Source organism: Bos mutus, chromosome 13, assembly GCF_027580195.1.
Source record: "Bos mutus isolate GX-2022 chromosome 13, NWIPB_WYAK_1.1, whole genome shotgun sequence".
NCBI lineage: Eukaryota > Metazoa > Chordata > Mammalia > Artiodactyla > Bovidae > Bos > Bos mutus.
This window is the reverse complement of record NC_091629.1, coordinates 31,862,899-31,977,796: the sequence shown is the minus strand read 5'-3', so window position 1 is coordinate 31,977,796 and position 114,898 is coordinate 31,862,899. Positions and strand designations below refer to the sequence as shown.

General features: G+C 43.0%; 3 protein-coding genes, 1 non-coding gene and 1 pseudogene across 6 annotated transcripts; 3 read left to right on the top strand and 2 right to left on the bottom strand.

Annotated features, from left to right (window-relative positions):
- Nucleotides 1-22,271: 22,271 nt before the first annotated feature.
- LOC102279216 (ferritin light chain pseudogene) lies at nucleotides 22,272-22,787 on the top strand (annotated as a pseudogene).
- An 8,037-nt stretch (nucleotides 22,788-30,824) lies between these two features.
- On the bottom strand, nucleotides 30,825-87,741 carry CDS2 (CDP-diacylglycerol synthase 2). The gene is made up of 13 exons (XM_070381246.1): nucleotides 87,442-87,741; nucleotides 47,514-47,650; nucleotides 46,142-46,238; nucleotides 45,289-45,386; nucleotides 43,136-43,275; nucleotides 41,276-41,334; nucleotides 40,554-40,636; nucleotides 37,362-37,449; nucleotides 36,797-36,865; nucleotides 35,762-35,914; nucleotides 34,137-34,256; nucleotides 33,590-33,693; nucleotides 30,825-33,347 (listed from the first exon to the last, which is right to left on the bottom strand). The coding sequence occupies exons 1-13, from the start codon at nucleotides 87,496-87,498 to the stop codon at nucleotides 33,215-33,217; spliced, it is 1,338 nt and encodes a 445-aa protein (XP_070237347.1). The 5' UTR covers nucleotides 87,499-87,741; the 3' UTR covers nucleotides 30,825-33,214.
- LOC138990623 (small nucleolar RNA U6-53/MBII-28) lies at nucleotides 41,644-41,749 on the bottom strand. Its single transcript, XR_011466744.1, has one exon. It is a non-coding gene; the product is annotated as a small nucleolar RNA U6-53/MBII-28 (small nucleolar RNA).
- Nucleotides 87,742-92,953: 5,212 nt separating the features above from the next.
- Nucleotides 92,954-98,350, top strand: PCNA (proliferating cell nuclear antigen). Its single transcript, XM_005906528.3, has 6 exons — nucleotides 92,954-93,375; nucleotides 94,903-95,000; nucleotides 95,135-95,202; nucleotides 95,943-96,137; nucleotides 97,733-97,856; nucleotides 97,947-98,350. The coding sequence occupies exons 1-6, from the start codon at nucleotides 93,155-93,157 to the stop codon at nucleotides 98,024-98,026; spliced, it is 786 nt and encodes a 261-aa protein (XP_005906590.1). The 5' UTR covers nucleotides 92,954-93,154; the 3' UTR covers nucleotides 98,027-98,350.
- Nucleotides 98,351-99,658: 1,308 nt separating this feature from the next.
- Nucleotides 99,659-109,722, top strand: TMEM230 (transmembrane protein 230). Of its 3 annotated transcripts, XM_070381243.1 has the most exons (5): nucleotides 99,906-99,922; nucleotides 102,123-102,236; nucleotides 102,601-102,679; nucleotides 103,565-103,687; nucleotides 106,999-109,722. In XM_070381243.1, exons 2-5 carry the CDS (start codon nucleotides 102,214-102,216, stop codon nucleotides 107,137-107,139), a joined length of 366 nt encoding a protein of 121 aa, XP_070237344.1. In that variant the 5' UTR covers nucleotides 99,906-99,922; nucleotides 102,123-102,213; the 3' UTR covers nucleotides 107,140-109,722. The 3 variants fall into 3 exon arrangements, with proteins under 3 accessions (XP_070237345.1, XP_070237344.1, XP_070237346.1); XM_070381244.1 differs by lacking the exon at nucleotides 102,601-102,679 and having other exon boundaries at nucleotides 99,659-99,922; XM_070381245.1 differs by lacking the exons at nucleotides 99,906-99,922; nucleotides 102,601-102,679 and adding an exon at nucleotides 99,946-100,098.
- Nucleotides 109,723-114,898: the final 5,176 nt, after the last annotated feature.

Here is a 114,898-nt window from a genome sequence, read left to right as displayed (position 1 = left end):
GCTCTCATAGTGTAAACAAGTATCTTTTTCATGTTCTATGTAGTGCCATGGTTTTTGCATTCTTATGCTTTTGGTATCAGTTTGATACCAAATGACAGCTGAAGGACTTTCAGTGATCTAAGCACAAGATGAAAGAGAAAATATATCTATGAGATAAGCTTTGTTGAGGCATGAATTGCAGTACTGTGCGCCATGAGTGTTTATGAATCAACAATATATCTTAAGCAAAATGTCTTTGAACAGAAACACATGTAAAACAAGGTTGTGTATTGATTGGTTGACGAAAATATTGTGACCAGAGGCTTGCAGGAACCTAACCTTATAATTCCCTTAGAGCAATAGTTCAATATTCATCATTTGTGGTAACTTTATGGAACATAACTACTGTGAATAAAGAGAATTGACTGTAACCTTTTAAGTTCATATTTTGTTTGTCACAAGACATAACCTGAAGTATTAGTTGAATAAAATCAGAGCCCAAGGTTTGAGTTGATCAAATTGCCACTTCTTGCAGCATCCCTGAAGCCCCTCCTTCCTACATGTCTGCCACAAATTGAAAGCCCTTGGAAAGAAACGTCTGCAGTGAAAACACATACATTTAACCAAAGAACAGTCCACACTTACTGGAGATCACATGTCTAGGAAAGCAGGTTTTTTTCCCCATTAAAAAAAATAAAAAGTTGAACTTGAAAGATACCCCTTATCTGCTCTATTGCATTACAAGAAGAAAACCACACTCTGTCCCCATCTCAGAGTGGAAAGGAGGGTAGCCCTTGGCTAAGACTTTGAGCCTCTTTGTGGCCATTTCAGTGATTTTCAAAGTTGGTTTTTGCAGAGCTGAGGGAACAATTACTAAGAGGTAGTGCTATGTCTTACTCTCAGTGGACCCATGTACACAGTCTGAAACAGCAGATTGAGACCAAAAAAATGGAGCCAGGGATCATCCACATAAAACTGTGAAGTTTAATTCACTGAGAAGAGGTGGTCTTGGAAATTATGGAGCATGAAAAAAAATGTTATCCTGCCTCCTTGTGGGTTTTAACTATATCGTTTGTCTTTGACGAGAGAAGGAGAATGGATAGGGAGAAGGAAAGACGGAGGTGGGGTAAAGAGAGAGAGAGATGCCTTTCTACATGATTCAACAGACACTCACTGGAAATTGTAGAGGATGAAGAGGTGTGCCTGCAAAAAATGCAGATGGGGAGAAGCTCTGGAAGCAAAAGCTCATCCTGGGCTGTGCTGCGGAAACTGCAAAGTCAACAGCCACCTTTCACTGCCCTTCTGGAATCCCCAGGAAATTCTCATGGATGGAGTTCCTTAGCACCAGGGGAGAGGGACAAATCCTGGGTGAGGCAGACCCCTTAGGTAGATAACAGAATTTCTAAAAGAGTGAGTGGGAGTCCCACAATGAACATTAAAAAGAAATTGGTGCCCCCTTTTAAAGCAAGAATGAGATAGGACTGTCTGCTCTCATCCCTTCCATTCAAACTACTAGAAGTCAGTCTAATGAGACAAGAGAAAAAACATTGTAAGGATTAGAAAAGAAGAATACCATTGTGAGTATTTGCAGATAATATACTTTGCAAATAAAACCCAGAATAACCTAGTAAAACCTAATAAACTAATAAGAGAGTACAAAAAGGTAGTGGACTACAAGATGCAGAAACAAAAATCAACAGTGAGCTTGACAAATTCAACTTGACAAACTTTGAATTATACCAAATTCAAACCAAAGCATGTATTTTTTCAAGGCACATTTTTGAAGAAGGGACTTAATCCATCAGCCAGCAATATTTATTATAAAGTTATGGTAAAACTGAAGAGTCAGGTATTCACAGAAGGGATAAACAAATGGGCCAATCAAATAAAATTTAAAGCCCCAGATTTCAGATGCATGTATGTATAGGAATTGGCAAAATCCATTTTTCCCCCAAAATGCGGAAATCAAGGCTAAAGAGATAATTTAATCTCAATTACAGAGAAATAAATTGAGATTTTAAACACTTGGCTTCTTTATGGAAAATCTACACCTCCTATCTACCCTCTACCTTTTGTGGAGGTGCTGAAAAGGATTAGGGGATGGGACAGAACAGGGAAATATGCTCTGCTCCCACTTCAGCCTGTGCTAATGCAAAGAGAGAGGCAGCAACATCCAAGGGGGTGAAGGGAGAGTGGTGTTCAGGCACTCCTGGGTCACCAGCAACAAAGATAGCAGAGGTGGAGATGGGAGCCGTGATGACCTGGCTACTGCCAGGTGAATATCTCATAAAAGACTGAAAAGAAACTCCACTGACACAAGACTAGGAAGCTGGGAGCCTGATCCAAGGATAACTTTTACACAAATCCAGTCGAATATCATATATTACCAATAGAATTCCTCTGTGAGTAACACACTGACAATCTACTTCCTAGGTACATTCTGCAATTGTCTTTTCTGCTTTCAAGAGTCTTTACCCATTTTTTATTTTAATTTTTATTAGAGCATAGTCGATTTACAATGTTGTGTTATTTTCAGGTATACAATAAAGTGTATCAGTTATGCATGTACATATATCCACTCTTTTATTTAAAATTCTTTTCCCATATTGTCCATTACAGAGTACTGAGTAGAGTTCACTGTGCTCTACCGCAGGTTTTTATTAGTTATCTATTTTACATATAGTAGTGTGTATACATCAGTCCCAATCTCCCAATCGTCTTTACCTATCTTTATCACAATAATCCTCTCCTTCCCCATAAGCACTAAAGAGCCAGCCAAAGCTGCATAACTCATGAGCTGTGATTCTGCCATCATGCATTTATCATCAGTTGATTTGTGTCTGTTCTTGCCTGTCCCTGATCTTATTCCTACTCAGGCTTCTCTAATACCATGCGAGTAACCCTAAACCTTCCTGCCTTTATCCATATTACCTGCTCCAGTTTCTCTGGTGGAATTAGCTCTCTATCATGACTATTGCCTGGATCTGGTCTCATGCACAGCTCTGGTTTCCACTCCATTCGGACTGAGCTCTGCTGGATGCAGAAGGATTCCCCAGAGTGAAGATGCAACTTTGTTCCCAATATGAGAGACCGCTGCCTTCTCCTTTCCCAGAGAATGCCTCCTAGGTTTCAGCACCAGCACAGACCGATAACAGTAACCTGTAATTTAGCTTCATGTGACCCAGCTCTTCTATTGGGCTTGATTCCTGGGTCCTTCTCCCGTATCTTCCAGCTTTATTACACATCCTTCCCCACCTCTAACCTGCACCTCTGATACCCAGAAAACCAAATTAAGATCCTAGATGTCTTTAGTCTTTCTCTATGTGCCAGTTGGAATCTTAGTAGGAAGTGAATTCAACTCAGCTGGTTCAAATGAGAAACCTTTAATAAAGAAAATATTTACAGAGGTGTGGGTGGAGATAAGGGAATCAACAAGGGGTGATGGGGCTCCCAGAAACCAGCAGCAGAGGGTAGCTTTATCACCCTTAGGACTGGAGAGCAAGAGAAGGAAATGATGACACAAGAGCTCAGTGAGAGCTGGAGTCACTGGGAAGGGGCTGCTCCTGGAGGGATGGAGCCACTCAGAGCAAGAAGTAGTATACCCTGACCTCTCTCTCCTGCGCTCTCCAGTCTCAGGCACCTTCCATTGGTCAAACCCAACCAGAATCCAACTGGCATGTGACCCCAAAAACTGTCATGTGTAGAGTCACTCTCTGAGCACAGAGTAGGGCAGAGAAGGGTAGCAAATGCACCTGAGGTGGGCAAACAGTACAAGCAGACCCTTTGTTTCTCATGTCAGACCTTTCATTTCTCCTGCAACCTTGAGTGTTTCAGACATGGGCTCTCCTGGCCTCCTGACAGGGGAGTTTCTCTTAAGCCCTTCACAAGGTATCTACCTGGCAATAGCCAATGTGTTATGGCTCCCACAAAAGTATTCCAACTACTCAGATACGAGTGAGACCCACTCCTGGGCAGGGAATACCTGGTACTTCTCAGAAGCTAGGAGTTACTGGGAATTTATGGAGAGAGGACAATAAAAGCATGTCTCCACCAAGGGAGCTCCCAGTGGAGACACAGGCAGGTGGGATGAATCAAAGGAGAGGAAGGACACAGGACCAAGAAGCTCAAGCCAGGACGCTTTGTTCCAACTGGTGGGCGATAATCCCTCCTCTTCTTCCAGGGTGTGCCCAACAAGTAGCAGAGTGGCTCAGGTAATCATGATAGGAAGGGCTGCAGACCATGTAACAATACCCATTCCATGTTCACGTCCTTTGTCCTATTCAGACCAGAGACAGATTCCCAGCCCCAGCTTGGTCACACACAATTATCCTGCCCCGACTGAGTTCTTGTTTCCCTACCTGCATTTCATATTCTGAGTTTCTTCTTTTCCTTCTTCGTAGGTTTATTTATGTCATCCCATCACTTTTTGTTGTCACCTAATCACAATTTCATGTCCTTTGTCAACTTTTAGTGACTTTAAAAAGTATGGTTGCCATAACCACTCTTGCAAAAATTATGGACTGGCTGCCTTATTTAGCAGTAGTTATATCCTACCTTGGAATGGCATCTTGGTTAAAACAGAGAGTACGGGCTTCTATTTTATCTTAACACCGAGAATCGGGACCAAAACCAACACACTCACCACCAGCAGGCACATACATTAGCTCATTTAGCCCTTAACTCCCCTCTGCGGTGTGACCCACTATTAGTCACTTTAAAGATGAGGTAACTAAGGCTCAGAGAGGTTGATTAATTTGCCCCAGGTCATGCGGCCAGTGAGGATCCTCTCAGTTCTCTCTCTGTCCTTCTGATTGTCTGTGACCTAAGAGTGAGGAATAAAGGCAGCACTTGAAGGAAAACACTTTTCTCTCCTCTTGTTGCAGTTGTTTCTCTGTCTTCCCTTTGGATTCTGTACAGAGCTGCTGTTCATCTTTGCGTTATGCTTCAGAACAAGACAGAATGAATGAATAACCAAGGCAGTTGGGAGCAGCCTCCCAGACAGGATGACCAGATCCCCAGGAAGCTTGAACACTAGGCTGCCATGGCTGAACCTTTACAATCTCAATTCAACAGTCTGCCACTGTGCCTTTGTTATTTCTTGTGAGCCTGCTGTATTTAAGAACATAGAAAAGAATTTTTGTTTAGCCAGGAGGTATGGGAGTGGGGTCATTCTGAAAGAGGAAAACTGAGACAGAAATGGGACAGAGCCTCTAACTGCTCTTCATTCTCCCATTGTCTCTGTCAGGTGTCACTTCCCAACTACAAAACCAGAAAAGCAAGGCTTGTTAAGTCCTGCGTTATCTGGGACAGTTGGGGATCTCTCATCCATCCCTCAACATGCACACACACACACACACACACACACACACAGAAAGAGAGAGACCCCGAACTTGGTACAGAGTGGGTAAATGCCAAGTATTCCTGCCCTGATTGCACTCTGAAGCTAAATCCACCTTGATACTTTAATTTCTGAATAGGGAAATGTCCAGAGAGGGAAACTGTCCTGTACAAAGTCACAGAACTGTTCACGTGGCAGACTACGGTCTAGAGCCCAGTCTCCTGGTCCCCAAGTAAATTTTTCACATTGCATTATCCTCACCCGCTCCATGAGGGCTTGATGCAGAGGGTCATCAGTAGGGTCCAGCTAGGCCTTACATATGGGGATGAAGAGAAGATTCATAGGGGAAGAGGTTCCTGAAAACCCGGGAGTTGAGTTTCATGGCCTTTCTTGGGTCAAAGAGAACTCTTCCCTGGTAAGGCTGGGAATTACAAATTTACAAATTAAGATACAGGATGCCCGGACTTCCCAAGTGGTACTAGTGGTAAAGAACCTGCCTGCCAACGCGGGAGACATAAGAGATGCAGGTTCAATCCCTGGGCTGGGAAGTCCCTTGGAGGAGGGCATGGCAACCCACTTCAGTGATTTTGTCTGTAAAATCCCATGGATAGAGGAGCCTGGTGAGCTACAGTCCAAAGGGATAACAAAGAGTTGGATATGACTGAAGTGACTGAGCACACACAGCAAACATATACAGGATGCCCAGTTAAACTTGAATTTCAGATAAATGATACCTAATGTTTTGGAATAAGTATATCCAAGTATTTCAACTGTATCTGGCAACCCTATTCCCAAGGTTCAGATGAGGGGAAAAACACCATAACTGCCACAGATACTTCCTCATTTCCCTGCAGGTGTTCAGGCCCTCAATGTTCTGACTCTAGCCAATGGAACCTGCCTTGTTTTCTAGAATTATTTCTAGTCTGAGGTAAACATGGCACCAGCAAGCAATTGGGAAAGTTAGGGAGTTAATAGAAAATATAGATCTCAAAATATTTAACCCATACCACTGTATCTTTGCTACCTGAACTTGTCAGAGTGTGAAACATAGAGTTGTCCCACTGGAATATCTACCCCAGAGATGCCCTTCTAAGGACAATGCCAAGCAGACTATCCCAAAGTAGGGAAGTTCTTTACACAAATTTCTTGAGTGAATGAATAAGCCAAGGCCAGACCAGAGTCAGGAAATCTGACCTTTGAACAATAGCACTCCCTTCTTGAGCTGACACCCCAGATCTCTCCCAACCCAGGCCTGAGGCATCTTTCAGAGCTCAATGGAATTTCCTCCTTTTTCAATGGAAAGGCAAGCTCCTGGATGTCCGAGGTCTGGCTCACTCATTTAGGGCCCCCAGGGCCTATCTCAATGCTAGACACAAACTGAGAGCCAATTAAAAGTTGAATGAATGAATGAATGACTTTTCTGACTACAAAGACCTCAGGAGTCCAAGAAACAGGGATTTGGAGTGTACAATGATAGGAATCCATTGCCACCAATCTTGAATCCATTCATTCATTCAATATTAAATATACTGAGCTTTTTTAGGTCCAAATGGGAAACTAAAAGTGTTATTCACTCAGTTGTGCCCAACACTTTGGGACCCCATGGATTGTAGCCCACCAGGCTAATTTGTCCATGGAATTCTCCCAGTAAGACTATAGGAGTGGGTTGCCATTCCCTTATCCAGGGGATCTTCCCAACCCAGGGATTGAACCTGGGTCTCCCAAATTGCAGGCAGATTCTTTACCATCTGAGCTACCAGTGAAGCTTAATATTCCATTTTCTTTAAAAATTGTTTGGTCCCTACCACTAGAAAACATATCAACCACTTTCAATAATAGCAGTCTCATTTTGATAATGAATCATTGTTTAGCTGCTGAAAAGTCAAGTTCAATCTTGCCCAAGTCAAAACTCCAATCTCATATGCAATTCCAAGTATCAATTCTCCTTGCAGGTTCTACCTAAACTGTGGCTTGAGGCCTTGCAATGAGGATAGGGGATGTGAGCGATTCCACCCTTCCTCTACTTCCTCCCTGTAATGAGACAAAGTCGAAGATATTAGAAAAAATAGGGAGCCTCAATTTACTTAGCTAATGCTATTTGTGATTGTCCCTTGGCTACAGAAGTCTTCCGTACATGGTAGGGTCCCTACCTTGCACCTGGTCAGGTGCATTGGCAGATCCTTTGGAAGTATCCCTACATGAGCCTCCATACTGTATAGTTTTCTGATGTGGGCAATGTGCTCTGTGCATAACCTGCATGCTTCTTCCTTTCTAATTCTTGCCCAACTAGTCTGTCCGAAATCCTTTTCATGCTGTAGTCCCCTTAACCTCTTGAGCAACCTCCTATCAAGACTGCTTAATAGATAATACTAGTTCATAATACTATGAACTAGAGACTGTTCATAGTATCCATTTACCCATCCTTGCTTCTCCAAGTATAGAGTGCTATCTGCCTATTGATGCCTTCATTCCTAGACCTCCCGTCACAGTCAATGCCAGCTAACATTCCACCTTTAGCATGACTTGGTTAGATATGGATTCCAGTATGTTTCACATAAGTCTCCCAGGTTGCAGTTCCCCTAAGAACTCTCACCTCCCTCCTTCCCTGTGGATACACCAAGAACCACAGGAACTTGAAGTCCCTGGTGGTCCAGTGGTTAAGACTCTGTACTTCCAATGCAGGCGGCAAGGGGTTCCATCCCTGGTTGGGGAACTAAGATCCCTCAGGTTGCACAGTGCAGCTAAAAGAATACAAAACAAACAAAAACAAAAAAACATGAAGCCACAGGATTCTGTATCTCAGCAAGCTATCAGCTTTCTGGTGAGAAGCCAAGTGGAAGAATGTGGAATATCCACGAAAAGAAACAAGGAAACACCTAGAAATGAGCAGCAGCCCTTGGCTGAAGTCTTCTTTCCCAATGACTCCCGAAAATCACATCAAATGATTTATAAGATAGTATTATAAAGACTGAAGGTAGAAGAAAGTATTGATGGCCACTGAACTTGTTCCAATGTTTTCTACTAAGTCTGGCATAGGTACATCTAGCATCTAACTTTGTAATGCAGATAAACACATGTTGCATCAGCTATTCTGCTGGTGTGTGTGTGCGTGCTCAGTCATGTCCAACCCTTTGCAATCCCATGGACTGTCAGCCACCCAGGCTCCTCTGTCCATGGGGTTTCCCAGGCAAGTATACTGGAGTGGGTTGCCATTTCCCCTTCCAGCAGATCTTCCCGACCGAGAGATTGAACCCACATCTCCTGCATTGGCAGGTGGATTCTTTACTGCTGAGCCATCAAGGAAGCACTCATCTATTCTAGTACCTCTTTTTGAGAAGTGAGGGTAACTTTCACCTAATATTCTCATCTTTATGGTTTCACTGAAATCCCATGATATCCAGTAAAGTCCCTTCAACTTCCTGTTAAAATCATTTATTCATTCACTCATCCATCTATCTACTCATTCAGCATATTGTTAGAGTACATTATTGAGTGTAGCAGTGAGACATCTGACTTAAGGAATCTAGATGGAAGATCTCACTGGGAGAGGGCATCTGGATCCAAGATCAAACTGAACCATCAGTACAAAAAGGACTTTAAGTACTTCCTTGGTGGTCCAGTGGTTAAGAATCTGCCTGCCAATGCAGGGGATACTGGTTTGATCCCTGGTCTGGGAAGATGTCACACGCAACAGGGCAGCTAAACTACTGAGCTCATGCATCGCATCTATTGAAGCCCACACACCCTAGAGCCCTTGCTCTGCAACAAGAGAAACCACCACAATGAGAAGCCGACGCACTGCAGCTAGAGAGTAGCCCCCGCTTGCTGCAACTAGCGAAAGTCCACATGTAGCAATGAAGACCCAGCACAGCCAAAAATAAATAAATATTTTTTTAAAGGACTTTAGAAACAAAAATGAAACAAAACAATATAATCAATCAGATCAGATCAGTCGCTCAGTCGTGTCCGACTCTTTGCGATCCCATGAATCGCAGCACGCCAGGCCTCCCTGTCCATCACCAACTCCCGGAGTTCACTCAGACTCACGTCCATAGAGTCAGTGATGCCATCCAGCCATCTCATCCTCTGTCGTCCCCTTCTCCTCCTGCCCCCAATCCCTCCCAGCATCAGTCTTTTCCAGTGAGTCAACTCTTCGCATGAGGTGGCCCAAAGTACTGGAGTTTCAGCTTTAGCATCATTCCTTCCAAAGAAATCCCAGGGCTGATCTCCTTCAGAATGGACTGGTTGGATCTCCTTGCAGTCCAAGGGACTCTCAAGAGTCTTCTCCAACACCACAGTTCAAAAGCATCAATTCTTCGGCGCTCAGCCTTCTTCACAGTCCAACTCTCACATCCGTACATGACCACAGGAAAAACCATAGCCTTGACTAGACGAACCTTTGTTGGCAAAGTAATGTCTCTGCTTTTGAATATGCTATCTAGGTTGGTCATAACCTTCCTTCCAAGGAGTAAGCGTCTTTTAATTTCATGGCTGCAGTCACCATCTGCAGTGATTTTGGAGCCCAGAAAAATAAAGTCTGACACTGTTTCCACTGTTTCCCCATCTATTTCCCATGAAGTGCTGGGACCGGATGCCATGATCTTCGTTTTCTGAATGTTGAGCTTTAAGCCAACTTTTTCACTCTCCACTTTCACTTTCATCCAGAGGCTTTTTAGTTCCTCTTCACTTTCTGCCATAAGGGTGGTATCATCTGTATATCAGGTTATTGATATTTCTCCCGGAAATCTTGATTCCAGCTTGTGTTTCTTCCAGTCCAGCGTTTCTCATGATGTATTCTGCATATAAGTTAAATAAACAGGGTGACAATATACAGCCTTGACGAACTCCTTTTCCTATTTGGAACCAGTCTGTTGTTCCATGTCCAGTTCTAACTGTTGCTTCCTGACCTGCATACAAATTTCTCAAGAGGCAGATCAGGTGGTCTGGTATTCCCATCTCTTTCAGAATTTTCCACAGTTTATTGTGATCCACACAGTCAAAGGCTTTGGCATAGTCAAGAAAGCAGAAGTAGATGTTTTTCTGGAACTCTCTTGCTTTTTCCATGATCCAGAGGATGTTGGCAATTTGATCTCTGGTTCCTCTGCCTTTTCTAAAACCAGCTTGAACATTGGGAAGTTCACGGTTCACATATTGCTAAAGCCTAGCTTGGAGAATTTTGAGCATTACTTTACTAGTGTGTGAGATGAGTGCAATTGTGCAGTAGTTTGAGCATTCTTTGGCATTGCCTTTCTTTGGGAAATGAAATGAAAACTGATCTTTTCCAGTCCTGTGGCCACTGCTGAGTTTTCCAAATTTGCTGGCATATTGAGTGCAGCACTTTCACAGCATCATCTTTCAGGATTTGAAATAGCTCGACTGGAATTCCATCACCTCCCATTAGCTTTGTTCTTAGTGACATTTTCTAAGGTTTTCACAAAAGTTGATTGGGGTCCTTGGCTGAGAGGAAACTCTGCCTTGGGCCCGCTGGTATAATAAACTGCACTCCACTATCTGCATTGTCCTTCTGAGTGAGTTCGTTTCCCAGAACGCGTGGCTACAACATGTGAAGTGTGGGCTTGGAGAGACAAGGAGTAGTGTCAATTCTTTCTTACTAGTTCCTTTTCTCACTGTAACGACCCTAATGCATTTTCACTGTTTTCTCCATGAAGGGTCCATTCCCTTAAGGTGCCCAAAGTAGGAGTTCAGATTGCAACTTTCCTATTGCACTATTTCAGGCGACCAAATCATTCATGTCACAGGATATTGAATTACAAAGGGCTTGGTGTTAGCATGGTCTTAATGCTTTCACACACCTTCAGAAGCTGGACAGAGTTTCTAGAAGGCTCCTGTGTTTCCTTCTGCTTTTATTTGTAGAATTGGGTGACTGGCTATTTTGTACCTGATATTATGTGTTGAAGTAGAAGGTATTCTTTAAGGCAACTGACATGACTTTATTATTAGTCCCTCCAAAGTTAACAGCTAAATATTCTCAAAAAGGTCAGGGTGTATTTGGACAGATAAGGGAAGAAATATGGCAGCTCCTAGAACTAATTACGACTAATCTTCACGTCCACACTGAACACTAATGCTATGTCTTTATTATTTAATATATGCAACAGTTGCCCTAAAGACATACCATGGTTATAAATGATTGCTTTCTAAACTCACTTTTCCTATTTGGTGCTTCTGAAGAAGGAAACAGACAGAGCTGGAGTCCATCTTAGGCCTGTTCATGCTGCTCATGCTCGGCCACCTCTCCAATGGACTCTGAACTCTGCTTATTGGCTATGGAAATTACAATAGAAGGATAAGACCCCCTCTGGACAGGGAAATCTTGAAGATCACATCCAGGTTACTCCGCGCCTAAGAGAAAACATACTCTAATCACCCCTGCCTCCAGACAGGTCATAAATTCTTTCTGTATCTATTGGAATGTAACCCGCAGGCTTATTGATTATTAACTGCTTGAACACATAACACATAAATGATGGGGTTATTGTGATTGTATTTACCCTTCCTTTGTTTTATGTAAGTCTCAAGGAAATTGGGGTGGTGGGTTCGGACACGTACACAGGGGATATAAAAGATTTTCACAAATGCTGGTCGGGGTCCTTGGCTAGGAGGAGACTCTGCCTTGGGCCCGCCAGTGTAATAAACTGCACTCCACTATCTGCATTGTCCTTCTGAGTGTTTGTTTCCTGGAACGCATGGCTATAACACTTCCATTAACTGATATGGCAACTTGATGCAAATTAGAAAAAGACACATCCTTCAGACTGGCTGTAGACTCCTTGCAACCAGATGTACCCAGATTGGATACATCTCCTTGCTGAATGTAGGACTAGGTGCTTTAAGGTGTTCTGCGTGTTGGGTCCCATCAGCCTGCAGTCCCTGTGATGTTGACTGGAGAAAGAAACACACACGCAACCTACAAGTTGAGAATTATGTTTTATTTGGCAGACAAAACTGAGGATTTAAGCCTGGGTCACAGCCTCTTGGCTCTGAAAGACTGCTTCAAAGAGGTAAAGGAGGAGCCTTTACATATCCTATAATGGACATACAGGAGTTTTTGCGACAAAAGCCAGGCAGTTGGAATTTGAAAAGATAACTGTTAAAGAAAATCAGATATCTCAAATGAAGGAATTTAGCACTTTTCTGTGCATGGGAAGATGCAAGAGTCTGGGCTCATTGAAATCATTCCTTTGATATGCATCTTGACTATATGGGGCCAGAATACTACTTTTCTCCATCCTGAATTCCCTTGGGGTGCACAGTTGGGGGTGACTGCAGTGGCTGAGAGCTTGGCAGTGGGCAGCCCCTGTCTCCATCCTGAGTTTCCTCCAGAGCTCACTGTCTGGGATGGCTGTAGTGACTTGAGAGTTACAATACCCTTTGTTCACTGATAGGGCAGGCAACATTTTTCATTTCACAGTAGTTTGCAATCTGCTCCATACCTAGCAAACCGAGCCCAAATGAGCAGGTATTGGAACTGTGTCCCACAGGATTAACAGAAGCTCGTGACTAACAGAAATCCTTGAGTTTGTCTCACAGAAAAGCAGATAAGGAAACAGCTTGTTTTTTAAAAAAAACAAAAACAAAAGCCTCTGCTTGTAACCTGTCTTTACTGATTAAGCTCACTTTAGTTTTTCTAGGGGGGTATGGGTTTGGGGGTGTTTTTTGTTTTTGTTTTTTCCTTTAACTAAATAATTGCATACACTCCAAGCTTCACATAGTCTAGGTGATATATCACAAAACTCAACCACCCATAAAGATAATACCTTTGATGTATGGGTTACTTTAGGAACAAAGGGCGTAAGTTGTTTCCCAGAACTTGGAGTCAGTTCCTGATCAGCTCAAGCCAGCTAAGACTGGTTGGGACCATTGACCGTAGAACTGGGCCTGCCCAGGTATCCAATGAATGACCTTTTGATATCAGAGGGCCAAAAACTCCAACCTTAGATCATGCTAAGTGCCTCAATTATTGAATATGCATCCCATGAAGAAGCATGTAGCCCAGATAAGCCTGTGTAGAGCACAGATTATCACCTCTTCGCTGCCTTCAACCACCTTTTCCCACCCTAAGACCACCCTGCTTATCCCATAAATGCTCCAACTCTCTCACTATCAAAGAGGTGAAGCTGAGACTTCTCCAGGCTTGGCTGCCTTACTCTGCTGCAGATCTCAGGATCTAAGGGTTTGCCTTGCTGTGCATCATGAAAAACAACCTGGTTCAGCAACAGTATCAATAAATTAAAGCCAATCAATTATCCTGATACCTTATACAATGAACTCCTGGAAAAGACCTGCCACCCCCAGCCCATATCTTCTGCAGATCTTGCATGGGCTAGGTACAAAGTGACCATTTAAAAGGACAGAATAGTTGGATGAAATATCAGGAATTAATGGAATATTTTGGAGATGGAATTATCATGGAAATTATGTTGCTACTGTTTATAGGCATCTCAAACCATGAAACCACCACACGTGATGGTGGCATCCTTCATGTCAAGCGTGGAAAACTCATCTGCGTGCCCTGCCATGCCTTGGGTCCAGCAACCCGTATCTTCCCTAAAAGCTCCTGTAGCGGGCGATGTCTTTTCACCACCCATCTCTCCCTGGCCCTCACCATTCCGATGCCCTGCCATGCCTTGGGTCCAGCAACCCATATCTTCCCTAAAAGCTCCTGTAGCGGGCGATGTCTTTTCACCACCCATCTCTCCCTGGCCCTCACCATTCCGATGCCCTGCCATGCCTTGGGTCCAGCAACCCATATCTTCCCTAAAAGCTCCTGTAGCGGTCAATGTCTTTTCACCACCCATCTCTCCCTGGCCCTCACCATTCCGATGCATACAATGGCTTCCCAGAGTAAGCAATTGTGACTCCTTGCCTGAGAGCTACTTCTGGCTTCAGGAATGTTCACTGCCCCTAGCACAGCTGGTAGGATGTGATGGAAGATTTGTGCTCCCAGACGCTCTCCTCAGCCAGTGACAAAGCAGGTTGGAGGAACTTCCTCACCTCTTAGTAGTAACAACTCTGATGAAGATGCTTTCCATAATCTCCTAAATTTCTGCAGCGGGATTAAACACTAGGAGCCCCCAGCAGCGACCTGCTCATTAATACACACTTTTCTGTCTCACTTCACTATGCCACTAGAGGTTTGTTCTGAGCTCACTTCCAAAAAACTCGTCTCAGGGTCTGCTTCTGGAGAAAACCCAACCTAAAGCAGCAGCTTAATGGATTCGTTTAGTTGATTCTTCCTTTAAGTCTTCAAGTCTAGTTCTTCAGACTCCAAGGCAGACAGGAAGTAATTTTCACAGAAGAACTTAACATCCACAAATGACATTCATATCAATCCCACTCAGTGGGTGGAATAAGTAGTAGATATTTCAGCAAAACTAATTATGTTGACACCCACCTAATGCCAGAAAAAGAGATGCCGTCAAAACAAAGGTAACAGAAACAAATGCTGCAAAGCAATCAGCCCTGGCTGGTGTAAGCAACTGCCAGATGAGTAAGAGGAGGTCTGACTTCCAAAGTGGGGAGAGGGAAAGCGATGTCTGCACTCTGAAACACCCTCCACCACCTTCACCCACTTATGGTCCCACTCCCTCAAATTTCTCTCCATCTCCATAACAACCTCTGTCCTAAACTAAATAGTGAGATTCTTACAGAGAAATGATGACACTCTGACCGCCTACTATTGGGCCTCACAGCTAAGACTCATTCCTTATTCCTCTTTCCCTCACCATCTTGCATCCAACTTGTCAGCAAACTCCACTAGTCCTACCTCTAAAATCTATAGCAAGGGTCCCATGCCTCTCACTATCCAAGTGAGATAACCCAAGTTATCCCAACCCTCTCAGTAACCCAAGTCCAGGTTGCTATCAGCACTCCCACTTGGATTACTGCATTAGCCTCTTAACCTGACCATGTCTGCCTCAGGAGTCAGTTTTGGTATTTTTTGTCTTTCTAGGAATTTGTCCATTTTATTTATTTAATTTGCTAGCATAAAGTTATTTATAATTTCCTCTTATGGTCCTTTTTATTTCTATAAAGTTGGTAGTTATATTTTCTCTTCATTCCTGATTTTAGGAATCTGGGTCTTCTTTTTCTTGGTCAATCAAGATAAAGTTTTGTCAATTTTGTTGATTTGAGTTTGTTTATTTTCTCCATTGTTATTTTATTCTCTGTTCCACTCATTTCCTCTCTAATCTTTATTATTTCCTTCCTTTTATCTGTTTTAGCTTTAGTTTGCTCTTCTTTTTCTAGTATCTTAAGGTGGAATCCTTTTTAAATGTAGGCATTTACAATTATAAATTTTCCTCTTTGTTTTTGTTGTTCTAGTTGGCAAGTCATATCCAATTCTTTGTAACCCCATGGACTGCAGCATGCCAGGCTTCCCTGTCCCTGACCATTTCCCGAAGTCTGCCTAAGTTCATGTCCACTGAATTGGTGATGCCATCCTGTCCAAGCTCACTCTGCTTACCACAAGATAAGTCAATGAATTCAAGATGAGGTATTGGGATTAGGAAGGGACTTTATTCGGGAGCCAGCTGACCAAGGAGATGGCAGGCTAGTGCCTCAAAATAACCATCTTGTTGGGGCCTGGATGTCAGATTCTCTCACAGATCAGAGATGGGGGGAGGTGAGGAAACAAAGTTAAAAAGACCATTTAATTCCTGCAAATATCTCCTAGAATGGCAAGCCTCGGAGGGGAAAGTGTTAGTTTCACATCTTTATCGTCATCTCATGGGTGGTGAGAAATGGAATGCTGCAGCTGCTTAGTTGCTCCAGTCGTGTTCAACCATATGGACTGTAGCCTGCCAGGCTCCTCTGTTCATGGGTTTCTCCAGGCAGGAGAACTGAAGTGGGTTGGCCATGCCCTCTTCCAGGAGATATTCCTGACTCAGGGATTGAACCTGGGTCTCCTGCATTGCAGGTGGATTCTCTACCACTGAGCCACCAAGGAAGCCCATGAAATGCAATCTCTCCTGTCATATCAACAAACAAAAATGTCACATCTATCTGTGATTCCAGCCTCCCCAAATGTGAATTTCTGGGCCACCTGGTAAGTAGCAGACTAGGGGTGCTGGGCGCTGTGCCATTTGCCACACAAAGAATTACAATCCTTCACAGGTGGTCAGGGTCAAGTTACCTCCCTGAAGCAGGCCAATGTGTATGTTTATAACAACAAGAAGTGTTAAGGTCACACAAGCAGACCCAGTGTAAATTTAAAATTAACCCTTTCCAGTTACAATCCAACCATCTCATCCTCTGTCATCCCCTTCTTCTTCTGCCTTCAATCTTTCCCAGCATCAGGGTCTTTTCCAAAGAGTCAACTGTTTGCATCAGGTGGCCAAAGTATTGGAGCTTCAGCATCAGTCCTTCCATGAGAATTCAGGGTTGATTTCCTTTAGGATTGACTGGTTTGATCTCCTTGCTGTCCAGGGGACTTTCAAGAGTCTTTTCCAGCACCACAGTTCAAAAGCATCAATTCTTCGGCACTCTGCCTTCTTCATGGTTCAGCTCTAACAACCATATGTGACTACCGAAAAGACCATAGCCTTGATTATATGGACCTTTGTTGGCAGAGTGATGTCTTTGCTTTTTAACACACTGTCTAGGTTTGTCATAGCTTTTCTTCCAAGGAGCAAGTGTCTTCTAATTTCATGGCTACAGTCACCATCCACAGTGATTTTAGAGCCCAAGAAGAGGAAATCTGTCACTGCTTCTACCTTTTCCCTTTCTATTTGCCAAGAAGTGATGGGACCAGATAGCATGATCTTAGTTTTTTTAATATTGAGTTTTAAGCCGGCTTTTTCTCTCTCCTCTTTCATCCTCATCAAGAGGCTCTTTAGCTCTAAGTACTGCTTTAGCTTCCCTCGATACATTTTGGTATGCTATGTTTTCATTTTCATTCATCTCAAACTATTTTTTAGTTTCCTTTGTAATTTCGTTTCTAAATAATGCATTGGTTATTTAGGAGTGGTTGTTTAATTTCCACATATTTGTGAACTTCCTAATTTCCACTATATTGTAGTTGTGAAACTGAGGGTCTCATGAGCACAAAAGCCTTTCTGTGTCCTCCATTTATTTTTTGCAGGAAATAGGCATCAGCCTCCATGACCTTCCCTGAGTTTCAAAAGGCTGAGTCAAACATTTCCTAATTTGGGAAGGGAGAGGATGTGAAGACAGGCTCAGTCAAAAAACAGCAGTGCAGCCTTGGGGTAGGGTCCCGTTCCTGCAAGGGATATACATAACAATATCTTTGAGCTGTTTTCCAGATACTAAAATCCCTACCAGGAGGAAGAAGTTTACCTCTATGCTGCCCACAAGCACATGGACCCCAGACTGGTTGGAACCAGAAGGTTGATGGTGCTGTCTCCCTGTTACCACCAACCAGTCAGAAGAATGTCCACAAGTTGATCATGCCCTCCTCTTTGATAAAACTTCTCACTACCCTCTTCAGGTTGGGACAGACAGTTTGAGGGAATTAATTTATTGTGGCCCCCTTTGCCTGGCAAAGCAATAAATCTTTTCTTTTCCACTTTACCCAAAACTGTCTCCAAGAATCAGTTCAGTACTGGTGTGTAAGAGGATGAATTTCAACTACAGTTGGAGAACTCTGTATGATTTCAGTTGTTTTACCTCTACTGAGGCTTGTTTCATCCCTAGTATATAGTCTGTTCTGGAGCATGTTCCATATGTGTTTGAAAGGAGTGTGTATTCCGCTATTGCTGGGGGGATTACAGATGTCTGTTCAGTCTAGTTGGTTTACAGTGTTGCTAGAGTCTTCTGTTTCTTTGTTGATCTTCTGTCTAGTTATATCTGTTGCAGAGAAGAAGCCAGTTCTGACCCTGCTGCAGGGAAGAAGCCAATTCTGACTCCATATTAGAAACTGTTTCTTTGACTTGCTTTTTGTTGCTTTTGTTATTATAATCATACATAATGGCTTGCCTCAAAGGACCCTGCCCCTCTGCCTGACTAAACTAAAGTGACTCATAGAAAGATGATCTAACCCTGCCTACCTTGAATAGATGAGATTAACATATCCCTTCCAAAGGCTGGCCATTCCCTTGGAGATGTTTTGCAAGACTGAACACTTTCACTTTACTTCCCCACTGCCTCTACCTCTCTGTTTTGCCTTTTGACTTTCGTTTCTCATTGCTACTTTTTCTCTGACTATACAAAGAACCTGGCATCCAGACCCTGACAAGATGGTTACTCTGAAACACTAGTCTGCCATCTTCCTAGTCAGCCAGCTTTCCAAACGAAGTCATATTCCTTGCTTCAACACCTCATCTCTTGGATTCATTGGCCTGTCATGCATGAGGAGAGTGGGCTTGCACTTGGTCGGTCAGTCAGTTCAGGCACTCAGTCGTATCTCACTCTTTGAGACCCCATGGACTGCAGCAGCCAGACTTCCCTGTCCATCACCAACTCCTAGGCTTGCTCAAACTCATGTCCATCAAGTCATCTCATCCTCTGTCATCCCCTTCTCTTCCCACTTTCAATCTTTCCCAGCATCACGGTCTTTTCCAATGAGTCAGCTCTTTGCATCAGGTGGCCAAAGTATTGGAGCTTCAGCTTCAACATCAGTCCTTCCAATGAATATTCAGGACTGATTTCCTTTAGGGTGGACTGGTTGGATCTCCTTGCTGTCCAAGGGACTCTCAAGAGTCTTCTCCAACATCACAGTTCAAAAGCATCAATTCTTTGGCACTCAGCTTTATGTTCCAACCCTCACATCCATACATGACCACTGGAAAAACCGATGTGTACCTTTGTTGGCAAAGAAATGTCTCTGCTTTTTAATATGCTATCTAGGTTTGTCATAGATTTTCTTCCAGGGAGCAAGCAACTTGTCATTTCATGGCTGCAGTCACCATCAGCAGTGATTTTGGAGCCCAAGAAAATGAAGTCTCTCACTGTTTCCACTGTTTCCCCATCTATTTGCCATGAAGTGATGGGACAGAGGCCATGATCTTCTCTTTGAATGTTGAGTTTTAAGCCAGCTTTTTCACGCTCTTTCACTTTTATCAATAGGCTCATTAGGTCCTCTTCACTTCTGCCATTAGGGTGGTGTCATCTGCATATCTGAGGTTATTGATAATTCTCCCTGCAATCTTGATTCCAGCTTGTGCTTCATCCAACCTGGCATTTCTCATGATGCACTCTGCAGAGAAGTTAAATAAGAAAGGTGACAGTATACAGCCTTGATGTACTACTCCTTTCACAATTTGGAACCAGTCTGTTGTTCCGTGTCCAGTTCTACCTGTTGCTTCTTGACCTGTATACAGATTTCTCAGGAGGCAGGTAAGGTGGTCTGGTATTCCCATCTCTTTCAGAATTTTCCACAATTTGTGGTGATCCACATAGTCAAAGGCTTTATCATAGTCAATAAAGCAGATGTTTTTCTGGAATTCTCTTGCTTTTTCTATGATCCAATGGACGTCCACAATTTGATCCCTGGTTCCTCTGCCTTTTCTAAATCCAGCTTGAACATCTGGAAGTTCTCGGTTCACATACTATTGAAGCCTAGCTTGGAGAACTTGCAGCATTACTTTGCTAGTGTGTGAGATGAGTGCAGTTGTCCAGTAGTTTGAACATTCTTTGGCATTGCTTTTCTTTGGGACTGAAATGAAAACTGACCTTTTCCAGTCCTGTGGTCACTGCTGAGTTTTCAAAATTTGCTGGCATATTGAGTGCAGCACTTTCACAGCATCATCTTTTAGGATTTGAAATAGCTCAACTGGAATTCCATCACCTCCACTTTGTTCATAGTGATGCTTCCTAAGGCCCACTTGACTTCACACCCCAGGATGGTGGCTCTAGGTGAGTGATCACACCATCGTGGTTATCTAGGTCATGAAGATCTTTTTTGTATAGTTCTTGTGTATTCCTATATGTAGGTCAGGAAGCAACAGTTAGAACTGGACATGGAACAACAGACTGGTTCCAAATAGGAAAAGGAGTACATCAAGGCTGTACACTGTCACCCTGCTTATTTAACTTATATGCAGAGTACATCATGAGAAATGCTGGGCTGGAAGAAGCACAAGCTGGAATCAAGATTGCCAGGAGAAATATCAATAACTTCAGATATGCAGATGACACCACCCTTATGGCAGAGAGTGAAGAGGAACTAAAAAGCCTCTTGATGAAAGTGAAAGAGGAGAGTGAAAAAGTTGGCTTAAAGCTCAACATTCAGAAAATGAAGATCATGGCATCCGGTCCCATCACTTCATGGGAAATAGATGGGGAAACAGTGGAAATAGTGTCAGACTTTATTTTTCTGGGCTCCAAAATCACTGCAGATGGTGACTGCAGCCATGAAATTAAAAGACGCTATTCCTTGGAAGGAAAGTTATGACCAACCTAGATAGCATACTCAAAAGCAGAAACATTACTTTGCCAACAAAGGTCCATCTAGTCAAGGCTATGGTTTTTCCAGTAGTCATGTATGGATGTGAGAGTTGGACTGTGAAGAAAGCTGAGTGCTGAAGAAATGATGCTTTTGGACTGTGGTGTTGGAGAAGACTCTTGAGAGTCCCTTGGACTGCAAGGAGATCCAACCAGTCCTTTCTAAAGATCGGTCCTGGGTGTTTTTTGGAAGGAATGATGCTAAAGCTGAAACTCCAGTACTTTGGCTACCTCATGCGAAGAGTTGACTCATTGGAAAAGACTCTGATGCTGGGAGGGATTGGGGGCAGGAGGAGAAGGGGACAACAGAGGATGAGATGGTTGGATGGCATCACTGACTCTATGGACGTGAGTTTGAGTGAACTCCGGGAGTTGGTGGTGAAGAGGGAGGCCTGGTGTGCTGCAATTCATGGGGTCGCAAAGAGTCGGACAAGACTGAGCGGCTGAACTGAACTGAACTGTGTATTCTTGCCACCTTTTCTTAATACCTTCTGTTTCTGTTAGGTCCATACTGTTTCTGTCCTTTATTGTGCCCATCTTTGCATGAAATGTTCATTTGGAATCTCTAATTTTCTTGAAGAGATCTCTAGCCTTTCCCATTCTATTGTTTTCCTCTATTTTTTTGCATTGATCACTTAGGAAAGCTATCTTATCACTCTTTCCTATTCTTTGGAACTCTGCATTCAGATGGATGTATCTTTCCTTCTCTCCTTTGCCTTTCACTTCTCCTCTTTTCTCAGTTATTTGCAAGGCCTCCTCAGACAACCATTTTGCCTTTTTGTATTTCTTCTTCTTGGGGATGGTTTTGATCACCGCCTCTGGTACAGTGTTATGAACCTCCATGCATAGTTCTTCAGGCATTCTATCTATCAGATCTAATCTCTTGAATCTATTTATCACTTCCATTGTATAATCATAAGGGATTTGATTTAGGTCATACCTGAATGGTCTAGTGGTTTTCCCTATTTTCTTCAGTTTAAGTCTGAATTTTACAATATGGAGTTCATGATCTGAGCCACAGTCAGCTCCTGCTCTTGTTTTTCCTGACTGTATAGAGCTTCTCCATGTTTGGCTGCAAAGAATATAATCCACCTGATTTCAGTATTGACCATCTGGTGATGTCCATGTGTAGAGTTATTTCTTGCGGTCTTGAACTTGGTAACATATCCATTACTGAAAGTGGAGCACTGACATCTTAAAATATTATTGTTCAATTATTTATTTTTCTTTTCAATTCTAAATGTTTTGCTTCATGTATTTCAGGGCTCTGTTGTTAGGTAAAAATATATTATTGACTTAAAAAAGTCACAACCAGCAGTGTGCTCAGTGGTCCCTCGGACCTGTTCAACAGTGGTCTCTCAGATTGCTTCAACAGTGCTTGGATGGAATAGACCCAGGGATGCCCCTTGCTCCAGCCTCCAACCACCCTCCAACATTTATTCTAGTTTCAACCTTCAGAATCAGCCACTCTGCTGTCTGTGATCACCAGGATCATCCACAAATTTTTAGCTTAACTCATTACCAATCAATGATGCGCTCCCAGATTTGTCAGAGTTATTCCATCAAGATGGAGGCCTCCATCAACCAGCTGATCCACATGCATCTGTGGGCCTCCTACACTTACCTCTCTCATGGCTTCTATTTCAACCATGATGATGTGGCTCTGGATGGTGTAGGCCACTTTTTGCAAGTGGCCAAGGAGAAGTGCGAGGGCATGGAGCATCTCTTGAAAACGCAAAACCGGCATGGTGGCCACACCCTCTTCCTGGATATGCCAAAGCCATCCTCAGTGGGGTAAAACCCAGGAAGCTATGGAAGCCACCCTTCTCGTGGAGAACCTGAACCAGGCCCTTTTGGATCTGCATGGCCTGGGTTCTGCCCATGCAGACCCCCACATCTGTGACTTCCTGGAGAAGCACTTCCTTATGAGGAAGTGAAACTCATCAAGAAGATTGGTGACCATCTGACCAACCTCCACAAGGTGGCAAGTCGCCAGGCTGGGTTGGGAGACTATCTCTTCAAAAGGCTCACCCTCAAGCACAAATAGGAGACTCTGGAGCCCAGTGGCCTTTGAGGAGCCCCCCTTAATGTCAGGGCTTCTGCCTGAACTTGGCAGCTATATATATATATATATATATATACACACACACACACACACACACACATATATATATATATATATATATATGTCACAACCTGAAGTTGAGAGTTCCATTTTATTTGGGAAATTTTAGGAGTTGAGACCAGAAGACAACATTTCAAGTGACCCTGAGAGAACTGCTCTGAGGAGGCAGGGGTAGAAGTCAGGTTATATAGAAATTTGCAAAAAGGGAGGTAGTCTGAACATCAAAAGTATTTTTATGAATCAAAGAAACTAGATATCTCAAGTGAAGGAATTTAGTATTTTTTTATATACAGGAAGATGCAAGAGTCTGGGCTCACCGAAATCATCCCTTTTATATACATCTCAAGTATCTGGGGCCCGTATCCTGTGTTTTTTTACATCCTGAGTTCCTCAGTGTTCATCGTAGGGAGTGGCTGCAGCCTGATGGCTTCCAGATTGCAGGTATTGTTCTCCGTCCTGGTTGTCCTTGCTGCTGCTGCTACTGCTGCTAAGTCGCTTCAGTCGTGTCCGACTCTGTGCAACCCCATAGACGGCAGCTCACCAGGCTCCCCCGTCCCTGGGATTCTCCAGGCAAGAACACTGGAGTGGGTTGCCATTTCTTTCTCAAAGGCATGAAAGTGAAAAGTGAAAATGAAGTCACTCAGTTGTGTCCTTCTCTTAGCGACCCCATGGACTGCAGCCTACCAGGCTCCTCCGTCCATGGGATTTTCCAGGCAAGAGTACTGGAGTGGGGTGCCATTGCAGATTGCAAATTTATTATCCACAGGGCTCCCTCCCTGGTTCCTCTTCAGGAGGACAATCATGACCTTGGTAGGTAGGGGCAACTAGAGGCAGAAGCCCACGCATCAGTCCATTCTCTGGGGCTTTCCACCCAACTGCCTATCCCCTGAATAACCAAATACAGAAGTCACTCTTGCTTTCCCACCCCCAACTTCCCCTGCAAGAAGTCAAAAAGATAATAATATACTTCCTCCTCTACAACTGCAGCCTCCTTCCAGGAGGTAGCAGGTCTGCTGTCAGAAGGGATTGGAGCTACCTGAAGACAAGCTCCCCCCAGGTCCATATCCTGGCCTGAGAGCTGGATGTCTGAGGAAAGAAAATCTCTTTAAAGAGATGGAGGGAGTGGCCCTAGCTGGAAAGAATTGGATCCTCAAGTCAAGAAAAGGTGGCAGGGGGTTGGGGGCTCAGCTGTGGACCTCAACTCTTCAATGATTTCATCCAGTATCCTGGCTCTTACAGAATAATATCCACACTGTGACCACGCCCCTGGCCTGGACATCCCCAAATGGTTATTTCACAGGCATGTCAGACCTACTGCATCCAAAACCAAAATATTGATCTTCCCTCTGGTCCACCTCACACCCCAATTCTGTCTTCCCACCACAGCCTTCTTCAGCTCAGAAAAACAGTAATTCTATTCTTTAAGTTGCCAAGGTCAACAATGTCACAGCCATCCTTGACTCCCCCTCTACTCTCCCCAGCCATGTAGAATCCTTCAGCACATTCTAAGGATCTGACAATTTCTCTCAGCTTCACCGGAGCTCGATACCACCCTCTCTTGCCCAGATTGCTGCTGCTCCCTCCTCCCGCCCTTGCCCATCTGAAATCTAGCCTGAGCACGGTAGCCAAGTGACCCTTTGAAAACAAACATCAGATCAAGTCATTCCTTGGCTCTAACTCTCCAACAGCTTTTCATGTTGCTCAGAGTACAAGCCAGTGGCCTTGGCCCTGCGTAATTACGCACACTCATTCCTTGCCACCACTCTCTCCCGACTCACCCTGTTTCATCCACCACTGCTGCTCCTGAGGGCAAAAGTGTCTGCCTTTGTTCTGCACCTGCCTGGGACACCCTCCCCTACCTCCCTCAGGTGTGTGTCCATTTGCCCAAACATCACCGTGGTACAGCAAGGCCTTTCCTGAGGGCCCTGTTTACAACTGCAACCTCTTCTCAGCAGCATTTCCTGTTCCCCTCTCCCAGCTACAGTTTCTCCATCTACACGCCTTTTTCACATGCTTGCCACCTTCTCCAAAATGAGCCCCATGAGAACAGTGATTGTGTCAGCTTTATTTTTTGCTGCTTCCCCAAGATCCAGCCAGGGTCTAGCACAGGGAAGGTACCCCACAAATGTTTGGTGAAGGCATGGAGGGCATCAAGATCTGGCTGTGGGGGCCCTAGGGTGGCAGGATACCAGATGCAGACAGTTACAAAGGTGCCCGGGAGGTGGATACTGCCAGCACTCACTCAGGAGTGAGCAGACGGACCTCACAGGCCTGGACGAGCAGAAGACCAGGGACCTCCTTGGCTCTGGCACCACAAGAGCCCATGAGAGCAAGGTAGTAAAGGAAGACTGCTAACGCCCGGGATCTCATCATGGAAACTGGTGGCTTGAAGTCAGCTTTAGTTGGATTTAGGAAAGTAAATGCAGTATCTTTTAAACCTTGAGTGTTGGGAAGCAATTCATTGCAGAAATCCCACCATTTAGGGTCCCTATAGGTGAGAAAGACAGAGGTCCCTGTCCAAAAGGCAAGCAACCCTGTACTACTGGCCCAAGGCATTAGTCCTAGGACTTCAGACCCAGGGCAGCGCTTACCCTCCCACCAGGGCCACTGTGACCAGGAAAGCAGTCTGGGGGTGGACAGCACATAGACCTCCCAGGTCAGGTGCTGCTGCTGATGGGACAGTAAGATGAGAGGAGTCAGGCAGCCAAGGGGAGCCAGGGAGGGAGAGACGATGAATCAGGCAGGGGAAGTATCATGTACACAGGCTAGAAGACAGAGCAACTGGGACAAAAAGGGTCAGCAGGAGTATGGCTGTGAGAGGTGAGACCTGAGCATGGGTTCAGATGCGGAGGGGGCGGACTCAGCAGCAAGCCTCAGCTAAGGTCACAGGAAGGCACCAAGCAGATCAATCTCACCCCACTATTGCGTAAGGATGGAGCAATGTCTTTCTCACCTATAGGGACCCTAAATGGCGGGATTTCTGCAATGAATTGCTTCCCAACACTCAAGGTTTAAAGGAGCAAAGGCGACTAGGCAGCAGGGAGCCAGCTGGCAGTCAGGATGAATCTGAAGAATACTTAGAAGGCAGAACGGGCAGGCCTTGGTCACTGACGAGACCACTCCTAGAACAGAACTGATGGTGGTCAAGTAATACTGGACTGGGCAGGGCCTAGGTTTGGCCATGCGGAGTCCACATGAAGAGATCTCACAGGCCCATGAGGTTAGAGATGTAGACTTGGGAATCGCAGGACTGTGATGACTAGAGCCCTGAGAGTGGGCAAGAACACTCAGGAGAGCATTCAGTGGTGGGGGGAAGAGTCTCTGGCAGAATCTACCATCTCAGGGCAGGACTGGTGGGAGAAGCGATGCCCAGAAAAGCAACTGAGGAGGAGCAGCCAAGGCAGGAAGAGGAAAGGCGGAAAGCTGGAGAGCAAGTGGTGGAGGTCAAGGGCAGAGGATGTCTCTATAAGCAGAGACTGGTTGGCAGCATCCTGGAAAGTGACACTGGCTCCATACAAACAACCCCCATATCTCATAGCAAGTCAGCATCCCCCCATCAGATACCACAAACAATCTAGAATTTAACAGGTGTTTATTTGTGTAGTAGGAAGATCCAGATATGTAAATACGAATACTTTCCAAGGTACAGTTTATCATGATCTGACACTGCAGTGAAAGAGAATCAGTTCAATACTGATCAGACAGTGCACAGAGAAAGGTCAGCTGTGGCAAAAACACAGATTTAGTGAAATGCCAGAGGCAGGGCCAGGACAAAAAAAAAGTGAAAGTGTTCGTCGCTCAGTCGGATCCAACTCTATGCGATCCCATGGACTGTAGCCCACAGGCTTCTCTGTCCATGGAATTCTCCAGGCAAGAATACTGGAGTGGGTAACCACTCCCTTCTCCAGGGGATCTTCTTGACCCAGGGATCAAACCCAGGTCTCATGGACTGCAGGCGGATTCTTTACTGTCTGAGAAACTGCAGTGGGCTTCATTTGATTACAAGGCACTTCCCAGTGGGGCCAGGGAGATCATTGCTATGTTTGGGGAAACCTCATTAAACAGACCTTCAGGGTGAACAGAACTGAGAAAGTACCTGACTCACCCAACACCACTAGGCTTCCCAACAATTTTCAATAGAGGGACATCTTCTAACACTTTTGTCTTCCCCTCCTGTTTTTAGAAAGTATTAAACATCAATAAAAATTAAAACTTGGTATCATCATCAACTCCAGAAGAGAATCCACAATCCATGAGCACTGAGTCTCCATGGATGGCCTTCTGAGCCCAGTTCCTGGTCCCCACACCCACAAGACGCTTAGGGCTGGCCTCTCCTCTACCTGTGCTTTTCTTGCCACCACCCTTGGGGCTTCTCAACAGTGCTCTGGCTGGACAACAAACCACTGTACCCTGCCCCTGCCTTTTTTCCTCTTGACTCCAAGTCCTTTGATTATACTGGCCCTGATGCCTGCTCAGCTCTTTCCCTTTGTAATCAGCTCCCAGATACCCAGCCATTGTGACATAAGGCAGCCACACAGAGCTGTGTCTGTGGATTTAAATGCAATAGCACACAAAGGACATCCTTATAAGAAGATGTACGTACATTCTCAACCCCCGTCCTATTCTGGCATTCCCTGGCACAAAGCCAGCAAAACCAGCACATGAACTTAATGGAGGTGAGAAATGGGTACTCCAGCAGCCAAGGACAGGGACTGCACTATGGGTGACGTCAGCAAAGAATTTCACCAGCTGCTAAACCAACCACAGCCTCTGAGCACTACATAAGGGAAGTGCTCAGGAGGTTTCAAAGAGCTCGGCCCTGTCCGACACCTGGGAGACCGCAGCAGAAGCAACTTTAGCCCAAGGCCCAGAGGGTCCCTGCCCCCAGTTTGGAGCCATTTTTTTCTCTACAGATCAAAAGCTGCCTGGGTCTATTTGTCCACAGGTGTCACCACGTTTTCAAAGGCAAAGAGATTTCAGCTGGGAGGGTGGCTTGGGAGGTATACTTTGGGTGCTGAAGTGCTGGTGTTTTAGGACATGTAGATAATTTATGAGAACAGAATGCTGGGATAGGTGAAGTCTAGAATTTCATGGCCAGTGGTTTTCACATCCATTGGCTCTTGAAAACCCTGCCTCTGCTTCCCCTCATACCAAATGCCTATCTGTTGAGGCTCCTTTTTACTTGAGTCATTACGTTACTGGCAGTGTGTTTATTAATAATTGCAATAATAGTGCTTGCAAGTGCCAGGCACAGTGCTAACGATACATTCTTTTTTAATCCAGAAAACACCTTTGATTGGGTATTATCTCCATTTTATACACGAGGAAAATGAGGCATCATGACAGGTTAAGTGCAGTGGTTATGAAATAGACTTTGGGCTCAAATACCCCGGGGTTTGGGCAGGTTACTAGGTACAATTCCAACTCACTTGGCTCTGATTATAGCACCTCCCTTTCAGGACTGTTGTGAGGATTTTGAGATAATGCATGTAAGCATTTAGCACAGTACCTGGCACATAGTTTTTATTGAATCCTGCTGGTAACCTGAACCCAGAGTTGTGTAACTCTGGAGACTGGTTCTCAGGCACTACACTGCCTTACCCTGTACACAGCCTGACTGTTCAAAGTCTAGACAGTGACCACATTCTCCTTCAGAGAGAAGTAGCCCAACCTTAACACCTGCCTACAGCAGCTGAGTGCTTCCCACTTCATTTAGAAAGCCAGCCTGATGAAACGAGGATGTAGACACGTTCCTGAATTCTCCCTTCCTAGTAGGAATGGTTTGCCTGAGCTCTTGCTCACCTCCTGCTGCCCCTGGTCTGATTTCCATGGGGAAGGAGGCCCTTTCCTCTTGCCCAGTGGTGCCGCCCTCCCTGTGACTTGACTCAGTGTTCCCCTCTGCTCTGCACACAGCTCAGGAACCTGCAGCACTCCTCTGGGCAAGTGGACACGGTGGGGGCCAAGAGGAGTGGGAGAGAGACCTTCTCTCTAGCAGATGACAATACAGAGGGAAGGCCTACAAGTTTTCACTTATGTCCTTACATATAACAAGCCAGGGGCTTTGTGTTTCTTGCTTTCTTTAGAGTGATAACAGGGTAGATGGCAGGTGGCCACTTGGGGATAGATGATGGGTGTTGTTTCTCTTGGATTCTAGGTTAGCAAAGGATCACAGGGGTGACTCATGAATGGAGACTATGCACTACATTGAACGAAAACTATTTCTTTTTAGTTTTCTGAATGCAGACAGAGGAGTGGGGGAGGATATGTGTGAAGTAGACCATTCTTCATTGAAGAAATGGCATTGACAGGAGGAATCCATGAAGTTCTTGAGCGGATAGAATAATAATGACCTAGAACCACTGGCTTGACTGGACTGTTTCCTGAGCGTTAGGGTGGAATGAAGACCAGTCCCAAGGGCCCATTGTGTTTAAGTGATAGTCTCTCCCTTTCAGTTAATTGATGAAGTAATGATTATGACAGGAAGCAGGAACATGGTTGTGGAGGGATGGTAAGCAGCTGCTGTGATGGACTTGTCCTGGGCCTGCCCTCCCACTCTTCTGGATGCATGCCTGAGAGCCCAGGTGAGTAAGGTCACTGCTGGTCAACCTGAAACGGTTAAGGGACAGTGCTGGGAGGAACAGAAAGATGGAACCACCTTCAAACAGAAATAGGCAGTCAGCAGCTGCGACTGCACTCCTTGCTGAGAATGGGCCCATCTTCTGCAGGGAATGTGGGTAAGCAGGGTCCAGGACCAAGAGGAGGTAGGCCTGGATGAGCCTTAAATTAGGCTCATTATCCCCACTTGGTCCAAGCTCAGCACCCTGCATAGGTTGTGCCACAAGGCCCCCATCCAACAAGGGGAAACAAGTCAGGAGGTGGGGTGGGTAATCTCTTTAATAAGCAAAAGCAGGGTAACCGCATGGAGCGTGATCAAGGGAAAAGGAAGTTTGTTTTGACGAAGACAAGGGCAGAATAGTGCCCAAGAGTCAAACTCTCTCTTCAGAGCTGATGGTTTTTTCCAGACACTCTTTCAGAGCCCCTGCTGCAGAGAAGCATAGTAGGTTGGCCCATGGTTTGTGGTCTTGTGATGTGTACACAAGTCACCTAGACATCCTCCTCGTAGCCTTTTCTTCCCACCTTGACTGTGAAGAATAGGAACCCTGGGCCTAAGGGAAACTATCCCCTCCACACTCCCCCCTTTCCTCAACACAGTCACAATGCACAAGAAAGGTGGGCACAACTTGAGTAACTCCCAAAACAAAAGGCAATGGTGCCTAAGATACCACTGACCCAAGAAGAAGTTTCAGGTGTGCCACATCTATTAGAATACTGCAAATCTACTTCCTTGGAAACCAACCTTGGGCAGGCTTCTTATGGAGCAAGGCCACTGCTTTCCAGTTTTCTAAGCAAGGACGTTCTTTGCCCTGAGTCAGTCACACACCCCTGACCCCCGGCAATGTCAGGGATGCTCCTGAGCCTGGTAGGGTCTCACTGACAGTCTGAGGATCTGAACTTAAGGATCCATTCGAATCAGTCTCCAGCTAACTCAGCTACTAGTTCACTCAAATCAAAGGGTCTGTTTAGTCTCTATTCAACTGTATTTTTGGAATTTCCTTATACAATATAAGTTACAGGATAAAAAGCTCAGTGGGGAAAAAATAAAATACCATAAATTGTTTCAAAGTTTACCTGTGTAAGGTTAAAAATTACATTTTGCCCCTTCTGAAAGAGACATTAGATTTCAAACCTACTAATTTCAAGTTCTCCCCAAGCCTTCAGCTTCCTCATCAGCAAAGTGCGCATGCCTTTCACCTGAGATAACTCAGAAAGCTATTGTGAGAATGCATTGAATTCAAATTGGAAAACAAAACAAAAATCTCTAAATAAGGGCTGCACAAAATCAAGTGGGAAACATAAAACCATACAGGGAAGAAACTAAATTCATGACAAGAGAGGGCATACAATTTGTCACATTTTATTTCTCACACACACAAAAAAATGGATCTAGAGCAAGTTATGCCACTCATTAAGATGTGCACAGCTGTGTGTTACAACAGTCTCTGGAAACTTGTCTGTTCAGTAGAAAGATTTTCAATAAATGGGAGAAAGAAAACCAACGTGCTATATAGACACAAGGTGGTGTCTGTCTCCTGGCTACTTCCTACGAAATTCCCCTATTTCACCAGGAAGTACGTGGGAAATCAGAAGAAAACAAAATCCTAGCTGACCCTCGGGCTCTCTGGATAGCAGCTCTGTTGAGCTTCCAGCTGCCATTTCCTGGAACCCTCATCAGCAGCCATGTCCACAGGTATGTGCCAGGCTCCCTGATCCCAAAGGTGGCCCTATTCAAAGGTGGCTCTCTGCTGCTAGGTCCCAGCTGAGATTTCCTGTCCCCAAGGACCCACCTATCTGCCCACAGTGGGGCACCATGAGACAGATGAAGTGCCATTCTATCTTTGGTTTGGGAAACCAAGTTCATTCTTCATTCAGAAAACTAGATTCATTACTCTACTCCACTCTAAGATTTATTGCAGAGGACAAGCATTTTAAGGAAAAGTATTTAGAAAAGGCCTGCAAGCGCTTAATTTTTGCGTGCCCAGGACATGACTCAATACCTGCAAGCAGTCTCTGATACGTACACCTGCTCAGCCAGAATCATGGAATATGGGAACTAGACGACAGCTCAGAAAATGAGAACCCACAGAGTGATGTGTCGTGCCCAGTGTCACATGGCCAGCACTGAAAACACATGCAGGGGGCCTTAGACTTAAAAAAGAAAAGCCATTTACTGAAACGGAAATAAAAGTTCAGAAGAAAGAAGCTGCTGCATGTAGAAGGTCACACAGTGACTGTGAACAGAGACATCAAGAGGGGTCCGGCCTGTGCTGGACACCTCAGTGATTTGGGCTGGCTCCGAGCGTCCACAGATACAGTAAGGTTGCGATAAACACAAAGAAAAGCAGCGCCAGCCCAAGGTGCTGAAACAAGCTGTTACACCTCCGTTTGGCAATGAGAACCACCATGGCACAGAATAATGAAACACATTTGGGCGCCAATCTCTCTCTCCTCTACCCCTTTGCTTATTATCCTGACAAAGAATGTATATTCCAAAAGTCAACCTCACTCTTCTAATTAAAAGGAAAAAAATAAATAAATCACAATTTAAAAAGAAAAAGGTCCCACTGTAAAATACAAACTACATTTAAACTGGTCACATTATACAAGTGAGCATTTAATCTTCAGAAGCTTCAAAGCTCTGGGTTGGGTTATGCAGAGTTGTAAGCAGGACTTTGTGGTTTCAGTGAAGAAGTCATGGTACAATTGAAATCACTGTAAGAAATAAGTGATTTTTAAAGCACACACACAGATATACACTTGCCTTAAGAGTAATATATATATATATTAATATATACAACACAGCAGCTACATGGGTGGTCAGCCAGGTCAAGGGCATGGGTGTGTGAACAAGAAGCCCTCTGCTCCCTGCCTAATGAGGAAGCCTCCAGAAAGGATTCAGCAGCAACAAGTCTATAGCACAAACGTGAACAGCATCATCCCTGAAAAGACCCAGTCAGCCAACTGCCCTACAGGAGCCACTTGAGCCTAAACCCTGTGGGAAAAGACCTAGTTACAGCACCCTACTGCATACACTTGAAATAGAACAGTGTGGCTTTCTTCCAGACTATTATAATTTTTCATGCCTTTTGAAAAAAATTAAAACTGAAACCTTCTTCAGTCTGTGATGAAGTGAGGTGAATCCATATCAAAAAGCAGAGCTCACAGTCCACAGGATTTCATGAACAGAATGCTTATCTGATTAATAAGCCTTCATCCTTCTTCCCTCAGAAGACAACCCTCCTGTAGCTCCAAGGCAGGGATTATTGAGAAGCCCAGGAAAAGCACTCCAGTAGTAAAGACATCCAAGCTGTGTACCTCTTCCCTGCTGGGGGTCAGCTACAAAGACAGTCGGTGGTGGGGGGCCTAAACTAGACAAACATAGATGAATGAGTGTCCACTCTGATCAGGCCCAGAAATGGAAGCCCCAGCTTAGGAGCTAGAAGCACCAAGCAGGCACTCCAGAGCCGGGCAACACTGTCTTCCAGGATGTTAAAAGCTTTGGTTTTAAAAACAAAAATTGACTTCTTTCCAACTCAAAGCTATAGGTTACTGACAACCCAAATCATAAGCATATGGACTGCATACACAGATTCTTTTTTTAAATCCACAAATAGAAACACTGGTTTTAAAAAAAAAAAGTGAGTTGAAGCTTGTCTTTGTCCAGCTGGACTTGCCTGGGAGCCCTGCCCCTCACTCAGCCCTATTTCTGCTCTCCTGGCCCTGGGTGGCCCCTACTTGTCCTCTGTGGCAGCTGTCAGCATCCCCTTGTCGGTCAGGTGAGACTTGAGCGTGTTGAAGATATGGAGTTGCTGATCTGGCCTCAAGGTCAGGAACTGCTGAACCAGCTTACTTGGGTTTGGGCCCCTGCAAAAGGATGAAGGAACAACACTGAGCAAAGCAGGAGCCAAGCAACATCAAGGGCCTGATTATTTCAGTGGCGGTTCCCTTACTGGATTCTCTACTAATGAAGGGTAGGGGACCTCAGAGAATCCATAACTAATAGCAACTGAAAACTGCATTCATATTTGGGATTTTTTTCACTCAAACTGAGAAGCAGATGAAATTCTAAAATCCACTAACTTGGTTCGGATGGAAAGGTACTATACCTGATAAAACTAGCAATATACACGTTGACAAAGGTGGCCATCAGATACTGGCAGTCAAAGCGATCCATGATGCCTCCATGGCCAGGAATGGTATTGGCAAAGTCCTGTTAGAGGAAGGAAAGGATTGGTAAGCCTGGCTTCATCCAAGTCAAAGCCTTGTCTATGGTCACACCTCAGTGTCCACCTACTATAGCTACTGCATGCTATAGCTGAGGGCAACAGTAAGTGAAAAGTATTGATTCAGGTGCTGAAGCTATAGTATACAATCTTATTAAATTATAAAATATCTCTTTTGAAGAAAGATTAACATAAAAGATTATCATAAAACTGAAATCCAACCACGGAATTTTCTTAGAAACAATGTATCTTCCTTTATCCTACTTAAATTCCATGCATGGGTGAAGAGCACACGCTAACAGTCAAGGTTCACAGCCTGGTATTTTGAAGCGGGTGGTAGTTGATGAGGTGAGACAGGAGGAGGAAGGCAGAGACGGTGAAAAGGGGCCTGGCTGGGAGACAACGAGAGGAACAAAAAGGGTTTTCCTACTTTGATTTTAAAGGCTCGTTTGAATCCACTAGCAAAGAACCCTCCGAAGGGGCCGATGAGCGAGGCAAAAGTAGAGAGGGCAATGCTGTGAATCTGGAAGGGGTACATCCGGACTGTTTTCTAAAAAGAACAAATCAAATCAGTTCAGATGCCTGCAAGCCCAGGCTTATTACTTGTTACTATAAAAAAAAAAAAAAGACAAAAAAACCACCTCTTTATGAAACTATATCTCCCCCCTCCCCAAAATTAGAAAAAAGACTGGTTTAGGAGTTCTGTTTCTGCTAAATCTCTAATACACTGCTTAACAAAGGACATTAACATATTATGCATTCAGTCTACAGCAATATGTTTTGTTTGAAGTATATGAAGAAAATCCAGTCCTACAAGGATACATCATTGAAAAAAGGGATTATTTTAGCACTGTCTTTCCAGATAATTACAGGGATTCTTTTCTGATACTACACCAAAACTTGACAAGTGATAGGTTTCTAAAAGTTGGTGCAATGTGGAATTGAAATTCTATCAATAAGTTTTTTGTACTCTCACATTAAAATCCATTGGTCTGCATTGCACTTTGAATAGATCATTTTATCCATGCATGATTGTGTAACACCATGCACTGGCCATTTCAAAGACACTGGTTTATGAGTTACATAAACCTGCCATATGTAGATACATTTTGCCATACAATGTCAAAATATCATATGTTAAAATCACCACAGATCCCATCAGAAAAGTCTTTTAAGTATTAAGAAGTTATCAAACTTACGTGGCAGGTATATACTCTCCAAAATTCTAATTTTTACTTGAAAACCAAATTTTATCATTGGTAACAGTTACTGTCAGTTGTTTTCTGGAAGTGACAAATCTCACTTAATTTCTTTTTCAAGAAAAATGTCTGCCAAAAACCTATATGAAAACCTACAGTTTCTCATTTCTTTTCAATTAAAATTTATGTCCCCATAAAAAAGCTGCCAGTACTGCTCAGAATTCAAACAGGTGCACACAAACTCTTCCTTTGGGTAAGCACGGTCCTGCAGCATTCAACAGAAGTATTTTATGTATACTTCCCATTTTGGCATCAGAGTATTAGGAGATGTATAGTCAAGGATCAAGATTTAATAAAGTTAATAATTTTCCTATTTCATCAAAGACATTGTTAAGATAAGCTGGATAGGTCTTCTTGTGAGTGTGTGGCATAATGAATCCGATGACAGTCCAGTTTGGTGCCACTGCCTCCACTCATACAAGGTGTCAGCAGGCTTACCCACCACTGCTTTTGCACCACCATGGCAAATGATGACAAAATGAAAAAGCAAATGATGTCATTATGTTATGAAGAAAACAACTGTGATCTCACAGATACCCTCAAGGCATCTCAGGGTGCCCCAGGAACCAAAAGCACACTTTCAGAACTCTGGTCTTAATAATTTGAGGTAGGAGGAAACATCTCCTCCTGTCCCCACCCTGAACTGACTTAAGCAATTCTCTTCCATCCTGGGGTTTACAGCTTTGGGGAGGGGAGAAGCTAGGTTTTTTGAGGGAAGGCAATGGTGGAGAGGGGGCTCTCTCTCTGTAGTCACTAACCAGCTGAGGATCATTCGCCCCATGTGAGTGGTACATACCCAGCCAATGATTGATTGGATCACCCCAGGAATGTTGTATTCCTGCAGCCGAAACAGGCCCGAGGGCTCACAGTCCACAGTGAAGCTGTTGGTATCATTGTTGTACTCCACAGGGCAGACAAAACATCTGTACCCAGACATCACATAGGACAGCTGAGGATGAGAACAGACAGACAAAGGAGACAAGTTCCAGCCATCTTGCCTGGGCAGTAGCCACCTGCTTAGGCCATGCTCCTCACAGTACCTAGCACCCTAATTGCAAGCTATGCACTAACTCAGAGGTTCATGTTTCACCGTATGTGTTATTTTACCTGAATTCTGGAAAAAACTGAAAAGGAGACTTACGGGCTACTGAGGCCTCATATGTACTTGCTCAAACAACCAGGTCCTGAATAAATCCAGGAAAGACCTAAAGGAATCTGAGCAATAACTATAAGAAGTTTTGTCCTATTTGGAGAACCTATGGTTCATTTTTCTCAGGATCTCTTCATTCGAAATTACAAGTGGTGAGGGGAACAGTATAGTGAGAGGGCGACAACCAAGAGGAAAGAAGCAGAAGACCACTAAATAGGCGAGTGAGTCTTGAAGGACAGCTAGACAACTCTGAAAAGGGGAGAGACTGACTTGAAGGTCAGAAGCAGGGAATGGTGCTCTAGAAAGGGGTGGTAAATCACTCACCTCCAGGCAAGGCACACACAGGAGAAAATCTGGGTTAGAATGGCATGTCCCACCTCACCTCTTACTCTCAGACAAAGTAACAAAAGCCTGACCATGAACGCCATCTCCTGAGTGTCACCAGGCCTCGTCAGCATGAGAGGAGTACAAGTTGTGCCTGGCCTCCGCTCCTCTACTGCCAAGACCCTGCTTGAAGCCTGGCAGACAAAGGGCAGCTGATGCTGCCCTGCCATGTTCACGCCCTGCTACAGGGCAAGGCTACCATTCAGCAGGACAGAGTCCTTGGCCTTGGGAGATGGGCTCTGAAGGTGGGTGGGAGGCCTCTACCCAACCCTCACCCAGCTGGGAGCCACTACCTACCAGAAGGCCAAAGACCACAGTAGCAAAGAAGCCCCCAATGAAGCCTTCCCAGGTCTTCTTCGGGGACAGCTGTGGACAGAGAGCAAGTTCTTAACAAAATGCATTTTGATAATTCTGGCTTTGGGAATAATGATTGTTTAAAGTCTTTCTACTATTTAAAAAACCTCATTCAATTAACCACTTCACTTTCTAAAATACCCCATTCTTGGTTTCCTTGTACAGCCTGAGAGCCCTCAGTGTCCTTTCTGTTTCAATTGGTCAAATAATTTAATTATAAAACAGTAAACTAATTAAATGACAACATTCAAATTCAGATCAAAGTCCCAAAAGTATACCTACACAGTCTATAAAATACTTTCTCTATCAGCTCTTTATTTTTTTCTGCATGAGTAATTGTTAAGTCTTCCTTTGGCTTTTCTCTTGAATCTAATTTATTACTAGCCTTTCTCCAGGATGACATGAAGATGTACATGCCATGCAGATCTCTTCTATCTCCCAAGCTGATCTACTTGAAAGCACTACCCTCGCCTCACGGTAATGGTCCATGTTAGGGTGATCCGTTTACCTTGATGAGTGGGGTCCGACCAAAGAAGAAGCCAAACATATAGGCCATGATGTCATTACAGATCACACAAGAAATGGGGACAATGAACCTAGGAAATTAAACCAGAGTAAGAATCAACTCTACCAAGATGATACCGCCAAAGTCCACAAAACAATGCTATTCATAAATTTCAGTACCAAAATAACCACATACTACTTATTACCCATTAAGGAATAAGTTTAAAATAAAAAAAAAACACCACCAAGTACCTGGCACACAGCAGCATTTGAATGTTTACTGAATGACTACTGAATAAATGGAGGTGGTATTCTATATAAAATGTCATGTTCTTTTTTCATTACAAAGTAATATAAAATTTTTAAGTATACAGAAAAGAAAAAATTAAAAATTGTCCTTCTTTCCCCTATTCCTATCTCCATTCTCCAAAATAACTACTTTTAATCATCTCTGACTCTTCTTCTTCTAGTAGTTACCTCCATTATTCTGTTACATTTATTATCTATTTCATAATTGACTTTTTTTTTTTTTTTTACTGTTTATTACTAGCTCTAATGAGTCCAACTTTCCCCCAGGACTACACAGACAGCAAGACCAAGATTTGATACGTAAGTGCATATGGCCAGATTTCCCCTCTGCCTCCTTCTGCTAGTGGTCTGATCATCCCTACCACAAAAAAAAGGGGGGACAGTTTCCACACTTGTACCATCTCTCTTCTCCTCACTCTCTATTCTCTGACAATCACTTTTTAAAATTTTTAAAATTTCCTCTATAATTGAACATAATATACATAAATCCTAGCCCCTCAACTCGGAGAAGGCAATGGCACCCCACTCCAGTACTCTTGCCTGGAAAATCCCATGGTCAGAGGAGCCTGGTAGGCTGCAGTCCATGGGGTCACTAAGAGTCAGACACTACTGAGCAACTTCACTTTCACTTTTCACTTTCATGCATTGGAGAAGGAAATGGCAACCCACTCCAGTGTTCTTGCCTGGAGAATCCCTGGGACGGGGGAAACTGGTGGGATGCCATCTATGGGATTGCACAGAGTCTGACACAACTGAAGTGACTTAACAGCAGCCCCTCAACTACAGGCTTTATTTTTCTGACTCCCTGTTTGTTAAGGGAGAGATTTAAAGCACCTATATCCACCCAACCACCTCTATTATTTACTCTGTTGAGGCTTCCAGCACATATTCTCTGCTCTACAACTGTAATCAAGTCTTAAAGGTTCCATCTAAAAACCAATAATTAGAGATTTTAATATGATTCACTCTAGAACAAAGTGGTATGTCTAGCCCTAAAGATGAGAACTTAGCATGAGCCTCTCTTTGGAATTACTTAACAACATTCTGAAAGAGAGGAAGAGTATGCCTTCCCATTGTTTCAAACATAATAATGCCCTCACAGTATGCCATTATCATTGTTTTAAACATGATAATGCCTTAAGCCTCTAAAGAACCTCTTGATGAGGGTGAAGGAAGAGAGTGAAAAAACCGGCTTAAAACTCAATATTAACATTTAGATGAGCTAGTCTTTACATGGTCTAAGCTCTTTATATATTTTTACCAATTTATTCCTCAGGCAGTAGGTATTACAGCATCTTCACTCTGAGAACAGGAAACAAAGGCACGGTCTGGGATCTTAACCACAGTACTTTAGTATCTCTGCTGCTGTTGTCCAGTGGCTAAGTCATGACCAACTCTTTGCGACTGCAACATGCTAGGCTTTCCTGTCCTTCACCATCTCCTGGAGTTTGCTCAAACTCATGTCCATTGAGTCAGTGATGCCATCCAACCATTTCATTCTCTGTCACCCCCTTCTCCTCCTGTCCTCAATCTATCCCAGCATCAGGGTCTTTTCTAATGAGTTGGCTCTTCGCATCAAGTGGCTTCAGCTTCAGCATCATCCTTCCAGTGAATACTCAGAGTTAATCTCCTTTAGGAAATCTGGTTTGATCTCCTTGTCGTCCAAGGGACTCTCAAGAGTCTTCTCCAGAACCACAGTTCAAAAGTTATCAATTCTTCAGTGCTCATCCTTCTTTATGGTCCAACTCTCACATCCATACATGACTACTGGAAAAACTATAGCTTTGACTACACAGACCGTTGTTGGTAAAGTGAAGTCTCTGCTTTTTAATATGCTGTCTAGGTTTGTCACAGCTTTTCTTCCAAGAAACAAATGTCTTTTAATTTCATGGCTGCAGTCACGGTCTACAGTGATTCTGGAGCCCAAAAAAATAAAGTCTGTCATTGTTTCCATTCTTTCTCCATCTATTTGCCATGAAGTGATGAGACTGGATGCCATGATCTTAGTTTTTTGAATACTGAGTTTTAAGCCAGCTTTTTCACCCTCCTCTTTCACCCTCATCAAGAGGCTTCACACACTAGGATATGTCTTCACATTTCCACTAAAAGCATAGCTTCTTCAGTCAACCTACTGAGTTCTAGCAACGGTGATAGATTTCTTGCTGAAATCATCGCATTTGCGGAATAAAATATACTAAGTATATTATTCTTTTGACACATTGCCAGATTCTATTTGCTATAGTTTACTTAGAATGGTATAGCTATAATCATGAACAAAAAAAAAAATCAGTTTATCATTCTTGTTTCTCCCTGTGTTTTTATCAGCTTTAATACTAGGGTTAGATAAGACTCGCCAAAACCAGAGAAAGCCTGTGTGCAGTCATAAGTAAATAAATAAATACTCAGCTGCTATCACTGGTCATTTTTTCCAGGTGTGGATTCTTAGGGACTTTTCAAAGCTCTTTTATAATTACTGATCTGTTCACGTTTTCTTCTTTGTGACTTTTACTCAGTGTCCTCTTGCCAGGAAATGATTTTTTTCTTCTAGATTTTCATATTCGTTGCCGTACAGTTGCACTGTCCTGGACTCTTTAAATATCCCTATACCTGTTGGTTTAGAACAGTGGTTCTTCAAGTGTAGGTCCTGACCAGCAGCATGAGCATCACCCGGGAATGTACTAGAAATGGAGTTCTCAGGCTTCACCCCATAGCTACTGAGGCAGAAAACCAAAAGTGGGGCCCAGCAATCCGTGTTGTAACTAGGCCTGCAGGGGCCGCTGATGTGCTCAGGTGAGAACTGCCAACTTAGCAACTGGGGTTTCTCAGTCCTATACATAAGAACACTCACAAAATAATAGGAAAAATGCCCCTCACTAACATCACTCACCAGATCATTCCTTCAAATAGGTTGTGGATAACAAGATGTGACTGTGTTACAACAATCAGTAATGTTACATGGGTCCAGCCAAACTGCAAAAGAAGATAAAGGATAAACTTTACCCATCAGTTTACCTTGAAAGGAACTTCAAATAACAGCTAATACCAAACAGAAAATTGTTGAGAAACAGGTAGGAAAGATATCTGCTTCTATATCTGTCTTATTGGAAATGAAAAGCTACAGAACAGGCCTCGAGAAGAACTATGTTTCCCAGCTACAGTTCCCAACAAGAGGAGGGTGCATGTGGCCCACTAGTTAGTCCTTTTATGCTCCAAAAAGCCTGGGTACTTCTTGTTTTCTTAGTAAGTATTTACAGAGAGATTAGGACGCTCAGAGAGGGGGTGTTTTTAAGTTGAGGGAGCAATACAGCAGGTAGGATATCTATGGTCAATGTCTAAAGCTTCACCTAGAGCCTTACCTAGAGGCCACACTCAGATCCAGACGGGAGACACTGCTTAGGGTATATAACAGTGATTAGGTCTAGGTGGATAAGAAGCCACCAAACTTCACAGGGGATGCCTCTTTCACCCTCCAGGTTTCAGATGCACAAGAACAGACTACATTCCAAAGTTCTGATTTATCACAGAAAGGATGAGAGGCCTGTGGAGTTTCCACAGAATTTCACCTCTATCAAGAGTTTTGACACTGACATATTTTGACACTACCCTTACCATGTAGAACTGCAATCGATAATGCTTCTTGACCAGACTCAGCACAAACATGCAGAATCCTAGTTTGAGAAGGAAGGAAGAGAAAGGGCAAAATGAATCACAATTTATCTTTGTCCTAGTCATTTCCTTTAGCTGTGTCATATGGTCCTTTGCTAATTTCCTGGCAACAGCTAACCAGGGCACAAATCCATTGCCCAAGGGAATAAAACCAGTTGTTCAGATAGGCAGTCAGAAGGGAAAAATGACTACTTCAAGACAATCAAAGGAAGACAATATTTAAAAATTTTACAGATTACACTCAACTTAGGATACTGCTCACCAGCTAGAAATGTTTTGATTCTAGAACAGGGGCTGATAATGGTCAGGCCGGCTGCCAGTATTTTGTTGCTGTTACTAAACTCACGGGCACCCAAAGCAGGGCAACACTGCCCTAGCTGGTAGCTGAGTTATTAGCATGGCAACTCATCATTGAGGTTAGCTGCCTGTTTTTATAAACAAACTTTTATGAGAACACAGCCGTAACTATTTGTTTACATGTTATCCAGGGTTTCTTTTGTGCTACAATAGCAGAACTAAGGAGCTGCAGTAGAGACTCCACAGCTCCCAAAACCTGTAATATTATTTTCTGGACCTTAAGAAACCAATCTCTATCCTAAAGAACAGGTCTGGCAGAATGGGGATCCACATGGTATAAGGCCAAGGTCATCCTTGCATCTCTCTCCTACTAACCCACATGACTAAAACCTCTAGGAAGAAAACGGATTTTACCCACAAGTGTGCTGGGTCCCTCAAAAGTATCCCTGCCCAGAAGAGAGCATTTCACTGTTCTAGACCTCTGGCCTCCCTTTGTGGGACTGCTTCTAGGCTCTGAGGCATGCTTTCTGACTATCCTCAACACATCAGACCTCTCAGCAGTAGACTTCATATTCAGTAGCCAGTTATCATTCAGAGAGCCAAGTATCACTATCAAGTTGATGAAAAAATAGGTCAAATTGAAATTTAGGTCAGAGTCAGAACAAATTTCCCAATGCCTCAAACTGGTTTTCAGGGTAACCATGAAGAACATTAGCACTATTTGAACTCCTGTATAGTCTCAACTGAGTTTAGATTGACGGAGCAGTTTACCGTTTGTCAAATTTCAATATAGTTTATCAAATCCTCATGGTGACTTTGCCATTTTAGCTCTAGGTTACAGGAAAGCTAACTGAGACTCAAAGAGTAAGCTCCTGCCTCTTCTGAAGTCACAGGTCTGTTTAAATCCAAATCAATAAAATTTCTAATACACTGTAGTGTCCCTTTTTTAAAATTAATTTTTATTGGAATATAGTTGATTCACAATGTTGTGTTAGTTTCAGGTGCCCAGCAAAGTGAATCAGTTATACGTGTACATATGTCCACCTTTTAGATCCTTCTCCCATATACGTCATTACAGAGTTTCCTGTGCTATACAGTAAGTTCTTATTAGTTATCTATTTTATATACAATAGTGTGTATATGTCAATGAAAAGTCCTTTTTAAAATACAAGTTTCTGAATGGTTTTGTTCTGGTCACACTGCAGAATCTCTGCCAACAAGAGAGTCAGGACACAACAATGCTGTGGGGTCTTTCAACAGAGGCTGAAACACACGGACAGGTAGCACAAACTACAGTCCCCGCAACCACACAAGCCCCTCAGCCTCATTTCTCTTAGTAAAGAGCTACTACAGCTCATGTAAGGCAGAATCCTTAGTTCTGCTTCCTTGTGTGGTCAGAGTTAAGTCATCAAAACTTTACAGGAACCAAGAAATGCCCCAACTCCAACTCAGCAGATATACAAAAACAAGACATACGCAACAACTGGCAAGCTGCTTAACACATACCTGTTAAATAGAGAGTAAAGGAAATGAATCGGTGGTATTTACTGAGAATCCGCAGAGGCTCCTCTCTCTGGACCAGAGTGAAGAAGTAATCCGTCACTGTTTCGCCATAGAAGAAATAATTTACACATAGCAGAAAGTACCTGTTAAAGAAGACAGATCACTGCCAAAGGGAGCACATGTGGCCCCTCCCTTATAGCAAGGCTGTTAGGACCAGAGCAGCAGTCCACCCAACCCCTAAGAACCTCCAGGCAGCTCACAGCAGGACAAGCAGACCACAGATCCCTGTCCTCTGGTGACCCTGTAGGTGAGATATTTATCTAGAAATTTGTGGCTTTCATTCACTCTCCATTTGTCACAAACTTGGGACCCAGTTTCTGCCCCTTCTATAGCATTGCCAGGTCTAACAACACTCAATCTGTAAGACAATCCCCAGAAAGGTACCTCATCCTGCCTCCTTGGCCTTAATTCCACTCTTCCTGATAGGAACTCTGCATGCCTATCGAAACGAAATTTCTCTGGCTTTCTGTCTGTCTGCTTGGTTCCTTTCTTCTCCCTGCCTGGAACATCCTCTTCACTTACCCACTTTATCATCCATTGCTCAAATACCACTGTCTTCATAAAACCCTGCATGATCGAATGTGGTATCTGCCTCCCCTGCCTTTATTTCTATAGTGCAAAATATTTGCTCTTTTCACTAAGCAATTAATTATGCTTCATCTCAGACTGTCTTCCTCTCTGATGCCCAGGCTCTGACATACAAATCTTTCACCAGCATTAAGTCTTCACTTGTTTATAACCTCTCTCCTCAACTAGAGGGAGCTCCAAAGAGGGAGAAGCCATGGTCCACATACACCTGCGGCTCCACTAGTGTTTCTGAATATGAGAATGAGCAACCCAACTCTAAACACTCAATAACAGACATCAAAGAAAGGGGCGAGCTTATCTTATCTCTTCCATTTTTTTTTTAAATTGCGGAAGTTCAAGAACTCCCAAACAAGCTTTGTTTTCTGTTACATGAAAAACACTTCCTTTGAACAGTGACCACAGTCAGGGGTCAAACATCCTGAATATGTTAATAAAATTCATAACATTGCTTTCCAGCTATAGGAGACCCACAAGAGAAACCTACATCTTAACCCAGGGGGAAGGCCCTGGCCCTGTGGCGACTGCAAGGCAGCTTATGCTGCTGGGTGACAAGGAAGCATCTCTGAGAAGGATGTGTCCAGCCCAAATATGAACATGTCAGCTCCCTTGGCCATAACCAAGTTGCTGGGGCCCAAAACACTACTCTCTGGCCTGGTAAGTTATGAAATCAATGCCCAAGACCCAGCACAGCAGAGTGAGAGAAATCTATATCTGCCCTAACTCTTCTCAGGACTACACAATGCTCTGTTCACATGTCACCACCTCAGAAGAGTGTGGTCAATACAGCAAAGGGCTTCAGATCAGGAAGGTGTCTTGGACATCATCTGCACTACAGGTTTTGTTCTGGCTTCAAGGCTTGTCTTTGGCAGTCCGATGGTTAGGACTTGCTCTCACTGGCCAGGCCCAGGTTCAATCCCTAGGCAGGGAACTAAGATCCTACATGCCACATAACACAGCCCCCCCCCAAAAAAAACAACTAAGGACATCCAAGCCCTTTCTCAGGAGGAGAAAGCAGAGCTCCTCTGAGGAGCCCAGACCCCCTGCATTCAGTCTCACTCCTGTCCACTGGCACCCAAGGAACCTCCAAGGAACTAGGACTCCAAAACCACAGGTTGAAAAGCACTGACTAGGTCTCTACTATCTATTTTAAGGATGAGGAAGCCAAGTTCCAGAAACAGCAACACCAGTGTTGACAACTCCCAGATGACTGTTGTTGGATGCTGGGATACCAGAGCACGAAAAATGTACTGATCTAGAAAACGGGGGCCATTGTGCAGTCTAAGGAATCCAAATATTGATGCAAATATGGTCACAGATGCAGCTGGTCTGGATTCTTCTAAGGATTCTTCCAAGCCAGCCATTCAGTCTGGCCTAGGCAATACTTTGGTCTCAAAGGTGCTGTGAAGGTCCATGGCCATCAACCCCTCCCTCCAACCACGACCATAACTACCTACCACAAAACGTTTGTCCTAACCTGTTAAAGGTCTCTGTGGGGCTAGAGAGCTTACCAACTGAGGGTTCTGAACCAGGGCAGGTCATAGGAGTGGTACACATTGTAGCCAATAGTGATAATCTCATGGAAACACTTAATCTGAACACACATCACCTGCAGGACACAAAAGAATTAAAACACTTGCTAGCTTCTCAGTTCTTGTAATCTGTGGAAACAGAAACCAACAGGTCATAGGCCTTCAAGAAAAACCACTATATTTAAGAACAATGTCAGTCCTCCAGTGATTCTGCTCCCCTCCTTTCTCTCACATCACTCAACAGGGTTGGGAGGCCCTTTATGTCCCACAGAGCAGATCTAATTTCTCACAATAAATACATGCTTCTGAAACTTTGATTAACTTTTTATTGTAGCCTCCCCCAGGACTCAATCTCTTCCACTTTTGACTCTGAATAAAAATACATACTTGAAAAGTCCCAAACTGCTCCACTCAGTCGTCAATTGTATAGTCATTTGATGCTGCCTATGACAATGGGAAGACTCAGAGCAAAGTACTGTGGACTGGAATTTTATATCAGAAGTCCTAAGCTTATGAGGGAGGCCCCAGGAAAACAAGAAACAAAATCAAGAGTCACACAGAATCATAGCCAGGTCCCCAGTTTGACCAAAGAGCTGAAGTACTAAAATCAAATTTTAAAGTGATCTTTAATCACCTACAACTGGCCCATGCCAATAGCCCTCCAGGTGGCTGGTGGAAGGTGAGAAATCATAGTTATTCTAAGGCGGATGTGGTCTGAGCAGCCAGGACCTCAAGTGATTCCCAGAACCAACCCAACACCTGGCACTTAAAATGACTAGACATGCAGGGAAAACTGAAGGTAAAACTAAAACAGCAAGTAAATGGCACTTACAATCATCATTAAAACCATTGGTCCCAAGTAAATGATAATGAAGAAAAATGCAATCATCGCCAAAGTCAGGATGCCTCTCACCCACCAGTTCTTCCATCTAAGACAGAGAGGAAGGGAAGGAGAAAACATGTTAGGAGCCCAAAGGAACTGAAGCACAAACTCAGGGGGGATGGTTCTTTTGGGATAAGAGGGCTCTGAGGTTAGTGCTTTCCAGGAGTATGTCTTTCACCTTGACAGAGGCAGTAGCTGTATGCCGGAAGAAGCAGGTCACCTCACCCATCAGAGCCATCACCTCATCTACACTAAACTCAGCAAGTGCTCAAGGCTTGCATAAAAATACACCCAACTTGTTTTTTAATGAAGCAATCAGGCAAAACTCCCAAGGGAAATGTAATGTCTGCCCGCCTCCCTTACGTATGTATTTAGATGGCTTCTATGGGTGCCTCTGAGAAAAAACTATTAACATTTTCCCTGCAGCAGAATCCTACATTTCTCTGCTCCTGCATCACTATGGTAATAACAATATCAGACACAGTGGTAGTAACAGCTATCACATCTGGCACATATGCACCTGGCACTTCTACGAGGACTTTCACGTGTATTAACTGATTCAACCCTCAACACTACTAGCTTTTACAGATGAGGAAGTGGATGTACACATGATATCCTGTGAAGTGCTTAAGCTGGGAACTGAATTCTGGGAGCCAAAGTGGCTCCAGAACCCATGATCTTAATCACTGCACAATACAGCCTTTCAAAAGGACAAATGTGTAGGAGGCATGCCCAGGCACACTTTTATATAATGTTTTGGAATCTTATAGTTTGCCCACACAGCTGGTATCAGAAGGACCAGAATCTCAAGGGACCAAAATTTTAACCCTGAATTCACCAAAGTTGAGATGTTTCTTAATTCCTACAGGAGAATTTAAGGACTGTCCAAAACAGATGTGTGGGGAGAAGGAAAACTGAACTCTGAACTAGAAACTTAGGCTCCTCAGTGGAAAGCAGCCTGCCCATTAGTCACAAACCCCAAGGACCATTTATCTTCATGTGCTCTATCAGCGACTACTCCTATGTCCATGTATTCCTGCTCTTTGGATCATACCTCCCAATCAGCCTAGGGTACCCTTCAAGGGCCAGATCCACTCAGGTTGTGCTTGTAGTCACTGGTAGTACCTGATGACACTCAATAGAGCCTTAAGCAGAGGCAGGGTAGACCATAACCAATGAAAGTGGGCAGATCTGGGCCTCACACTTTAACAGATGTGGGCTCCTGCTATAAGACAGTGGGCTCTCTAAGGGCTTCAGGTATTCCATGACACTTGCAGACCCAGAGCCCTCAGCAAGCACTTGCATGATTAAGCCAAGCTACCTTGAAGACAAGTTGGAAAGGGCCCTGTTGAGAACCTCTGGCGTATCATCTGCAGAGGGTGGTTGGGTGACAGCTTCCACTCTGCTTTCACTGTCCGATGCAGTCTCTCCATCTGCCTTTGCTTCTGACTCTGACTCCTGCACAGCAGAAAAACAGAAGAGGGAAAGATCAAAAGCGCTGAGTAGGATACTGGGTGTAGACATCCAAAAGGACCCATCTACCTTTGAAAAGGCTTCTCCACCAACACCTAAGTCACACAGGGAGGAGCCCCTGCTCTGCCACAATACCACAGAAAGCTGTGGACTCTTGGAGCCACGGGACAACTAGTGGCTCTGGACAGGCTCTCTCGGGGGAAGCTGAGTGTGCAGGCTACTGCCCCCTGCAACAGAGCTCCTGAAAACCCATGGTGTTACTTCCAGGCTTCCCAAGACCACCACGTGAGGAGGCCAGCCCCAGTCAGGTGCGGAAGCCCTATGGGACCACTAACTCTAGTCAACACTTCACCAGGACTGGTGTGCGCCACTGCCCTCTCCCTGCCACCAGGCCTGGGTGTCGGCAAACACTTTGATGTCACTCACTGAGTTGCCACCAGGTCACAGTCACGTAAGGAAATGCCTGAAGGAACTCACCCTGCTCCCCAGCCTGCATGAAGGGACCAGAGCATGCCAGCAAAAGGTCCTCCGTCTAAAGTACCGAGCTTTTATTTCTTAGGGGAATTTAGAATAGATGCTGTGAGAAGAGGTGCAGGAGAAATCAAATCACTTGGAATCAAAGTCATGATACTACACTGTATTTGAGTAGCCCTTCAGAATTCTGAGAGTATTTCCCGTACCTGTGAACATTTGAGCAGTTATGGAAGGAAGGAAAGGCAGACAGAAAGATCACTATTTATAAATGAAGAAACAGGGGCTCTGAGAAATTCAATAGTTGGCCCCAAATCTCCTATAACAGATCTCTGACTTCAGTGTGTTCATTCCACTACATTTCCTTTTATCGAAGCATCTCAGAATCCATTTAATTCTTCAGTTAAGTGATTCAGAACAAAACTGGTAATGGCAATAGGATGTTTCACCAAATCATCAAAGATTTCATTACATACACGAACAGACAAAAAGCTGTATCTTTTTTTCAAACTGAACAATTTCCTTAGTGACTTAGCAGCAGCAGCAGCGACTAATAAATATATGAAATTGAGCACCATTTCACACATCTCTTGGCCATTCTGATGTCTTCTTTTGTGAAGCGCTTGTCAAGTCATTGGTCAGTTTTCTACTGGGTTTCCTTGTTTTTTTTATGTGTAGTTGTTCTTTAATATGTTCCAAATTTAAGTACTTTGTATCACTAACATGTTCCCCCAGTCTCCTCTAAACCCTAACAACCCACCTGAGTCCTTCTCTCACCTACAATCAGACCTTTTCCCTCTCGCTCAGCACTGGCCACAATGGGGAGTTGGTGGGAGATTTTGTAATTGTCTGCTGCCCCAGCTGACCTTAAGGCCCCTAAAGACAAGATATTCTCATGCCTGGCACACAGATGCTTACAAATACATGGAAGATGGTGGAGAAAGAGGAATTCTTTCCAGCTATGGTAAAGCAGCCCCGCTCTCATAGAGACAGCTGTTTCTACATTAACTTACAACTGAGATAACACCACAAAACAGAAGACTTAACTACTACAGGATTGCTGATACAGAAACAGGGGGCTTTGGTAAAGAACTTAGGGAGTCACTCTGCTGTACAGCAGAAATTAACATAACACTGTAAATCAACTATACTTCAATTTACAAAAACAAAACAAAAAAAACCTCATGGAGGTGTCATCAGTAGCACCTGAGGGAAAGAGCCACAGCTGCTGCTGATGAGGTCAATGCTCCTTCCTCCACCAGGCTGAGCCAGTGGACAAGTCACCCAAGTGCTGTACTCCACTTCCTTACCTAATAAAAGGGCACGAGAAAGGACCCTTCTCATCTGTGTAAGGGTTCTCCAGAAAGATATAAGCAGACACACACCCAGAGCTGTGTCCTATTCCACTGCCCCACAAGGTTCTGAAATGTAGCAATGCCCCTAAGTGTAACTGGGATTCTCTCTCTCCAGTCACATTTAGTGAAGACGGAGGCATTCAGAACAGATTTCCATGCTCTAGGCTAACATTATCATCCTTTTCCCATCAGTGACCATCAGGGATATGAGGTATCGATGCTGTGGGATTATCTAGATCTGACCTCGAAGGAATTGCAAAATCCAAGTACCAGGGCCCCACAGATGTTCTCCAGGAGTATGCAGAAGCCACAGGGACTGAGATGACAACAGCCGGCGAGAGGGTATGTATACAGGCGCATATGCTTGCGAGCGCATGCCCAGGCGTGTGTGCAACACACACACAGAAGCTCTAGCACCAGCTATTTTTAACTCATCCATCTTGTTGTCAAGGAAACTCACAAAGGCTGCTCGTTCCCCAAGCTAGGAAGGGCAGGAAGAAACCCGGGCAGAGCCCCTGCAGGGGAGGGGCAGGGAGCTCTGGCTTGGTACTAAGTCTCTGGACCTTGCAGACCCTTTTACAAACGTCAGCCCAAATAACACCGTATCTGACTCCTCTCCTTCCTTACTAGGAAGAGTGACAGTGAAGAGAGGTATCCTGAAGCAGAAAGCAGTAAAAGGACACAGAGAAGTGTCACAAAGACACAGTGACTGTTGTTATGGTCAAGACACCAGGAGGCCTGGGATGAACAACTAAGACATGAAGTAAACTAAAGAAATGAGCCTGAAGGAGATTAACTTTCCAGTTGTCACCTGCCTTTAAGCAAGTAAGGGCTTCCCTGGTGGCTCAGATGGTAAAGCATCTGTCTGCAATGTGGGAGACCCAGGTTCGATCCCTGAATTGGGAAGATCCCCTAAAGAAGGAAATGGCAACCCACTCCAGTACCCTTGCCTGGAAAATCCCATGGACAGCGGAGCCTGGTAGGCTACAGTCCATGGGGTCGCAAAGGGTCGGAGACGACAGCGACTTCACTTTTAAAAGCGAGTAAGTAACGCCAGGGTCCTGGGCCTCAGCCCAGGCCACTGAATAAGCATCCTCAGAGCCCTTAACTGGAGGTCTCCTTGAAGAAAGAGACAAACACCTACACAGATAACCTCTCTCCCATAAGCTGAAACAGTCGAAAAAGGCAGAAGGGCAAATCCCAGTGCAGGAGGAAAGGGCACAACCTGGGAAGGCATGGATCGGATGAGGGAAGTCAGCCAACTCTCGGGGCTCCAGGTGCGGCCGCCAGGAGAGCAGACGAAGGAACAGGAACCTCGGAGAACCTGGAAACCCTGTGCTGTTCTGGCTACTCCCTGTGTGGGGCAGGGCCTTCCACTTGGGCCGCTTAGGCCTCAGTGAGGAGGAGAATGCTGGCAGCAGCTTCTCTCATGGACCCAGGAGGAGTCAAAAACCTGGAGCCCAACCTTTTGCCCAGGAGAAAGTGGCACATGTGAGGACCAAGAATCAGAGATGTCAAGCGTTTCACTGGTTTGCTCCTCCAGGGGATGGAAAGACGTTCTGCAGGAGGCAGAGGCAGCCAGTCAATTCCCAGCTCTGGTGTTCATTACACTCAACACAGGCCTCCCGTCCCTGGTCATCCCCCTGGGGAAAGCGCCCCCTACATCACATGGTTGCTAGAATGATCAAATGCAACACCAGTGAAAGTCTATTAAAACTATAAAGGGACTGAAGAGCAACAGGGACCTGCTGAATTCCATCCTACCCCCACTCTCCAGTAGGCTGACCATGGCACACAGGACAGGAGCCCAAGAACCTTAAACACTCATCCCAGGCAACCTGGGCACCCTTCCCAAGGAGGGTGGAGTGGAGAAAGAACAGTGCTTATCAGGTCTTGCTGGGGCCTGTGTGCTAATCAATTCTGTGAACTCAGCATCTGCCTGCCTTGCTTCCTCTTTCCTGTCTTCCATTCCAACAGGTGGCCCCAACTCAAAAATGATCCACCTCTCAAAGGTGCCATAAAGATGGAAGTCTGAAACACAGGCAGCAGTACCTACCAACACTTCCTGACATGGGATGTGTACAGCACAATTCACTGAGGCATGGAAGGAAACATCAGAACTTACTTCTATTTACCTCGTTCATCTTTTCTTTCCTGTGCCTGCTTTATGATGAACCTATCAAAACATGTATATAACTGAGGCTGTGCCAGCTGGGGAACATGGTAAAAACATCACATACACATCAGACACAGTGGTGGGTCAGTGACCCTGGGGTTCTTGATTCCCACCACACTGAGCAGTGCCTGGAACACAATATGAACTCAAAGATTTATTGGACTAATAAGCTAATTAATTCTTCTTAACCTACCATGGACCACGGTGTCTGGACTGCATTCAGCATATGACAAAATCAGCTCAGATTTCCAGCTCATGTGCCAGGTCTGACAGGCCCCTGCCTCGGCAGCAACCCTTATAACAGAGCCAGACTGATGCCCACTCTCATCCCCTCTCTGTGCTAGCTGAGGGTCTAAGGATCCAGCTCAGGAGCTCTGGGACCAGCACATGGTAGCAGGGAAAGGCTGCCTTGCTGCTTCAAGCTCACCTCAGCTCCCAGGCATCCCCTCCCCCTCCCTTTCTTTTCAACCAAGGACCCAGATCAGAGGTTGAACAGAGCAGACCCTGTCTCTCAGATTCTATCTCAATCACCGCCCATCCTCCCACAGTCCTGCAGCCATTTCCCAAGTGGGCTGCAGCGCTGGTGTAAACAGGAAACAAGAGCATTGCTTTAAAAGGAGAAGAAAAAATAGTTACCTCTGAGGCCTCCTTCCTTCTGGTTCACTTAGACTCTAAGGTAGAAACACTTTGTGATATGATAGACACATGGAGAGCCTTGGGTACCAAGGGTTCAGATAAGACCTGTCAACATTTTTAGGGGAACTCATGCATAAAAAGCTTCCCCTACCAGCCTTCCAGGTCCCCTCTACCTCCCACAACTGCCCAGACACCAGCGAACCAGGGCTCAGAACAGAAGTCTTCCTTCAAAAGAAGCAAGAGATGGCAGTAAGGGAGGGCCAGGGAGCAGTAATAAGGGGAGGAGGGAGGTCCCTGTGCCCAAGGTCAGGCTTCCTGGCCTGAGAAGGGACCTGGCTTGGCCCAGTATAGCATCTGTATGACTCATTTTCACTGCTATAATCTAGGTAGGAAACCCAGGAGAGAACCCTAGCAGTTTAGAGCATACTAAGTTCTTGCCTGGAGAATCCCATGGACAGAGGAGCCTGGTGGGCTGCTGTCTATGGAGTTGCACAGAGTCGGACACGACTGAAGCGACTTAGCAGCAGTAGCAGCAGCAGCAAGCTGCGTTAAAATTGGTAAGTTTCATTTACTGAGTGTCTTCACACCTTACATAAACTATTTTCCCCACTGCTTTAGAAGGAAATTATAAATCTTGTGCTGGAGGAAAATCATCAGGCTGAGCCTAATCTTTCTATTAAGTATCATGCCAGCCATCTTTTTTGTTTTTTTGGGATGTGCTGGGTGTCCACTGTAGGGCACAGGGGCTTCTCTGGTTGCAGCACGCCGGCTTAGTTGCTTCACAGCATGTGGGATCTCAGTTCCCCAACCAGCGGTTGAACCTGCGTCCCTTGCACCGGAAGGCAGATTCTTAACTACTGGACCACCAGGGAAGTCCCACCTGCCATCTTCTTAACCAAGCCGTGTGGCCAGATACCAGGGCAATCAACTCCCCCACTTACACACACACCTCCAGGAAAGAAACTACCGGAGACAGGTTTATCCCTAATGAGTGTAGGAGACCTCTGTGTCCCTGTCACTGAAAAAAGCCAAGTAAGCTTTCATCTGAGTTCCTACTGCAGGAAAAAAGTGCATGTGTGTGTGTATGGTGTTTGGAACAGCAAAGAAAATATTTCTAGCTTTTTCTAATGCTCACCTCATCTGACAAATTCAGTGGTCTGAACAAAGGATCAAGGGGAGGAGCCTGGCTCTGAAAGTTTAGAATCATCCCCAAAATGTCCACACCCTGCCTTTAAAAGCCTCATATCAATAATGTGATCCACAGAAAATGCATTCAGTTACTCCAGATGGACTGCTTCCTTAAAGTACCTCCATGGGTAACTGCTATCCACAGCAAAGAGCTCCAGAGACATGACACGGAAAGATGCACGTGCAGAAGGTTCGGCTTTTAAAACCTAACTCTGCCTCTGAACCATTTTACCTCCGGACAATACTATTTCAAAGGAGCCACAGGGCTCTTTGCAGAGAACCTACCACTGCCAGTCTTGGGCGCAGAGAGGGTTCCTGTGGGAAGACAACTGTTCCCAGGAGAGCCACACTGGGAGCAGCCCACATGCTGCCATCCCCATCCTGCCCCCTCCTCAGCACCTTGCTCCATTGATCTCCCCTCCCTCCCCTCTGTCCTCCAGCCTTCCCCTCACCCCAGGTCCTCATATTATACCACTTAAGCAGGCTCATCCAAAGAAAGCACTTTTTTCTCCACTTCACAGGTGAACCTTTGGGAAGAGTTTTGAACACTCCATCCCTTTCCCTTGACTGACCTTCATTCCTCAAGCCACACCAAGCCACCTTCATCCCTGGGCATTCCCAGTCCTCTGCTGCCAGCACAGCCTTGCAGCAACTTTTGATGTTATTATTGAGAAATATTCTTCCCTTGGCTTCCAAGCAGCACATCCTCCTGGTTTCCCACCTGCCTATCTAGCCAGGCCTTCTTTAGCCAGTTTCTCCTTGGCAGCTTCCTCTTCTGCAGCTTACCCTTTAATTGAGGGGCTCTGAGAGGTTCCGTGCTGGGTGCTCCTCCTGTTCTACTACACACTCTCCCTGAGTAATCTCGTTCACTCTGAGGCCTCCAACAGCTTCTTCTTGAGCTTCAGACCCACACATCCGATCATACTTGATGTCCCCCCTTGGATGTCCCACAGATACCTAAAATTCTCTAGGTGCTCAAAACCAAATTCATTCCGTTTCCCCTGAATACTCAAGTGAAAAGGTGGCCAATCACCCTTCGTGCTTCCTCCCTCGGCTCCTATCACCTAGTCTGTGATCACTGCCTCTGAAACAGACTCTTAAGAGTCCCTTGGACTGCAAGGAGATACAACCAGTCCATCCTAAAGGAAATCAGTCCTGAATATTCACTGGAAGGACTGACACTGAAGCTGAAACTCCAATACTCTGGCCACTTGATGCAAACAACTGATTCACTTGAAAAGACCGTGATGCTGGGAAAGATTGAAGGCAGGAGGAGAAGGGGACGACAGAGGATGAGATGGATGGATAGCATCACCGACTCAATGGACATGACTTTGAGTAAGCTCCGGGAGTTGATGATGGACAGGGAGGCCTGGTGTGCTGCAGTCCATGGGGTTGCAAAGAGTCGGACACGACTGAGCAACTGAACTGAATTGAACCCGTTCCCACTGCCTCTGGATCTCCTAAGCCAACATTGTCCCCTCCAGGTAACTGCAACAGCCCAACTGGCCACCTTATCTCCAGCCCTGAGTCTATTCCTACCTCCACTCTATACTTCACATTGCACCAGGACGGTCTTTCTGGAAAGAAAACCTGACCGCATCACTCCTTGTCCAGTACTCCTCCTGGAGCTCCCTAGGCTACACAGAGGTGATTCTTCCTCCTCTTGCCATCTAAAGGCTAGATCTCAACTTTTTAAATGATCTACAAGCCCCTTTGGGATCAGAGTCTTGTCTACCCTTCCAGCCTACTGTCTCTCAGCCTTTCTGACCTACAGTCAGTTCCTAGAACAGGCTGTACTTTCTTACCTTAGGCTTTTTGCTCCTTCTGTTCCTTCCTACAACAGTCTATGCGGATTGCCCTCTTTAGAAACTCATCTCTCCTCTGGCCAATTATAATTTACTTCAGATCTTAGCTAACAAATCTCCAAACCTTTCCCAGCTGCCCTGTATCCCAGTGGCCCCTGTGGTCCCTCAAGAATGCACTCCACACTGTACGGTCTCGTCCTGCAGACACAGTCTCGGTGGGGAAAAGGAGGATATGCTGACTTCCTTCCAACATCTGGCATGGTGCGTACAGAGAAGACACTAAGTCTCATCACATGTGCCTAAGTAGCCCCAGTCAATCATTCAGAGAGGATCCTGGGTTTACTAGATTTGCAGAGCTGGGCAACATGTAGCAATTCAACATCTTCCACACTCTTAAAAGCACCGTATGAGGCATTATAGGGTTACAGTCCATTGTCCCACTGTTGAGCTCCTCTTCTTTCTTAGAACAGAAGCCTTGATTTTTAGCTGGGCTTAGAACCAAGAGTACATTTTCCAATTCTGGTCAATGAGATATTAGCAGAAGTGTTGTGAGCAATTATACCTTTTTTCCTCCATGCCGACTGAATTGTGGAAATGCTCCAGCAACCATCTTGGCCTATGAGGTGAAAACCATCTATTACCAATGTCTAAGCAACAAGATAAAAGGAGGAGAACATCAGGAAAAACTACGTACAGAGGACAACTATGTAGCAAGAACAAAGTTGTACGGATTCTGGACTGCTTATCACATGAGAAATAAGGGCAATTCTATCTTGCTAAACTACTGTTATTCTGGGTTTTCTGTCATTTGTGGCCAAATAAATAAGTGATACAAGGGATCCAAAAAACACAAAGGTTGTCTGAGAAAAAGGTCAGAAAAGAAAGAAGCAGCCTTCCTGAATACAAGGCTTTCTAATCCAGACAGACACTGTTGGTTTAGGTCCCAACCTCCTCAAAACTGCTACTCCCATACATTAAACCAAGAGTTTGGATGACACAAACAGGTATTATCCTTTCTTCACCTTCCCCACTAAAGCCTCCCTCTGGAGTAAACACTTCTGTCTACTGAAAGAACAAGCATACAGCTCTAATCCAGTACCAGTCATCGTCAGAAGACATTGTTTAATTCAGGACAGAGAGTCCCAGAGCTCCAAAAATCACCTGTTTCTTGGGAGGCTCTGCCCACAGGTCTGTTCTAATGATACCACTTGTTTTCCCCTGTCCTCCAGAGTCAGACACCAAAAATCAGAAGCCCTGCTGGAATCCAATAGGTCCTCTTATCATCAGTTACCTAGTCAGGCATCTTTATTAGTATTTAAGGGAAAAATGAGTCCATCCTTACTGAGGGAGAAAGTAATTTTAAGTTTCTTCATTATTATAACAAGGCTCATGCAAAGAAGTTTATCAAATATTACCAAGAGTTAATAAGATGGGAAATAGGTTAATAAAAAATAATAAGAGTTAAGTAACAAACAAAAAGAGTTAATAAGATGAGAAATATATTTGCAATCTTAAAACTGAGCTCAAATGTACTCCCTAGACCTTAGGAAGAAAATGGAACCAGGACGAGCTACTGGATTCCTCATCTGATGAACCCCTAAATCATAAATCAATATCCAGGACTTGCCTCAGTGTCACACATCTCCAACAGTTCCTACTACAAAGATTACTAGACAAAGTAAGTGGTTAAGAATCTGCTTTTGCAATGGAGGGATCACAGATTCCATCCCTGGTCAGGGAACTAAGTTCCCACGTGTCTTGGGGCAACTAAGCCCGTGCGCCACAACTAGGGAGTCTGTGCACCACAATGAAAGATCCTACGTGACACAATTAAGACCCAACAGACAAATAAATATTTTTTTTAAAAAAGGAAAAGTGTGTTTTTCACACCCCTTGTGGCTCAGCTGGTAGAGAATGTGCCTATAATGTGGGAGACCTGGGTTCAATCCCTGGGTTGGGATGATCCCCTGGAGAAGGGAAAGGCTACCCACTGCAGTATTCTGGCCTGGAGAATTCCATGGACTCTATAGTCCATGGGGTCGCAAAAGAGTCGGACACAACTGAGCGACTTTCACTTTCACTTTCTGTACAATGGGTACAAAGAAACTGACTATTCTTTTTTGTGTTTGAAAAGTTCCTTTAATACAAAGGTTTAAAAAAAAAAAAAAAAGAGTGCCTGAGTCAGCTGAACTGCAAGTGACTTTCAGATACCCCGAACCTCAGCAGAGAAAAACCACTGTGGCCTCAGGGTGATGTCCCAGGCTCTGAGCACAAAAATGAATTTAAAATTTCTGAACATGAAGTAAACAAAACAGCCTCAAAGACACAAAACCAAATGAACGTTCCAGTCTTCATCTTATGGTACCTCTTGGCAATATTAGATCTAGTTGAACACGTCTTTCCTGAAACACTGTTCTCTTGGCTTGCATAATATACACTTTCCAGGTTCTCATTCTACCTGACTGACTGCTCTTAGTTCCTGTGTTATCTTCCCTCTACCTGTCCTCTAAATGTTGGATTGGCTTTAGGCTCAATTCTGGGCCCACGACACTCACTCCCTTAAGTATCACCATCCAGCACCTTGGCTTTAATTACCAATTCCATGGCAATGACTCTGATGATTATATCACCAACCCCAACCTCTCCTCCAGCTCCAGACCCAACTGCTATACTTCCAACTACTTACTGACATCTCCACCAGAAAGTTCTTGCAGACATCTCAAACGTATCTAAACAGAACTACTGACATTGCCCACAAAAATCTTAATCCTCAAGTGCCTAGCTAGCCAGTTGATGGCACCACAATCTATATCCAGCATAAGCCAGAAACCTGGGTGCTTTGTGTGCTCAGTCGCTTCAGTTGTGTCCAACTCTTTGCAACCCTGTGGACCACAGCCCACCAGGCTCCTCTGCCCATGAGATTCTCCAGGCAAGAATACTGGAGTGGGTTGTCATCCCTCCTCCAGGGCATCTTCCTGACCCAGGGATCGAACCTGCATCTCTTACATCTCCTGCATTGGCAGGCAGGTTCTTTACCACTAGCACCACCCAGGAAACCCAGGAGTCACGCTTAATTTGCTTAATTCCTCTCTCATCTTTCCCCAGTTACTGGACATGCAGCTGACTCCCTTCTAAAATCCACTCCCTTCCCCTTGCATGTTGTGTAGTAACCTGTGCAAAATAATTATTTTAATCCCATACCCTTTGCCACAATAACAAGTTCATGAACAGGCATTTTAACCCCAGTATAACTCAATGTGAGTGTGGGGAGGCAGGGGCGGTGCATAACTGTTCTGGAGTAAGCACTTGGCCTAAAATAGTACAATCAAATTAGAAATTCTAGAATCCAATTATATGACTGTGGGACAAGACACTTGAGCTCTCTTTCCCCCACAAGCCTGAGGAAAAAGGGAACAGGTGGAGAGGCAGAGCCCCAGATGCTAAGGCACTGGCCTGCATCTTCATGGGAAGTCTTCGGATGATGCCAACACCTGAAAGGCACAGCAGCATGAGGACAGAGGATGGTTTCAGAGCCAATGAATTGCATGAATTCATTCATTCATACAAAATGAATCTGCAGTACATTTACTTTGATTTGCAGTAAGTCAAACTGCAAATGATTCATAGTCAAAAAATAATTCAGGTTTTGTCGGTTCTATGCCCAAAAATATATCTCAAATCTATCCTTTTATCTTCACAGTCTCTAGGCTCACACCAGGCTTCCCAGGTGGCAGAGTGGTAAAGAAGGTGCCTGCCAAAGCAGGAGACGTGGGTTCGATTCCTGGCTTGGGAAGATCCCCTGGAGGATGAAATGGTAACCAACTCCAATACTCTTGCCTGGGAAATCCCACGGACAGAGGAGCCTGGCGAGCTACAGTCCATAGGGTCGCAAAGAGCTGGACACAACTGAGCAACACGCGTGTACGCAGGCAGGCTCATCCCAGCCCCCATCATCTCTCACCTGCAATGGTCTCCTAATTGCTCCTTTCACCATCCATTCTTCTCACAAATAACCAATGGTATTCCTAAAATATATACCAGTGCATTCAACTTCCCCATTAAAACCTTTAATGACCACTCACTACCTTAGCTTAACTTCCCAGCCTACCTCTCATATCTCTTTCCTATACCAGTGATTTCCAGGGAGGACAAACTCACAGCCTTTCTGCATCCCTCTATACACTGAACTAATTCCTGACTCAGAGGCGTCACATTAACTCTGGAATGTTCTCATTGCTCAATCAGCCCACCCTACTCAATCTTCATTTAATCTCCCCAAAGAGGGCTTCCCTGACCACCCTACTTAAAAAATGGCCCACCTCCATCTCCATCATTCTCTATCTCCTTAGAATGCTTTCTTTTAAAAAAAAAATTTATTTTTATTTTGGTCACATGGCATGCAGGATCCTAGCTTCTGGACCAGGGATCAAACCTGTACCCCCTGCAGTAGAAGCACAGAGTTTTAACCACTGGACCGCCAAGAAGATCCAGAATGCTTTCTTTTCTTTATAACACTTACTAATGCCTGAAATTTATTACCAATATCAACTTTGCAGGCACTAGGGATATGTACCACTTCAACCCTTAATAAAACATTTTTCCTGAAGTAATATATATTCCTTAAAGATAACTGGAATACACACCTTTAGAATGCCCAAATTATCAAAATGCTGTGATATATTTCACACTAGTCTTCTTCTATAAATACATGTATTGTGGGGGGATAATAGCTGTAATCACACTGAAGACCCAAATTCTGTTTTGCTTCCTAGTCACCTCTGTCATTAATGACTTAAATAAAACCACTGATGGTAGACTGATAAAACATGCAAGTGACACAAAGCTCAGAAAGACAGATAAACACTTAAAAATATCAATGTGGGACTTGCCTGGTAGCCCAGTGGTTAAGAATCCACTTGCCAATGCAGGGGACACAAGTATCAACTGATCCCTGGTCCGGAAAGATCCCACGTGCCATGGGGCAACTAAAGCCCACTCACCACAACTACTGAGCCCGAGTGCTCTAGAGCCTATGCTTCGCGACCAGAGACACCACTGCAACGAGAAGCCCACACACCACACCTAGAGAGTAGCTCCTGCTTGCCACAACTACAAAAAAACTGCGTGTAGCACCGAAGTGCCCACGAACTGCAATGAAGACTCACTGCAAACAAAAATAAATTAAAATAACTATTAAAAATCAAGAAATCAATGTGCTAGAAAGATGAGCAAAGTATACAAACGTAAAATTAGCAGTTAACACAAGAGTTTAACCACTAGTCTCTCTTCTGTGGACCTACCTTTCATAACACTAGTTATACCCTCTCCCCCTAGCTACAGCTCTGCATTTCAACCTGCCAACAAGATACCTCCATGTCCAACCAGCATTTCAAAACTCAGTATGTCCAAAATGAATCAACTCCTTTACCACCCACACTAGCTCTTCTGTTTTCCAACAAGAACCTAATCTACCTGAGATGTGCTCCATAGGGAACACTGACCTCATTACCATCTCCAAATCCCCCTCATCAGTACTCAAACTGTATGATACTAACATTCGAGGGTCTCTCCTTATTCATTCCATTCTCACCCCTGGTATACTTGCTAATGTCTGCATGTCAACACTTCTCTACTACACTGGCCTCCCGATTGATTTCTCCCTTTTCAAACATTTTCCCCAGATTAATCTTCTCTTCATAAAGCACTCCCAGATTAATCTTCATAAAGCACAGCTCTGATTACACCCCTCTTGCACTCATTTTCACCGTCTATTAATGACAAATAGCCTCCCACTTCACGTCCTCCAATATTTGTCCTCTACACCCTGCACAAACCTCATGCTCCAACCAAGCATAGCTACTCAATGACCCTGATGACCTCCCCCCTTGCTCTCTTCTCCCACTTTGCTCCCAGCCATTTTTCCTTCCTGTTCATTCATCAAGTCCCATCTCAGGAGCACTAAGACTCCTTAAGGAATGTCATCTTTGATTTCCATCTACAGTAAACAGGAAAAAAAAAAAAAACACGCCTCCTCAAAATAAATTGACTTCCTAGAAATCTGTGAATATTACATGGCAAAAGAGTAAATATTACCTTATATGGCAAAAGATGTATTAAGGATCTTGAAAGGAGGTGTTTATCCTGATTATCCAGTTAGGCCCTGAGTGGAATCACACGTACCTATAAGAGAGAGGCAGGGACTTGCCTGGTGGTCCAGTGGCTAAGACTCAAGTTCCCAATTCAGGGGGCCTGGGTTCAGCTCCTTAGATCCCATATGCCGTGAATAAGACCCAGCACAGCCAAATAAATAAAATAAATATTAAAAAAAAAAAAATAAGAGAGAAACAGAGGGAGATATGATGCAGAAACAAAAGAGAAGACAACGTGAAGACAGGCTAGAGAGAGAAATGTGGCCACAAGCCAAGAGATGCCAAGAGTCACCCAGAAGCTGGAAAGGGGCCTAGAATGGATTCTCCCCTAGAGCCTCTGAAAGGAATGGTCCTCTGAATGGTATGGTCCTGCCAATTCCTTGATTTCAGCCTTCCAGTCTCCAAAAACTGTGAGAGAATAATTTTCTATTGTTTTAAGCCTCTGGGTTTATGGCAATTTGTTAGAACAGTTCCAGGAAACTAACACCCCACGCTTCTCCCCAGTTTTCTCTTCCAATAAAGTTCCCACAGCACATTATGCATCCCTCCTCCTACTCTTCACTGCACTTTGTAGTTAAGAGGCGCTTTCCATAATCTAATTTAGATTTCAAGCTCATCTAAGGACTGCCCTATTCATCTTTCTTTACCTTGAGTGCTCCTTGCCTAGAATCTGGTAAAAGCTCAATGAGTGTTTTTAAAATCACTAAATTTTAATCAAATTCATAAACCCTTATGTACAAAACCGAGAATAATGGCTACCACCATTGGGGTAGGAAAGATAACTCTAGAACTATAGTTACACAGTTGTAACTAATGACAAAAAAGGACTACATTTTCAGCCCTTCCCAAAGATTAAAATTATTTGGGGAGGGACACCGATAAAACTCAAGTGATAATGAGCTGCATTCTGGACAGCAACGAATGTGTTGCCAAGGAATAAAGAATAAGTTGGCAAAGTGAAACTTTTTAAACTCAAAATGGTTCAATGCTGCCCCAAAGAATGTATAAGTCTGTGTACATGTCCACTCATTTCCCTTGAATAACAGGAAATATTCCAGGCAGAATCAGAACACATCTATCCTTTAAGCCAACTAAACTGCATACTGGAAGGTCCCTTTGAATGCTCAAACTCTGAAATGCTACTTCATATTAAGAAACACCTGCTTTATTCTTCTTTGTAAAATCATTACCACCTGAAATTATTACACATTTGTCTGTCTCCTCCACTAAAACATGAACTCCATGTGGAGGGGACTTTGTTTATTTACTAATACATCCCCTTGGTCTACAATACTGCCTGGTAGAAGGTCCTCTATAAATGTCTCTGTACAAAGGGAGGAAGGGAAGAAAGAAGACAGTTTAAGGAATGACTAAGAAATTATCCACTTCTATAGGTTAAAATGGCAGGCATAAATATCACACTGCAATAGCCAACCACTTTGCACAAAATATCCCCATCTCATCGTATTTACATAGATCTACAGATTCTATGTGGAAGGAATGTGAAATTCTTGAGAATGACATAAGGATGAGCTATCAAACAACAGAACGGAGGCGTGTAGTAAAACTGAGAAGACAATTTTAAGCAGCTGCTTACTGTTTTCCCCTCCACATATTCTTGCAAAAAGAAAATATCTGCCTCCTGCAGCTTTGGCTTCCAGAAGTTGAACTCTCCAAGCTAGTTTCTGCTCTAAGCACAGACAGACAGGTGCATCAACCAAAAAAGAAATTACTCACCACCTTAACAACATAGGCAATAGTGTTGGCCACTCAATCTTCACACTGAACAGTCTGGCTGTCACCTCTACCCAACTCCATCTCAGCTGAGGATTGAGGTTGATGAACAGAATAAACTAACATTTCTGTTACCTGGTATTAAGGAAAAATCTGCTAGTCCTCAGTGAAATTTCTAGATAACAAAATATACCTGTTTCATCAATTTAAAAAATAGCTTTCTTTTAAAGTCATTTAAAAGCAAATCTACCCCAAAATGATTATGCACCTCACAACACAGATGCTTAACCTGATAATTATTCTACATGTCTCTTATTAAAAAAAAAAAAACCTCAACTAAAGTATACTTTAAAGATCTTTTGGGGTTCCAATCATGATCAAGCAACATCTAACCTAGCAGAAAGAAATGAGTTCCCAGGTTCCCAGGAGTTGCACAAAATGAAAGACTTTGATACGCAGAAAGGAGTGGGAACAAGGAAATTATACTAGCAAAAAAGTAGACTGGGAGATTGCCCTGGCGGTCCAGCGGTTAGGACTCTGCACTTCTACCATAGGGGGAACGGGTTCAATCCCTGTTCCAGAACTAAGACCCTGCATGCTACACACGGTACAGCAAAAAAAAAAAAAAAGGTAGATTGGTTATTGAAATATTTCTTTCCTTCAGGGAATGGCAGGAGTCAATCAGGCAGACTACCCTAAACAGTGCTGATTAGGTAACTCCTGAGTGAGTGCTCTAAGATTCAGTTTCTGGAAGAGTAACTAAGTCTCGGTTTGGTGATGTGGGGCTTAGAATGAATGACTCCATTTGGGGTCTGTTGTCTTGTTTTTAATACCTTGAATCTCCACTGCTCTTCCACCTGTGCAGACCTCAGGAGCTAATGAGTGAAGAGAGGCTATCTTCCCCAATAATACAGACCCTGTGCTTTTATGCTCAGGTTAATGCGGTCCACTGGAGAAGCGAATGGCAAACCACTTCAGTATTCTTGCCTTCAGAACCCCATGAACAGTATGAAAAGGCAAAAATATAGGACACTGAAAGATGAACTCCCCAGGTCGGTAGATGCCCAATATGCTACTGGAGAACAGTGAAGAAATAACTCCAGATAGAATGAAGAGAGGGAGCCAAAGCAAAAAAAATACCCAGTTGTGGATGTGACTGGTGATAGAAGTAAAGTCCAATGCTATAAAGAGCAATATTGCATAGGAACCTGGAATGTTAGGTCCATGAATCAAGGCAAATTGGAAGTGGTCAAACAGGAGATGGCAAGAGTGAATGTCGACATTTTAGGAAACAGCAAACTATAATGGGTTGGAATGGGTGAATTTAACTCAGATGACCATCATATCTACTACTGTGGGCAAGAATCCCTTAGAAGAAATGGAGTACCAAAGAGTCTGAAATGCAGTATTTGGATGCAGTCTCAAAAACGACAGAATGATCTGTTCGTTTCCAAGGCAAACCATTCAATATCACAGTAATCCAAGTCTATGCCCTGATCAGTAACACTGAAGAAGCTGAAAGTGAATGGTTCTATGAAGACCTACAAGACCTTTTAGAACTAACACCCCAAAAAGATGTCCTTTCATTATAGGGGACTGGAATGCAAAAATAGGAAGTTAAGAAACACTTGGAGTAACAGGCAAATTTGGCCTTGGAATACGGAATGAAGCAGGGCAAAGGCTAATAGAGTTTTGCCAAGAGAACGCACAGGTCATAGCAAACACCCTCTTCCAACAACACAAGAGAAGACTCTACACATGGACATCACCAGATGGTCAACACTGAAATGAGATTGACTACATCCTTTGCAACCAAAGATGGAGAAGCTCTATACAATCAGCAAAAACAAGACCGGGAGCTGACTGTGGCTCAGATCATGAACTCCTTATTGCCAAATTCAGACTTAAATTGAAGAAAGTGGGGAAAACCCCTAGACCACTCAGATATGACCTAAATCAAATCCCTTATGATTATACAGTGGAAGTAAGAAATAGATTCAAGGGACTAGATCTGATAGACAGACTGCCTGATGAACTATGGACAGAGGTTCATGACACTGTAGAGCAGACAGGGATTAAGACCATCCCCAAGAAAAATGCAAAAAAGCAAAATGGCTGTCTGAGGAGGCCTTACAAATAGCTGAGAAAAGACGAGACATGAAAAGCAAAGGAGAAAAGGAAAGATATACCCATTTGAATGCAGAGTTCCAAAGAATAGCAAGAAGAGTTAAGAATGCCTTCCTCAGGACTGGAAAAGTCGGTTTTCATTCCAATCCCAAAAGGCAATGCCAAAGAATGCTCAAACTACCACACAATTATACTCATCTCACACACTAGCAAATTAATGCTCAAAATTCTCCAAGCCAGGCTTCAACAGTTCGTGAACCGTGAACTTCCAGATGTTCAAGCTGCTTTTAGAAAAGGCAGAGGAACCAGAGATCAAATTGCCAACATCCGCTGGATCATCGAAAAAGCAAGAGAGTTCCAGAAAAACATCTATTTCTGCTTTATTGACTATGCCAAAGCCTTTGACTGTGTGGATCACCACAAACTGTGGAAAATTCTTAAAGAGATGGGAATACTAGACCACCTGACCTGCCTCTTGAGAAATCTGTATGAAGGTCAGGAAGCAACAGTTAGAACTGGACATGGAACAACAGACTGGTTCCAAATAGCAAAAGGAGTACGTCAAGGCTGTATATTGTCACCCTGTTTATTTAACTTATACGCAGAGTACATCATGAGAAACGCTAGGCTGGATGAAGCACAAGCCGGAATCAAGATTGTTGGGAGAAATATCAATAACCTCAGATATGCAGATGACACCACCCTTATGGCAGAAAGTGAAGAGGAACTAAAAAGCCTCTTGATGAAAGTGAAAGTGGAGAGTGAAAAAGTTGGCTTAAAGCTCAAGATTCAGAAAACTAAGATCACAGCATCTGGTCCCATCACTTCATGGCAAATAGATGGGGAAACAATGGAAACAGTGTCAGACTATTTTGGGGGGCTCCAAAATCACTGCAGATGGTGACTGAAGCCATGAAATTAAAAGATGCTTACTCCTTGGAAGAAAAGTTATGACCACCCTAGAAATCATATTAAAAAGCAGAGACATTACTTTGCCAACAAAGGTCTATCTAGTCAAGCCTATGGTTTTTCCAGTAGTCATGTATGGATGTGAGAGTTGGACTATAAAGAAAGCTGAGCACAGAAGAATTGATGCTTTTGAACTGTGGTGTTGGAGAAGACTCTTGAGAGTCCCTTGGACTGCAAGGAGATCCAACCAGTCCATCCTAATCAGTCCTGAGTATTCACTGGAAGGACTGATGTTGAAGCTGAAACTCTAATACTTTGGCCACCTGATACAAAGTACTAACTCGTTTGAAAAGACCCTGATGCTGGGAAAGACTGAAGGCTGGAGGAGAAGGGGATGACAGAGGATGAGATGATTGGATGGCATCACCGACTCAATGGACATGAGTTGGAGTAAACTCTGGGAGTTGGTGATGGACAGGGAGGCCTGGCGTGCTGCAGTCCATTGGGTTGCAAAGAGTCGGACACAACTGAGTAACTGAACTGAACTTGAATCCTAGAGTTTATCCTCCCTATCAATCAGTTCTTGCCTTGAGAGCATTTCCAAGCCGTGTCTCTTCCAGAGAACTCAATCATGGGTGGAGCCTCTATCCAAGGCTCTTAGAGCTGGGCCTGAGCTAAGAATGGACAGAGCCAGTAAATTTTCACAGCCTGAGAGATCCCTCAGGCTCAGTGCCCAATCAAGAACTTTTGGGCATAGACTGTGGACATCAGTCCCAGCTAGTCCAGAGCATTTATTCTGAGAGGTCCCTGGGAGCAACAATCTCTTAATCAGAAAGGCTTGGCCAATGACAAGACAGCTCAGTATTCAGGCCTTACAGGTAGGTATTCTGGAGCCTGAGAAAGACATGGGGAAGGGAAGAAATCCATCCACAGGCTTCCTTATGCAGGGAGGAAAATCCAAGTCAGCAAAGTGTTCTGCTGCATAGTGAGAGTGAAGCTGTGTTCAGTCTAAGCCATTTGTCACATCTGCATGCCATTACTGAGACTCAGGCAGGCCACCCTAAAATATGCCACAATGGTATACTAATTATTTTGAAGTAGTTATTTAAGAAACGGCCAATGCAAAAGGGACACTTCAACCCTTTTTTCTGTCTCCCTGAAGCAAGAAATAAATCTCTCATGTGAAAGGTGTACTCCCTGAATCTGGAGCTTTAAGAGAACACCCTTATATCCAAGAGACAGGGAACTAACCTTGTCACTAATTTACTATGCCAAGGCCAAGCTCCATTTAGATTCTTCACTAATTGGGCATCTAAAACGTAAGTTTCTTCATCCTGTCAATTCTTCACAAATAGTCTGAAAAGCATAAAGCTACCTGCTGTGGCCACTTTTTAGGTTCCATTCCTATGGGGGCTCCATGTGCTTGAGTTAAAATGCTTCTTTTTCTCCTGTTAATCTGTCCTCCATCAATTTTATTATTAGTGCAGCCATCAGAATTTAAGAGGGGTAGAGGGGCAAATTTCCTCCTTCCCAACAATAATTTTTAGTTTAGCCTTTTTATGCATTTAAACTGTACTTTATCTCCTGTGGCAAGTCCAAATTTTGTGCATCCGAACCACTCAGTTTTACCATTTCTTAACTTTAAAAATTTCAAACACTTTTCAACAAACATTGGGATTGATACTAAGCATATCGTATGTTAATGCAGCATGGTACTTCAATACTAAAAATAAACACTCATCTGCCAATGTTTTCTTTTTGTTCCACAACCCTAATCACCAAGCTCAACAAATTCCTCCTGAAACCAGAGGCCTGGTTCAGACTGACCAGCCAGTTGCTAAATTTCACAGCTGACTCAGCACCACTCAACCTGCCAATCACTTTAGGTCTACGAACAGCCACGTCCAACAGCAACTAGGAGTTACGACCAAGACATAAAGGAAAGCTGTGCTTTCAGGCTCACCCCAAACACCCATGATGAATCAACCTGCCTTGACTGAGCTCATAAGAACTGCAGAAATCCAAGACAAGGAGCCCAACTCCAAAGATTTAATCTGCTGAGGAGATACCACCTAACCAGGATTTGGACAATTTCCACAGAAGACTGGAGAAGGGAGGAGAATGAAGAAATAGGATGTAGTAGTCAAGAGGGTTCCACAGAGGAGACTGGGGCAGGGCTGGCCTCAGGGTACAAGGGCTCCATGCCTCATAGAGGCTACACCATGGAAGAAAAATGACTGGGGAAACCAAGAGGCTCAGGGGACAGAAGGCTAAGGCAAAGAGAAAGAAACTAACATTTAGCCCTGCACGGTTCAGGCTATAACTTGAATTTTAGGCCTGTTTGCTCATCCCTATAAAATAGGAGCCAAAGCTTCTGATAATCCAGTAAGCACACCTCTAAAAATGTATACAAGTCACCAGCTGGTCACGGCATGACAGGCTGTGTAATAATATCACAGCCCTACTGAGCACCCCACTGCCCCAAATCTGTAGACTATCCTAGTGGCATGTCTGTGAAAAATGGATAATCATTTCCAAAAATCCTTTAAGAACAATTCCACAGTTTAGATCTTTCAACTTCATTACTTAAAAAAAAAAAAAAAAAACAACTTTATATCAATAAGAAAAATGTGAATATACCAATAGAAAAATCAGCAAAAGAGAAAGACAATTTGCTAAATACAAATAACCTGTATTTGTAAATGACATAAATAAAATGGCCACAAAAAGATATTTTTCTCACATCAGACTGAATGAATAGATAAAAAGAATATTCACTATAGACCAAGGTTGGCAAAAAACAGTATACTCATTCAGTACTCCTGGAAATGTATACCAGTTCCACCTTTCTGAAAGGCAATTTGGAAATATGTACAAGCAGCCTTTAAATGGTTCACATCTCTGATCTAGTCATTCCATATTAAGACACTATCCTAAGTGAATATCCAGAGAGACCCAATTTATGAGGATTTTCATCATAGCATTATTTATAGAAAAAAATAAGCTATATGTCCAACAATAGACAATTCTGCCATTATCTGTTTAACAAAGATAGGAAAGAATGCCAAACAGCCATTTTAAAACCATAGGAAAAAGATTAACAGGACATGATGAAAATGTTAACAACAGTTATATTCTGGGTAGTTTACACAGTTATAGTTTCCTGTCACCTCCACATTTTCCACAAGTATTGCTTCCATAATTTAAAAATTATAGGGCTTCCCTAGTGGGCCACTGGTTAAAAATCTGCCTTGCAGTGCAAGAGACACTGGCTCAATCCCTGGTCCGTGAAGATCCCACGTGCTGCGGAGCAACTAAGCCTGTGCACCGCCACTACTGAAGCCAACGTGCCTTAGAGCCTGAGCTCTGCAACAAGAGAAGCCACCGCAAAGAGAAGCCCACACACATCGCAACAGAGTAGCCCCTGTTTACAACTAGAGAAAAGCCCATGTACAGCAACAAAGAAACAAAAAACAAAATAACTAAATAAAAACTAAAAGTACAAAATGAATATATCTAAGCCTCTCACTCCTCTGTGCTGACACCTTTATTGCCTTTTCCTAAGCTCTATGGAGGGCACTCAAGGCCTCCCCATTGTACTTTGGGACCCCTGACTCATTCCTGCTCCTGCAGCTCAAATGTACCCCTGTACCAAGGTCCTTCCTCTGCCCCTGACCAGACAGTGCTAAACACCTCAGAATGATGAATGGTCCCTGGGATCACACACAGATGAACACACAAGGCAATAAGAGAATCTCTGAAGCAATCAGAAGAATCAGTCCTAAGATCAGCTTCCACAACCACATTACCTGCGCTGAACATGTCAAAGTCAAGAGATATTAGTGGACAACAAACGCTGGAAATGCTAGGCCAATTTCCCTGAAAAGGAAGGACCCTGAAAAATCTCAAACCATCCTGGCTTTCTATCCCGTTTGATTGCTGGGACACTAAAAATCTGTTTTTTCAATTTCAAGTGGTGGTTCATTCTAGTGTTTTGGATATCATAAGACCAATGAGAAATGTAATGCTGTTGCTGCTGCTAAGTCATTTCAGTCGTGTCAGACTCTGTGCGACCCCGTAGACGGCAGCCCACCAGGCTCCCCCGTCCCTGGGATTCTCCAGGCAAGAACACTGGAGTGGGTTGCCATTTCCTTCTCCAATGCATGAAGTGAAAAGTGAAAGTGAAGTCTCTCAGGCGTGTCCGACTCTTAGCGACCCCATGGACTGCAGCCTACCAGGCTCCTCTGCCCATGGGATTTTCCAGGCAAGAGTACTGGAGTGGGTTGCCATTGCATCTTCTCTCAATGAGAAATGTAATAGCCATGTTAGAACACCAAACTAAATAATCAGGATAATTCTTCCCCGAGACCTAGGAAACAAGATATCTAACCAAAGCTCCTAGGGCTCAAGCAGGACCCTACAAAAAGATGAGGTGTCACTTGTCTGATGAAAAGTTCCTAGAAGAGCCTATACCTGTGGAAGAAATGGTTCTTTTGTCAGAAGTTCTCAAAATTGCTATCCCCCTAGGGGCTCCTTTTCCCTAGACCACCATGTGCAAACTGAAAAATCTCTGTACAAAGAAATCCGTGGAACAAACAAGAGTTAGTAATAGCAACTGTTCAAGAGAAACTGGGTGTTTGACTGACGACCTTATGAGAAAATAAAATTCGTGTGCGAATTGCTCTCCCAAAACTACAGGAGGGCACAGACTTGGGCCGAAACACAGCACAGACAGGACCATGGTGGGAGATTCTATTCAACGTAGCCAAAGATCAGCAATGAAGGAAGGAGCTTCTAAAAACACCTTCACCTCAAAGCAGGATGAGACACTATAAACCTGCAACTGAAGGGAAAAGAGAAAGTGTTAAGCCCATGGCAAAAGAAACAGAAAAAAAAAAAAAAAAGGCCAGAGGCAATGAGAACTTGAGCCAGCCAGTGCCCACATGCAATATAAGACTATTTCTCAATCTCATCCTTTAGTTATTTTTCCACCAAGGATTTCTCATTTTGAACACTCTCTAATATTATTTTGAAGACTGTAATTATTAAAACTGATTTGTTTCTTCAAAGATAATGGCCACATTGCACATCCTTGTTAGGCTCTTCAGGCAACAGGACAGCTGGGTTTCAATGCCAGCCCTGCCAGTAGCCCTGTCCAGCGAGTTACTGTTCCAACATCTAGGAAATACACATTTCTGCTGCAATAGTGGGAAGGGTCTAGGAAATACACATTTCTGCTACAATAGTGGGAAGGGAGTACATGGACAATAACTTCTATCCAAAATCATCTTATTAAAGCCGCACCATTTTCTGGCTATTTCCACCACACAAATTTGTAAGAATTTAAGCGCATCATTTTAAACAAGAATTACTGCTCCATCCTATACAGAGATCAAAAGATACAAATTAGATGATGATGGAAAGGAACTCAGGGCCTGGATTTTCCTCTATTTTTAACAAAGTGGTACTAGACATCCATCTTGGGAGAGTCAAGCATGCAGGGACTTTCCTACATATTATTCCTTTGTTTGCCAAACATTTATGTACTGCACCATCCAAAAGGTGCTCAAGGCCTGTGCCTCAAGAGTTCTCCCACTGAGGAGCAGGCAGCTCTCAGCCGCCTTCTCTCAGCCTCTTCCTTCCCATCCGCAAACTTGCAAAACAGTCCCCCTTTTCCTTGCTGCCTCACCGTCCATGAAATCAGCTGCCTGCCACCACTGGAGGAGACCCTCAGCCATCACCGATCTCTTCTACGCTCTGCCCTCATCTTCCCCCACCTTTTCTTTTTCTTTGCTTAGCAGATCTCCCATCCATTTTTAATCAGCATTTTCAGGCCTTTTAAGCCTTCAGTGCTTAGAGATCACTAGTTCCCCCAACATCTATTCTCATTTCCCCCCCATTGTAATAGAACCCCAATGCTTAGCCAAATACGTGGCCATTTCCCAGCTTCTCTTACAACCAGAGGAAGACATGTGACAAAGTCTGGCCAATAAGCTGTAAGCAGAAACAGTAAATTTTTCAAGGAAACTGACCATTTTCAAAGAAAACAGTGAGTTTTTCATGGAAACGAAGAAACAGTGAGCATTTTCAAGGAAATGGCCTTACAGAAAAGCAGCAGCCCTCTTCTGCCCTTCTTCCAGCTTTCTGAAATATGGATGCAGTGGTTGGAACTGCAGCAGCCATCCATCCTTTACTAGAGGCAGAAGTCAACACTCAGGATGGTTGAAGAGCAACAGTAGGAAACTGAATCCTTGACATTATGAAGTTGCTGGTCTACTGACCTCTAGCCTTCCTTTATGTAAGGGAAATACATTTCTATTGTGTTCAATCCTCTATCATTTTCGGTTTCAGTCACCTGGAGTTAAACGGAGCAAGGGCTACTTTTTGGCAAAGAAGCCTGAGATTTTGCTATGTTTAAAGAAACAGGTTATAAATATACATTGCTAGTTGTTTTGAAAAGCTATATAAGGGCTAAAAAAATATTACCAAAAGAGCTTAGCAAAATCCATTAAATGGCCAATGTATGTATAAAGATTTACTGTTCAAAAAAACTTAGGTCCCATTACCTTCTGAGATAGCATCTTCTATAAGTTGATTTGGGGGTCATTCTGGGAAAATATAGGGGCAGAAGATAAACCCTGTTTACTTCTTATTCTACTTGACATCTCCAAGGCACCTGACACTGACCTTTTCTTTCTTCTCAAAAACTTGTTCCCTCAGATGCTGGCAGCACACCATTCTCCTTCACTGGCCTCCTACCCTGTCTCGTCTCCTCCACCAGAAAACTCTAACCAAACCTCCCAGGGTCAATCATTAGCTCTCTGTCCTTGCTTGTCAAAAGCAGAAGCCCAGAATTCAGTTTTCACCAGTCAAAAGGAACCATTTTTATTTTCACTACACACAAAAAATAGCAACAAGAACAGTGTTGCAACTACCTGCTTCTAATGTTGTAAGATAAGCTTGGTCTCTCAAAACTACTGAAAAGTGCAGACAGGGCCCACGCCCTTTAACCTCAACATCCCACTGAAATGTCAATGGGTACCATAAGTAATAAAACCATGACCTTAGACAGAAAAACGAGGGGACAGAGATCATCAGTGGATGAGATTTCAATAAATTTTTGGATGACAAAGTAGACTGAAGAGCTAAGATGGATGGAATTAAATGGGGCGGGGGGTGGGTGGAAACACAATCAAGAATATATATAGAAGAAAGTTTCCAGGAAAAATAGGATCCCTCTGCCCTCTGAAATCCTGGAAGAGCTCTGGACTGAGATCTGATATATGAGATGGTAGATGAGATTCAGGAGGCTGTGCTCCCTAACCACTCAACCCAAAATGAAGTCTTTCAGGCAACAGACTCCATCTAACCACACAGAAGTCAGGCCAATTCCCACTCAGGACAGAGATGAACCAAGACACTGCTGTGTGTCTACCCCACTCTTTCCATGTCAGAATGGGGTTTGTCCTGCCCACCTTCATCCTGTCCCTTTTTCACAACTGTACTTGAAGGGGCAAGAGATGACAGATAATAACTCTTTCATATGTAAGTTGTCAGACCCAGTGAGGAGACCACTGGACATCAAAGTGTGATGTGGACTATCAGCCACACATGACTGGTGACTAGACAGAGCTTTGTGTTGTCTGCCTTGGGAGGAGGCGATGAGTTCTGCAAGCCAGAAGAGAAGCCTGGATCAAGCAATACACACTGCCATCCCTCCCCAGCTAATGTTTTCCTGTAAAGACACATGGGGATTAATACACACTTCATAGAATGCACACGATCCTCAACATGATGTTTCCAATGCTTACAGAGGGCAAAAAATGTCCCCAAAATATCTTATGTCCCAAAGAGCCATTCAGCATTTTTAACAGGACAATGAATTGGAGAACATTTTTTTTGCAGGGGGTGGGGTGGGGAGGAGGGAGATTCGCTGAATCTGCATTGATGGGCATGGACTTTCCTCTAGTTGCAGCAAGCAGGGGCTACTCTCTAGTTGCAGTACATGGGCTTCTCACTGTGGTGGCTTCTCTTCTTGTGGAGCACGGGCTCCAGGGTGCAAGGACTCAGCAGCTGCACTGCACAGCTTAGTTGCCCGTGGCATGTGGCATCTTCCAGCACCAGGATCGACCCCATGTCCCCTGCACTAGTAGGTGGGTTCTTAAGCACAGGGTCACCAGGGAAATTCAAGGGGAGGAATTGTTAAGTTACATTTCAAACAACACTGGGAGAACAACAGAATTTTTAAATAGTATATTAAATTTCTAAAGATGTATGGTCTCCAAAGGTACTTTTGAGAGTCATATTGTCAACACATGCCTTGTGAAGATATTATAATGAGAAGCTTCCTTTTATTTTCTGTGGCCATGCCGCAGAGTTTGCAGGATCTTAGTTCCCCAAGCAGGGATTGAACCCAGGCCCTCAGCAGTGAGAATGTGGAGTCCTGACCATTGAACTTCTAGGGAATTCCTAAGAAGCTTCTTTTAAAAAAATGGCCTGACACATATCATATAGCCTCATACAAAGAAAAATTTAATATAACTACCAAGAATATAACACAATTTCATTCTGCAGTTTTTCCATCCTAAAGCATGGTCCACCATAGTCCATAGGAAGATGAAAGCCTAACATTTCAGGAAGATTTACAGCAGCACAAAAACAAGATACTTGACTCTGACAATTCACTTGATGTGAACCCCATTGTTAGGATGACCTAATGTATCCTCCAAACTGAGACACTTGAGAGCAAAAAGAGTGTCTCATCCTCTTCATCACCAAACTCATCCACACCTATCAACAGTGACTGCTTCAACCCTTGCCGACCGTCTGAAGTACCCATTTTTCTACTTTTTAATATTCATTTTGTAGGAATTACTTACAGATTCTTAATGAGTCCTCTGTCAGAAGTATTTTTGATAAGTATCTTCTCATTGTCTGTGGCCTTCCTTTCCATTTTCTTTTAATAGCTCAGTTATCAGAATTTCTTAATTTTAATGTAGCTCAATTTGTCAACTGTTTCCTTCATAGTAAGTGCTTTTTCACAGGGACTTTTAGACATTACTAATATTATTCACATCTGAAAAATTAACAATTCCTTTAAATATCCAATATTCAAACTTACCCAATAATTTCATTTTTCTCTTTATAGTTTGATTAAATCAGGATCCAAATAAGATCCAGAAATCATTAATATGTCTTAAGTCTTTTAATTCATAGGTTTAATCCTCCATATATCTATCTCCATTGCTTCCCTCTTCTTCATTTTTTTTTTTAAGTGGGGGAGGTGGGTCTCCTTGCATTTATTTTCTAAAGTAACCAGGGCACTTATCCAGTGCTGTTTGTCACTGTTCCTCGGATTTCCTGTAAACTAGAAGTTCGGCTAGAGTCTTGAATAGTCTCAGGTATGATTTTTTTGGACAAGATTTCTCCATCAGTAGTACTGCACAATATACTTTTATCAAGAAATATACAATATCTGATTGTGTGATGGTACTAGCACTGATGGTTATTGCCTCGTTCTATTCAACCCAATGGTTGTGAAAATATTAATATTCTATCACTCCTTTATCAATTATTCTATACAGAGAAACTTCCAGTCAACTATTTGCTTACTCTAAGGTACAGTGCATGCAAGAAAGGCATGATAATGCCTCAGAGCAATACCATGGCCTCAACACAATCACACACAGCCACTAAAAATGATAATGGGTTAAAAAGTTTAGACCCGAACAATGTTTAGGGCATATTCTTCAATTATTTACTTATATTTATTTTTGCTGTGCACAGGAGCTACTCTTCTTGCAGTACACAGCTTCTCATTGCGATGGCTTCTCTTGTTGCAACTCACGGACTCTAGAGCATGGGCTCATCAGTTGTGCTGTACAGGTTTAGTTGCCCCACCACATATAAGAGCTTCCAGGACCACGGATGGACTCATATAAGGTTTTCCCGGACCAGGGATGGAATCTGTGTCCATTGCATGGCAGGAGGATTCTTAACCACTGGATCATAGGAAAGTTCCTAGAGCATATTCTTATAAGTTACAACAATACATTGTAAGTTACATTGTAAGTTACAGTAGTACACATAATGCAGGAATGTGCAATGTGTATAAAAAGAAATATTAACAACGGTTATCTCTAAGAAGAAGGATTAAGGTGATTTCTTTTTTGTGCTTTTACAATGAATATATTTTATTTTCATCTATGTCATAATTTTTAAAAAAGTTTGAAATACTGTTTACAAAAAACTTTTATAAACCATGACAATGTCGGAAAATGCTCCTGACAGCATAAAAAAAGTAAGGTTATCATCTAGGAGTATCATTTTAGGGTGTCATGTCTTATATTTAAGTCTTTAAGCCATTTTGAGTTTATTTTTGTTTATGGTGTGAGTGTGTGTGTATGTGTGTGTGTGCGCGCTTAGTTGCTCAGTTGTGTCTGACTCTTGCGACCCCATAGACCATAGACTGCCAGGCTCCTCCGTTCATGGGATTCTCCAGGCAAGAATACTGGAGTGGATTGCCATTCCCTTCTCCAGGGGATCTTCCCCACCCTGGAATCAAACCCAGGTCTCTTGCACTGCAGGCAGACTCTTTACTGACTGAGCCATGAGGGAAGCCCTGTGGTGTGAGAGAGTGTTCTAATTTTATACCACTTGCTGAAGAGACTGTCTTTTCTCCACTGTAAACCCTTGCCTCTTTTGTTGAAGGTTAACTGACTACAGGTGCGCAGGTTTATTTCTGAGCTCTTGATTCTGTTCCACTGATTTATCCGTCTGTTTTTGTGCTAATCCGTGCTGTTGCATTACAGTGGCTTTATAGTATTGCCTCAAGTCTGGGATGGTTATGCCTCCAACTTTGTGCTTTTTCTCCAGGATTGCTTCAGCAATTCCAGGTCTTTTATGTTTCCACATAAATTTTATGATTATTTGCGCCTAGTTCTGTGAAAAATGTCATGGGTAATTTGATGGAGAACATAGGCAAAAATTCTGACATAAATCACAGAAATACTTTCTTAAATCAGTCTCCCAAGGTAAAACAAATAAAAGCAAAAATAAACAAGTAAAACTTACAAGTTTCTGCACAGCAAAGAAAACCATAAACAAAAAGACAACCTACAAATTAAAGAAAATATCTGCAAACAATACAACTGACAAAGGCTTAATTTCCAAAATGCTCAGTCTCAAAAAATGGCAATATCAAAAATATCAGCTCGATATCAAAACACAAACAGCTCAATCAAAAAATGGACCGAAGACCTAAATAGACATTTCTCCAAAGAACACAAAGAGATGACCAACAGGCACGTGGAAAAATGCTCGACACTGCTATTAAAGAAAATGAAATCAAACTACAATAAGGTATTACCTCACACCAGTCAGAATGGCCATCATCAAAAAGTCTAAAAACAGTGCAGTTGTTGAAAATCTGTCATGCAATTCACTTCCTTTTCAGGGAACTACGATCTCACATGCCTTGGAGCAACTAGGCCTATGTGCCACAACTAGAGAGTCCTCGCACCAGTGAAAGATCCCACATGACACAGGGATCCTGAGGGCCGCAACCAAGACCTGACGCAGCCAAATAAATAAATAATCAGTGGCTCATTTTTTTATGTCTAAAAAAACGATACAATGAACTTATTTATAGCAGAAACAGGCTATTTAAAGCAGAAACTATTCTATTTAAAACAGAACAGACTCACAGATATAGAAAATAAACTTATGGTTACCAAAGAGAAGGAGAGAAGAGGGATAAATTAGGAACTGAGGATTAACAGATAAACACTGTTATAACAGATATCAAATCCCTTACGATTATACAATGGAAGTGATAGATTCAAGGGATTAGATTTGATAGAGTGCCTGAAGAACTATGGATGGAGGTTTGTGACACTGTACAGGAGGCAGTGATCATAACCATCCCCAAGAAAAAGAAATGCAAAAAAGCAAAATGGCTGTCTGAGGAGGCCTTACAAATAGCTGAGAAAAGAAGAAAAGTTAAAGGCAAAGGAGAAAAGGAAAGATATACCCATTTGGATGCAGAGTTCCAAAGAACAGCAAGGAGAGATAAGAAAGCCTTCCTCCGTGATCAATGCAAAGAAGTAGAGGAGAACAATAGAATGGGAAAGACTAGAGATCTCTTCAAGAAAATTAGAGATACCAAGGGAACATTTCATGCAAAGATGGGTGCAATAAAGGACAGAAATGGTATGGACATAACAGAAGCAGAAGGTATTAAGAAGAGGTGGCAAGAATACACAGAAGAACTATACAAAAAAGATCTTCACAACCCAGATAAGCACGATGGTGTGATCACTCACACTCACCTAGAGCCAGACATCCTGGAACATGAAGCCAAGTGGGCCTTAGGAAGCATCACTACGAACAGAGCTAGTAGAAGTGATGGAATTCTAGCTGAGCTATTTCAAATCCTAAAAGATAATGCTATGAAAGTGCTGCACTCAATATACCAGCAAATTTGGAAAACTCAGCAGTGGCCACAGGACTGGAAAAGGTCAGTTTTCATTCCAATCCCAAAGAAAGGCAATGCCAACGAATGTTCAAACTACCACACAATTGCACTCATCTCACATTCTAGCAAAGTAATACTCAAAATTCTCCAAGCCAGGCTTCAACAGTACATGAACTCTGAACTTCCAGATGTTCAAGCTGGATTTAGAAAAGGCAGAGGAACCAGAGATCAAATTGCCAACATCCAAAAGCGAAGAAGAACTAAAGAACATTTTGATGAAAGTGAAAGAGGAGAGTGAAAAAGTTGGCTTAAAGCTCAACATTCAGAAAACTAAGATCATGGCATCCAGTCCCATCACTTCCTAGATAGCATATTAAAAAGCAGAGACATTACTTTGTCAACAAAGGTCTGTCTAGTCAAGGCTATGGTTTTACCAGTAGTCATGTATGGATGTGAGAGTTGGACTATAAAGCAAGCTGAGCACAGAAGAATTGATGCTTTTGAACCGTAGTGTTGGAGAAGACTCTTGAGTCCCTTGGACTGCAAGGAGATCCAACCAGTCCATCCTAAAGGAAATCAGTCCTGAATATTCATTGGAAGGACTGATGCTGAAGCTGAAACTCCAATACTTTGGCCACCTGATGTGAAGAAATGACTCATTTGAAAAGACCCTGATGCTGGGAAAGACTGAGGGCAGGAAGAGAAGGGGATGACAGAGGATGAGATGGTTGGATGGCATCACCGACTCATTGGACATGAGTCTGGGTAAATTCTGGGAGTTGGTGATGGACAGGGAGGCCTGGCATGCTGCAGTTCACGGGTCGCAAAGAGTCAGACACGACTAAGCGACTGAACTGGACTGATACAGCACAGGGAACTATATGACCTATCTTGTAATAACCTATAAAGGAAAAGAATCTTAAAAAGTAGATTATATATACATATATATAAAAAACTGAATCACTCCTGTACACCTGAAACAGACACATTATAAATGAACTGCGTGCATGCGAAGTCGCTTCAGTTGTGTCCAACTCTTTGCAATCCCATGGACTGTAGCCCTCCAGGTTCCTCTGTCCATGGGATTCTCCAGGCAAGAATACTGGAGTGGGTTGCTATTTCCTTCTCCATGTCGGCAAAGTAATGTCCCTGCTTTTTAATATGCTGTCTAGCTTTGTCACTGATTTTCTTCCATGGAGCATCTTTTAATTTCATGGCTGCAGTCACCATCCATAGTGATTCTGGAGCCCAAGGAAATAAAGTCTGTCATTGTTTCCATTGTTTCCCCATCTACTTGTCATGAAGTGATGGGACCAGATGCCATGATCTTAGTTTTTTGGAAGTTGAGTTTTAAGCCAGCTTTTTCACTCTCCTCTTTCACTTTCATCAAGACGCTCTAATTTCTCTTCACTTTCTGCCATAAGGGTGGTGTCATCTATACATATGAGGTTATTGATATTTCTCCCAGCCATCTTGATTCCAACTTGTGGTTCATCCAGCCTGACATTTTGCATGATGTACTCTGCACAGAAGTTAAATAAGCAGGGTGATAATATACAGCCTTGATGTATTCCTTTCCCAATTTTGAACCAATCAGTTGTTCCATGTTCAATTCTAACTGTTGCTTCTTGACCTGCATACAGGTTTCACAGGATGGAGGTAAGGTGGTCTGATATTCCCATGTCTTTAAGAATTCTCCACAGTTTGTTGTGATCTACATAGTCAAAGGCTTTAGCATAGTCAATGAAACAAAAGTAGAAGTTTTTCTGGAATTCTCTAGCTTTTTCTATGATCCATCTTCTAAAGCCAACTAGTACATCCAGAAGTTCTTGGTTCACATACTGTTGAAGCCTAGTTTGAGAAAGAACAGAAGAGAAAGGCAAAGGAGAAAAGGAAAGACAAACCCATATGGATGCAGTTCCAGAGACTAGCAAGGAGCATATTGAGATAAGGGAAGATCTTAAATGGATTTTGAGAAAACAGGACTTCAATAGGTAGAGGTGGAAAGAGGGGTGACAGAAAACAAGCGTATTTCCTAGGGTTGGAAATATCAAGAGGCAAGATGCATGTCACAGAGGCCCCAAGCAGGAAGGGGGTTGGTTAAGAGACAGGGTCATAAAGGACCAAATTTAAGAGATCTGAAAAGAGGGTCAGAATTTTTTCCTTCCCTTTTGTAACTCACAGAGTAGTTTCACAGCTGTTCAAAGGTCAGGAGGACTAGAAGAGACCGAGTAAATCCTGAAGGAAGGTAACTCAATTAGAAGGATTTACAACTAGTTCAGGCATCCTGAACTATCCTAAATATGCAAAAGCAATAGATAAGGAATCCAGGTGTCATCTGATGTGAACACCTGGCCTGGACTACATGAGGGAGCAGAGACACAGGGACTAACGGATTCCCAGCTGGAGCAGAGCAGACAGGAGAAGGAAGGTCAATGTCTAAAAGGAGAAAATCAGATTTGAGACAAAGCAAGTTTGTGCTGCCTGAGGTATACATATGCCTAGGAATTTCCTGCAGATCACTGAACTCACAAGACTGGCAGGACACAGACTGTGGGTAAAGGCTTTGAGAGCCACCCACTGAGGGATTCAGGTCAGCGACACACATCCTCTCAATGTCAGAGACCCACGAGCAGAGAATGCTGCCAGTAAATCTCAAATCGCAAGGGCTCTTTCCAAAACGCAGCCAAGTCTTCACAGAGAAGTCCCAGGATGGTCCTGGGGTGACTCTAATACAAGAGCTGCTGCCAAAGAGCAACAAATTCAAAGGACAGTTCGGGTCCTTCCACCTTCCAGGTGCTCATGAGCACTACTTCGGGGCAGGGGTAGGCTGCTGCCGGGAAGGAGAATCAGGGAGGTGGGAGGGAGGTGTTCACAGTGCTACACCATCACCTTTCAATTCTGAGACATGCACACACTGTCTAGTCAAAATAACATAAAGTTTAACCTTCCTTAAAAGGTCACTCTAAATAAATAATAAAAGGTCACTCAACTGAGTGGGCCCTATGCCATCCCCACTGCTGAGGCAAACTTGAGCAGAAGAACAAAGACCAGGCAGTGGCAGTGAACTGCCTAACGGGGGCCAGGTCTGCCCTGGCTGGCGCCGCACCACCGCCCCAACCAGGCAACTACTGCACAGCAGAGCTTGGAAGGCAGGAACTCAACCCAACCCTAGGAACAAATCAGTATTCTTCAAAGGACAGGCTGGCAAAATTAAGTCAAGAGTCTCTTTTCCAAACCAGACACAGTCTGTAAAGTGAAAAGCTGTGTTTTATTACCCCCACAGCCTCCAGCTCCAGGCAGGAAGGCTGGGGAGACTGGCACAGCACAGGGAGTGCGTTAAAAAACTGTGTGCAGGAGAGTTGCTTGGCAAGCCCTCTGCAACACTAAGAAGTTCAACACACTCCATCTATGTGGATCTTAGAAAAGATAGCAGAGTGCACAAACCAGAAATAATGATGCACTATTTTTTTCAAACAGTTTAAAGGGTGATTATGTTCACTGTGAAATTAGGAGAGTCATTTCAAAAGCTTCCCAAATACATTCAAAATTATGATTTCTTGAAATCAGTGGAGGAAGAATGGATTATTTGGAGCCAAAAGTGATATAAAGTCCTGGACGTTTTCCCCATGAGCACAGACACCAGCCCTCTCTCAGAGCTAGTGAGACTGTATATAGCAGACCTTGGGTTCAGTGAACATTCTAAAAGAAAATGTGTAAATACTGAATGACATTGTTTTAGGACAAATAGTTTTAATACTAAGAGCCATCAACCAGAAAGCATTTATTCTCAGTAGCTTCCCATGAAGCTCAGAGTGAGGAGACAACAACTTCTAGGAGTTCCTTTCAAGGATACCCGAGTGGCTGCTCCCAGGGGTGAATTTAAAATATATAAATCACCACTTTTCCAATAACCAGGAAAACAGGACCTAATCAACTTTTTCTATAAAAAAAAGTTTTCTCAGAGTTTCAACGTTCACTCAGGAATACACACACACGTTTATATACGTACATACATACATATATATATATATATTTGGCATTTTGAAAGATTTTGCTATTTTCGTGAAAAAATAGGAGATATTTGGGCTTTTTTTAAATCAAAGTCAACCAATGCAGAAACTTTTAAAGTTTGTAAATTAAGTCTGTATCCTAAAAGGCAACATTATGCAACATAATGAGTAAAAAGGAATCAGAAAACCTTCATACTATTAACAACTCTGCATCTAACTAGCTGTGTGACATTGAGCAAGTAACAACCTCTCTGGGCTACTCTGCTATAAAATAACTAGCCCTAAAATCCCTTCTAGTTCTAACATCTAATAAGAGCAATTTAATATTTTTTAAAATGTTAAAGGCTAATGAAATACCACATAAATTTACACCAAACATTTTAAACAAAATGTTTTTTTGAAAAAAACTAATTTTAAGTAGCTGTAAGTTGGAAAATAACTGAGTTTTTAAAATAAAATTATACTGTTTGATCAGCAACTTAAAATACTGGGTCAAATGACAAACTAATCTTTCATCTTTTCTATTTAAGTCTGGGAGCCATAGTTAAGGTTTACTGATTATTCAAAACCTAAATTATTTCTCAGTGTTAAAAAAAAAAAAAAAAAGATTGAAAGAATAAAGCATTTCTCCTGCATCTGAAGTAGTCAGAGCTCTGAAAATAAGATTTTATTTCAGTAGTTCACTTTTAAAGTCTAACAGAAAACTATGTTTAATTATTTACCACTATTCTAAAATATGCTATGAAAGTGAAAGTCTTTCAGTCATGTCCAACTCTTTGCAACCCCATGGACTATACAGTCCGTGAAATTCTCCAGGCCAGAATACTGGAATGGGTAGCCTTTCCCTTCTCCAGGACATATTCCCAACCCAGGGATCGAACCCAGGTCTCCCAAATTGCAGGCAGATTCTTTACCAGCTGAGCCATGAGGGAGGTCTGAAAAAGCTATTGCTGCTGCTAAGTCGCTTCTGTTGTGTCCGACTCTGTGCGACCGCATAGACGGCAGCCCATCAGGCTCCCCCGTCCCTGGGATTCTCCAGGCAAGAACACTGGAGTGGGTTGCCATTTCCTTCTCCAATGCATGAAAGTGAAAAGTGAAAATGAAGTGGCTCAGTTGTGTCTGACTCTTATCGACCCCACGGACTGCAGCCTACCAGGCTCCTCCGTCCATAGGATTTTCCAGGCAAGAGTACTGGAGTGGGGTGCCATTGCCTTCTCCGGAAAAAGCTTTTAGGGAAAGACAATTGCATGTAGCAATATTCCTTCTACAGCTCAAGTCTGACTGTGATTCTGACCACTGAAAAATTCAGTAAGAAAATGAACTGAAAAGCTGGGACATAGAACGCCAAGCTCTGTCTATAAAATTTTCTTTAAAAGGTGATAAATATGAAAAGACTACTCTGAACACTTATAACTTGAAATATTTAATCATCTTCCAAGAGTAGAAGGTGAATATTAGTTTTTCCTGTAAAACTACATTTCAACCAGAAACAATAGCTTAACACAGTACAATGTGACAATTTCTGCTCTACATATGTAACATGCATACTCATTTAATCCACATGAGTATCTTCTGAAGCACATGCTACTTTTTATCACCCCTCATTTTAGAGATGGACAAGCTGAGGCTTTTATGCAAGTTAAGTGATTTGCTCAAAGTTACACAGCTGGTATGGAGTAGGTAAATGGCAACCCACTCCAGTATTCTTGCCTGGAAAGTTCCATTGACAGAGGAGCCTCGCAGGCTACCGTCCATGGGGTGGCAAAGAGTTGGACACGTCCAAGTGACATGGACTGAGTGACATCACACACACACATACACAGCTGGTAAGTGGCACTGTCCAGGCTGATGATAGCTCTAGCTGACTGTTATGCCGCTGCTCTTAAAACCACAATCTTCAGTTAAAATCTAAACTCCCCTTTCTAAATGATGCCTTTATTTCATCTTTATACCGGTTTCACTGATCTAGAAAGAAAGCCTTGAATGAGTAAAGCTCTAGTTTAAACAGCACTCTAGCACCTAAGGACAGTAGTAGAAAACTCCACATCCTTCCTTCTAACCTCCAAAACAAAGTCTCCTGAAATACCAACCCAATCATAAATTTTAAGATGCCCATGTTTTGGCCCAAGTTCCATTCTCTCCTTTCCTAAGCTCCAATGGAAAAACATGGAACGATGGGAGGAAGATCATTTCCAAACCTTAAATACCAAGTTTCTTGGTTTGGCAACAATACTGTGCTTTGGGACTTTAAAATTATAAGCACGGTTCCCAGAGGAAAAATTTCCTTTATTAGCAACTGGCTTGACAATTCCATCCTAGGATGCTAAATATAATACATTCTGACTTTTATAATAATAAACACATTCCCCAGATTATTTTGAAATGACTGTTTATTTATATTTGTCACACCAGTTAGGCAACTGTAGCACTTTTTCCTAAATCTTTCAAATTTGTTTCAGTTCTTTTAGTGAACTGACCTGACACTGTTTTCTGAATTGTACTATGAAATAAGAAAGCTGGAATTTTTCCATTTATTTCCCTTAAAAGATACCCTTGTTTTACTATTTTTGATTTTCTTAAATTTTAACCCAAGAATATCAGCAAAGTCAGAATCATGGAAGTAAGTTTTACAAACTATGAAATAAAATAAACCTAATTTTCATACTTTATATACATTCATGTGATGGCTCAGATGGCAGTGAATCCACCTGCAAGGCGGGAGACCTCGGTTTGATCCCTGGGTTTGGAAGATCCCCTGGAGGAGGGCATGGCAACCCACTCCAGTATGCTTCCCTGCAGAATCCCCATGGATAGTAGAGTCTGGCAGGCTACAGTCCACGGGGTTGCAAAGAGTGACTAAGCACAGCATACATTCATCAAAGACAAATAAAGCATTTCACAGTTTTTAAAAGGAATCTTTATTATTAAAAATCCCATGCAAGGTAATCCAGAAATATTGGCAATGGCGCAACTGCCTTGTTCTGAGCTAATGGACTGTTTGTGGAGCAACAAGCATTCAGTGAACCTCAAATGGATCCAAGCAGTTGGATGGGGAGGGTAGAAATTTTGTTTTACCTCATAACCTCATGGTTTTGGGGGCATGTGGGTTTGCTTGTTTTTACCATTAAGTCTAATTCTTACAAGTAGCTTTTTAACATACAGGCCACTAGGTATCACTCTTTCTTTTTTGACTGCTCTTTTCACACCTAAAACCACAAAGTCCCATTAACGTCAAGACTGATCTCTCACCCTATTCAGGGTTATATAGCCTCAAAACATCTGTAACTTCCCAACAGGCAAATGCATGGTGGCAACAGAGCTCTTCCAGGCCAAACTAAGGTATTTAATGGGAAGATTAGAAACTTCAAAGTACCTTGTCTCTGTACACGACTCCTCAACTTGCAACCAAATTTTTCTCCAAAACATATTCTAGAAATCAAATTCTATTATCTTTCACCCTTCTAGTATAACTGCTGTTGACACCCTGACACCAAATCTTGGCTTTTTCCTTCCTGATAGCTCCCTAACGTTCCTTTCCTCCAGTTTTCTAAAATGGAAAGCTACATAAATGGGTATTGAGGGTCTGGTGTAGGGGCAGTAGGGATTGGTGGGAGCAGCTATTCCTCAGTTCAGTTCAGTTCAGTCGCTCAGTCGTGTCCGACTCTTTGCGACCCCATGAATCGCAGCACGCCAGGCCTCCCTGTCCATCACCAACCTCAGTTCCAGCCAAACATTAATCAGCTGGGAATATGATGGCAGATCTTCCAATGATCCAAAATAGGCAATAAATTCAAGTGGTTGGGAGAAATATTCTGGTTTTTTTAAAGCAATACAGGGACCAAACAACTGCAGGTCACCAGTTGGCAACCCGTGAGTCAGACACTCTCTTTCATTCTGGTCCAGGCTCCCTGAGTCCGGTTTACACATCACTGTCATCAATCCACCAAATAACACTGCTCCTGCTCCTGACCACGACAAACTCCAGGCTTGAAATACTACCACGAAGTTTGTGCTGCCACTTAGTGTCCACAGTAACAAGGCCACTCCTCACCTTCCCTACAAAGACCTTTCACTTCAACCAAAGAAGTCTACTCACCTCATCCCTCACCCCCGCAAGATGGCCTCTGTTCTACCCTCCTCTTACCCCAACAAAGCCCACATCTGAAGCAGGAAACAAGTCCATCTTTGGGGAAGATACCTTTCAACACCTAATGACTGCATGACTTCTCTGCTTAAAGCCTACAGATTTAACTTTCGAGAAGGGGTTTAAATCTCCTAACAGGCAAATCTCATGGCCTTGTCTTGATACACCTTCACCCCTCAACAAATAACGGGAGATCGGAGAGGCTAAGTCACTGTCTGAGGAATCTTTGCGGGGTTTCGACGTCTTCACACCCGGGAACGCCTGGGGAGGTGGACTAGAATGGGACCCCCCCGTCCCAATCAGCCCTGCGAGGCAGGCGGACGTGCGCAACCTCCCGCGCTTTCCTTCCTGCGCCGCGGAGATACCAACCCCAGCCGGACCCCAGACCCGTGTCCTCGGGACCTCGACCTGCTGAACCCTGCCGCGAGGTCCGCGGGAACCCGCATCCAAGGACCGTCCGCCCTAGTGAGGCCCGATGCTGCCGGCGGCCGCGCCAGAGTCAAAAGGCGAGACGACCCCTCTCTGCGCGCCCCCCACGGGCTTATGGGGGACGCCGCTTCCGCGGCCGCGCCCACCCGGTGCCGCCGCTACCTTGTCCTCGGGCGGAGCTTCCGGCTCGCGGGCCACCCTCTGCCTCAGCTCCGTCATGCTGGAGACACCAGCGCTTAGTAGCCGCTGCCGCGTAGCGCAGACGCCGGGGCCGGCGCGCGGACTCTGCTCGGCCAGCCCCGAGTTGCCAAAGCAGAGCGCAGCTACGCAGCGCCTTGCTTGCCCCACCGCAGCCCAGCCGCCAGCCCTGGAACTCGGCCCCGCCCGGCTCAGCCGCCGCCCTTTCACCCGGGCGGAGCTTGACCAGCCTTCTCCAGCCTCTGCCTGCTGGCTCCTTTTCTGGTAAAGGCCCGGAGGGAGGGCGCAGGCGCACCATCACCATCACGGCCCGGGAGATCCACCAATGGCGCGAACCCGTTAGGGAGGCGGGGCGGAGGCGGGGCAAGTGAAACGTAGTGGAGAGGCGTGCGTTATTAGATAGTAGCCTGAGGGGGCGGGAAAAGGCGTGCGTTTTGGAAGGAGACTAGCCAATGGGAACTCGAGGACTGGCGCCCAGGGTCTTAGAGGTTAACAACTTGCCAGGGATAATGGCAACCCACTCCAGTATTCTTGCCTGGAAAATCCCATGGATTTAGGAGCCTGGTAGGCTACAGTCCATGGGGTCGCAAAGAGTCGGACACGACTGAGCGACTTCACTTTTTTTCACTTTCCCCAGTCTCCAGCTTGCCTAGTCAGTACTTTGCCTCACACGGATAAGTATCCGCTTATTAGGCCCTGAGCGGAAAGGTCTGGGGAGCCCACCAGTGTAAAAGCAGATTACTGATAAGGAAGTGAGAGTCAAACTTCAGTCTGTATCGTCTGGTTTATTTTATGTGCTGGGCACTGAACTATGTAATCTGTCTCATTTAAACTGCACAACACTTGGAAGTGGATATGATTTTCATTTTACAGTTAGGGTTTTCCACGTTTATTCAGATTTCTTTTCTGCCTTCTGAACTACTGAAAGACCTTTTAGGTGGGGAGGAACGCTGCCTACTTTGTTCACAGCCGGATCCCCTCTGTACCTGACACATCCCAAGTCCCTAATGAATGAGGTTTCTCCTAAAAGACAATGATTTAGCCAAGGTCTCACGGCCAAAATGTGCCCACTAGGAATTAGAACATAAATCTGTTTGCCACCAACCCCCGCTGTAACATAATCCCAGCCTTCTTAAATTCATTATTAATATCTGTGTTACTCGGCATTGCTTTCAGCAGTTCCTGTTCGCTGCCTTGTAAGTGATGTAAAACAAGTATAAAATGGGGCCCCTTTCGTTAGCATCTTGTAATTTAACAAGGAGAGAAATTTGCACACATAGGAGATGCAAGTTTGAGTTAGCAATTTTGACCTGAACTGTGAGGTTTGGGGAAAATAGAATTCTGAACAGGATGTTTTATTTTCTTGATTTCTGTGAACTAGATCCCCAAATGCCTGTAACACTGCTTACAGTCTACAGTAAAGTAGACGTGAGATCCATGTTAAGTCGCTTCAGTCGTATCTCTTTGTGACCCAATGGATTGTAGCCCGCCAGGCTCCTCTGTCCACGGGATTCTCCAAACAAGAATACTGGAGTAGGTTGCCATGCCCTCCTCCAGGGGATCTTCCTGACCCAGGGATAGAACCCATGTCTCCCTCCTGCATTGCAGGCAGATTCTTTACCCATGAGCCATCAGGGAAGCCCAAAATAGGTGTGGAGGATCAATGAATTCAGGGTATGTTTTGTTCTCTGTTAACAACATTGCACAAATACTTGGTTTTGTTTTGTTTTTTGAGAGAAACAGACCACTCCATTCAGGCCATTATTTATTTAGAGAAAGCCTTGCTTTTGTGTTTTGTCTTAATCTTATTTATAAAAGTAAATAACATGCTGATTGTAATTTTTAAACTCTTTTAATCTGTTGGGGACTGTGTGACCACTATTTTGACTGTTAGTGATCACCTCTTGAACTGAAGACTAGACACTTCTTGGATAAATTATTCAAGGTTTATTAGCTATAGGATGTAAAAGGATGTCAACAGAGAGAGCCACAAGTTCATCCTTTAAGACAAGTGGAAGTGTTAGTAACTAGATTCTCACCTTTGGGAAACATGTGAAAGGTCACATCCAAGCAAGCATTACATCAGTCCTCCTGGAAGCTCGGCTGTTTGCTTTGAAACCCAGCCTGAGAACCAGTGCACACAGTTTCAGAATGCAAACCATTTTTTCATACATTTACTAAGACCGGACCTTAGACACTGAAAGCCAGAGACCTTTGGTTTTTGTTTAGATACATTGGATTGGGTTTCTCTATTGTGGAAACTTCAAATATATTAACCAACACGTTTTATGCAAGTTTTAAAACTTACGTAGTCATTCCTTATGTTTTCTGGGGTGTTTTTTCCTTTTATGTTTAGAAGTCCACAGCAAGATCTCTTAAATATTTACCAATATATTTTTCTATTTCTTGAGTTTACACGTATTTGAATTTTAATTAACCTGTCGAATTTATTTCAGTAAACAATTAGGAAGAGTCTATAGCGTTATTCTTTCCTCAGTTCAGTTCAGTCGCTCAGTTGTGTCCGGCTCTTTGCGACCCCATGAATCACAGCCTGCTAGGCCTCCCTGTCCATCACCAACTCCCGGAGTTCACTCAGACTCATGTCCATCGAGTCAGTGATGCCATCCAGCCATCTTATCCTCTCTCGTCCCCTTCTCCTCCCACCCCCAATCCCTCCCAGCATCCTAGAAGTTTAATGAATTTTTTATAATTTAATTCATTTTTCTCACTGTTTGGAATAGCACCTTTACTAGATGTTTAAGTAATCCTCTTAAAATAGAAGTCTCATGTCAAAGCTTCCTTTGATAACTTTCTTTTTCACTTATAGAAGGCTTCCAAAGTGCTATAAGATCTCAGCCCTGCCTGTCTTTTCAACTTCTCTCCCCTTTGTTCAGTGTGTTCCAGACATACCAATCTTTGAGTTCTATTATGTCAATTGTTGTTGTTCAGTCCCTAAGTCGTGTCCAAACCTTTGCGACCCCATGAACCACAGTCCAGCAGGATCCTCTGTGGGCTTTTACACAGAGATTTTTCTATGACATTTTTCCTGGTGAGAATACTGGAGTGGGTGCCATTTCCTTCTCCAGGGGATCTTCCCAGACCAGGGATCAAACTCATTTCTCCTGAACTGGCAGGCTGATTCTTTACCACTCAGCCACTGCTGCTGCTGCTGCTAAGTCGCTTCAGTCGTGTCCGACTCTGTGCGACCCCATAGACAGCAGCCCACTAGGCTCCCCCGTCCCTGGGATTCTCCAGGCAAGAACACTGGAGTGGGTTGCCACTGCCTTCTCCAATGCATGAAAGTGAAAAGTGAAAGGGAAGTAGCTCAGTCGTGCCCCACTCTTAGCAACCCCATGGACTGCAGCCTATCAGGCTCCTCCGTCCATGGGATTTTCCAGGCAAGAGTACTGGAGTGGGTTGCCATTGCCTTCTCCGACTGAGCCACTAGGGAAGCCTATATGTCAATTACATCTCAATAAAGCGGGGGGAAAATATTTATTAAAAAGCTTTCAATTTTTTCACATTTATTTATTTTTGGCTGCACTGGGTCTTCATTGCTTTTCTTGGGCTTTCTCTAGTTGCAGCGAGCAGGGGCTACTGTCCATTGCAGGGTATAGGCTTTTCATTGTGATAGCTTCTCTTGTTTTGGAGTATGGGATATAGGGCACTCAGGCTTCAGTAGTTGCAGCTCCCTGGCTCTAGAGCACAGGCTCAATAGTTGTAGTGCATAGACCCTTGTTCCAAGGCATGTCAGGATTAGGATCGAACCCAGAGGTCCTACACCAGTAGGTGACTGCATCACTGAGCCACCAGAGAAGCCCAGTATCACTCTTAAGAATGCTGCATCATTCACAGCCTTGACAACGGTGATATATGGAAAAACAGCAGTTATCAGCAACTGAGAAACTGAATGTTAAAATATATTATGAGTGCTTTTATATATGGTGTGCTTTTACATATATATCATATATATAATATGTGCATCATAGGCACAAGAGTGATATATGATACAAATGTTTTATAAGTCAAAGTTCTATGATAATAACAAAACAGAAAATCTAAACGATAAATCAGGATAGTTGCATATTTTCTTGTGCTACGTAAAATAATGGAGCATCTTACAATTGAAGGTATCTTAAATTCAATTAAAGACACAGCTAATAGAAATACTAGAGGGAGAGCATTGAGTAGGGAAAGGCAATTTTTGAAACCATAATGGTTGACAATATTCTAGATTTGATGAAATGCATGAATCTTTTGGCTAAGGAATACAAAAATTCCATGAACAGGATAAATAAAACCAAATCCACACCATACATGGTAGAAAGACTACAGAATTTTATAGACCAAGGTAAAACATTAGAAGCAACTAAAAAGAAATGCTATAAACAAAGGAAAAAAGAAACAAAGGGAGAATATTTATAATAGGGAGATGATTAATATATGAAATGCTTTTAATCAATAAAAAAAAAGTTTAACAGAAAAAATATAAACATGCAATGGTCAAGAATTGTATGAAAGATATCCAATTTGCACCAGTCTTTTAATATGCAAATTGAAATTTCCACACAAACGAGCACAGATTTAAAAATTAGACTGCCAGTAACTATAGTTAGAAAAATTAGGGGCAAGGAGCATGCTCATAGTCTTGGCTGGAATGTAAACTACAATCTTTTAGAAGTCAACTTAGTTAAACATTTATCAAAAATTTAATGCGTATGCTCCTCTATCCAGCAATACTACTTCAAGGAGTTGCCCGAATTACAAGAGATTGGCAATTAGGTTAGGTTACATTTGTAGGATATGATGCCATCTTTTTAAGAGGTGCTGATAAACAAAACATGAACCCGGCATAAAATTAAACATACTTTAGTAAGCACTTTGCTGAATTCTTTATGGCATGAACTCATTATTTTTTTTTTAAGATATATACTTGTAGAGGAAAAAAAACTTAGAAAGTTACATACAATAAATGATATCAATTTGTGTGTAGGTGGCGGAGGAGCTTTAAGAGCTGGTGGTGGGGAGATAACTTTTGTTGTTTTTTTAAATCATAACTACCTCCCTTAAAGCAGCTAAAGAAAAGGTGGCTTTTCTTCCTAAAGAGTCAAACTGATGCGACTGAGCACAGAGCCTCGATTTACGTTTCACTCACGGCTGTAAATTTTGTACCCCTGAAGCGAGAGACTGATGAGGCACCACAGAGTCGCAGCTCATCGACCATTCCCGCCAGTCTAGGACTGATTTTCACACTCAGAAGGACTCCTCTAACGGGTGCCGGAACATAACAAAATGGCCAGGACTCCAGAGCACGCCTATCTGCTGGGCCAACGAAGCGCTGCGCTCCTGCCCCGCCCCCATGCCCGCATCCTCCAATGGATGTTCCGGGTGGGGCGGGTTTCGTGCCGTGCACGGACAGGATTGGCTTTACAGTCTCTCCGCCCAGGCAGCAGGAGGGCAGCGTGATGACGTATCAACAAGGGGCGCGGGGGCGTAGCGCGCGCTACCAGACGCGGCAGTATTAAACGGCTCCAGGCGCGGCTAGCTGTTAGAGGCTTCCTTCGTCTCAGGCGTTCATAGTCGTGTTCCGCCTCTCGCTGTCATCCTCTGAAGCCTAAGCCGGCTACACTTTCCTCAGTCCTTCTACCTGTAGCCGTGTCATTGCGACTCCGCCACCATGTTCGAGGCGCGCCTGGTCCAGGGCTCCATCTTGAAGAAAGTGCTGGAGGCGCTTAAGGATCTCATCAACGAGGCCTGCTGGGACATCAGCTCAAGTGGCGTGAACCTGCAGAGCATGGACTCGTCTCATGTCTCCTTGGTGCAGCTAACCCTTCGCTCCGAGGGCTTCGACACTTACCGCTGCGACCGCAACTTGGCCATGGGCGTGAACCTCACCAGGTGAGCTCCAAAGCCTCGGACATCCGGGCCATGGTCCACTCCTACCTCAGGCTCTTGGCGCGAGCTCCTACGAGCCGGGCCCTCATTGGCTGGCGTGGGCCATCTGCGTCTTCTCATTGGCCTGCTGCAGAGTTGGGGGGCGGGTGGCGGGACCCAGCAGAGCGCGCGGTTTGCAAAGCCCGCGCTGGCTGCCGCGCGAACTGCGAACCGGCAGTTTTCCGCGCCAAAGTCACAAAGCGGGTGGTGGCGGGAAAATGATGGACTTTACGGTGCCAGGAAAAGACTGTTGCAGAACGCTTTGGTCATTAAGTTCAGGCGACTTGGATGAGAAACCTTGGACCTGGTTGACTTAAAGTGCTTTATAGTGTATCCTAGTTCAGTCACCCTATCTAGGGACCAGAGTATTTTTTTTATTACTGCAAAGTTGCGGTGAGCGCCCTAAGATCCTGGACTTGAAAATTTTCTCCAGGGCAGTGGCGTTCAACTTTTGAACTACACGTGTTTAAATCTTAAAGCTTATGATAAATACCGTGTTATATGATAAACACCCATAGTACATGCAGTGTACTTTAATAGGTTTATTAGATCATTTTTAAAGATAATTGCCCGATAATTTACTTCACCCACCCGAAATTCATAAAATATTGTCCTTTTATTTATCCAGAAGTGAAACTGCTCTTGGTATGTTGTGGGCCTTTTGGGTATCAGTACTGCCAGATTGCATTCCAAAGTGTCTGGACCGGTTTGCATATCCCTCGTGCAGTACGTTTTCCAAACTCACCAATCTGACAGATGGCGTACTGGTTAAGGGTTTCCCTGGTGGCTCACTTGTAAAGCATCACTTTGCCAATGCAGGAGATGAGGGTTCGATCCCTGGGTGGAGAAGATCCCCTGGAGAAAGAAATGGCAACCCACTCCAGTATTCTTGCCTGGGAAATCCCATGGACAGAGGACCCTGATAGGCTGCAGTCCAGGAGACACCACTTAGGGTCTAAACAACAGCAACTAATGGTTAAAAGTGGTAACTCCTAATTTTATTTTATTTTTTATTTTTTTTCCATGTTCCTTTATATTTTATTTACCATAAACACTAAGAGAATACAGCAAACACTGGAGAAAGGCGTTTTAATAATTTTGATGTAAAGTTTATTAACACTTAAAGTTATGCTTGCTCCCCCCACCCCAATTCAACATGCAGGTATCATTTATTTACAGATGCAGTGATTGTAGAGCATTACATTCTCTTGAAAGTTTTATAACAGAGTATCCTTGGCCTGTAACTTAAAACAATTTCATAAACTATGTATAATCATGGTATAATAACATCATTCAAAGAGTTCCCCAAATGACTACATTCACACAATATTAATGTTAAAGTCTTGAGTTTTTAAAACATCATTTCAATAAGTCAAACCACAGAAACCCAGGTTCTAGTTTTAAATGTGTTTATGAATTTTAATTCCATTAGAAAACTAACGATCTTGAGAAGATGGTGTTGATTAAAACCCTTTGTCTTCTCTGTTCTAGCATGTCCAAAATACTAAAATGTGCTGGCAATGAAGACATCATTACCTTAAGAGCTGAAGATAACGCAGACACGTTGGCACTAGTATTTGAAGCTCCAAGTAAGTCCACCCTTCTACTGAGTTATGGTAGAGGAAACTAAAATGCAGTGTCAGTATTTCCCAAGTCTGATGATTGTAAAATATACCTCTTAGTTGTAAACTTACATATTTTTCTTCATATTTGCTTTTGGTAGATCAGGAAAAGGTTTCAGACTATGAAATGAAGTTAATGGATTTAGATGTTGAACAGCTTGGAATTCCAGTGAGTATCACAAGTTTCTGATTGAGCATGCTGTACAGTCATGATAGTTACATAACATATATTTATATAATAATTTAAAGCCTACTTCCTAATAGAACTTTTCTATATATCTGCTCATGTATATTCCAGAGTAGGGTATTTAGACTGGAATATTTGTCATTTTATTAAATTATGGTGTTCTGCAGTGGCTCATTGGTTTGAATTCATTGCTGCCAAGGACATATTTGCATTAACCTCTGCATCTTTTAAAAAAATTATTATTATTCCTAGAGTGCTTGGTTTTTATTGAAAGGAGATTTTAAAGCTATTTTAGCAGAAATTCATTATGGTTAGGTTTTATCAACATCGAAAGAAAATGTGTTCAGATGTTTACAATGCCTAACATGCTCTTGTTTTGGAAAGCAAACCTATTTGTGCTGTTACCATTTGAATGCCATATCCTAATGTCTTCTTGATTTAGACTCCTATAGAGTGATTAGATGGAGGCTCTTGTTCCCTGGATAGTGCATTTACTTTTTTAAAAGTTTAAGTTCTAATTGGTTTCTTAGTATGATTATTCTTATACTTTTTTATATCTGATTTTTTTTTTAGTAGAATGTTAAGAAATTGCACAATGAGTGATTATTTCAGAGTTATCAGAAAATCTTGAATTCTGAGTTCTTGTTTAGATGTTGAATCTTCAAGAAGTGAGGGTCCCAAATCTTTCATTTCCATGACCTTTACATGTCTTTGTTTTATAGGAACAAGAGTATAGCTGTGTAGTAAAGATGCCTTCTGGTGAATTTGCACGTATATGCCGAGATCTCAGTCACATTGGAGATGCTGTTGTAATTTCCTGTGCAAAAGATGGAGTGAAATTTTCTGCAAGTGGAGAACTTGGAAATGGAAATATTAAGTTGTCACAGACAAGTAATGTTGATAAAGAGGAGGAAGCTGTAAGTAGTTTTTAAGTAAACAAAATACTTTGAAGAATTACACCAGGTTATGTCCTAGTCTGCTAAGGCTACTGCAACAAAATACCATAGACTGAGTGGCTTATAAACAACAAAAGTTTATTGAAGCTGGCAGATTTGGTGTCTGTTGAGGGCCTGCTTCTTCATTTAAGAAGACAGCAGCCTCCTTAACCTGGTGAAAGGGGTAGGGGAGTTCTCTGGGGTCTCTAAAAGGCACTAATCCCATTCATGAGGGCTCTGCCTTCCTAACCTAAGCACCTCCCAAAGTCCCCTCCAATAACATCATATTGGAAATTTGGTTTTAATATGAATTTGATGGGGGGTGGACACAAACATTCGGTCCATAGCAAGGTAATTACTAAGATTAAAGAAAGCTCTAAAGAAAAACAGTTTGCATCTTCAAGTAACTGATTTGTGAGAATTGAAAGACACTTTTGAAATCTGCAACTGATCTATAAATGCCATATAACTTAAATTTGTGAGAAGGGAACGCAAATTCATTGCAACCTTTATAAAACTACAGAACAATGAGTTTGTGTATCAGTCCCACACATACTCTATATGATTGGGAGGCTACCCTTGGCTTTCTGGGGGTATTTACTATGTTTTTACCAAATAATTAAGCAATTCAATAAAAGGATCTGGTTGGGGTGAAAATCTAGCTCTTATGTAATCCTTATATATTAACTTTAAAATAAAGAGTCTAAATATATATATATATATGTAATAAATATATATTAGTAACAAAACTCCTGGAGCTAACTCTTTTATTCTAAATTACATCTCATTTCCTTGCCAATCTTGAGTTTTGCTTTTCTCTCAGTAGTTCAGTGGTTAGGACTCCATGCTTTACTGATGAGGCTATGTGTTCAATCCCTGGTCTGGGAACTAAGATTTTGCAAGCTGTGAGGCACAGCCAGAAATTTCAAAAGTTCACACGATGAATATCTTACTATTATTATAGTATAAACATTTTATAACATCTAAGAAAATTTATGTTAAGGAATTTTTCAGTGTTCTGCTTCCCTTGTTATTTCAATTTATTTGAATCAAGATTTTTAATAGGGTCCATACATTACAGTTCATTGGGATGTGCTTCTTAGGTTTCTTTTAATCCATTGTTTCTCCAGTTTCCATTTCCTTCTCTCCATTACAATTTCATTTGTTGAAGAAACTAAGTCATTTGTTATCAAATTTCCCAAAGTCTGGATTTTGCCCACTGAGTTCCTTATGTCAGTTAATATGTTCTTCAAATCCATTTTCTGATAGATACAGCTCTAGGGGCTTGATGATTTTCAAGGTGTTTTGTTTGGAGGTGGGAGAAGGAGAACATTTTATAGGTAATGGTGTGTCCCTCTATAGGAGACATGAGGTATTTGGATATCTTTGTGATTTTTATCAGCCATAATAAATTTCGTCTATAATCATTAAGTCCTTAGGGTTTGCAGAATTGTAATATATTAATATATTTTATTCCTTTGTTTATTAGCTGATTATTTTTTAATGTATACTATAAATGAATGGATTGCAGTTTTCTTAATGTTGTTCAGTATAATGACTCTTGTTTTCTCCCTAAGGTTGCCATAGAGATGAATGAACCAGTTCAGCTAACTTTTGCACTGAGGTACCTGAACTTCTTTACAAAAGCCACTCCACTGTCTCCTACAGTAACACTTAGTATGTCTGCAGATGTACCCCTTGGTAAGATAATAAACTTGTTCAGTGTTGGTTTTGTAGGTAGTGTATGTGGTACTTCTCAATAATTAACTATGTTCTCCTGTTTTCTTTCAGTTGTAGAGTATAAAATTGCTGATATGGGACATTTAAAGTACTATTTGGCTCCCAAGATCGAGGATGAAGAAGGATCTTAGACATTCTTAAAATTCAAGAAATAAAACTAAGCTCTTTGAGAACTGCTTCTGAGATGCCAGCACACACTTAAGTCTGTTTTGTCTTTGTACCTCTGAGTACATATGTAGATAATGTTTTCTGTAAATAACTTTTTTTTCTCCATTCTCTACAACTTGTTTAAAGAAAAGTGCAAAGTCAAATCTGGTCTTGTTAACTGAGTAATACTTCTGCCTTACCTAGGAATAATCCTTATAGTTTTTATAAACAAAAGAGTTTTGACTCTAATAAATGTGTTTTAAGTATCGTTTTCAATTTAAATAAAAGTCATTTGAATTTAAGCATCATCACAGGACAGTGCCTTCATTTGGACTACAATGATTGCAAATATCCTAAACAAGTTAAATTCAAGCAGCTCTTTCATGTAACTGCTCTATTTTTTGTCTAAAGTATTCCAAATACAGCAGGTATTTTGGGGTGATTCATTTGCCAAACTTACTTTGGTATTCTGACTTGAGCTCAAGAAATGAAGAGAGAGTAGAACACATAATACTTTATATTAGCAGAAATTAACACTTTACAGAAGCTTAATGTTTGCAAAGTTCAATGGCCTTTATAAGGTCACTTACAGCGTTGTAGGGCAGTGTTTTTTTAGCCTAGGGAGCCTTGTACAGGAGTCTTGGAAGTGTTAGTAGATCTGTGATAGGTCCCAAGAAGTTATGTTTATGCAAAAAGTTTTTCTAGTGTAAGTAGACTTTTGGGAGGGGCAGGGGGGACTTATTCCCTTGAAGGATGAAAATGGTTTACATGGGTGTCAGGAGTCAACCAAGAAAGTGAAAAAGGCCCAGCAATAATTGTGCTACAAAGTCACATATTAGATTCTAGTTATCCGGTGGTAGAACTCACTGTATCCAGTAGATAAATTACCTTCCTGGTGTGTTAGGGAAGGAGACTGACAGCAGAGGGGCCTGGTGAAGTTTTTGGAGTGAAAAAAATGTTTTATCTACACTGGTGATGTCTCCACTGCATTTGTCCAAAAAAACCCAATTGTACTTTATACGTAAATTATACTTCAATAAAGCTTGACATTTTAAAGAGTTTTATGTATTGCAAAATGTCCCTTGTGGGCAGCCCTCTTAATGGGGCATGGCCTGAAGATGTGCAGGAAACTGAAGCACAAGAATGTAGGGTGCTACTCCAGAGTAGTGGGTGAGGTACACGGCGGCAGACACCGCTGCGCAGACCCCGGGCAAGGCGGCCTTGCCTGGGCACACGGAGACCTGGCAGCTCCAGCTTTCTGGAGCTTCGTCAGCTCGGCTTCTGCGTTTCGCAGCGCCACTGAGCTCCCTTCACTGCTCAGGGGGCCGGAAAGAAACACGTGGCCGGGTAGCCCTGGGCCTGACTGACCCAGGCGGCACCGCTACCTAGGAACCCACCGGCCCCGGCGGAAATGGTGGACAGCCAGCCCGGACTGCAGAGCCTTAGGAAACCCCACGGGGCGCGCTCCGCTTGCGCAGCGCTAAGACCCGACGACTTGTGCGGGCCGCTGAAAAGAAAGCGGGCTAGAAACCGAAGAAAGTAAAATGAGAAGGCGTCGCCCCCGTTGACGCCACGTCCGGCCTGCAACCTCCAAAACACGCCATTTCCGGCGTCTAGCCGGTCGAGGCCGGGTGGCAGTTGGGGGATGTCTCGGGCGCTCCAGCTGCCAACCGTGAGCGAGCTGTCCGCGCTCGGGCCCCGGATAAAGCGTGCGTGCTCGCTGGGCGGGAGCGGAAGCGGAAGCGCTCGCCTCAGGCTTGCGGCGCGGCCCAGACTGCGTTCTCCGCCGGTCAAGGCTGGAGTCCTCCGTGTGGAGCATTCACCCTCCCGGGGCACGGCTGGCCGCTTTCCTGAAAGCAGATACTTCCATCTAAATTCACGTCAGTTCTTATTTCTCTTGTTGGCTGGGTCTGGAAGCGGACAGGGAAGTAGTGTGGAGAGGCGCGTAGTGCGAAGCTGTATGCTAAGTGCTATGCTTTAAAAATTCTTGCAGCATTCAAGTGCTGAAGAAATTTTGGGATTCCGGTGAGGCTGGTAAAAAAAGCCTGTTGGGCAGGTACTCAGAAAACATTGCTTTACATTTTTCCTTTTCCCTCTTTTAGAATTCTTACTCTGCTACCAATAAGCAGTCGTCTGGTGTTTCTCACGCCATGCCTGTTTTTATGTTTGGATGCAGTGTATGAATAGTTACGGAGAAGGCAATGGCATCCCACTCCAGTACTCTTGCCTGAAAAATCCCATGGATGGAGGAGCCTGGTAGGCTGCAGTCCATGGGGTCGCTAAGAGTCGGATACGACTGAGCGACTTCACTTTCACTTTTCACTTTCATGCATTGGAGAAGGAAATGGCAACCCACTCCAGTACTCTTGTCTGGAAAATCCCATGGATGGAGGAGCCTGGTGGGCTGCAGTCCATGGGGTCGCTAAGAGTCGGACACGACTGAGCGACTTCCCTTTCACTTTTCACTTTCATGTATTGGAGAAGGGAATGGCAACCCACTCCAGTGTTCTTGCCTAGAGTCCCGGGGACGGGGGAGCCTGGTGGGCTGCCGTCTCTGGGGTCGCACAGAGTCGGACACGACTGAAGTGACTTAGCAGTAGCAGTAGCATGAATAGTTAATGACAGTATGTAAACTTTTAAAGACTGATACAAATCACAGGTGATTAAATGCTCTCAAAACCCCCCACTTATTGGTAGTTTGGACTTAAAGTTTTATAGAATTAAATTTAGATTATCGTGTAATCAGGATCAGAACACTTAAAAACAGTTTTTGACATAATTTGATCTAACCATTTTTGAAAAGCATATAAGAGCACACTTTTATTTTTTCAGTACTTGATTTCTGCATCATTACAAAATTACTAAAAAGGAACAGGAGCGTTTAGCACCAGTTCCTTTATAATGCTAATTAGGTTGTCTGCAGGCCACTTAAAACAGCTCATTCATTCAGAATTAAGTATATATAAAGCGCTTAGATATGTTTCACTTTTAGAAATCAAGTAACTTGATCAAAATAGGTTTACTTGTTTAATTCACATAACTTTGTGATTTTATAGAGGAAAAGTACAGGAATTACAAATGTTTTTCAATTTAATCTTATATACTTTTAAGCTGGTGACGTAATAGCCACGATTTCATTATAGGAGTCAACTTTGACTAGTTTGAACAAAAACCAAGTATTTATTCAGAGTTTTTTTGTTTTGTTTTTGATGTAGCTGAAGAAGTAATTTGGAAAGTGAAATTGCTACTTTCAGTGCTTGGGCTGAAGCAGTGCATTCATGCTCAGTCACTTCAGTCGTGTTAGACTCTTTGCGACCCCATGGACTATAGCCTGCCAGGCTCCTCTGTCCATGAGATTCTCTAGGCAAGAATACTGGAGTGGGTTGCCGTGCCCTCTTCCAGGGGAATCTTAACCAACCTGGGGACTGAACTTGGGTTTCCTCCATTGGACTCTACAGCTGAGCCAACAAGGAAGCCCTCTGGGGTGGAGCAGAGAGACAAGCAAATCAGAGGACACTGGTGTAATACTGGTAGCCAATAACTTATCCAAATTTACAAGAACTTTTACAGATCTTTTGTGTTAAACGGATGATATCCATCAGAGGGAAATAGGCAAAATGCTGATGTGAATGTATTTCATTTCTCACCCTCTCTCCTCTGTCCTAGTCAAATAAGAGAATCACTTGAGTATATGCTCCTCTTGCTTTTTGTGGAAGCAGGGATGGGGGGACAGGCAGTACTGTAGCAGAATGGTTGAAATGTCAGATGGATTTAAGTGACCACTGTTTCACCTACTCTCCTGTGACTTTGAAAAAATTAGGAGGCAGAAAAACATTAATGGCAAAATAAATATGAAGTCTGGTTCTTGGCAAATGTCTTGATTCTTATTCTACCAGGAGAAACTAGAGTAGAGGCATAATGAGAATGTTTTCATGTCAAAGGAATATCAGGCTCTAAGAACAATGGAGCTTAAATCGCCAAATGCTAGTATAACACGGCAGCCCAGAACTCCAGTATGTATAACAAACACATTATTGTAGCCTGCAGACAATAATACTTTTCTTTGTTTTCATACTGTAGCTGTGTCAGCGTGTTATGATGCCGTCTCGTACCAACCTGGCTACTGGAATTCCCAGTAGCAAAGTGAAATACTCAAGACTCTCTAGTACGGATGATGGCTACATTGACCTTCAGGTAAATGCAGAAAGGACCTGATGAGATTAGCTGGCTCTGTTGATGCTAAGTTAGCAGGGAGACTGATTGTTTTTGATCAGATCCAGGTTTTGCTGATTGTTCCTAGGGTTTAGAGGGAGCAGGAAAGAAACTGCTGAGACTCTCACCCATAGCCTGCAGAAAGAGGGACCTTGGCAGAGCAGTTTCAAACCAATATAAATATTGTCCATTTTGGAGAAATTTTAGTTGTAATGCCAGAGTCTAATAGTTGCAAATTTTATTTCGTTTATCTGGAAGTAATCAGATTATCTTGTTAAGTAGAATTTTTTAAAGACTGTGTTACCAGTTTGTTTACACTTCAGTCAAAACCAGTTCATCTTTTAAGGGAGAAACTCACTGCTAAAGCCAGCAGATTGTGGGAATCTTCCTTCTTTCCTGATGTCATGAGATCCAATTTATTAAAGGTATTCTTTGTGGCAAACAGTAAGTAAAACAGAGAATATTTTTTAAATGTGTGTCCTTCCTGATCATTGTTTATAAAGTACTTAAGGGTGTAGCATCTCTTTTTGGCCGCTTCCCTTTAGACTAGACTATTTTAGGTGGAACTAAGATCAAAGAAGTAGCAGGAACCCCATCCTTTTAAATAAGTATCAGTATAAAGAAATCAATTATTCTTTGTACTTTTGGGACCCACACTTAAAAGAGAGAGTTTTTTGGGTTTTTTTTTTTAAAGCAGGTTGGAAAAGCTTCCAGTCAGTTTGGTCACACACAAACATGAGCCAAACCTTAGAAATTTGTCTTTGAATGTTTTAACCTTGAATTGAACTTGTTAATAAGGCAGGTTACTTGCTCGGTGGGTCAGGCAACTAATCCTTCAGAAAAGGTTGTTTTTAAAACCCTTGACCAGATCCCAGCTTAACTTTGAATTCCAGAAATCATTTTTTTCTTCCTTACTTTTCCAGAGCTTGATGTTCACTTTTAATCCCTATAGATTAGTACATTCTTCCATGTGCAAAGGCATGTTTATTAAAAACATGTGTAACATGAAGTGTCTTGTTTTTGTAAGAAAATGATTTTTTTAACAGTACAGTGAGTGGTCTGTGGAATGAGACTAGAACTAGAAAAAATAACATTCTGCTGAGATTTCCTTACTCGAGTTATTGTTAGAGCAATAACTGGAGCTTCCTCTCCTGCAGTCCTTTTCCTTTCTCTCCCAGAGCTGCAGTGGGTGGTAGGACTTTTCAAGACACACTAAGATTGATTTTTCTTATCCTCCCTGCTTTAAAGTATCTGAGTCCTGTATATTCATAATGCTCTTCTTTGTCTTTTTTTGTTTGTTTCTCTTCCAGTTTAAGAAAAGCCCTCCTAAGATCCCATATAAGGCCATTGCGCTCGCTACAGTGCTGTTTTTGATTGGCGCCTTTCTCATTATCATAGGCTCCCTCCTGCTGGCAGGCTATATCAGCAAAGGGGTAAGCTGAGGGGCTTGTGGGATTTCCAGAAGATGTTTAAAATGTCAGCCACTCTGTTGTCTTCTATCTAGTACAGCATATTTCAGCAGAAAGAAGAAAAGGTGGTTTTTGTTTTTGTTTTAAGATTTTGTTCTCAGATAACAAGATGCTTCTTCCTTTGAGCCTCAACAAACTTCTCTCACAGATCCTATGAGGTGGGTATGGCAGGTGGGCAGATTTTCCCTCTGAGATGTGGGCAATTTTCCTACCATCATAGTTTGGAACAGCACAGCTGAGTCTAGCACTGAGGATTCCTGAGTGATAAAGTTTATAACTGGAGTGGGATGCTATTATTGTAACTTTGCAGTGCCACAGACATACAACCGTAGTTAGTGTTTGGGCAGAAGCAGTGAGGATTGTATAGGTCTGGGGCCACTGACCAAGCCAAGACTTTTGGCTCATGGCCCAGATCTTTCTTAAATTGGATTTGGTTGAAGTTCCTGTTGAGCTTCAGTATGATACCTTAGAAACCTAAAGTGGTTTTTGGTGGTTCTTTCTCTTGGATTGTATGGCAGTGGCAGTGTTAGTCTCTCAGTCATGTCCAGCTCTTTGTGACCCCATGGACTGTAGCCCACCAGGCTGTTCTGTCTGTGGATTTCTCCAGGCAAGAATACTGGAGGATATTCTTCTCCAGGTGATTTTCCCAACCCAGAGATTGAACTGGGGTCTCCTTCATTGTAGGCAGATTCTCTACCATCTGAACCACCAGGGAAGCCCAATACAGATGCTTATACACAGCATCTAAACTAATATTGACCATAGTTCACATCTGATCTTCCACACACACCAGACCAGGGGATGATGGTCACATTGCTTTGTATAGGGAACACAGCAAAGAGCTAAAACTCTGGGCATTATCCCTGGAATTAGGAATAGTAGACTGTCCCAATAAAATGGCTGCACATGGCTTTTGAGATGTATATAAATTTACTTTAGCTGTGTCGCAATTTGTCTTTAGCTATTTTAAAAGTATCATGTGGCTACCAGAGGCTTACTTAGTGCTGTCTAAATTTGAACATTGAACTTCAGGACTGTGCCTTCAGTTAACTTTATTAATGACGTAAAAATTGAGAGTGGAGGTGAGATCACAAATAGCACTTCACCTTGTATGATTTATAAAAGACTATAAGTAAGGATAAAGGTGTTAACTAAGAAAATCACTTATTAGATTGTTTTGGTTTTTGGTTTGGTTTGGGGTTTTTTCACTTCTTATTGCAGACATTTCAAACAAAACAGAAGTAGATGAAATAACATAATGAACCCCCAGTATATATCCGCAGTTGAACATCAACAGTTAGTGACCTTTTGTTTCATCTATATCCCCAACTTTTTTTCCTATGTATACTAAAGCAAATACCAGATTTACATTTTGCTGGTAAATTATTAAGTGTGCGTCTTCAGTATGCCTCTCTAACAGTTTTTACACAGATCTAGGGGTATTGTCTTAATACAATTTACCTTGTTTTTCTATTCCCCTTTTTCTTGCGTACTGATAGATTTAGGAACTTGCTTAGATTTAGACCTACTGTAGTTTTCTTTTAGAAAGAATATTTCATAGGGATGCTGTGCGTTTGCTATTACACATGGGTTCTCAAAGCCTTTAATAGTTTTCTTGCTTTCTGGCTCAGCATGTTATCCCAGGCCCATCTGTATATTCCCTGTCCCCCAACTTTTAAACAGCCATTTCACTAAGGAGCTCTGGTTTCTTTATGGGAAGTAGATTTAGAGCTCACAAACTGGGCATGAATGATGCCATTACTATTGGTTTTCATTTTTTCTAGGCTTTTTCAGAGACAGAATTAGGAAATAGGTATCCTTTAGAAAACAGGGAAATATTGTATAGACATTGACCTGACCAAAAAGTTCTTCTGGGTTTTTCCAAAACATCTTACAAAAAAACCTAAATGAACTTTTTGGCCAATCTAATATGTCATAATAGCTATAGTATTAGATATTTCCCATGCAAGTTTAAGATTACAGTTTGAAGTTAATTTCTTTGCTTTTAGGTATGTATGTCTATCCCAATGATATTGAAATAATTTCTTCATGCCTTATTTGACATTAAATAGTTTAAAAGTAATAGGAGAAGGAAATGGCAATCCACTCCAGTATTCTTGCCTAGAGAATCCCAGGGACAGAGGAGCCTGGTGGGCTGCCGTCTATGGGGTCGCACAGAGTCAGTAGCAGCAGCAGCAGCAGTTTAAGAGTAACAGCAATATTAATGCTAAGTAAAAGAAGGCTGAACGCACTGTAAGTTTTCTTAGCAACTCTTTTAATCCTTGGGATATATCTCCTTAGGGATGTACAGTTGAAATCCTGAAAAAAATAAACAGAAAAGTAGAAAATGTAAGAGTGAAAGTGAAGTCGCTCAGTCGTGTCTGACTCTTTGCGACCCCATGGACTGTAGCCCACCAGGCTCCTCCGTCCATGGGATTTTCCAGGCAAGAGTACTGGAGTGGGTTGCCATTTCCTTCTCCAGAGAAAATGTAAAATAAGATAATAGAAATAGCACCAACTATGTTAAATGTGAAAGTTGTAGACCATCATTTTTAATGTTCAAATAATCCCCTTCAAAAGTTCTCTTCCTTTGGTTTTAAGCTTGCATTTATCATCATTGTGTACCAGCTGGGGCTACTTCCTTTACATGTATCAATCACTTCATTTAATTTCCACTGTAACCATATGAGGTGAATAATCCTCTTTCAGTTTTGAATGAAGCAGCCTGTCAATATCTGTTAAAAGCAGATCTTTATAGATTGTGTTGTGGTTTAGTCGCTCAGTCGTGTCCGACTATTGTGACCCCATGGACAGTAGCCTGCCAGAATCCATGGGATTCTCCAGGCAAGAATACTGGAGTGGGTTGCCATTTCCTTCTCCAGGGGATCTTCCCAACCCAGGAATCAAACCCAGGTCTCCTGCATTGCAGGCAGATTCTTTACCAACTGAGCTACGAGGGAAACCCAGACTGTGTTATAATAAGGGATGAAAAACAAGGCACAGAGTTTGGTATACTCACAACTAAAAACTTTAAAGGAGTAAAAGTTAGCCAAAATATCTGTGGATGAACATGAATAATTTCTTTATAATTTTAGTACTTTGCACTTTTTCAGCAATTGTTAAAGAGACAAAGAGATATAAACATTTTATCTTGGTAGTGTACTTCCCAAAGCTCTGAAAAGTATATGATAACTGATTTATGAATTGGACCCATGACTTTATTTTAAAATTTAGTAACTTGCGTGGTAGTAATGTTTGCTTCCTTCTGCCACCAGGGGGCAGACCGGGCCGTTCCTGTCCTGATCATTGGCATCCTAGTGTTCCTGCCAGGATTTTACCACCTGCGCATCGCCTACTATGCATCCAAAGGCTACCGGGGATACTCCTATGATGACATTCCAGACTTTGATGACTAGCACCCACCCCAACACTGAAGAAAAGAGTCACAGATGGAACTAAGCCCAGCTTTAAGACATTGAGCAAAAACTATGACTAAGGACTAAGGAGTTCTGCAGTTTGCCAATGTTTAACAAAACAGTGGACAGATTTTATGGGTCCATCCTGAAAGATGTTAACTAAGCTCACAAGTAACTGTCATTTGGGCATTCTCTTATTTTTCATTTTCTGGCCCTGGCAAAAAGCTCCTGACAAAGTTTTTCTGAATGAATATGCATCATGGGAGAGTAGCAATTAATTGTATGGGAAAGTGGGAGGTTATTCTGTAGTGGAAAGTGTTCTGCCACCACCCTTTTTAGAGTTGAGCATTCTTTTAAATAGTCCTCATGGTCAGAATGTTCTTATGGCAAATGGAAGAATGCGCTATGTCAGATTTCTTATTACTAAGTAATTTATTTTGAAAGTAAGTGTCTTCTCCCCATACTCTTTAACTTTGTGTTCCAGTGGAAGACCTTGACACAATCAAATATCAGTGTGGTGCATCTATAATATTTTTTACTTGCTTTCTTATTAACAACAACTAGGAATTTTTTAAACCTCAAAGCAAATTTTCGAGATGTAAACACTCTTCTCTGTACACCAATCCTTGGCCAGCTCTGATCTGGCCTACTGATAGGTTGGCCAGCATATAATTTGGATCATTCTGTCCTGTGTAGATCAAAATGTTCTTATATCATACCATTATGGACTAGACTTTTGGCTGCTTCCTAAGGAAAAAATGTAGACGAATGGTTATTATTTACAGTTTATAATCCCATTGTTGACACCTTGTATTAATGTCATTCTGCTGAAGATTTTAAGAATTGGCCTGGATCTCTAGAGGACTGGACTGCCTTAGCTTGATCTGCCTCCTAGCTTGCAAAAAGTGACTTGTATTCAAAAGAAATTAAAATGTCAAAATCTAAATCCTAGGCTTAAAAATTAATTTTAACCTACTTTAGAAAACAGTTTAATGATTATATGTCTTTGATCCCAATCCCCAGGACAGCCTTCAGTTTTAGTTAACTAGCATTGTGCTTAGACTGCTTTCTAGTCATTGTTTTATTCTGAAGTCAGAGCTGTGGTTTTTCCAGTAGTCATGTATGCATGTGAGAGTTGAACTGTAAAGAAAGCTGAGTGCCGAAGAATTGATGCTTTGGAACTGTGGTGTTGGAGAAGACTCTTGAGAATCCCTTGGACTGTGAGGAGATCCAACCAGTCTATCTTAAAGGAAATCAGTCCTGAATATTCATTGGAAGGACTGATGCTGAAGCTGAAACTCCAATACTTTGGCCACCTGATGCGAAGAACCAACTCATTGGAAAAGAACCTGATGCTGGGAAAGATCGAAGGTGGGAGGAGAAGGGGATGACAGAGGATGAGTTGGTTGGGTGGCATCACTGATGTGATGGACATGAGTTTGAGTAGGCTCCAGGAGTTGGTGATGGACAAGGTGGCCTGGCATGCTGCAGTCCATGGGGTCGCAAAGAGTTGGACATGACTGAACAACTGAACTGAATGAATGGATTTGGATGATTATAAGGCTGGAAGTGCCATTGGCTGCGATTTGAAGGGCTGTAGGTGGAGTGGTGTTAATGGGGAAGATGAGTGCAGCTTTGGATGTATTAAATTTAGATGTCTGTTTGACATTCAAGTGGAAATACTGAGTAGGCAATTGAAATTTGGAGTTTGGGAAGGGAGTCAAAACTATAGTTAGAAATTTGGGAGTCAGTATATCTAAGAGGTGTTACACCCTCACAGTGGGCACAAATGGGGGAAAAAAATCTAGTATGAGACTCAGGAAATGAGGGACAGTGAGAGGGTGACCTGAAGCAGCCACCAAGGTTAGGTGCGTTTGGTAATGGGAGAGTAGGCTGGGGAGTATAGTCGTCTAAAATTCTTGGGCTGTGACAGTGAAAATGTGAGGAGATATATAAAGCTTAGTATCCTTGGCAGTGTTTGCAAAGCTAAGAACCAGAAGGTTTTGGCCAAAGTAAATTATTTGGCCGTTTCTTAAGGGTAATGATAGTGCTAATAAGGGGGGTGGGGAATAAAAATGGAATGGTGGGGGGAGTAAACAGCCAGTTCCCAAGGTTGTCTAGGTAAGTTTCTTGTATCCTGTTCTAGAAATGTTCTAAGCACTATCTGTATCTGTTTTTCAAAAAAAACTGACTCCCATTCTATAGTTCTATAATTTTTTTCCCTACATACTCAGTTTTGTGTCTCTTTCTATATCCCGGAGATGAGCCACGTTTCTTTTTAATGCACATTGTATGTATAGTTTTCCAAGTTGTGCATGTAGTCCTAGGGTCCTAAGAACAGAGACCATAAAAGTCAGATTCCTGGAGTGGTAGTCATATTTTCAATCCCCTGAGGAGTGATCTTTGCTATTGTATTTGAACATTCAGGTTCATAATCTCATACTGTAGTTGGAATTGTTACAGAAGTATTTTCTATTAAGCCAAAATCAGACTTTATGTAACTATGCAATGACAGTAATGGTATATTCTTGTGCTTTATAGAAAATGTATAAACCTCCATAATAATGGTCAGTGTTTCTTGAACACTTTGCCAGATGTTGTGCCAGGCAATTTCATTACATGTTTCTACTTTATTTTAATATTTAGGAAAACCCTGAATTGAGAAAGATTCTTAGATAAAAAGTTAATATTTGAGGCTCACATGTAAGCAAAGTGTGCCCTAGATTTATAAGGATTTTCTTATTGGCAACAGCAGTTATGCCTCTCATTAGTCATTTCCAAGGCTAAAATACCTCCCCAGTTGTATCAGCTGTTCTGTTAACACATATGATGGCAGTTTTAGGCCCCTTCTCTCTGGATAAGCTTTACCTGGTCAGTGTGCCAGAAGCATATTGGTTGCTTCCTTTCTGCCAAGAATTTTTAGGTGCTGAGTATTATAGGAAAAGATAAGGCTTGGTCAGTGAGGAGCAGAGGTTGGCCAAAATTGTTTTAAAAATGGAAAAGTTCAGCTGAACTTGATTTGGGGTTTTTCTTGAAAAAAAAAATCAATAGATTTTTCTTGCTCAGAGGCAACCAATTGGAGCAAAATAGTAAGTGAAGCAGCTTTGAGCAGAATTGTCCAATTCACTGCAGTCCCCACCATTGCTTGGTTTCTTTTGTATCAGACCTGTTAGTTTTCTTCATTAAGGGCAAAGAGTGTATCTTACAGTTCCACAAAGTCTAATACAGTGCTTTATGGGCATTTAGGTTATTGAATGAAGAACCAACACATTTCTGTGCCAGGATGCAGTGTTGTAAGGTACAAACAGATGGGCTGGTATTGTTTCAATTTCCTAAATGACCCTCTTCAGCTGCCGGGGAGGCCGGCTACTCTGTAGACAGAGTTGATACTACCTGGTGAGTCAAGTCTGCGTGACACCCTCTGCTCAGGCCAGTGAGCCCAGTTCACAACCACCTCCAAGTCCCCTCCTCCAGGCTGTGCACAGAGGAGCCTCCGTTACTGTGTACAGTGAGGGAGGCAGGTAAAGGGCCAAGAACAGCTTTGACTCTGCTGACCTTCAGAGGGCCACCTTATTTGGTTTGCTCTGTCATCTAAATTCCTATCCTAAGGTTTCTTTCCTGGATTCAGTCCCACAGGCTCCTAGCGTCACGGTGCGTAGCTCAGTTATGGTTTAATGCCAGCATGGGGTGCGTGCAGACTGTCTCATTTGCCACGAGGTATTGCACAAATTTCTTCTGGACCCTCAGTTTCCTTATGACGTGGGGATAAACCCGTTCTATAGGGTTCCTACCCCATAGGGTAATTGTGTTGCTGTTTAGTTGCTAGGTCCTGTCCACCTCTTGTGATCCCATGTACCTGCCAGGCTCCTCTGTCCATGGGATTTCCCAGACAATACTGGAGTGGGTTGCCATTTCCTACTCCATGGGATCTTCTCAACCCTGGGATCAAACCCGTGTCTCCTGCATTGGCAGGTGGATTCTTGGTCACTAAACCACCAGGGAAGCCCAGGGTAATTGTGAGGGTTTAATAAAACAATGTGGGAGGGTGTTTCACACACAGCCTGGCACCCAGTAAGTGGAAGCTGCTGTTTGAGAGTGAAGACGTTCACTCCTTTGGCTACGGGGAGTAGTGCTGGGAATGAAACAGGGAGAGGAGAGAGCCTATCTGTTATCCCTGAGGCCAACCTGGGAAAACTGTTCCATGGTGGAGTGAACCCAGAGCCAGGGGGCAGAGCCAGCATGGCAGTCCTGCCCTCTTCCCTGACAGCTGCCTGTGGGAGGGGGTGAGGAGGTCTCCAGCCCCCACCCTTCTCCAGTATATAGTTGCTCTAGTCCTCCTCTGGTTGAACACAACAGGAAGGGAAGGACCATGGATTCTAATTTTAAGTTCATCCATGAAATATTTGGGGACATCTACTATTAACATTTGCCTAGACATCAAATCAGAGAAGGCAATGGCACCCCACTCCAGTACTCTTGCCTGGAGAATCCCATGGACAGAGGAGCCTGGTAGGCTGCAGTCCATGGGGTCGCTAGAGTCGGGCACGACTGAGCGACTTCACTTTCACTTTTCACTTTCATGCATTAGAGAAGGAAATGGCAACCCACTCCAGTGTTCTTGCCTGGAGAATCCCAGGGACAGAGGAGCCTGTTGGGCTGCCTTCTATGGGGTCGCACAGAGTCGGACATGACTGACGCAACTTAGCAGCAGCAGCAGACATCAAATAGGAATGTCCACTTCCTCCAGAAGTTTTCAGCTTACTGAGAGAGAAAGAGATCCGTACCTGAACTGGCTAAATGCAATAAGTACTATTAATGAGTAATTCAGAAAATTTTGCTCTTCTAAGTACATCAGAGAAGAAAGGAGGCTCAACAGTCTCTGAAGAACATCTGGCTGAGACAAGGCTCAAGGGCAGGTGGAAGGGAAATTTGGGCTGGTCCCAAACTGATGATGGGTACTATGGTCTGGGTGCCCAGGATGGGCACTGGGAGAGCTGGGGATTAAGGTTGCCAGAGTGACACAGAACTAGGTTGTGACCAGCTAAGGAATGAGGAACTTTGGTAATTTTCTTTTTAAATTTTGTTTTCTTTTTCTCAAAATTATCAGTGCATATATCTGACAAAGTCATGGGGTCCCATCAGGCTGGTCATGAAAATCAGTAGTCTTCTGCAAAGGAAGAGGAGCCCTTTTCCCTTGCTCCCCCAGAAACACTCACCTTCAATTCTTCCAGCTGAAACCTTTCGTACTGACTTCTATATCACCGCATGAAATATTTATATTACCATTTAACAGTGTTTCAGTATTAGGCCGAGTCAATTGATTTTCTCCAGTGGAAGATGGAGATTTTGCTCTGTTCCCTCATCATCCCCTGTGGTACATACTTCCAGGCCCTACATTTTCTCCATAAAATTGTGTCACTGTGATTGGATCAATATTAAATGTTGACATTACCAAGAATGCTCCTGCTAAGTCGCTTCAGTCATGTCTGACCCTGTGTGACCCCATAGATGGCAGCCCACCAGGCTCCCTGATCCCTGGGATTCTCTAGGCAAGAATACTGGAGTGGGTTGCCATTTCCTTCTCCAATTCTTACCAAGAATATATAAGCCCTATTTTACAGATAAGCCAGGACAGATATTTATGACTTCGCCTTTAAAAAGAAACAACTTGAGTTTTTCCTGGAATTAACAATCTTGTTTTGTTTGTTTGCATAATTTTCCATATCAGTTAGGTTCAGTTCAGCTGCTCAATCATGTCCAACTCTTTACAACCCCATGGACTGCAGTACTCCAGGCTTCCCTGTCCGTCACCAACTCCCGGAGCTTACTCAAACTCATGTCCTTTGTGATATCCATGGTGATGTCATTCAACCATCTCATCCTCTGTTGTCCCCTTCTCCTCCCGCCTTCAATCTTTCCCAGCATCAGAGTCTTTTCCAGTGAGTCAGCTCTTTGCATCAAGTGGCCAAAGTATCGGAGTTTCAGCTTGAGAATCCATTCTTCCAATGAATATTCAGGACTGATTTCCTTTAGGATTGACTGGTTGGAGTTCCTTGTAGTCCAAGGGACTCTCAAGAGTCTTCTCCAACACCACAGTTCAAAAACATCAATTCTTGGGTGCTCAGCTTTCTTTATAGTCCAACTCTCACATCTATACATGACTACTGGAAAAACCATAACTGACTAGATGGACCTTTGTTGGCAGAGTAATGTCTCTGCTTTTAAATATGTACTCTAGGTTAGTCATAACTTTTCTTCCAAGGAGCAAGCGTCTTTTAATTTCATGGCTGCAGTCACCATCTGCAGTGATTTTGGAGCCCCGAAAAATAAAGTCTCTCACGGTTTCCATTGTTTCTCCACCTATTTGCCATGAAGTGATGGAACCAGATGCCATAATCTTAGTCTTCTGAATGTTGAGCTTTAAGCCAACTTTTTTCACTCTCCTCTTTTACCTTCATCAAGAGACTCTAGTTTTTCTTCGCTTTCTGCCATAACAGTGGTATCATCTGCATATCTGAGGTTATTGATATTTCTCCCTGCAATCTTGATTCCAGCTTCTGCTTCATCCAACCCAGCTTTTCTCATGATTTACTCTGCATATAAATTAAACAAGCAGGGTGACAATATACAGCCTTGATGTACTCCTTTCCTGACTTGGAACCAGTCTGTTGTTCCATGTCCAGTTCTAACTGTTGCTTCTTTTTTTAAAATTAATTAATTTTTTATTGGAGGATAATTGCTTTATAGAATTTTGCTGTTTTCTGTCAAACCTCCACATGAATCAGCCATAGGTATACATATATCCCCTCCCTTTTGAAACTCCCTCCCATCTCCCTCCCCATCCCATCCCTCTAGGTTGATACAGAGCCCCCATTTGAGTTTCTTGAGCCATACGGCAAATTCCCATTGGCTATCTATTTTACATATGGTAATATAAATTTCCATGTTACTCTTTCATATATTTCATCCTCTCCTCCCCTCTCCCCATGTCCATAAGTCTATTCTCTATGTCTGCTTCTCCATGCTGCCCTCTAAATAAATTCTTCAGTACCATTTTTCTAGATTCCATATATATGTGTTAGAATACGGTATTTATCTTTCTCTTTCTGACTCACTTCACTCTGTATAATAGGTTCTAGGTTCATTCACCTCATCAAAACTGACTCAAATGCGTTCCTTTTAATGGCTGAGTAATATTCCATCATGTATATATACCACACTTCTTTATCCATTCATCTGTCGATGGACATCTAGGTTGCTTCCATGTTCTAGCTATTGTAAATAGTGCTGCAATGAACAATGGGATACATGTGTCTCTTTCAATTTTGGTTTCCTTGGGATATATACCTAGGAGTGGGATTTCTGGGTTATATGGTAGTTTTATTCCTAGTTTTTTAATGAATCTCCATACCATCTTCCATAGTGGCTGTATCAATTTACATTCCCACCAACAGTGCAAGAGTGTTCCTTTTTCTCCATGCCCTTTCCAGCATTTATTGTTTGTAGACTTTTTCATGAGGGCCATTCTGATTGGTGTGAGGTGATATCTCATTGTAGTTTTGATTTGCATTGCTCTATTAATGAGTGATGTTGAGCATCTTTTCATGTGTTTGTTAGCCTTCTGTATGTCTTCTTTGGAGAAATGTCTGTTTAGGTCTTTTTCCCACTTTTTGATTGGGTTGTTTGTTTTTCTGGCATTGAGTTGTATGTGCTGCTTTTATATTTTGGAAATTAATCCTTTGTCAGTTGTTTCATTTGA

What these genes read in the sequence shown, in the direction of transcription:
- CDS2 (XM_070381246.1), bottom strand. Translation starts at nt 87,498, where the DNA reads ATGACGGAGCTGAGGCAGAGGGTGGCCCGCGAGCCGGAAGCTCCGCCC. An exon ending in CTTTCCAACTTGTCTTCAAG is followed by an intron (nt 46,239 to 47,513) that starts GTAGCTTGGCTT and finishes TCTCTGTCTTAG; the next exon opens with ATGGAAGAACTGGTGGGTGA. An exon ending in GTCGGACCCCACTCATCAAG is followed by an intron (nt 36,866 to 37,361) that starts GTAAACGGATCA and finishes CTCTGTCCACAG; the next exon opens with CTGTCCCCGAAGAAGACCTG.
- PCNA (XM_005906528.3), top strand. Translation starts at nt 93,155, where the DNA reads ATGTTCGAGGCGCGCCTGGTCCAGGGCTCCATCTTGAAGAAAGTGCTG. An exon ending in TTGATAAAGAGGAGGAAGCT is followed by an intron (nt 96,138 to 97,732) that starts GTAAGTAGTTTT and finishes TTTCTCCCTAAG; the next exon opens with GTTGCCATAGAGATGAATGA. An exon ending in GTCTGCAGATGTACCCCTTG is followed by an intron (nt 97,857 to 97,946) that starts GTAAGATAATAA and finishes GTTTTCTTTCAG; the next exon opens with TTGTAGAGTATAAAATTGCT.
- TMEM230 (XM_070381243.1), top strand. Translation starts at nt 102,214, where the DNA reads ATGATGGCTACATTGACCTTCAG. An exon ending in ATGGCTACATTGACCTTCAG is followed by an intron (nt 102,237 to 102,600) that starts GTAAATGCAGAA and finishes TCATCTTTTAAG; the next exon opens with GGAGAAACTCACTGCTAAAG. An exon ending in TGAGATCCAATTTATTAAAG is followed by an intron (nt 102,680 to 103,564) that starts GTATTCTTTGTG and finishes TTTCTCTTCCAG; the next exon opens with TTTAAGAAAAGCCCTCCTAA.